The sequence below is a fragment of the Periplaneta americana genome, chromosome 6, assembly GCF_040183065.1.
Source record: "Periplaneta americana isolate PAMFEO1 chromosome 6, P.americana_PAMFEO1_priV1, whole genome shotgun sequence".
In the NCBI taxonomy this organism is placed as follows: domain Eukaryota; kingdom Metazoa; phylum Arthropoda; class Insecta; order Blattodea; family Blattidae; genus Periplaneta; species Periplaneta americana.
In genome coordinates, this window is record NC_091122.1 from 124,466,010 (window position 1) to 124,610,188 (window position 144,179).

The window sequence follows — 144,179 nt, forward strand, 5'->3', positions numbered from 1 at the left end:
TCCACATTACACTACACAAACACACCCCAACAGGAAATAAAAGAATAGGCGTTAAGACCAGCAACAACCGGTTCTGAAGATGGTCAGTAGCAGGCTGAAACATGTTAACAAGGTAATATAAAATTTAATACGTGAAAGACGCATAATGCGTTTTCCGAAGAGCTTTTTTTGCTGTGTTTTGAGGTCCAAATTGTTTTCAGTGGTAAGTACTGACATTGTACATGTCTACTTCTTGGTGAAAAATATAGACATTTTATGCACTGATTATGTAACAGAGTCTTATCTTGAGAGGTTATTTTCTTAGCGTTTTTCTCATTACACGAGGCCATTTTTTTTCTCTTTAATTTTTTTCTATGCTATAACTTATAACAACACTCTTTAGTGGAAGAATTATCAAATGCATGAAACGTAAAATATTTGTGTGTGTGCGTGCGTGTGTTCATGGCATCTCTGGCATATTGTGAATTTCGAGAATATTGCAGATGGTAGATAATCAAATTATTAGATGAACAATAATGGATGTATGAATTTTTAAATACAAGAGCAAATCAGGAGATTTCATATCAACAGATCAGTGTTACCATTTTAGGTACAATTGTACGGATCTGGTACAATTTTAAGTGATCTGTACCTTGGTACGTACAACTACTTTTTTGGTACAATTTTAAATTATTTGGTACAACCTGTATTTTTTTCTATATTTTTAGTATGAAAACAGTCATTATTATAACTGGCTTTAATAAAGTTGAAAAAATTTTTGATTGCTACAAAGTTGGTAGTACCAACGCTGTGATTATTATCGGCAATCGAAATCAGATTTACAGTTCATTTTAAGGTCAACACATTAACAGGGAATGTAAATACATAATTAGAAACCGGTATTGAAGTTTTATTTTCTTTCATTCACCTATTGACCCATTGGCCATTGTTGACATAGATTAGTACGACAACTGTCACTGTTGCAAAAACAGGACTTGATTGGTTATTATGTCATTTTCTGTAATTCTGTGTTTTGTATTAAATTTTTTACTATACCTAGTTACCATTTTTTTTTTTTTTTTTTTTTTTTTTTTTTTTTTTTGCTACAATTCGCAATATAGTATTTATCGCAATGTATAGGCCCGAACACTATTTATGAGTTTGTTATTTCGGTGTCCTAAATATTTTACCAACTTTGGCAACGTTTGTATGATTACCAATATTCCAATTGTGTATTGGTCAGCAATAGTTGTCATCAATATTAAAAGACTAAAATAAAGTTTGTGAGTTTTTTTTTTTTTTATATTTGTGATTTTCTTTGTTCAAATAAAACATGTTTGCAGATACATGCATTCCTTATTTTCGTAGCCATCTTTGTCTATGCTAGGTACCAAAATGTATTCATGGTCTTTTTTTCTGTATTTGTAATTTGTATTAGTGCCTTCACGAGAAAATTGGACTGGTACAATTTTGGTACATTATAGAAAAAAAAATCTGTACAATCTGATACAATTTTCAGAGAAATCTGGAACACTTTATTTTCGGCCAGTGGCAACACTGCAACAGATGTTAACGAAAATGGCACAACCCTAGTTTTAGTACGATTTAAGACAAGTAGAGAATGGTTCATCGTGTCAAATTAGTTACATAGGGTGCTATGCAAAGACATTTCGCTAGCCCGCGTTACGAGCGTGCTAAACTAGCCCCGGCTATCGAGTGATTACTTGTACAGGATTCATATCATATCATATCGCTAACACTGATTTATGAATAAGAAAAACGTTAGTTCGCTGATCACCGGAAGCCCGCGCTAAGAATGTCTATGAATATGGCCCCTAGTGTCGGTAGGATTGGTGATAGCTAAGTAGTTTTTCATGTGATGAACCTGAGAATTCACTGTAAAATTATCTGACATTCGCCCTACATGTGGAGGAAATCTCGGCAAAAAACAGATAGGTGACTGATCCCAGCAAGATTCGAACTTGCGATCGAAAGCAATTTTAGAATTACAAGCCCGATGCGCAATTCTGAAACTACGCCGGTGGGCTATGATGATTTCGTGGTACGAAGAAACTCTCGACGTGGTGGAATATTGTAGTGATTCCATATATAGTACATACCGAGTAAACAATGCAGTGCCTGGAACTTAATATAATATTCAAGCAAACAGTTTCGCAATATATCTTCTATCCTGGCTGTGAACACCCACGCTTCTGAGAACAATGTCAACATTATGTTTATTTGTGCAACTATGCGCCAAGCACGAAAACGTGAAGAGCGTCTGGAATCAGTTGCAACTGATAATATATTACGTTTTGTGTGTTTTTTCGTAGGTTTGCAAACGTTTCTTATCAAACAAGGGTATGATTTTTATAAAATATTCAGTGTGGTAATTTTCCATTCATTTTCCTCTGTTCACTTTGTCGTAGAACAGTAATCTGATAAATTCTCACCAAAGTGGCTAGATTTCGATTCCATGAAAGTACTGTGTTATACAATGGACAAACTATGGCTACGATGATGATGATGATGATGATGGTGATAATGATGCTTAATTTATTTTGGTAGAGTTAAGGCCGTGAGAGCTTCTTATCCACTCATCCAGAGGATAAGAAGGCATACATAATATACTATTAATACGAAAGAATATTATAGGTATACCTAAGACAAAATCGAAAAAGAAAAAATATGCTTAAGCCAGATGATTATCGAACTTTAATACTTGCTTAAACTAGAAAACAAATTAAATTACATGATTGCTTAATAAACTAGTTACAATTGTGAATTATAATATACAGGTTGTTTCCGATCTCTGATAACGAATTTGAATGACATCATGTGCGTCAGGAGTCACACGACAGCCGAACTGTTGCGCGAGGTGACAGACCAGTAGTGAGTGATCTCATAGTCAGAGTGGACGGCGATTCTCAGCAGAAATTCCCAAGAAAATCGAGCCTTTTTGAGAGGGGTACATAACGACCCTTTCCAATGCCAAGAAGGCTACAGTTAAGTGAAAGTAAAAGAAGCCTGCAGTCAATGAGATTTCGTTATTTCCAAGAAAGGCATCTTCTGTGTACTTAATAAGATTGGTAAAGTTCGAATAGAATTAATTTGTATCATCTCGTGGGGTGCGGCGACTTGTGACGGGGGTTGGATTTTCTTGCTTTTTCCACTCTGGAATTAATCCCATCCGAGCTTTGCCTGTCTTATTAGGTACACACAAGATGCCTTTCTTGGAAATAACGAAACCACGTTTTTTGCAGGTTCCTATGATTTTCACGTAGCTGTATTTGGCATTGGAAAGGGTTGTTATGTACCCCTCCCAGAGAGGCTCGATTTTCTTGTGCATTGCTACTGTGATACACCGTGCACTCTGATTATGAAATCACTCACTACTGGTCTGTCAACTCTCGCCGCAATTCAGCTGTTGGTGTGATTCCTGACGCACATGACGTCATTCAAATTCGTTATCAGAGATCGGAAACAACCCTCTGTATACCCTGAGATAGTGTGCAATGTAAAATAAGATGTTTCACGTTGTACTTGAGAGGTCTCCAGGTCTGGCAGCTCCTAACATCTTCAGGTAAATAAATTCCAAGAACGGATAGTGTTTATTGTAAAAGACGAAGAATGATACAGTTTTATTTCGAATTTTTTTGTCTTTTAATTTAGCCATCTTGCCACATTATGATTATTCGTCTCTGATTAGCCTTTTTAAATTAAAAAATGACTGTTACGAAGTTGACACACACTTTATTATTACGTTTTAAGTGTATCGCCACAATTGAGTATCATTATTCCAATGCAAATGATATTACAGTACATACCAGGTGAATAAAAATTATGGAACACTGCTTGTAGCTTTCATATTTCAATGTTATGAAGTAATTCTATATTTAAATATTGCAATTATAATACAAACAATTTGAAATATTACTATATTGTGAATGATACTACCCATTCATGAATAAATGCACAGTAGGCTATATCCTGACACCTGTTCAATATTGTTATATATTGACAAATTTTTCAAAATAAAACTAAATAATTCAAATCTCTTTTGTCTGTACATATGCAAACATCCGGATTTGTCATTAGTGAAAGTTTCAATCTTGTAAACTTTTGTCTAGAAATAAATCTTCCAATGTCAGTCTTGCTGGAAACTATCCTCATAATGAACTACATGTGATAATCTGTCAAATCTGATCTTCACCTAGTTTTGTTGAGATTCATTTGTAAAAAATGTATTCGCACCTATAAATGCTCCCAAATATTGACATTTTTCTGCAAGCTTACGAGCGCGATTGAATTTAAACAAATGAATAATAACCACAACACAGCGTTATAACGTCTAGTTAGATTTTCAATATTTGAGTAAAGTTTGGACTACTTACAGTTTCAAAATGTTATAACTTCTAGTTAGATTTTTAAAATTTCAGTAAAATTTTGGACTACTTATGGTTTAAAAATGTTACAACTTCTAGTTACATTTTCAATATTTGAGTAAAGTTTGGTTTACTTATAGTTTCAAAATGTTATAAATTCTAGTTAGATTTTTAATATTTTGGTAAAATTTTGGACTACTTATAGTTTAAATGTTTTTTAACAATCATCAATCATTTACATCCTATAGTTCTCCGCGACGTTCTTATATTAATGGAATAATATACATCGTAATGTCGTTGGACATTTAAATTTCTTACAGAATAAATAATGTGTCTTTTACACATTATATATTATTATGCCTCTTCATTGTGATTGCGGCTTGAAAGCTTGAATAACCAGTCTTCATGCCAATATTACTGCTGATTCTAAAACTATAGTAGTACGATTTGAGTGTCAATTAATAGTCTTCATAATTACACCGATATCTCTAAGGTAAATTAATCGTATAATGAAGAAAAAAGTCCACACCTGTGGAGTAACGGTCAGCGCGTCTGGCTGCGAAACCAGGTGGCCCGGGTTCGAATCCCGGTCGGGGCAAGTTATCTGGTTGAGGTTTTTTCCGGGGTTTTCCCTCAACCCAATACGAGCAAATGCTGGGTAACTTTCGGTGCGGGACCCCGGACTCATTTCACCGGCATTATCACCTTCATATCATTCAGACGCTGAATAACTTAGATGTTGATAGAGCGTCGTAAAATAACCCAATAAAATAAAAAAATGAAGAAAAAAATAGATCAGCTTCCCATAAATAAACGTATAAATATAAAGAGAGTTAATTAATTCTTCCCATCACACCAACAAAATAAATTATACATTTTAAAATGAAATATTAAACAAACATAATAAAAATAGGGGGAAAGGAACTGGCCACCTTACCTCATTATCTCCTAGCCTAGTTGCCTCATTTAGTGATGCTTTGTTGGTGTCACTTGTGGGGTCCAGACCTGTCTTCGGACATCTAACCAGCAAACAACAATAAAAAAAATATATAAAATTCTATAGGATTTGACTAACACGTGCCATCGTGTTTTTTACAATAGACATTGTATAGAAAAAAATCGTACATTTTGTAGTACCAGTGCACTTACTCACCCCTGCCACTCCTCTTGCAGTGAAAGAGGGGAAAAGTACAGACGCCCGCGATCACGACTGTTTTCAGGGCGGGCGAAGTACACATCGCAGGCTATTGCTGACATGACTGCTCTAAGCGTTTATTTCCGCTAAAATATACAGTAAAACCCCGATTATCCGTCACTCTATTAACCGATTGACGGATTATCCGACTGCCTATTGCTTTTTTTTTATGTCTTTTCACTTACATAGTTTGATCTACTAAACTTCTGTATAAAATGTACTCCTAAATGTCAAAAGAAAACGTGTTGTGCTAAGTATAGAAAAAAAGTAATTGAATAGTTTGGGGAAAGAGAAACTGTGATTGATCTCGCATTAGACTACGAGATTGGTGTTACAATTATGCGCGATTTAATAAAAAAACCAAGGATGAATTAAATAAAGTATGTAAATCTACAACATGAGACCTCTACTATTCCTATTTTTCCGCTGACAGCCATTACAAGAAGTTTCCTTACCCCTTAAAAACCAGTCGTTGACAACCAAACTTGAATGAGTGAACTTCTGATCCACTACCTTGCAAGTTAAACACAAGATCACGGAGAAAATTACGAAAGTACAAGTATTGCTCACTTAATTTACGAAAATATTTTATGATGCGAATTATCCGATTTTCTCGATTAACCGTTCAGTTCACCCCCTTCATTACCACGGGTATTTGGGAAACTGAAATTGTACCAGAACAATGGAAGTAGTCCATAATCGTACCTATCTTTAATAAGGGGTATAAGATTAACTGTAGTAACTTTCGAGGAATATCACTTTTGTTGACGTCGTACAAAATTTTGTTCAATATTCTTTTAAGAAGATTAACTCCATATGTAGATGAAATTATTGGGGATCATCAGTGAGGTTTTAGGCTCAATAGATCAACTATTGATCAGATATTTTATATTCGACAGATAATGGAGAATAAATTGGAGTATAAGGGTACAGTGCATATGTTATTTATAGATTTAAAAAAGGCATATGACTCGGTTAAGAGAGAAGTTTTATATGATATCCTTATTGAATTTCGTATTCCCAAGAAACTAGTTCGATTAATTAAAATGTGTCTCAGTGAAACGTACAGCAGAGTCCGTATAGGACAGCTTCTGTCAGATGCGTTTCCAATTCACTGTGGGCTAAAGCAAGGAGATGCACTATCATCATTACTTTTTAACTTTGTTCTAGAATATGCCATTAGGAAAGTCTAGGATAATAGAGAGGCTTTGGAATTGAACGGGTTACATCAGCTGCTTGTCTATGCAGATGACGTGAATATGTTAGGAGAAAATTCACAAACGATTAGGGAAAATACGGGAATTTTACTTGAAGCAAGTAAAGAAATAGGTTTGCAAGTAAATGCCGAAAAGACAAAGTATATGATTATGTCTCGTGACGAGAATATTGTACGAAATGGAAATATAAAAATTGGAAATTTAACTTTTGAAGAGGTGGAGAAGTTAAAATATCTTGGAGCAACAGTAACAAATATAAATGATACTTGGGAGGAAATTGAACACAGAATAGATATGGGAAATGCGTGTTATTATTCGGTTGAGAAGCTTTTATCATCCAGTCTGCTGTCAAAAAATCTGAAAGTTAGAATTTATAAAACAGTTCTATTACCGGTTGTTCTTTATGGTTGTGAAACTTGGACTCTCACTTTGAGAGAGGAATACAAGTTAAGGGTGTTGGAGAATAAGGTGCTTAGGAAAATATTTGGGGCTAAGAGGGATGAAGTTACAGGAGAATGGAGAAAGTTACACAACACAGAACTGCACGCATAATTAGGAACATTAATTCCAGACGTTTGAGAAGGGCAGGGTATGTAGACGTATGGGCGAATCCAGAAATACATATAGAGTGTTAGTTGGGAGGCCGGAGGGAAAAAGACCTTTGGGGAGGCCGAGACGTAGATGGGAAGATAATATTAAAATGGATTTGAGGGACGTGGGATATGATGATAGAGACTGGATTAATCTTGCTCAGGATAGGGACCAATGGCGGGGTTATGTGAGAGCGGCAATGAACCTCCGGGTTCCTTAACAGCCAGTAAGTAAGTAATAGAGGTTCTACTGTATAACACAATAAAGTTACCCCCAGGAAGCACAACATAATTACCACAAAATATAATTTTCGCCAAAAATGGACATATCACCTTTTGCCGTGAAACCAAACAATTGTAAGCTGTATATTTGTGTTTGTATTTCAGTGTTTTGGTTTACTATAACATTTACATCTTCTTTTTGCCTGTTATTTTATAATTCTCCTCTTCGGCACGATAAAGATATGAAAGAAAAGTATATTTATAAATGCAATTCGTTGTAGCGTTACAGAAAACAACTCTGTCTTTATATTTCATAATCAAATTGATGATTTCCCGGAACAGAGCACAGATAGAGCGGCAGTGTGTCATTTATTATTTATAACCTCAGCTTCTTTAAGACCCGTGTAATTTAAGATCAGCGAAGGGTGTAACCGGCTTTGCTTCTTTTTTTTAATCGTGACTTGAGTAATTTATGTCTAAAAACCCAAAATATAATCTTTGAGAATACGAGTACATCTTCCGACATAAATTTTAGAACTGGCAGTTATAATTTTGACTTATCTCACAAGTTAACGTCTGCCTTTGTCTCTAATCTATATTATAGGCTACTCTTAGTGAAGAAGAAATGAAATAATATATTTTTTAACGGTAGCTTAGATGACAGAGTTTACTGGACTTACAATTCCGGCAGAATTAATGTCTCCCAAGAGACTCTAGGGCTGGTTTATAGTAGTTCCAATAGTTCCAAGATATACGTAGCTGTGGAGAAATGTTAGTATAAAATCTTCAAGACTCTTGCTGAAACGCATTCGATCTCTCGGCCGATCTTTCTGGTCAAAATTTCTCATTAAGGGACACTATGGTGAAATAATGGTGAAAAATTAAGAAAATGCATTTAAAAATTTATTGTGACTCTCTATTTAGACCGAGTTCAGAAAGCTAATTAATTTATGTTCCCATGACTATTTTGAACCTTTTGAGCTAATATAAACTTAAAATTGCGAAAATTGTGACGCAAGGAGCCTTTTTACTGATATCAATATAAAATATATTTTAAAAATATAATTTCAAAACTATTAGCCCTAATGGCACCAAATTTTGTACAGATGATAGAATTGTAGGCATGTTAATGTAGTTTAAAATTCATAAATTTTGGATGAAAATTGTTAAAGATTTAAAACTCACATAAGTGTCCCCTTAAGGACACCAGAGTTTGATCTCCGACAAATGGTAGAAAATGTATGATAAGCCAAAAGATTATACGAAGGCTTGCAAGCAGTACTACGTTATACTATGCTATACAGAAATGCATGAAATTGTCATACTTTTGCTCAACAGGTCACAGTTTCTCATTGAAAGCACCCGATTTCGAGTCTTTTTAATTGAATATAATCATTTCAGCAATATTCAATGGGTTGCTGTTCAAAAACATACAATAAGGTTTACTTAAAAACAAATCCAAAAAAACTCTTATATTTTTTTCTATTACGTGGAATATACTGATATATCAAACATTTTTAATCATTATGAAAAATTCATAGATATAGAAAAAGCTCACGACAGAATATCTTTAACTAAATTGTGGATTATTTATTTATTTACTTACTTATTTACTTAGTTACTTATTTATTTATTTATTTATTTATTTAACAAGGCAAAGCCCCAATTACAATAGACAGTACAGATATTTGTTTAAAACATAGAATTGCAGATAACATGAAAAAAGAGGTAAGACACATACAAATGTAAGATACAAGTGTAAATACAAATTAAAAATTAAAAATTAAAAATGAAAAAAAGAAACAGACAAATAGATACTACGTAAATAAAAGACAGATATAGATATAAATGAAAAATACAAAATAAAAAAAATAGATAAGTATGGATACCATAGCCAAAAATGTAAAATGTAGCTATAAATGGCAAATTACAGAGTAACAAATAGATAACAATAGTATTTAAAATCAACTACCTTCAGCATATTAATAAGAAAATGTTTATATTTCATGTAAGAAATGCTGAAATGTAGATCCCATGTTTTACATATTTCATTGAAATTTGAACACATTTTTAACACTGGTGAATTTTTATGTGCTGAAGTGTTCGGTTTTTATAATATAATAATTTACGATTTCTTAAATGTGATGTTCTAGCGTTAAACTGGATTTTTTGTGATAATATTTCGGTGCTATCCAGCAGACCGTTGAATATTATATGTAATAAAAGTTGCTCAGCAAGTAATCTACGACTGGCAAGAGACATTAAATTAAATTCAGCAAGTAGATTGTTGTACGAAATTTTGTTAATATTAAACTCAGCTCAAATAAATCTTGTTTTAATAAAGACAATCCGAAATTTCTACAGTAACTCAATGTCAAAAGTGATACTCGGAAAATACCTATCACCTGTATTTAAAGTTACGAAAGGATTAAGCCAGAGATGTTGCTTGTCACCCACACTATATAAAATTTTTATAGAGAATACTTCAGGGCAGAGATGTCAAAGCACCTGCATTGCGTGTTCTTAAGAAACCCACACAACATTTCTTTAAGAGCGATGATTGTACTCTATCTAGCTATAAAGTGAACATTGTTGGATTTGTATTGCTTGTAGTATGAGCACATATTGCAGGCGCTTTGACATGCCTGCTTTAGAGATTTGGAAGAAAATGATAAGAACATGGGAATTCCAATTGATGAAAGCACAACTGTATTTACAATTTGCTGATCATCGGCTTCTTTTAGCTAAAAAATATGAAGATATGGATTGCATCACTAGGAAATTAATACAGGAGTATAAAAAATGGGACCTAAATATAAACACGTGAGGAAAAAACTAGTGTTGCCAGAAAGTTTAGAGATACTTTTAATTCTTTTGTTATGTTATTGTTTTGTTTGTTTCGTGGCTTACTTCATATGAATACACACACATTTATTTTGTGTTACATTATTTATCAAAGCATTTGAAAGAACCATAACATTTACAAGAGAATATTCATCATTTATGCCGAGTCAAACTTCTATTTGTATGTAAAATTGAAAAAAAAAAATGAACGGATTAAGAGTTTATATAATGCCTCAAGAATTACCGTAAATACTGGAAAACATTTAACTCGAGAAATTGAAACAAATATAGGCTTAAGACAAGGGTGTAGTTTATCACCGACACTGTTTAATATTTATGCTGACGAAATTGTTCGACAATGGAAAATTTTAGTAGATCCTGGAATTCTAATTGATAGAGGAATAAAAATTAATATTCTGGTATTTGCCGATGATATGAATTGTAATACAAGATACTGAAACAAAACTACAAAAAGCAGTATATGAACTAAATAAAATATGCCAGAAGCACAACTTTAACATATCAAATACAAAAACAAAAGTAATGGCATTTCAAGGCAAAAATACTGTAAGATCTAAGATTGCAATAGATAATAAAGCAGTAGAACAAGTAACAAATGTTAAGTACTTGGGATGTGATGTGAGTTACAAAAAGGATAATGATATAAAAATAAAATTACAATCATTTCAGACAGTATGTGGCACAATTAATAGAACTTTGAAAAATAAAAGCAGAAAGGAAACAAAAATGAAATTCTACAATGTAATGGCAGTCCCTACTCTTTTATATGGAAGTGAAAGTTGGGTTACAACAAAACCTGAAGTTAGTAAAATACAAGCGGCAGAGATGAGACTCTTGCGGAAAGTAAAAGGATGCCCGAGATTAGATAGAATTAGAAATAAAGATATTAGGCAGGAACTAGGACTATACCCACTTATTGATAAAATAGACAATTACAGACAAGATTGGAAATTACATGTAGAGAGGATGGACGACTACAGACTTCCTAAGAAAACAATAAATTATAAACCAAAAGGACGAAGAGATCAGGGACGACCGATGAAAAGATGGAGCGACCTTTGAAGCCGGAACGGGCAATTGCCCATACCATGAAGTGAATAATAATAATAATAATAATAATAATAATAATAATAATAATAATAATAATAATAATAATAATAATAATAATAATAATTGAACGGAGATTTAAAATATATAAAATTTAATATAGGGTGTCATTTAAAAAGCGTGTTATTTTTCGCCACACTCTGTACATGAATCAATACTTTTGTGAGACCACAGCTACAAGTTTTAGTTAGATATCTCCAACAACTTTTGTTTTGGGTATTTTTTCATAAAATGAATATATGAAGGGTTATTAGGAATATTCCTTATTTAATTAACACACTGTATAATAGCCCAAGCTCAATATAAAATATACAGTGAAAATAAGTTCTTTCATCTGGAATTTATTAATTTTAGCTGGCCCCACTCTACCTCGAGGCAGAGGCCAGGAAATTCCTTGTTTGACCATATCTAGAGATATTGAAAACCAACTGACAGACATATCATTACTTCGTTGTAATCTGAACAACATATGTGGTTAAAAGGAATGTTTATGTAAAGAACGACCTATGTTACATTATGTATTACGAAACACAGGCTTTAGTGACAATTTTGAAGTGCAGTTATTACCACAAACACGTCTTATCGTGAAGACGGGAAGTAGACTTTTGAATGAATGGGGAAAATCCGCCGAGATACATTTCACATATGGAGATTTGAGTGAAAAACCGGCCATTCATAAGCGACCAATTAGAGATTTCTGTTATATTCTCGCATAAACAAATGAATGAAGTTAGTAACCAGACGGCTTTTCCTCGACAAGAATTAGCGTCAACTGAAAATGGAGTTACCCAACGGACATCAAATTTAAAACCCGCATTAATGTTTCTAGGATAGAAATTCGTTTTAATACTAGCATTAATAGAAGAAAATTGATGTTAGGTTCATTCTATAAGGCTTTTCATTTTCCATCATTTATAGGCTAATTTACTAATGTTTGTTCACTTGCGTTGAAAGGTTCGATTGCGTTGTTAAATCACCTGAGATAAGACAGTACACACCTGTGAAGTAACGATTAGCGCGTCTGGCCGCGAAACCAGGTAGCCCGGGCTCGATTCCCGGTCGGGACAAGTTACCTGGTTTAGGTTTTTTCCACAGTTTTCCCTCAACCAGCAAATGCTGGGTAACTATCGGTGCTGAACCCGGACTCATTTCACCGGCATAATCACCTTCATTTCATTCAGACGCGAAATAACCTGAGATGTTGATAAAATAACCTACTAAAAATATAAAAAAGATAAGACATTGCATAGTATTTTTTTCTCTCTTTTTTCCTTGGTTTATTATTCACAATAGAACTCCCCATATAATAATATGTAGGCCTACTATTCAAATTTCCTTTTGTAAATGGTATATTTTGTCTTCTAAGCCAGGGATACAGAACTGGCGAGAGAGGGGTGAAAAGCATGGGGAGCGCGTTGGTTCCCCGTCCACAGTCCACCGGCGTTGAATGACGTATCTGTGGCCCGTACGCAATCACATAAGACAGACACTAATACAAATCCCCTTCCCTAACAAGTCAATGACGCGGGGGTGGAAGGAAGGGGTGAGTGACGTATTACGATGAGTGACGTAACGCCACAATTGCCGCCCTGTTCTAAGCAATCCGCAACTATGGGGTGGATGACTTTTAGTTAGTCACTACATTAAAAAATATATGCACAGCAGAGAAGTATGTTCATTACGTACTAACGTTCGGAGTGGAGTTGTGTAGTTTAGTGAGCGGTTTTAACGCGACAGAAGTTAAATCCTCAAATCACAAAATGTTGAATGCAATACTTCAAGAATTTTCTGGCAATCATAGTAACAAATGGATAAACATTTTACTGGAAATTATGTAATGTGGAAATTTAGTCTATAAAACGAATATTGTTCAAGGTAATGAAGAGAAACCGTCTTCTTCAAAAGCTAAGTCAATTATACAGTCTGTACAAAAAGTCTCTTTACCCCCTATAAATACATCAATATACACACTATTTATGTAATTCCGGTCTTAATGCAGACATACATCCACTTTACACTAACTGTGTGTCCTAAGTATCCAAAGGGTCAGTATTTCCCCATAATTCTTCTCACAAAATAATGCGTCGCGAGGCACGGTGTGACATTCGCCTCAGCATTGCTGGTGTTATCTGTTGGCAAGCGAGTCGCGCGGTGTCCTTCAATTTATTTATCAATGGTGTCGTGCCGTTCCTGTGCAACAAAGCTCTTGATGAAACCCCACAGCGCATTGTCACAGGTTTCCACAACTCTGAATTAACAACCTTGGGTCACCCGTCTTACCAGTTCCTCTCGACTAGTCACCTCGCAGTTCTGACCTCACAACCTGTGATATAAAAAGTACTGATTGCAGTTTAGCATTTCTTACTTTGAAAGAAACACTTTCAATGTTAAAGTTGACGTGACTGAGGAATTACGAGCTCTCATGTTGAATTACTCTGAATTTACACCTGCTGTGTTGAAATGTGTCTGGGTTCCTTGTGCAACTGTTGAATAAATTGATGCATGAAACTTTTTTATCATTATTTTGGCGCCTAATGCGTAATACAGGGTTTTTCACTTAAAAGTCTCTTTCCAATTTATATGAAATTATTGCAATTATCTTACAACTAATCAGCGATAAAACGCGAAATATAATATTTATATCACGATTTTTTTCGAAGTTAACACGGAATTCTGTGGCCTCTAGCCCATGATTAAGTTACTCGTCGCAACTGATAAAGTGTCGTAAAATAACAAATTAAAAGAAGTTACTCGTAAAGCAAGTAAATAGCGAACAACTAAGGAACAGTAGTTCAACGGGGCACGACCCACGCCGCCGCCTTTTGTTACACAGTAGGGGAACTTGAAACCACTTGCCTCTCTCCAATCGGGCAACAAGTTTCGCTCCCTGATTATGACACATCGTGATATGAAATTAAGAAGATTCTATTTGCATTTTCTATATTTTTTTAGGAGAGAAGCTTGAAATGTGGAAGTTGACATCAATTATGATATCAGAAGACTTAAATATTGTTAGGGCTTATTAACAATATTTTAAAGGTGAATTAAAAATTAATACTTAGAATTGAGTATTGGTATTATGACATCGAATGAATTGAAGGGCTTAGCAACGCTGTAAGCGACAATGTAAAAGTGCGCTAAGGCCTATATTACACTATCAAATTTCTGTGTCGCATAAGTTTGATAAAATCTTTTACAGTGTAATATAGCATCTTTGATCACATCTAGCTGTGACGTAGTTCTATGATAAAAGTTACGGTCATCATCATACCTTTAATAAAATCTGTGACTGGGAAGAAAAAAAAAGGCGGACATTAAATACACATGGTCTGGGGAAACCACATAAATTTTAATATCACATAATGAGTCACATGAAATGTTTCATCATCCCTTATTAAATACTTAGTATATATAGGAGTTCACATCTTCACACTGAAGTTATCTCAGTGGATTCCTTTTATATCTTTTCTCCCTACCCCAATCTCTAACCCAAATCGTCGGCTTAGAGTACAAACCTGTTAAATAACAAACAGAAAATTTTACAGGGGAAACAAAAAATGAGTAAGTTTAAATTAACTCTGAAACTTCACCACGTGTACTTTGGATTTGGTCCTAAGTTTCAGAGTTAATTTATACTCAGTTTTTTGTTTCCCCTGTAAAATTTCCTTTTTGATGGTTAGCTGGTTTACACTCTAAGCCGACGAAATACGTTTTTTCTTTGATTTCTTCTTTAGCATTAATGCAATAATCATTACTGCATATTTTACAGTTACAACAAGCACAGAACTATTGTGGATCGATTATTAGGACTCTGATAAAAGATATGATCAGAGTCTCGACATAGTGCAATATAGTCAAAATCTTACATTTGATCATATATTTGATCAAACATTTTATCATATTCTCTGACACAGAAATTTGATAGTGTAATATAGGCCTAACTTCGCCTTATGTTAATTTTTTTTATTGTTCTTGTAAACCGTTTAAAAATTCTACTTACAGTATTTTTTGTAATATTAGGTCTAAACATAAAGTTTGAACACTGTTAAAGCTATTTTAATTTTTTTCGTAAAGGACACATTTTAGCGAAGATGTGGTGTTACCATCTGTGTCAAATATTTACAACAAGAATACTGGTAATAATTTATTGTTAAGCCACTACGTATTCGCATACAAACATGTGTTTTGACATTGATACTTGACCTCGTTCCCCAGAAATGAATGAAACCGCGTAACCCACTTGAGTGCGCCATTATGGAGGAAGCGCAACTGATAAGCAAACAAGTGGTTATCCGGCGGTCTTCCCTGACCACTAGTGTTACATAACATATAGTACCTATCATCTTTATGTCTCCATTGTCAACCGCGGACTCATTGAGTTCCCTGAACTTACGTAATCATCTTGAATATTTAATGTAAGTTACATTTGTACTGGTTAGAATTCTGCCTTACTGTTATAATTTTTTACAGTTGGTTAGAAATCCAATTTATTGAATTAGAAGTCTATGCTCCCGTTATTTGCTATATAATTTCATTAATTAAAAACGAACAAAATAACTTTTTCTACATAGCGCGTAAAGCTGCATTTTATCCACTGTTATCAGTACGAGTCTTTAAGACACTAAAAAAATAAGTAATCAGGCACTGCTAAAGAAAATTCAATAATCAATATAAATATTACACGTAATATAAAGAAGTAACAAATTTAACATTAATATTTACATTTTAGCCCGTATTATTTTGAAGTTGCATCTGTTGTACTCACTGCAACAATATGGCATTCAACTTTTTCCTAGCCGCTTTGTTGATGGTCGGTTTAGACCAGCGGTGCACAACCCACGGCCCGCGGGCCTCATGCGGCCCGCCACTATTTTTGTTGCGGCACATTAGTAAAGTTTCAAACTTAAAATTAAAAAAATATTTGAATATTTGTATTATTAATTAGTATAAATTACAGTAACCACTAATTAGTAAGACATTTATGAAATTATATTTATTCCTGGAGAATATCTGTGGCCCTCCAAAAGAACTTTTCTTTTTAAATATTGACCCGCAGTATTCATAAGGTTGAGCACCCTTGGTTTAAACGGCCTTGAAATTGTGATGATGAATAAAGCAGGCTGTAATTACCTAGATACTTATACCTTAATGGTTCTATGTTTAGAGGCCGTGAAATCGTGATCTTATAACCTCACCAATTTGAAATATTTATTTAATGTAAATTTGCGCTATCGTAGAAAAAAAACATTTTATGATACACATTCATAAATTTCTCTTTTTGGGATCTTGTATCGCATGGTCCATGACCTACTATAATATATTATAAAATTAATTAATATTTTGTTTCTATGGTGACAAGTCTTTTGTTACGGTAATAATAGTTATTTATGGTACTTGTGAGGTAAGTGCATCTTTATTGCGCGAGTGGAAAGATTTAAACACGAGGCGTTAGCCGAGTGCTTAAATTACACGAGTGCAATAAAGATCACGCTCACAAGTACCATACGTAATTTTATCCATGACCATAACGAAAAATTATGTTTTATAAAAGAAAACATATTGAAAATAAGTCCTCATACAATCACGTATCATGGCATGGATTTTAGAATCGATACGTGTACTAGGTAGATTATGGTTTAGGAGGCCATTTAGTGAAGAATGGTATCGAAGGCGTTGGATAAATAAATTATAATTCATTATATAATTTTAATATATATTTTTTCATTTTAAATGTGTATTTTTAAAGTTTCAGGGATTATTTAGAAGTGTTCACGGGACTAATGTGATTAAAATAATTTCACATTTTACTTCTGTAAACTTAAGAGGAATATTAAAACGTAATTAATTATCGTGTATGTTTAGCTCAGTTGGCTAACGCGTGTTATAAAATCATATAAACGCAACTTCGTAGGTTCAAATCTCCTCGCCTCCCAAAAGGTAAATTATAAATTATTACCAATTAAAAAAAATGCGTATTAAGTATGAATGCAATGCACAAATTAATTACGACGTAGTAGATACATAAAAGAGAAGGCGATTGAGTGTATGTATATTTAAGAAATGGTAGTAAAGAAGTAGAGGTAGTGAAATCTAGTAACTAATATATTAAATTCTTGAGTAATAGTTGAATGGAAAAGTATGCGTGTGTGCCCGGGTACTAGGAAAATACTAATGAACTGTGAGATAAAGTTCAAATTGTGAGGTAAAGTCTTTATCTCACTAGTGGAATAAAGTAATGATGAATAAAAGCCTACTTTACAAACGCAAAAGTATTTAGTAAAGGCATGCTTTTCGTTATGGTCATGGATAAATAAAATTATGTATACACATATGTGTGGAGTGGACTTTATATACTCGTGTAATTTCAGCATGAGTCGTTGAGAATCTTGGCACTCGTGCTAAAATGTTTCACTTTACACACAGCTTACATAAATAATTATTACAAATACATAAATAGATGGGGGCGCAAAAAAAAAAAAAGTTCGGAAAGATAGAAATGTCAGTGCTCTCTTGTACATGATGCAGTCCTGCTTTACAGAAGCTTTTCAGCAGCAATATTGAATTATTACAAATTAGTAAATATATATTATAATGTTTTGTAATTCAGTGTGTTACAATTCATGCGTCATTTCTGAGTATTCCAGAAAATTGTGACCAAATAATCACGAATGTTGTTTGTTGAAGGCCGCAATGGTGAAACTATCGCACTAGATAAAGGTTCTATAGAATAATGAATTTATTGCACACCTACTTAATAACGGTTATTACTTCAGATAAGTAAGTACACTGACGAGCAAAAAAACACAACACTAGAGGGTGATTCACGAGGATTTACCGCCGCTTACAGTTCTTATTTCTGAAGACATTCTGAAAAAAAAAAGTCATATAAACACGTGTCCTAATCGCAATATTTTCAGAGTTACACTAATTTGAAGTTGTTTGTAAAATACCTTTTTCTTTAGTTTTAAGGGTAAAAGAATATTACAAATAAGCAGAATGAACTATACAGAAGTAGGTTCTTTAATTGGCTAATGTTCTGAAGCTATTATGCTCCACCATGCCGAAATGCAGTAATTATACACCTGGTAGCAGTCCTTTAATGCATGTCATTAAAGTACATCCATTCATTAAAGTTCAGGTTTTCGATTATTCTCGGATATGCAATCGAAAGACAACGAGGGAAACGTCACGGAGGCTGGAAATCCAATACTTTCGCAGAAGGTTATGTTCTGTTACTATAATAATTAGCGTTAATTGTAAATGATATTCAAATAAATTCAATTTGTCATCTCGTTTTTAAATTTTAAATCAATTTCCAGATTATATCAAAATTAGTTCATGTTAACTTATTCTCTAGATTACATCAAGGTCAATGACATTATTGTTCCTCGGAAAAAATCAATACTTTCGCGTCTACGTACATCTCACAATTTACGAGCTATGCATAAGGTCACTTCCTATCTTCAGTCAATACGAATAAAATGAATACTTCTGAATAATTTCAAGTTAGAAATATGGTCGAGCATAAAAAGTCGTATGAAACTTGCCTATAATGTTAATTAAGACGTTCGTATGAAAATTATGAAACTCGCTTGCGCTCGTTTCATAACCATACTCGCGTCTTAATTACTATCATTATAGACTCGTTGCATAATGTACTGTACTATTTCTTAATTACTTTGTACAGATTTTGTTTTTCAATTTTTAACAAAAAATTACATCATTCTTACGCACTTATCACAACAATTATTACAAATCATACGACTTTAAAACTTGATTCTTTACAGTTTAATTATGCATCCTAATATAGTCTTAAAGAATATATAAGAGTGGTGTGATTTGTAACAATTGTTGTGATAAATGCGTAAGAAAGATATAATTTTGTAGTTAAAAATCGAAAAAAAAAAAACTTTACAAAGCAAATAAGGAATTCACAACATATTTTTATCTTCAGAATATTAGCTAATTAAAGAAATGATACTCCTGAATAGTTCATTCTTTATCTGTAATATTCGTTTAAAACTTAAGAATAATGCTATTTTGCAAACAAGTTCAAATTAGTGTAACTCTGAAAATATTGAGATTAGCAAACAAATTTATACGGTATGACATTTTTTGTTCAGAATATATTCGGAAATAAGCTCCGGAAGTGGCCGTAAATCCTCGTGAATCACTCTGTAGGCCTATATTACGTATCAGTAATATGCTTCACTTAAACATTTCTTTTTTCAACGGTTCTAAATATTTTTCTGTTAAGAGGAGTATTTTCTTCTTCCTTTAAGGAATAAATAATAAATAAAGAATTATTTTAAAGAAGTACAATAAAATATTCCAATAAAAGGTGATTATATGTCTGGGGAAACCTGGAAAGAATAGGGTAAATTTATAATTTAAATTTACAAAACCAAGAGAGAGTCGAATAAAGTTTACGTGCCACTTAACCGATTCCCCAGTAGATCAGATGCTCTGCCGTCTCGAGAGTAGCAGATCAAATAACCCTCGGTGGGTATCCCCGATAGACAGTCTAGTCAAGTGGATGGGATTAAAAGGTTTAGGATGGAAAGTTTATCGACCTTTATAAGACAGAGAAAGAAAAGAGACAAATTTACAGACTCCTAAGGGATAATGATGCAACTGTTATATAATGTAAAAAAATGGGTGAAAATATTTGTCCTAACAGCCTTTCATATTTTTTATCTAGCATAACTGAAAGGAGACGAATAAATTTTATTTTTGTAAAATGTAAGATCTGTAGAATATTGAGTCAATGCTAAGTGGTCGTATAGGGACCGAGAGGTGTGTTATTATTTATTGTTCTCGACATTAAAATTATTTAGTGCAATTACTTCAGCTAATTATATAACGTAAATAATTTGTCAAAACATTTGTATTATTTTGCAGACGTACCTCTCGTCTTCTATACGCGCTCTGTATGCAAATATTCACTAACGGACACAACTCTAGGCATGCAGTGGATATCTACTTTAGGTATGTACAGTACCGAATATGTTTTTTCCTTATTAATATTATAGTGTTTGATCGCAAAGAGATGATGCGTAATGATCCTAATTTACCTTGTTTCATCTTACTATCAGTCCACCGCTGTGGAGTAACGGTTAGCTTTCCTGACCGTGAAACGAGCGGGTCCGGGTTCTAATTTGGTTGTGACAAGTTACCTGGTTGAATTTTTCTCTGGGGTTTTCCTCAATCCATTAAGCGCAAATGTTGGGTAGCTTTCGGCGTTGGACCCTGGACTCGTTTCGCTAGCATTATCACCTTCATATCACTCAGACGCTAGATAACCAGAGCAGTTGATAAAACGTCGTAAAATAAGCTACTAAAATCTTACTAACACTGCCCTGTAAGTATTCGCATTTTTTTTCTTTTACTGTGGGGGAGCTCATGAAATCAGCCCTGGTAGGAATGTGGAGTAATGCCAATCCTACACGCAGGCAACAGCCAGCGTAACGCCACTCTTGCTCGAAGAAAACGACATACTGCCACACTACTAAATACATTACAGTAACTAACCATTGTGAAAACATTCTATCAACTTTTAAAATATAAACCAACAGTGTCAACTTATACAACATACCGACACAGAGCTAGTCTCAAACTAGCCGATATTTTCAGCCATGGTATAATTAAACATCATTTGGCGACAGTGATGTCATCTGTTTAGTGTCATAAGGGTCATAACTCATTACAACTTATCTTATCTCTGGTCAGTTCTAGGAAGAGCGATGCTCCATTCATCAATAAATCCCCGTACTGCGCCTAATTAATATACATCTCGCAGAGATTTTCTCGTAAGCTCCCCACAGTAGTTGCCATAGAAACGTCTAGCTTCTACAATGTACTAGGCAAGCCTCATAAACCAATGCTTTTTTTAACATGGAATATTCTGTAATATATTCAGCAGGACACTCAATGTAAGCATACTCTGAATTAGAATGAGCAGCATTATCGCGGACCCAGATTAGACAATATCACATAATTAGGGACTTGATTTCCACAGATTTTTTTTATATTTTATTTATTTATTTATTTAAATTTAAATATACAGAATAAAATATATAATTACAAACAAACAAGAGAAATAGAAATAAAATAAAACAATCAATATAAAAAAGGAGATACAGTAGTATTAACAAAATTTGAGACCGAATGAGCAGCGCGAATGAGCGAATGATTGTATTTTTGCACAGTTGAATTAAGTGCAGCTTGAAAATCGCATCGTAGTTGTAACGTATGCACCATTCCAAAGCCTTCTGTATTGCCAGGAAATCTGCTTGGAATATGGAGCAGTAAGGTGAGAGTCTGAATTGTTCGGAATGATTTTCTACATCGTTGCAATACACCACGGAAGCACATTCTATTGCAGCTTTCTCAGCTTCATTCATGACTGAGAGCCATGAGTATAAATTTAATGAGCATGCACTTTGTTAAGATTTACTCGTGGAATATTCTAGGATTACCAGTAGCAAAGAGATATGTCTGCTTTCATACTTCAATATTTCCAAGTATCTTGGGATAATAGCGATCTTTCTTAACGTCTGTGAGAGAAGCTGTGGGATGCAAAACTTGGAAACCAGCAATAACTAAAGTGGTATCTGTGGAGAAAGTGTTGACATATAACAGCTTTTCCTTGTAGACAGCTGATATTCTTTACCCATCTTGAGTTAAATAGATTTAGTGCATGTAATGTTGGATAACAACTGTGTTCAGTACAGTATTGTCAGGGAGATAAGGTTTACAGTCTCTTGCAGCAGAATATTTTCCCAGGGCCATTTTAGCAGTCTCAGCCGCCTTTACATTGTTCTGTTTACCACCAGATCCTTTAAATTTAACCCATGCAAGTCAGAGATTATTACTTTTAGCGAACTCTTCGTGAATATTGTATGGCACTGTTGAATGAATACTGATACAATATCAATGGTATCTGGGTAAAGGGAGATTCATTCATAGTGTTCTGCCAAGTGCAGGTCTTTCACTGCAAACCCAGCATTCTCCAGTCTTTCCTATTTTTTGCCTTCCTCCGCATATGATCCATACATCTTAATGTCGTCTAGCATCTGATATCTTCTTCTGCCACGAACTCTTCTCCCGTTCACCATTCCTTCCAGTGCATCCTTCAATAGGCAGTTTCTTCTCAACCATTGACCCAGCCAATTCCTTTTCCTCTTTCTGATCAGTTTCAGCATCATTCTTTCTTCATCCACTCTTTCCAACACATCTTCGTTTCTTACTCTGTCCATTTCACACCCTCCATCCTTCTCCATATTCACATTTCAAATGCTTCTAATCGCTTCTCTTCATTTCGTCGTAATGTCCATGTTTCTGCCCCATACAATGCCACACTCCACACAAAGCACTCCACTAGTCTTTCCTTAGTTCTTTTTCCAGAGGTCCGCAGAAGACGTTCTTTTTTTTCTATTAAAAGCTACCTTTACCATTGCTATCCTCCTTTTGACTTCCTGGAAGAGCTCATGTTACTGGTTTATAGTACACACCAAGTACTGTTCTCCAACCAGGAGATCAACCGTGAAAGGAATGTGTTTACTATTGCGTCATCTATTGGAGCGAAGTAGATAAATAATATTACCGTTATAATGTCAGTTTAAAAACCATGCGCTCTCCTGCATATGTTATTTCCTGTATGAACAGATTAAAAGACCAGGAGATTAACTGTGATCTAATTTTGTAACTAGGCTAGTATAAATATGTCTGTATCAATGTTATGGTTTGTGCTGTGAGAGCTAGCCAATAGAGATAAGAGTACCACGTGTGTGACCTTATGACATCTTATGACATCAACACTCATTCACAGCATTACCCCGCTCCGTTTCACCCGGCAGAGACTTTCTCGTGGTTGGAGCACAGTATTTGAAGCTCTTTTGCCTCATTAAAGGGAGATAAGTCATTAAAATTAGTTTTGAGATAAATGAAAATTAAACTTTATATCATTATTATTTTTTTAGTTGGTTATTTAACGACGCTGTATCAACTTCTAAGTTATTTAGCGTCGATGAGATTGGTGATAGCGAAATGATATGTGACGAGATGAGGCCGAGGATTCGCCATAGATTACCTTGCATTCACATTACGGTTGGGGAAAACCTCGGAAAAAACCCAACCGGGTAATGAGCCCAAGCGGAGATCGAACCCGCACCCGAACGCAACTTCAGAACGGCAGGCAAGCGCCTTAACCGACTGAGCCACGCCGGTATCTCATATCATTATTGGAAATAATTTTCTACATAAATAAAACATATCAAATGCTAGTATTCTTTTGTTTTTTACACATCCAAATATAGAATTCAACTTGTGTATTCATGTGGAGTACAAAACTCCAGTTGCACAAAATAGTAATATACGTTACAAGAGTGGTATGTTGACGTTTTCATGTTCGAGGAAAAGATTGAAAAAGCGAAACGTAGTTGAGCTTTTTTTAATTTCCGAGAACATGAAAACAAACATACCGCTCGTGTATCGTACATTATTTTGTGCGAAGATCGTTTATTACATACCTGAAAGACGAAGTTCTAATTAGTTGCAATGAAATCTCCATGTTGGTTTCTGTTTAATGACGGTAACTTCGGAACACCAAAATATCTTTCTTCAACATTGTTGCTATAAAATGTTTTCTGTGTTTACTGTACTCCAGCAGGCCGTGATATACGTCTGTCTTTTTTTTTTCCCCCAGTCTATAAATGCGAACTTAAAACAAACGGTAAGGTTATGTAATGATTTATTTTTCATTTTAATATTTTAACAATATTATTTATATAACATATTGCAGTAATAACATCGGCATCTGGAATCTAGTTGATTTTTTCACGGCTTCCTTAATGTTACTTGTATCAGGAATGCAATAAGTTTCGTGGAGTAGTAGACTTTACTTAATTTTTGCAAATATTTAAAAACAATAATTGACATTGCAATTTAGGTGAAATTGCAGTGGTAAGTTTCCAATTTATAATTATTACTATGTTAAACGTCTCTAAAATTAATATGTTAAAAGCCTAAAGCAGTAAAATGAATGTCGCGCTTAAGCGGTAAGAAGAGGGAAATTGTCCACACCTGTGGAGTAACGGTCAGCGCGTTTGGCTGCGAAACCAGGTGGCCCGGATTCGAATCCCGGTCGGGGCAAGTTACCCGGTTGAGGTTTTTTCCGGGGTTTTCCCTCAACCCAATACGAGCAAATGCTGGGTAACTTTCGGTGCTGGACCCCGGACTCATTTCACCGGCATTATCACCATCTCATTCAGACGCTAAATAACCTAGAAGTTGATACAGCGTCGTAAAATAACCCAATAAAAAAAAAGAGGGAAATTGTTATGTGTGTTATGTTGGGAATACTGAATGTGGTATTTCACACTTACCGCGTATGGTTCTGTGCGGAAAACAAGGAAATACGCACGATCTCGCACAAAACTACTTATAACCTCCTTTAATCTGAAGTCTGTGTAATATGTAGTTAGACGGTGATGTATACAATGGAGGAGGAAAGAAACTGGTCACCCTACCCCATTATCTATTGGACTAGTTGCCTCATGATTAATGCCTTGTTGTTGTAACTTGTGGGGTCCAGACCTGTTTTCGGACAGTTGACTGAACAACAGCAACCCCCTTTACGCGAACACCATCGATAAAATAATTTATTATTGATTTTCCTCACGTCTAACAGTGTTGCTCTATTGTCACTTTCCAATATACAAATAATAATTTAAGGTTAACTTCTTTAGGCAGAGTACGAATTGAACGCTGTGAAACAGAATTCTGTGACAAACGTTTTGAGAAGGCTTTGCATATTGTTACTATGGAATTGTATACGTTGCTATGTTATTTCATAAATAAAGTTGTTGAAATTTGTAGTTTTACATCAATTTACACGAATTAATGCATAAGTTGGTGGAATTGGAAATGCCGTCGGACAGTGCGTCTTGTGTGTACTATTGCCACGTTATACAGTCGAAACCTTTGAGTGAAATTATAAGTTATTGTTCAGAAGCTTTCCATTAGAAAACATGCCGAAATCAGGGGCTGAACGAACAAGAGCGTGACATGAAAGAATTAACCCCCGAATTGAGCCAAAAACGAAAAACAGTAGACTCAAAAAGAAAAAAAAAATCATTGATGTTGTTTAGTCAACTGTCCGAAGACAGGTTTGAATGTCACAAGTGACATCAATAAGTCATCATTCATGAAGCAGTCGACCTGGTTGGCAAGTTGGTATAGCGCTGGCCTTCTATGCCCAAGGTTGCGGGTTCGATCCCGGGCCAGGTCGATGGCATTTAAGTGTGCTTAAATGTGACAGGCTCATGTCAGTAGATTTACTGGCATGTAAAAGAACTCCTGCGGGACAAAATTCCGGCACATCCGGCGACGCTGATATAACCTCTGCAGTTGCGAGCGTCGTTAAATAAAACATAACATTTTCTTTTTCATGAAGCAACTAAGCCAGGAAATAATGGGGTAGGGTGGCCAGTTTCTTTCCCCCTCCATTGCATAAATCGCTTACTATAATGAGGATCACGTAAGTGTAGTTCCTAAAAGTCTAATTTGTCCGTCTCTTCAGTGTTGCCAACTAATACCAGTTATCACCAAAAAGGGAAAATCACAATGCTACGTACTGAAATAATAATAATAATAATAATAATAATAATAATAATAATAATAATAATAATAATAATAATAATATCCATGTATCATGGGTCCCTATCACCACGGCATGGCACGTCCTCAGGTTGCGGATCGAGGAGACGGCCTCCAGATATGGAAGGTAGCTGTGAATATATCGAATAAGCAGTCGCGGACAGCAAATGAGGGGTGGTCCTCCAGCTTGGGGGTTGGGCGAAGGGCTAATAACCCATCGCCGTAAAAAATAGCTTGTTACGAAACCTTCAAATAAGCCTCGGAATGGGACTGATTCTCTGGCACGACCACAGCAAAGGCATAAGGCACGCATTATATTCTTCACCTGACATAATTAGGAACATTAAATCCAGACGCTTGAGATGGGCAGGACATGTAGCACGTATGGGCGAATGCAGAAATGCATATAGAGTGTTAGTTGGGAGGCCGGAGGGAAAAAGACCTTTGGGGAAGCTGAGACGTAGATGGGAAGATAATAAAATGGATTTGAGGGAGGTGAGATATGATGATAGAGACTGGATTAATCTTGCTCAGGATAGGAACAATGACGGGCTTATGTGAGGGTGGCAATGAACCTCCGGGTTCCTTAAAAGCCAGTAAGTATAATACTACTACTACTACTACTACTACTACTACTACTACTACTATTACTACTACTACTACTACTAATAATAATAATAATAATAATAATAATAATAATAATAATAATAATAATATAGTAATTAACAATAACAATGTGTTACCGGTACTTGTTTACCACATCTCATCTTTAAGTTGCGAAGTGTTTTCTAAATGGTTCAATAAATTATGAAATAGTATATTTTCCTCCTGAACTTTTCGCATATTATGTTGGTAATTAGGATTAGTATGATCTAATATTACAATTTATTTTGTCTGACAGAATCAAATTCATTGCTTTAACTAAACAGTTTACGATTCACGAGACCTAACCTAAAAATGTAGTTTGATGACGTGAAATGATTAGTACGAATTCCGAAAATAGAACACCACTTAAACATGTATAGTTTACTTAAAATACTTACAATCACTTTCTTTCTTAAAGAAGTCGCTACCATGCTATTTCCTGTTTTGGACATTTTGATAAAAATCTAAATAAGAAAGAATTTCATTAAAATGTCAAATATATTTACGTGCATAATTTATAAGAAGTAAGTCTATAAGCGATTTTTTATTTAATTACACTTTCCTGAATATAGAGTTGAATTGGAATCACAACGCAACAGAATTGAATTGTGTGTTGATATTAATATTAATGCCGGTATTACTAATTAATTATTAATTCACAAACATACGTACTTGCATTTTCATCAATTTACTGCAAAGCGAAGTTATTGCTGCCAACATAACAGTTAGAAAATAACTGCCGGCTGTAGTATTTGTCAGTGCCCGACATTCGAAACGAAGTTGGTAAAGAAAATTCCACTTGAGAGTTAGAAAATCACTATAATCCACTAGCATATGTAGTAATAGGGGGAAATGGTTAGGTTTCATCCTTAGGGTATTAACACAGATAAGCCCAAAAATTTGTTTGTGATAAAAATACAGTAGCACATTAGTTACTCTCAAAAATCGGTTAAATGATGTTGAAATAAACTGAAACAAGGAACGTATATTTTCTAAAGCTAACAAATACTACCAACATTATCGCACAACTTATAAAATGTCCCTAACACCAACAATGACATAATATCCGAAGGCACTGCAACTATCCTTAAAAAAGGACGGTGGGAAAATCTGGGTTAAGTAAGCTGATCCAGACTATAGTTACAATTTATACGAATCAGACTTCAGATGCATTATATTCAGTTACAAGTACATTTCAACCATTTAATGATTGTTCCTATACTGTCAAAATTCAACGAACAATCAACGAGTGCAGTGTCTGATCCAACTGGTGTCAGTCATTCATAATTAAATCGTATTTCACTATATAAAAGCATTAAATCAACTAAAAGGGTTCGTCAAATATTTGAAAAGCAATTTATAAACGATCAATTTGGTTTTGTATGCTTCATTGTTCATGTCATATTAACAGCTATTATAAACCAGTTGTTTCATTTTTAAATTCTGGAGTGCATTGAGTGTAAAGGTTTAAAATTTAACTATAACTTACCGTCTCTCATTGCACGTAAGCACATGTCATCTGAAGACTTTTTTATCAGTAATTTTTAGTGGGTTATTTTACGACGCTGTATCAACATCTCAGGTTATTTAGCGTCTGAATGAAATGAAAGTGATAATGCCGGTGAAATGAGTCCGGGGTCCAACACCGATAGTTTCCCAGCATTTTCTCATATTGGGTTGAGGGAAAACTCCGAAAAAATCTCAACCAGGTAACTTGTCCCGACCGGGATTCAAACCCGGGCCACCTGGTTTCGCGGTCTTTCGTGGACTTTTATCAGTAAACTACCATGTTTTAGACCTGGACTAAGTAGGCCCATGTTTTAATTATCACATTAGAAACATGAATTCTCTTTTTCTGATGCCTTTATTGCTAACAGTGTTTATTTCAGGATCATGTTGCCTTCATTCCAATACCAAGTATATTACACTCATAACTCATACAGGCGAACTGTTTCGTGTAGTTCATGTTCCTGCATTTCCTCGTTACAGACACAACCTTTTACGGTGTTTTCTGACCTTTGAACTCTTTGGCTACAACCATAAATATCTCTGCCAGGTTTCTAACAGGTCCTGTTCATGGTCCATACGAAGTAGGAAAACTGGATTTGTTATATATGACCTCATCACCTCTAAGCAAGGTCAGGATATCTGACACTGTCCACAAGAGATCACAGGTCCAAACATATATCAGGGAGCTGTCTAAACTGGCTGTGGTTGTTTCCCCGTTAAATATTTTGAGATACGTGCCGGAGAATGGGATAGTTCAGCATGCTTTTAAGAATATCTAGTATTTCCTATTATTACTGATCACAAGCCCAGTAATATTTCAATCATCAATTCAGAAACTTCAACTAGGATCTCACGTTTTAAAAGGGCTGAATAAGAAATTACAACTGTAAACCAGTATTACTACCACTGTCGCTGGAACTGTTTTATAGAACAATTACAACAGGAACTATTGTTACAAGTGTACCTGCAACTGCTACTATAACCATTACACCATACCTCCACAGTCTAGTATATACAGTCACAAAGCTTAATACGTAGAGAATATGCATCCATAAATAGTTGCTAACCACTAGGATCGCTACTATCGCCTCATCACAGACAATGCGAAATAGTACCGCCACAGTCTATTGTTTCTAGTAACCTCAACAACTCAAGCTTTGTGACTGTATATACTAGACTGTGATACCACCTTGTCCTATTTTTTAATTTTAATTTGATAACATACTTCCTCTAAAGAGAGACTGCCTGAAAGAAAAGCGTACTAGACACTTTTAATGTACTGTTAATATGTATGGCACGTGTACTGCTAATATGTTTGATGAGGAAATGCGCCAACTCTTGTAACCGCGTCAGGATACGGAACGGTGTCGTATTCTTTTAACGTAAAACGTTTGTGCTTGAGCTTAATAAAATGTCACTAAAATTTCAATATCTGACGTCAGTTATTTAGCATAAGGCAATGAGATAAGTTACACTATTCTGACGTCTCTTGCTTAGCAACGGATCAGCATGAAACGTTTATGATCGAGTGTCAAGTATTAATAAATTGTTACGAAAATTTCAACATCCGACGTCAGTTAATTATCAAGGCAATGAGTTACGTTACACTATTCTGGCGTCACTTGCTTAGCAACGGATCAGCATGAAACGTTTATGGTCGAGTGTCAAGTATTAATAAATTGTTACGAAAGTTACAACATCCGACGTCAGTTAATTTTGTGTGTGTGTGTGTGTGTGTGTGTGTGTGTGTGTGTGTGTGTCTCTCTCTCTCTCTCTCTCTCTCTCTCTCTCTCTCTCTCTCTCTCTCTCTCTAGTTCTATTCACTTCACTTGCGTGATTCGGGTTCCGCATACTGCGGATAGATGGCAGGATTGTGATCCATTTTCAAGTTGCACACCACTTCGGCGGGCCACGTTATGCATGATGTGCATCTGTGAAAAGTTATGTCGTGTACTAGAGTGAGTGTATTCGTGTAAGTAGTGTAGGGAATGGATGAGGATGATGATGAAGGTGAAAAAGAGAGAAGGGGAAACCCGGTGCCGGCATGTACCCTACTCCTGTCGAATAGCACCAAGGAAGGCAATGAGTTACATTACACTATTCTGACGTCACTTGCTTAACAACATCGGACTTTTGCTAGTGTTTACTAGAGGGATAGACTTAGTTTATTGCATGAATTATATATTTATTTCTCTTGTCATACCCATACTAATGACTGTCCAACAAACCAATTCAGATGAAATACATTAATTCCATTGTAAATAGCATAGACTACTTGTAGAAGTATATGGTATATATTCAACAAAGAAATAAAGTAAAAATAATAACTAGAGAGTTTTTGCAGTAACGTGTTTCTTGATACGGTATACTCTAATGCCACGTGACAATACTGTAACTACAATAACGGTCTTGAGTGTGAGAGAGTTTTTGCTTAGTTACGAGCGTTTCGATACAGTAAAGACAAAAAAAAAAAACGGAAGAATTGCTTTATATATCAGAATTTGGAGGCATTGAAGATGATTATTAGAGGATATGATATTAACTAATGTTGACAGAAGAAGGATCATTCAGGTTTGGCGAAGTTCAGATGTGATTTAAATCAATAAAGCAATTAAGAATGTCGACAAATAGGATTTGAGGTTATGTTCACACGAACTCTAACTTAGGCTTATACCTATAGCCAATGTTGCCAATTTATCGTCCTTTAATTGTTTTCGGCACAACAAAGAATAGAGAGGAGGCTGTTCAGTAACCTTTTATGAAACGAGTCAAAGTCAGGATAGAAGAAATGTCAGAAGGAAGCGAAATAGGGAGACGAGTACGTCAAGGATGCCCTTTATCACCTACTCTGTTTAACATCTACTTGGAGGATTTAGTAAAGAATGTTTTCAGAACTTGGGAGGATTGATAGGATGAGGAAGAAGAATAAAGTGCATAAGATTTGCTGATGATATGGCGTTGTTAGTAGAAGAGGAGATGATACTAAGGGATATGCTACTGGAGCTAAATGACAGCTGTGAGCAGTATGGGATGAACGTAAATGCCAACAAGACGAAGACCATGGTCATAGGATGAAAAGTAAAGAATGTAAACTTGCGAATTCTAAATGAGGCAGTAGAGCAAGTGGACAGCTTCAGATACTTGGGGTGTATTATAAGCAGTAACATGAACTGCTGCCAGGAAGTCAAAAGGAGGATAGCAATGGCAGAGGAAGCTTTTAATAGAAAAAGGAATATCTTCTGCGGATCTCTGAAAAAAGAACTAAGGAAGAGACTAGTGAAGTGCTTTGTGTGGAGTGTAGCAGAAACATGGACATTACAACGAAGTGAAGAGAAGCGAATAGAAACATTTGGAATGTGGATATGGCGAAGGATGGAGCTTGTGAAATGGACAGAGTAAGAAACGAAGCTGTGTTGGAAAGAGTGCATGAAGAAAGAATGATGCTGGAAACTGATCAGAAAGAGGAAAGGGAATTGGCTGGGTCACTGGCTGAGAAGAAACTGCGTACTGAAGGATGCACTGGAAGGAATGGTGAACGGGAGAAGAGTTCGAGGCAGAAGAAGATATCAGATGATAGACGACATTAAGATATATGGATCATATGCAGAGACAAAGAGGAAGGCAGAAAATAGGAAAGATTGGAGAATGATGGATTTGCAATGAATGACCTGCCCTTGGGCAGAACACTATGAATGAATGAATGAATTTCACCTTTTTTATTGCTTAGATAGGTATTTAGCGATTTTTCAGTACTCTTTAGCGACAAAAGTAAATAATTCTCCATTGATGATAAGGAATCTAGCGACTTTTGAACTACAGTTTGGTTACTTTTCGTACACTTCAGTTTGAAATATTACCTATTAGTGTCATTTTGTCTACCGTAAAACTTAACCTTAAATGAATCGGACTAGGATGTCACCTTATTAGTTTATCGTTATTGGAAAGTTATGCATGCGTAGATCAGCCAGCTGACGTTAGCGTTTACCGTAAGTGCTAGCAAGCTGGGCAAAAACTCTCTAATAATACTTACTTATGGCTAATAAGGAAACCGGTTGTTCATTGCCGCCCTCACATAAGCCCACCATCAGTTCCTATCATGAGCAAGCTTAACCCAGTCTCTTATCATCATATCCCACCTTCCTCAAATCCATTTTAATATTATCCTCCCATCCACGTCTCGACCTCCCCAAAGGTCTTCATCCATACGGGCTCCCAACTAACACTCTATATGCATTTCTGGATTCACCATTACGTGCTACATGCCCTGCCCATCAGAAACGCCTGGATTTAATGTTCTCTAATAATACTACTACACATAAATTGCATTAAATTTATTTCACTCTCAATCATATTCTTAATCCTTATAACTAGACTTCGTTGAATTGCCACACGCAGCATGCAATCAGGTTGCCGATGTACGGTAGTATAGAGGAGGTGAGCGACCACCCGGTCTCGTAGTATAAGCAGTTCATGTTAAGAGATGTGACCGGTCCAAATAGATAGAGCAGCTACAGCTAATGTATACCTATGTAAGCACTTGTTTTTGGATTACTGTGGTTGGAATAGTCAAAGCTTAACATTTGTTCAGTGCAGACAAGAATTCAATCAAACATTGGCCTATTACAATGAGACTGTTGCTGTTCCAAACAATTGCCCCTGGGAATAATCTTACCCCCGCAGCCAGTCTTGACCCGTTGGAAAACGTGGTTGGATGCTGTTAATTATTATGCAAAATATATTACGGCAAAATAATGGAGGTAATTGATGCATTGGATAGCACAGACAGTTCCGCTGTTGCAGCTGTAAAATCATTGCCTTCTGAACAGCTATTGGAAGATATTCTGTTCACTGAATCTAATTTTTAAAATCGTGTCCAAAAGCATCATCCTGTAAGAATCGTCTAAACTACAACTCTCAGAAGCCCTTAATATAGTGCATAAAGTATCACAAACCGTTATCCAAAATAACAATTCACTAATTTCAGAAAAAGTGAAATGTAAGTTGAGAAACACTATTGCTAAACATTCTGCCTAATCACGATTTAGTATTATAAATGATGTACTATCAGGTCACAACAAGACGTCTGAAGTTGGTGTACTAAATAGTAGTGACTTTCCGTTCTTCAAATATGCACCTATTACATCGTGTGATGTTGAACGTACATTTTCCCAATATAAAAACTGTTTGAGTGACCATCGGAGGGGGTTCACTTTGCAGTAGCTCAAAATGTACGTAACTCTTCACTGCAATGCACATATTCAAGGATGATGTGAGTATATTACATTAAATTTTAAGAGTTAATATATTTCACTATAAAATAATTGTGTATTTACATGTTTAGACATTTCCTACTTCAATGATCATTCATTATATTTCTTGAATGCAGGATACAGGTTTTATTGTAACCGCAGTATACTGCTCAGTGTTTACATCAGAGGCATACTCCAGCCGTTGCACGTTCCCTTCTCATACAGTTTATACCGCGTGCGTAGTAAACCTTGCGATTCTCGTGGCAATTCCACGAAGTCTACTTATAACTAATTCCTTAAAAACCTAAATATCACGATAACAGCCAACCGAGAGCGTAAACGTTCCTCGTGAATCTCCTTGCAGTTACCTATGTTCATTTTTACCCTAACACTGGTAAAGTGCACGCTTGGACCTTCGTGTTGTGGGGTCAGTGGATTTAGTGAGATGTATCTGATAATATGAGTCCGATTTGCCATGAGAATTCCTTGGCACTCGCCCTCTCTTAGGGAAACCTCGGAGAAATATAAACTCAACCAGATAATTAGCCCAACCGGGAATCGAAACCACATCCGGATCACAAGTCCAACTAGCTAATGAATGACCTACACGATTACTCCTCCGATCATCTTCACCACGAGCATTATTCCAGTGAATATACTTACTAATTATCGCTGAATGCCAAAACCGCTCTCTAAAACTGAGCTATCGCGGGGACGGGATGTGTAGGCTATGGTTACGCAATGTCAAGACTCGTATTCGTCATTTCACCGATGCTAGATGACCTTGTAAGTGATTTCTCGGGTTTCTCGCGATTTCCTCAACATTAACTATGTAATTCCACCAGCGCTTTTTTTTTAACGTACTCTTTCCGCAATTTTATAATTTTATTTCGTTAAAAATTCTACATGTACATTGCTTCACTTTATTTTATTTATTTTTTATTTTAGTTGGTTATTTAACGACGCTGTATCAACTACTAGGTTATTTAGCGTCGATGAGATTGGTGATAGCGAGATGATATTTGGAGAAATGAGGCCGAGGATTCGCACAGATTACCTTGCATTCACATTACGGTTGGGGAAAACCTCGGAAAAAACCCAACCAGGTAATCAGCCCAAGCGGGTATCGAACCCGCGCCCGAACGCAACTTCAGACCGGCAGGCAAGCGCCTTAACCGACTGAGCCACGCCGGTGGCTATATTGCTTCACTATGCTGCATAATTATATACCAGGGTGATTCAAAACCTCTGCGACAAACTCTGAGGAGTGATAGATCTAACAATAAGGAACTCTTTTTGTTAAACAACCTATGTCTTTTGACGCGTCGTTTCGATGTTACCGTTCAAAATATTTTTGCGCGGGCGTACGTCAATGTATGCGAATGTGTGCACCCCTGTTTCTATGCACAACCTAGTGCTGACATTGTTTTCTAATTATATCTTTTAGTGCATAAAAATTCTATCCCTGTAATCATCACTATTGTTACTTGGAATGTTGGAGTGTAACAATAACTTGCAAAGGGAACTTACTATAGAAGGATTGTATCAAATCAATTGTGAAGTTTGTTAAAACTTGTAACATTGTAAAAGCACGGTTTACTTACATTTAAAAATAATTATTATGTTGTTTTCTTAGGTAGAAGAGAGCATTATATCTGTGTCCTGGATTGAATCCTATATGACATTGGAATAATTCAATCGTGTTCCAATATCAAATACTCAATCATATACAGTTCACTATCATTTAAGCTCCCTTGCCTTCACCATAATTTTTATTTACGTTAGAACGTTCATCATGTGGTATTGAAAATGTATTGTTTATTGTTACAATTTTACATTTATACTTTTGACTGTTATGATAATTTCAATGGTAAAAAGGAATATTACAATGTAAGTAATTTTATTGTAATACAGTAAATGTACGCCTGAAAATGAAATTTGCTTACGGAATAGCGATATATCGATAATCGTTCGATATATTTTCTGCGATATATATCGTTTATCGAAATTAGGTTTGCAATATATTGCAATTTAATTTATTTCATCCAACACTGTTTGAGAGTGAATTGTGAACCCTTCTGAATGATCTTAATGGAAAACTTGCGTTTATTTAACCCTTTTTACATCATGGATACGTTATGCGTTATTAGAGATCCTTCTTCTGAAAAAATTGTATTAATTTAATTTCTTTCTCAAAGAAGCATTTATTTACTTTGTGTTCTTTTTAGTTTCAAATGAGATATTAAATAAAAATGTCTTCAGTACAAATAATTTCATTGTTTAAACTCTTAATACTACATTTTAATTTATTATCAAGTTATTTGAATCACAATTTACGTCATCGAAGCAGCTCGCTCATCTTATATCCATCCTCACGTGTTTATGACATCACTTTGGCTGAGACCGTTTCAGCGCCGTGAAATATTATGTACGTCGTGTCAGTCGAGCACAGTGCAAGCACGCAGTACATGAATCTGCCCATCACTGATTTAAACACATACCGTATCCTCGTGGATTAATGCCTGTACCTTAATTGAGGCGTACATTACTATTGGCACATAAAAACTATCCTGCCAACCTGATATAGTTTATCATGTAGGTCTATGTCAATGGAAGATTAAAAACCCTACACCGAGATAAGAAAGGACATTTACCATCAATAACAGGAAATTTGTCTCACAAGCTTTCCGTCTTAATTTATCTCATTCTTGGTGATATAGTAGACTGATAGATTACCAAGTCGTGACTCAGTGAGACATGATGGATAATAAATCATGTATAATTGAATATAAAGATAAAGATATTGCTGAAGATTTCCTGCAAATTTACACTTCTGTAATACTTTAAATTAAAATATGCCGCGTTGTTACATCATATCATGCGCTGCATACATACAGTAAAATACGCATTCAAGATTCAAGATAATCTCCTGTCACTTAGATAATCAAATTTTATACATTCGTCGATTTCAATTTCCTTCAGATTATTTCCATTTCTGTAAGTATAAAAACGAGTTTCAAAGTTTAAATATACTTTCGTCATAGACCCAATCGTAATTCAGCTGACGGTTTCTTACCAAAAATGGACACCATACTGCAACATTATCGGATATCGTGAAGCCTTTTCGATCTATAGGTAACTAGTCCTTGGCCTTTTCTATTGTAATCGCAAAGAATTCATTCTTATCTGTATCCAGTGTTCTCAGAATGTGTTCTTCGAATTGAATCGGGAAAAGGATTAGTAACCCTCAGTAATAGACTGGACTGAATGAAGTGCTCTTACTCGATTGAATGATCTAATCTGATTTGATTCGACTGCATGACCTGAACTGATCTGAATGGACTTAATTACCTGACCTAATCCGACAGATCTGGGCTGGTCTAACTGGACTGATCTGATCTAATCCGAGCTGATCTGACCGGACTGAAGGACCTGACTTGATTGACTGACCGGACCTGACTGCCGAATCACCTGATTTGATTTGACTGAACTGGATGACTTTCATCTAATCTGAACTGACTGGATTGAATGACCTGATTTGATTTGATTCAACTGGATGACTTCATCTAATCTGAACTGACTGGATTGAATGACCTGATTTGATTTGACTGAACTGGATGACTTTCATCTAATCTGAAGTGACTGGATTGAATGACCTGATTTTATTTGACTGAACTGGATGATTTCATCTAATCTGAACTGAGGGATTGAATGACCTGATTTGATTTGACTGAACTGGATGACTTCATCCAATCTGAACTGACGGATTGAATGACATGATTTAATTTGACTGAACTGGATGACTTCATCTAATCTGAACTGACTGGATTGAATGACCTGATTTGATTTGACTGAACTGGATGACTTCATCTAATCTGAACTGACTGGATTGAATGACCTGAATTGATCTGATTCGACTGAACGATATGGTGATCTGATTGGACTGAATGACCTGACCTAACCCAACCTGAATAGACTGGTTGACCTGACTGCTCGACCTCAACTAATCTGACTGGATGAAGGACTTCACCTACTTAACTGACGTGACTTGACTGTACTGAATGACCTGACCTGATCTGACTGGACTTAATGACCTGAAGTGATCTGACAGGATTGAATGACTTGAGATGATCTGAATGGACTGAGGTGATGTGAATAGACTGAATTGCCTGAGGTGATCTGAATGGACTGAATTGCCTGAGGTGATCTGAATGGACTAAGATGACTTGAATGGACTGAATGGCCTGAGGTGATCTGAATGGACTGAATGACCTGAGGTGATCTGAATGGACTGAGGTGATGTGAATGGACTGAATTGCCTGAGATGATCTGAATGGACTGAGGTGACGTGAATGGACTGAATTGCCTGAGGTGATCTGAATGGACTGAGGTGACGTGAATGGACTGAATTGCCTGAGGTGATCTGAATGGACTGAATTGCCTGAGGTGATCTGAATGGACTGAATTGCCTGAGGTGATCTGAATGGACTGAGGTGACGTGAATGGACTGAATTGCCTGAGGTGATATGAATGGACTAAGATGACGTGAATGGACTGAATGGCCTGAGATGATCTGAATGGACTGAATGACCTGAGGTGATCTGAATGGACTGAGGTGATGTGAATGGACTGAATGGCTTGAGGTGATCTGAATGGACTAAGATGATGTGAATGGACTGAATGACCTGAGGTGATCTGAATGGACTGAGGTGATGTGAATGGACTGAATTGCCTGAGGTGATCTGAATGGACTGAATGATCTGAGGTGATCTGAATGGACTGAATGATCTGAGGTGATCTGAATGGCATGAGGTGATGTGAATGGACTGAATGACTTGAGCTGATCTGACTGGACTAACTGACGGATCTAGTCTGATGAAACCGACTAGTCTGACCTACTGACTGACCTGGCTTGATCCGATTGGACTGACTAATTTGACCTGAGAATAGCTCTTAGTAATGCATTCTACAAACACGTCCTCCCTTTCCTACTTTGTCTGAAAAGGGAGTCGGTATGTAGCTCTGAAACGTTGGATGTATCTATGTCTCTGACACGGCTCAAATACCAAAAATCTTCACACCAGCTAAACGAGGCATAAGGGACTCATCACAATGATATGTGACCATTGAGATATGTTGTTGTAGTAATTCTGATGGTGGAGCCTGTAAGTATTTCCCAAACATTGGAGGAATTGAATACTAAAACAATGATCGTGAAAACTCGTATATATTGGAACATATGAGCTGCTCAGGAGAAGATAATATTAAGTGATTAAGACTACATTTTGAGTTACTTTAATTTCAATCATTGAAAATGTTATAAGGAAACTTTGACATGTTTTACCAACATTTGAAGCTTCAGAATAAAACATCTCCCATACAAAATACAAATAGCACTGAAAAAAATCATGTGACATATAATAATAATAATAATAATAATAATAATAATAATAATAATAATAATAATAATAATAATAATAATAATGGTTTATTTCAACGGTATAGTTAAGGCAATTCGGCCTTTTCTTCCAGTCTCCCAGTATGACACAAAATTACTACATTACTATAAAGAAAACATAATTATTATTGTAATACAGTACATAGTACATAATTAATATAATACAATAACAATTCGTTTTATCTTCCCAACACACCAATAAAATAATTATGTAATAATAATAATAATAATAATAATAATAATAATAATAATAATAATAATAATAATAATAGTCATACCTAATTTTGTATCATATTGGTTGAGTGGAAGAGAAGGCCGAATGGTCTTAACTCTGCCAGTTAAAATAAGCCATTATTATTATTATTATTATTATTATTATTATTATTAAATGTAATGAGATTATTAAACTCAATCATGATTATAATTATAACTTTAATTTGACTGCCTGTTCTTAAAAGTAGTTATTTCTGGCAGCCCCTAATCTTCTGAGGTAGAGAATTCCATTCACGGGGGACTGAGACGTAAAAGAGGATGAATACTGGTTTGTTCTATGAGGAGGAATTGCTAGGATTTGGCTCTCCTGTGACCTGGTGTTTAGATTGTGATTGGAGGATAAGTAGTTAAACCTGGAACGTACATAATTTGAAGTACGAGTTGAAGTGTGGAGAACTCGAAAACAGAAGAAACAGCGAATAAAGTGTTCTATGGTTATTGAGTCGCAGCCAGGATAAATATTTGAACGAGGGGGATAAATATTTGAACGATAACTTCAATTTATGTGAAAATGTCACCTAAAATTATCTTTACCTGAGCTGCTCATATCCACTAGCTTCTCTGTCAGAGCTACAGCTTCTGTTCCAGTTCGATATATAGGCTACTTTCGAAACGTTTGATTTTTCTGTTTCATTGATGCTGTTCAAAATACCTCAAAATATTACACTATTACTTAAATATTCGAAGAAATCCGCAGTCTACTGCTTATTAATTCGAAATATTTCATGTGATTGGCAATTATCACGCTGGTCGTATTAGAAAATTCAACTGTTCCTAAGCCCATTAGAATGCTTGGCAGTATGTCGGATGTTATTTTACTCGAATACTTTGAGTAATGTTACGAAAGAAACAAATGTGAAATCATTTGCGGAAATGGGTTTCCTTTATTCTGATCAAAGCCACAAACTGTTTATGAGGTTTCAATTAAATTAAATGATAAGCATATGCAATTTATCCACAAGGTACCGCCATTTTGTGGCCAATCACTATCAAATTTTCTGTGAATTGATACCATGGAAACCGCTTTCATATCGAAATCAGTCAGTTGTAATAACATCCTATACCAAAAATCTGTACCAGGAAATTACAATTTGATGTTACAGTATCAACTTCCGAGTGGTAAACAGATGATATACTGAATTCCTGTAACCGTTACTTTAAATTAAAGATCACAGAGGAAAAACATGATAAGTCCATTTTTGTTAATTTCAGGAATATGATGCCATCTGATTGCTGAATATGTGCCCTTTTAAGTGACATAATTGTAATGGGGAAAAAACTGGCCAGTCAGAATGTATAGGAATTTTAAATGTGACTGTACAGGGGAATAACTTATTATTGTATTATTGAGTAATATTATAGATACAGATGTTATATTATCATAATTTTCTCTAAAATCCAATGCACGTGTCTTCTGATCGTACGTGCTTAGTGCCTAAAACAAGTCCTACTTTGAAGGTTTCACTCCCCTCACCTATGATTATATCCAACCACTCTCTAAAAGAACACACATATTAAAATGAAAATGGCACAACAAAACACTTTATATAATATATCCTAACCTAAAACAGACATAAAAGTGTATAATTGGGTAGATATCATTATCCCTTCGTCAGTTCGTATCACAAACTTCAACAGCTGAAGTTCTAATCTGTCTCGCCTTCAAGAGGAACAATCCAGTCTTTTGTTCCCATTCTCTATTCCCCATGAGGTCAAGACATGGAAGCGAGCTCCTATTCTGACTTAGCATCGAAGGTGGTATATATTTTCTCCGTACTGTAATAAAATATGTCTATAGGAGTCCTTTTCTTTTCTCTGCACAGTGGACAAAGGCGCTCTCCTTCGTTGACAATTTTATTACCCTTCCATGCACCCAATCTTAGCCACGCTAAACCTGCTCTGCTATCTTTGTTACAAGAATTTATGTAGTCACACCTCCCCCAGTTAAGCGTGAGATCTGATTGTAAATGTAGTGAGGATTTTTCGAACATTGGAGCTCAACCTCTTGCCTCTCGATATCAATTAATCGCATTTTCACATTACGCCATATATTTCTTCTATTATTATCACCTTTATCCCACACCCATCTCATTCCTATATGATGCAGCTCTCTCTGCAGTTTATAAACCCACCCTTTTCCCCAACGACAAGTCCAGGTTTAACAGAGTAAGAAATTGGTAAGCCCACGAAAAGAGCCTAGTTTTCTTGTCACTCGTTGGCGACAACTGGCGTTATACTCTGAGAAACATGACATAGTGTATCATGGGGGGGGGGGTAACTGGGGGGAGAGGAAGAAAGTAATACCGTTCATATTCATACAGTATATACTAGCCTTGGCGAAAACGTGACTCGCGAGCACATTGTGGTTCGCAATGACAGCTATGCATTTCTCTTGCTTCCTATCTCCTCCAACCCCCACCCTCTCACTCACTGGAGTCAAACTCCGTTTCATTTGTATTTGTCTCTGACATGCGAGTGACGTATCGTCGCAATGTCTCTCTCGAAACCATGTACCTCTACAAAAACGAAAGTTTCAAGTACGATGGGAGGACGAATTTTTTTTTTTCCTGCCAATATGATGAGAATATTAAATATATGATTTGTTCACAAGTATTATGAGGAAAACCGTTGTATAACATAAAACGGCATTATACTACATGTCACTCATGAAACATTAAAAGGTTGAGTGTTGTTATTATTGTTATTATTATTATTATTATTATTATTATTATTATTATTATTATCTCTGTACGTCGGTCCTTTTTCAGCAGATATACGAATAATGCAGTTAGCTCACAGATTTACAATGTGATGTTAAATGAAAGCTAGATGTAAGGACTTTACAAATGTTGAACTTTTCAAATCTTTGCCATAAATAAATATCCGAAGCTTCGTTCTTTCGCTTGCTCTGTTGAAGCCATGTTCGCTATAACTTACGTTTGTGAAAAATAATTTTCATTAATGAAAATAGTAAAAACCAAATTTAGATCACGACTGCCAGACAAATACCTTCGTGATCAACTACGACTGCCAGTGAGTGGCATACAGTAATTTCTGATTTTTAAACTCTGTCGCAGAGACATTCTGAAGACAGTTAATTTTAGGTTGTGATAATGTTTCCTATGTTTTCTTATTCATTTCTTTCTTCGTTACGAGTACTAAACATTAGTTCGTAGCCTTACAGTATACTGTATAAAATTATGTTTGAACGCTTGACGTAAGGAAAATGAAAATCCGTTAATAAGTCAGACAGATATACTCTTGAGGATAGCGTAAGTTATATCCCAGCGAAGGGGAACTTTTCTCAGAAAGCTTAGCTTCTCCCGATATCTTATGTAGTCGCTGTTGTATGCAGGTACTCATAAATCTGCTCTGTTTACAACATCAGTTCCCCGTCTCTGGCCCATATCCCAACGTAAGAACTTCAGATTTAAAAGAACGGAAACGGTTGTGTTGGTTATAAAAAGTCCACCAATGCTTCGGTGTCAACACATACTATTGTGACATACAAACTTAACGTGCATGAACGTAGATATGCATCTGATGCATTTAGTGTGTAAGGTTAACTTTCACCGAAGGAAGAACTTCCAAGAAAACAATTACGAACTAACTTTACAACTGCGCGCCACGCCCCATATTACAGCTCCGCTTCCTATCCTGTTCAACAAGTCTATTTCAGACCTTGCAACACTTTCATAGCAACACACATTTCGACATTTTGTAACGCGCACATTTGTTTTCAACGTAAGAAATGACACATTCGATGACGTCAGATATCTTCGGATCACTGTTCGTGGATGTAACCTTACACTTTCAAATATTTAACGAATAACCTTGCTTTGTGACGTAACAAGGTGTGTTTAGCAATAGCTGACAAATGAGACACTCTGGTTAAAAATAGGCTGCATGGTTTGCACCTACGCTTCTTCTGTATGAATCACCTTGTATGTACACTGTCTGTCGAGAAGTGGGAGTTACCGGGTTATCCTTGGAGTATTTGACGTCGTGAGATGCGGATTAAGTGATTTTAATGTCATAGAGAAGAGGATAGTCTACTCTTTGAAAATTTTGATGTGACTTTCGCGTGTTTGAACCGTGTCCTGAAATGAAAAGTTCTCAATTGTTCGAAACTAGAACTTAATGATTCATGGCAGAAGATTTTTTTATATTGCATCACAGATAGCCTAATTACAGAAAAAACACTTTTCGGATTAGATCTACGTATCCGTCTCTTTGTCAGGGAAAGCAAGGAAAGATAATAAACATAATATCTCTTAGGTCCATTAGATGAAATTATTGGGGATCATCAATGTGGTTTTCGGCGTAATAGCTCAATTATTGATCAGATTTTTTGTATTCGGCAAATATTGGAGAAAAATGAGAGTATAAGGACACAGTATATCAGTTATTCATAGATTTCAAAAAGGCATATGATTCGGTTAAGAGAGAAGTTTTATATAATATCCTTGTTGAATTTCGTATTCCCAAGAAACTCGTTCGATTAATTAAAATATGATTCAGTGAAACTTACAGCAGAGTCCGAATGGACCAATTTCTGTCTAATGCTTTTCCAATTCACTGCGGGCTAAAGCAAGGAGATACACTATCATCTTTACTTTTTAACTTTGCTCTAGAATATGCCATTAGGAATGTCCAGGAAAACAGGGAGGGTTTGGAATTGAACGGGTTACATCAGCTACTTGTGTATGCGGATGACGTGAATATGCTAGGAGAAAATCCACAAACGATTAGGGAAAACACGGAAATTTTACTTGAAGCACGTAAGGAGATAGGTTTCGAAGTGAATCCCGAAAAAAACAAAGTATATGATTATGTTTCGTAACCAGAACATACTGTAGTACGAAATGGAAATATAAACATTGGAAATGTATCATTTGAAAATGTGGAAAAATTCAAGTACCTTGCAGCAGAAGTAACAAATGACACTCGAGAGGAAATTAAACGCAGAACAAATATGGTAAATGCCTATTATTATTCGGTTAAGAAGCTCATATCATTCAGCCTGCTCTCGAAAAATCTGAAAGTTACAATAATTTATAAAAGTTATAGGCCTATTACCGGTTGCTCTGTACGGTTGTGAAACTTGGACTCTCACTTTGAGAGAGGAACAGAGGCTAAGGGCGTTCGAGAATAATGTGCTTAGGAAAATTTGAAGAGGTATGAAAGTTACAGGACAATGGAGAAAGTTACATAACGCAGAACTGCACGCATTGTATTCTTCATTGTAGTTGATATAGCGTCGTTAAATAACCAAAGGTAAAGTGGGAATACAAAGAGAACAAGAGGAAGACGAGAGCAAAGAGAAGACAAGAAGATGAAGAAGAATCTACCATCTGAGTGAAAAAAAGACGAAATTGGTACCTACATTCTATAAATTGAACCATTAAATTAAAAGAAGATACAAAGAAGTCACACTCGTGAATTGCTCTGATGATCGTATCAATCAACACAGCTAAGCGTCTCATGACTATCAGTGAATCATCCAAGATAATATAACTAAAATTAAGGAAAAGCATTTAATAGTATAATACAGTATTCCCTGTCTTCGGTTACTTGATTCCTTCACCGCTAGGTGGCAGCACCAAGTTGAATTACTATTGCACATAATATATTCAACTGATTTTTGTTCTCATATTCACTTTGACCATTGATATACACTTTTTTTAACTTCCAATATATTGTTCTAACTTATACAATACATACATGCGTTTGTATTTTTTTATGGATTCACTAATCTTTTAATCTCTATACCAGTGGTTCTCAACCTTTGAAAAAATACGGGCCGGTAAATTCTTTTTCCATAATACGAGAGCCCGGTCCCAACATATTCATACCTATAGGCCTACGTGAAGGTTGAAATTTATAACTTTTATAAGAGTCAGTCTTGCTTTGTTAAGGAAGAGAAAAAAATTTCAAATAAAGTACATGTGCTTATTCCATGCCAAAAAGACAAGATAATAATGAAAGTAAAAATAGTGAACATGTAAAACCAAAACGTGCTTAAATGGATGGAAAAGAACGTGTGAGAGAGTGTAGACAGTGTAGAACGCCCAACATTTTTACAAGGTGTAGTGGCTATAAATAATATGTCTACATCAACAGTAGATATTGAAATAATAATTTAACTAGTGGCTTGTGCAGCAAATGCTGCAAACTAAGTTCATTAGACGTTCAAATAAAAATTTTTCAGATTTATTTTCAATGAAGAATACCAGACATTTTGAAAGTTATTTGCTTCCATAATAATGAAACATACTCCCTCTGAATTGTTTTTTTATGCAAAATACTTTTTCTTGAACCTATCTATCTTCAGTTTTTGAGTTTCAAAGCAAAAACGCAAGTAACAATATCAGAACGATCAATGGATTTTTCATGTGGGAGTAAAGCAATAGCTATTTCAGGGCATTGTGGATTGTAGCTGAAAGTTAAAAAAGTCAGGTTTGCTATGCTTTCGAACAATAGACATAGCATCTTGGTATAGCTTCTGCATTTAGAGCTTGAAATGTACAGGGTAAAATCATTTTATCCTGCTAAGAGATCTTGCTGAAATGATCGGGAGACTACAAAATTTTGTAGGCCTCTTATTTTATCAGTAAGTATTACCTTTTGGTCTTTCCTTAGGAACTGTAATTTTTGCGCTCTCTCGAGCCAATACTGAAGAGAATGACGCATATTATAAGTCTCAACACCACATCGCCATTAAGTATATGAAAAAGACCCAACCCTACTCGATTAATAGCTATAAAAAATATTTGATGTTTAATAACAATATTATTATTTTACGCAAGTTTTGTAGTTACATATATAATAGCCGCTACTCAGTAAATTATAGAAATGAAGATCTAATTTAAGATAGTCTCTACATCTACTTATATAATCCCAAAACGTTTCACTTTCATATCATTTTATATAGCATTATGCATAATTAATGAAAAAGTCACATCATGGCATTAACTATAATAATATTTCATTTCTAATGGTAATAATGTCATCAAACCACCTCAAGGTTTGTAGATTTTAATATCCAATACACAGCTGTAAATTATTTTTAGTAAGTCTTGAAGTTTGTAATAACCAATTGAATTTCAACTCTAAATATGTCAGCAATCCTGCAGCAATTGTATTGTGTGTTTTGTTTTATTCTGAAATGCAATTGGTTCTCAAAACTGACGAAAGATGGATTTTGGAAAATAGGAAAATTATGTAGGAAAACTAACGCTCCACTGAAAGTTACTATTTTTCTGAAAATCCTTGGATGGCAAGCTTCAAAATGATGGTCATTCATTAAAATCCATTCAGCCGTGTTTCCTTAATTTCCATTACCAATTCAAATTATATGATCAGTGTTCAAGTAAAACAGTGTTATGTTATAAAAATCTTTCAGTAATTTTAATAAACATTTTATTAACAAGGTTGGTTACATTTTGTAATGTGTGACAGGCTGCGGTACGAACAAGATGTAAAATCCGTGAATTTAATTACAAACTAAGAATAAAGACACTTTACGCAGTCTAATGTATATTATAAATGACTGTCAGTTTTTTTTTTTCGTTTTTTCTTTTAAGATACACAGCTTTTTTTTTTTTTTTCAGAAAAAAAAAATTAAATAAGTTTACCATATATTTTATAGACATAAAATTACGATATTGTACTGTACAATTTTGTTAACTGTTTCAATTTTTTCCTGTAGACTATAGTCATTCTATTGTTTGCTTCCAAATCGGGACTTGAAGCACAATTTCCTAAACAAAGGGACCTAATCAAACCGATAACAAATTCAATTAAAACGTAGCATTGTTTGTGCTCTGGAAAGCAAACTGCATGCAATTTTAAACCCGTGTTCCGGTATGATTTGAGCCTAGTTCACGACCTATTAGAGTCCCATTGAGCAGTTTTCTTGGAAAATGACATTAACATGTGCATTATGAATGCACGAAGGAAGCCGGGAACATTTCCAGTATAACAACATAATGACAATTTCTACGAAAGTGATTACATTGATTTTCAAAACGTTGTTGTTGTTATTTTACTCCGAAACAAATTTCAGTTTATTAAGGGGAAAATTGTATGCCTTCCCTGCAGTATACAGAGAAAATCGTTGGACAAAAAATTGTTACTAACCAAAATCGTGGACCCTTCAGATATATTTAGGTCACGAATTTTAATACCGTTTAATTTTTTTATTTGGTATTTCGCTGACCATACTAACTTATTTACAAATTTCGATCATGGTATTGTGCTTGCAAAATGTAATTAATACCTGTCATTTGTTCCAGGTTTTCCGTAATTACCAATGTCATGTCTTTCTTTTTTACATTGATATTGTAATTTTAGACTCTACTATCTGAGTATACGAAATATAAAGCGAAAATTATTATCATACTATAAAAATTATATATCGGCACTTTTAATGAAATAGGTTTACAGAATTTCAGATAACGAAAAACTGTATTATTATTATTATTATTATTATTATTATTATTATTATTATTATTATTATTATTATTATTTAGAACTTTTTCAAACCGCATTGGAGTCATATGTTGTGTGAATCGTTTTAACTGTCAGTAAAATTGATTGTCCCAATACTGGGCCTCATGGAATGAGGAAGTGATTATGAAACACAGCAATTAACGGAAAGATTCCGTCTTGTTAATTTTTAATGTGGTGATTATAAAGACAGAAATGAAAATAAATATCAAGATTTTATTTAAAATCTCAAATATCCTTACGGGACATTTCACTAAAAATGACAACTTTTTTCGTAATATTTTTTTTTCAACCAAAGTTTGAGAGCATGTTTACTATGTAAAGGACTAACAAAATCCCAAATTTTCAACTCCCAAATGTTTTTTACTTTTTATTTTTAATTCTTTTCTACTTTTTTACAAAAATATTTTCAAACCCAAGTTTTTATTAGAAGATCTCAATTTTTAAGCTTCCTTTTTTGTTACATTTACAAGACATAGAGAAACATTTCTATGCATTTTTTTATGAAATATCTCGTTTATTCACTTTCAAAAATTGTTTTGAAATTTTGAATGTTATTTTTTTATAATTCATAAAAAATATGAATAAAATAAATTAGCAGCATTTCTCACAAAATAAATGCATAGAAACATGCAGCTACCTCATAAATACTTGCAGTAAAAATTTCATCTAGATTGATTAATATTTGACACAAAAAGGTGGTGTTAATCAAGAAAAATAAACTCACGGAAAAATAGATTTGGAAGTAAAATGAATATTTATGTAACATATACCTACTAAAATTCTTCTCCGCTACATTCATCAAGTAACTTCAAAACAAAAAGTTGCTAGATTTGTAATCAGAAATTTGTAAAAAAAAATAATGAAAAATTAATTTTGATAGTTGTTTAAATGCCGTGCCCCCTTACAGCCTTAATTTTAAAGCATTTTAAACATATTTCTAATCAGAATTGAATTAAATCTATTTGGGGTATGAAAATATACATTAGGCTACAAAGACGTGAAATAGCTAATAAAATGTTTTGGAAAATTTTCATGATTTTCAGCGGAGTCACCCCTTAAGGGGAGAGGATGGTATTTTTGGTGAAAAATTAGTAAATTAAAAAAAAAATCTTTAAAATACTCTGTGATATGTGTGGAATGTATAGCATAACATTTTGTGGGTATTTGTGCCCTCATCGGATGTTAAGTCGCCATTTTTAAACTTCCTGCGTTATAGATTTTTAAATCACTCGCCCACTTTTATTGTTTCCAGTAAATCAAATTTTCAAAACTTTTTTTTCTATAAAATACCCTTTGATATGTGTGGAAACCATTGCATAACATTTTGTGGGTATTTGTGTCCTTATCGGATGTTGAGACGTCATTTTTAAACTTCTTGCGCTATGGATTTTTAAATCACACGCCCGCTTTTATCTGTTTCCAGTAACTTAATTTTTTTTGCTACATTGCCAGATAAAAATGGTTATAATTTAAGAACTACTAAAGATACATGCCTGAAATTTAGAACACACATTCTTTAGACTATTAGGAAACTTTTCTCAGTAAAAGAATTTTGTTAATTGATTTCATTTTAAAAATACATCCGTTTGTTTGCAAGAGAGGAAATCAGAAAATTTAATTTTAATTGTTTCTTTTACAAACGTAGGGACTAATATCAAAATTCTGTTACAGACAGTTTGTAGAACATGCTTTTGCAAATAAATTGCAAAAAAACTGTTTGAATCTATCTTTAAAAACGGTTTAGATATACTGGTGTTAGTACAATCCTGCACTGGGTGTATTATTTTCAAATTTGGGCCCCCAAATAATTTTTTTTCAAAATATTTTTATTTGGTTCAGTTGCCACAGCTATGAGCTCCCTACATACAAAACATTTTATACTAAATAGGAAAAAAGATAAAAAAATACCTTCCTCTCCCCTTAAAATACCAAACATGCTCACAATAACTATTATCTATAGTGTACAGTATACAAGTTTTACATTTGCACTGCTATAAAATATAGGAATTCGATGAATTCCCCGTCACGTTTTTATTCGAATCAGTCAAATGGACACGGATATTATGGGCACTGGGAAGTGTTCTGCAACTTTTATTTTTTGTGTTAACATATTATGAGAAATTACAAAATTAACTATCTCCAATAGATTTTGAGCTAGAACCATGAAAATTTTACCACTTATCAACATTTTCTTAGTAAATGTATCTAAAGTTTAAAATTTAGTATAATTGGATGGTGATTAGCAATATTGATCCAAGCGCCAAAAACCTGTTTAGAGATATTGACCATTGAAATAAATGTTTTTTTTATAAAACATTTTATGGAAGAAGTATTATAACATTCATACTATTACAAAAAAATAGCACAAATAATACCAAAAAAAGGGCTAACTGGTTTTTAAGAAGAGACCAGCAGTTGAATTAATTTCAAAGAAAAATAAATGAATGAAACTTATGCAATAAACGAATTTTTGCTTATAAATAGCAGCAAAATTGAGATATCGCATTCTTGGTTTTTTCCGAGCTAAATTATCCTGCCATCAACAGATTTGTGCAAATATCTCTTTTTTTTTTTTTTTTCAAATTATCGGTTGTTCTATTATTGCGTAACTTCATCCAATTATTTTATCTCTAACTGCAAATTAATTCATAATTTTCAAAATCATTATAGAACCTTAATAATATACTGATTTACATGGATAGATATTACAAAACCTGTTTAAATTTTTTATTCTGTTTTTATAAATTTTACTTGTTATTGGAGATCAAAGATTTTGTTAAGTTGTTAATTTAATAGTCTATCAGTGTTTTAAATATTAATTTATGTGGTCCGATTTAATGAATTTATGTATGTATTTTTATTTAAGTAAATAATCAAATTTAGCTTAAATTTTGAATCTCTCATTATTTCCTCCATACAATGTAAATTCACAAAAAGAAATAGCCTTCTACGTTAAATGGTTTCTGTGAAAAATGTACCTGAAGTTGAAAATCCGTAAGTTACCAGGAGAGGCAAAACACGAAAACATCACAATGGGTGTGGCTACAATGGCGTCACTTTTAAAATCTCTTTACATGCATTTAAATGTCCAAAATCTGGGGGAAACAATACATACTCGTTAAGTTCAGGTTTCTGATTTTTAAAAGGAAGAAAGAAAAAAAACATGTAAATAAATATAAATGACACTCGGAAGGAAATTAAACACAGAATAAATATGGGAAATGCCTGTTATTATTCGGTTGAGAAGCTTTTGTCAGCTAGTCTGCTGTCAAAAAATCTCAAAAAGTTAGAATTTATAAAACAGTTATTATTACCGGTTGTTCTGTATGGTTGTGAAACTTGGACTCTCACTTTGAGATAGGAACAGAGATTAAGGGTGTTTGAGAATAAGGTTCTCAGGAAAATATTTTGGGCTAAGAGGGATGAAGTTACAGGAGAATGGAGAAAGTTACACAACGCAGAGCTGCACACATTGTATTCTTCACCTGACATAATTAGTAACATTTAAATCCAGACGTCTGAGATGGGAAGGGCATGTAGCACGTATGGGCGAATCCAGAAATGCATATAGTGTGTTAGTTGGTAGGCCGGAGGGAAAAAAGACCTTTGGAAAGGCCGAGACGTAGATGGGAGAATAATATTAAAATGGATTTGAGGGAGGTGGGATATGATGATAGAGAGTGGATTAATCTTACACAGGATAGGGACCGATGGCGGACTTATGTGAGGGCGTCAATGAACCTTCGGGTTCCTTAAAAGACATTTGTAAGTAAGTAAGTCTCTTCCTCAAGTACAGTACGATTTTCATTTATTGTTTAAGCAGTTCACACGCTCGTTGCTAAGAGATGCGTCGTAGGACGGAGGATTATCGAACAGGTTATTGTGAATTTCGATGGCTGCGCCACACAAACAGCATACAATAGTGTCGTGTTTCCAGAAGCGTGTGATTCTTGGTAACCTCATTATAAATAAACTGTTTTACAACCCCCGTTTACAGAGGCTCTTCCTAGACTTGCCATTATTATTAGCTGCAAGCTCGGCATGTACAAGGCGCGTCACAGACTGGTGGGATGGGGCATTACGTCGATGGCTGAATTATTAACGCTGAATTATAAGTATAGCGCAGACCTGTGTTTGTACTTCCTTCTCTTCCGTCCATACTTATTGCATTTATTATTTTTACTTCTTTCCTTCTTCCTCTCCTTCTACATTTCTAACCCTTTTTTCTTTCTTCATTTCCCTCGCCTTTGTATCTTTATACAGAGTGATACAAGAGGAAAGGGCCATACGGTTAGGTGTGATAGTATGGACGATTCTAAAGGAAGAAAAATTATATAAATATATGTATGTACTATTCTTAATGGTTTCCCAGAGTAAGCTCTATTTCCTTCCTCATGTTGGTCACTTGCATGTGGGCATGTATTACCAGAATAATTGGAAGGATGTTCCTTGGCAACACGGGCTAGTATGTACTTTCAACAAGATGAGGCACCTGCGTATTCCTGCTAGTCAGTAGCCCAGTACCTCAATGAATTCTATCCTTGGATTTGGATCCGTCATGGTGGTGATGCTTCTTGTCCACCGCGGTCACCCGACTTCATACCATTAGATTATTGTTTATGCTCGACTATGCCGAAATGTAGTAATTATACACCTGGTAGTAGCCCTTTAATGCATTTCATTAAAGTACACCTATTCATTAAATTTCAGGTGTTCAGCCAATGACAAATCACCTTTGTACCATTATAAAATCGCAAGTATCGATTATTCTCGGATATGCAATCGAAAGACAATTAGCGAAAGGTCAAGGAGGCTGGAAATCCAATACTGTCGCAGAAGGTTATATTCTGTTACTATAATAATTAGGTTAATTGTAAATAATATTCAAATTAGTTCAATTTGTCATCTCGTTTTTCAATTCTAAATCCATTTCCATGTTATATCAAGACTAATGTTCACCTTATTCTCTACGTTATATCAAGGTCAATGACATTCGGCCTCGGAATAAATCAATAGTTTCGCGTCTGCGCACATCTCACAATTGAGGTCAGTTCGATACTCACTTACATAACCATAACATGACCTACTTTTGAATAATTTCAAGTTAGGAATATGGTCGAGCATAAAAAGTCACATGAAACTTGCCTATAATGGTAATTAAGACGCTCGTATGAAAATTATGAAACTCGCTTGCACTCGTTTCATAAACAAACATACTTGCGTCTTAATTACTACCATTATAGGCTCGTTGCATAATGTACTATTTAGAGGTTGGCTAAAGGGCGAAATTCACAAACGCAAAGTGGAAATAAGAGTGCATTTGCTTGCCCGCGTTTTAAATGCTTGTGATCACATTAAGGAATGTTCGAACCAGATTAAGTTAGCAACACGACATCTGACTAGACATACATTTCTTAAAAATAACCTCCTACAGTATCAAATACCCGTCGCCACATTTCTGGAAGACGACGGGTTGCCATGCACAGCGTCACTTTGCTCTAAGCTTCTATTTGACTGCTCTACTGCTGTTATAATGGCATATCTATTTCTAAACCTTCCTGCTCTCATTGGTTCTTTCATCTTAGGGGAAAAGTCCGGAGAATACGGAGGATGCTCTAGAATTTTCCAGTTTCAACTGTTATGTAAATTAACCACTTGGGCAGCCACGTGACAACGAGTACCATCGTTAAGCGCAATGGGATGGGTATTCAAGAAATTTCAGCGCTTCCAGCGCATTGCTGGTCGTAAATGATGGTCCAAAACGTGACTATATTATGTATCATCTACGAGCATTACAAATGGAACAGAATGAGTGATTACTACAACTTCATAATCATAAATAACAATAAGCGTAAATTTATATGAATCCTGCTCTTATCTACATTTTTTTTGGCCTCAGTACGTTGCATACAGAGTGAAAATTAGGTTGTTACCTTATAACCCACAAATGTCAACCGCTGTGGAGTAACGGTTAGCTTGCCTGACCGTGAAACGAGCGGGCCCGGGTTCAAATCCTGGTTGGAACAAGTTACCTGGTTGAGGTTGTTACGGGGTTTTCTCTGAACCAATTAAAAGCAAATGTTGGGTAACTTCCAGTGTTGGACCTTAGACCTTAGACCCATATAGGAAGTAAGAAAAAGTATTCACATTGAAACTAAATGATTGTCAAACTTCATTAAACTATGGTAGCCTATGGTTGCTTTCTCCGTTTTTAATAAATGGCGCTTGGCCTACTATAGCTCTGAACCCTTCAAATAACAGACATCAGGCACCATTCCATCTCATACTACCAGCTTACATTAATCACCGCTAGGGGAGCTGAATAATAGCAGTGTTGTCACTAATTTTCGAATGATCTACGTATATTTTTTTCTCATTCTATTACTTAGCACTCACTTGCATTCGTTTTCATTTATATCTTAATTTCACTCACCTTTGTTTATTTAGGCCTGCATAATAGAGAGTTCTCAGACCCTCGTCATACGCTAAACTTTAACGCTATGTTGACTCAGTAATGATGTATTTGGTGACGTATGTAAATGTTCGTAAAACTTCAGAATGAATCATTATATGAAATTTCCCTCTCCATTAACATTTATCATCTCGTAGCTCCTATAATGGTCAATGAATCGCGCTATGATTTTTTTAATTGATAGCTCAATGTCTAAGAAAGTCATAGAAAAAATTTTGAATGGAAATCTTTTTGAAAAGTAAGGAAAAAATACTAACTTCTATGTGATCTGTTCAGAATAAACATTTACACCTTCAAACGTTGATAAAAAGTGAACTTTTTTGTTTTTCACGTTAGATGGGGGGGGGTGGTAGTCAAACCGAGAGAAATGTTGAGAAAAGAATGGAAATTACTCTTAAAAGTGGTCACTACTCAAAATCTTTACTGGTTTCCGAGTTATGGCGAGTTAAACAAAAGGAGCGGTTTCGCTTGGCGGAGTACTCACGAATCAACTTTTTATCTGTTGGAATTTCAACGAAAAATTCTTTCCTAAGCCTTCTTGTACTTCGGCCTGAATAATTTATCTTGAGCTATTATAAGTAGATGAATATCATCCACAGTAGTAAATCTCAAACGAGGTACCATGTTTTAACACTGAATTAGGCCTACGTTAAACTTGATTTCCTCCATGTTATCCCACTAGATATAGCAGGTTCCGCTATTGCAATAACATGAGATGAATGGCTCTGATTGGCTCTTTCATCAATGATGTCCACATAGCGTTAACGTTTAGCGTACACCGAGGCTGCGAAAACTCTCTAATATTTCTTTCCTTATCTCTCTAACCCTTAAACTTTATCATAATGCCCTTTAATTCTTCTACATTTCTTTCTCCCTCCATTCATTAATTACTACTTTCTTTTCTTTTCTATCTTTCTTTCTTAATTTCCCTTTAATGTCTTTTTATTTTCCTCTTACTTGCTTCTTATCTTCATCTTTCAGTCCTGGCTTCTTTCTCTCATCCTTTTTCAGTTTCTTCATCTTTCTATTTTTGTATGTTTTTCCTTCATTCCTTATCTCCTTTTATGTCCCTGTGTTTTATTTCTTCTATGTTTACTTCTTCTTTTCTTTGTTGGTTTTCCTCCCTTCTTTAATCGTTTCCTTTCTCTCGTCCTTATTTCTTCCCGTTTCTTCTCAGTCTCTCTTTCCTTTCGCTCTTCCCTGCTGTCCTTTGTTGCATATTTTCTACTCTCTCGCTAATTGTTTCATATCTTATTTCAATCTACAGTACGATTATTTGGTCCTGACAGTCGCCGACAATGTGCGCCTGGGTCAGGCGAGTCCATTAAGTTACGCCAAGGGGCAGAGTTGCCACATGTGGCTACTTTTCGCCATTCTGGCGCCTTTTATGTTCCTTGTGGCGACGAAAATTTTCACTTGGCGACCTGGCTACTTTTCTGGCGTCTTTAATGTTAAAATTGTAAAAATAATTTAATTAAAACTTTTTTTTCACAAGAATATGATCCATTGTATGTAATATTCTTCAGTAGGCACGTAAATATTCTTCAGTTATTGCAGTCACGTTAATTTCCAAAAGATAGCAGAGTAACGTTCAAGGGGATCTACAACGTGCATATATGATCTGTGATGTTTTAATAACATAATTAAGTGGAATTAATGCATATAAATATATTACATTAATGGATAAAATAAGTGGATCTTATTATCAATTAAACTTTTAGTTTAAAATACATGAAATCCATTTCTATACATTATTTATAAACATTGATAATTAATAGAAATAATGATGAGCAGTAAGCCGTTAATTAATAATAGCGGGATCAGCGATTTAGCGGACCTATTAGAGGACATTCTTTCACTTGGTTGCTTTCTTTAACTGTGATAACAACGTTTATGTAGAAGATGGCGAAATATGAGCGGTACAGAAAGTATAATAAGGAGTGGGAGAAGCTGCCGTGGGCTAAAGATAATATTGTAGTTTAATAAAAATTCGGTGTCGGTATTTAGTCATAATTCAAAATCACTACCATTTTTAAAATGCACCATTAGACTACAGACACACGAAATGCAGAATATTAATATTTTCAGGCTGGCTTCAAGAGGCTACAGATTTTAAGAAAAATTCAAATGAAGCAATTTGTAAAATATGTAAATTTTGTAAACAAATAAACAACAGAACGGACAGGTTGAACAAACAGCAAAATGCAAGTATCAAAGATGCACATCATAGCTGAATAATACCATTCAATGTCTGTATATTTGTATTAAATAATATTAACAATAAAATTATTACAAATTTGTGAATGAATATAAATGGTTATGTTCATAATTACACTGTAGGTTTTTTTAAGTTTATTACTCCTGTCACTATCAACTTCAGAGATAATTGGCTACTTTCTGGCGCCTTGTTAGTGTATAGTTGGCGACATTGGTCTGAAATCATCTGGAAACCCTGCCAAGGGGTGTTCAGGTTAGTCAGTCGCTTGTATTCAGAGCGATTGGATGTCTCGCATGCGGTAGAGCGTTGTGTTTCCAGTACAGTTAAGCTGTACTGCATTTCTTTACTGACCGGTCGCCCTTATCTCTATTTCGGAACTCTCCCCACTACTCCTATTACTTCCCCTCTTTCGCGTTGCTGAGCTGTCAGGACTAAATAATTGGTGTGTAGCTCTCAATATGCATATCCTATCTTATTTCATTCAACTTATCTACTCTGCTATATTTCTTCCATTCACCTCATTTATTTGTAATGTTCATCTTTTCCAAGTCCACGATATGGATGACATAAAAGTTGTTTGTTCCTACTCTTAAATCTTAACCTCGCAAATTCCTTACCTCATCAGTGAAGGTGGAATATCAGGTGCAGATGTGGAAGCAGCATGCTACTCTAAAATCACATCGCAGGAAACAATAGAGCATAACATTGAAGCTTTAATGTAATAAACTGCCTGACTGAACATTTCGAAAATTGAATTTCCCTCCCGGCGCTCGTTTTCCTAGAATTTTTCATACAAACAGTTTGCAACGCTGGAATTCTTGGCCAGTGCTTCAGTTAATTATCATGTTCGCCGGATTCATTTTCATTCTTTGTGTGTATGGAATCGCAGAATTCGCAAACTGGGGCTTCATAAAACTTCTGTTATTTCATTATCTTGCTCTCAAAATGCACTGGGCTGCCGTTAATGATACGATATGCTTGTAATACTCGAACTGATGAACAGATTTTGCTGCTGTTTAAAGTAATAATTTCCAACTCGTCGACTTTGGACGTCGGAGTGAGTTTCTCGTCTCGGAGCATCAGCTTAAAGCGTGTAAGGGAGAGTAATAATGCGCCTTGGGCCTAAAGAACAGGAGTTCGTGTAATGTGGAGTTAGTACTGCTTATAATAAGAACGTACACGTGTGTATTGTTATACTTTTTTAATTCAAGATCCAAGAAATGGCTTAGCAGGTGGATGATTTCCTGGAATAAGTATTGTTCTATGTTTAATAGGCATCATAGGTCTGCATCGGACGTTTTCGCTCGAGCACCAAGTAGTTCATAGCATAATCCGATAGGTAGCGCACTTGCATGATGGGTAAAATTGTCACGAGCGATAAATCCTCGAACGGTATAAGCCGAGCGTTAGACATTCGTTCTTGTTACAGTGATGAACTGTGTGGTAACATCATAGATGTTTATCATTTCAAAACTTTGCAGTGTTTAACTAACCTCTCCATAGTACAACTACAAAACTTACTTTAAAATTTAATATAAATGTTATAGGTAAATGTGCCGAGACGTAGGTGGGAAGATAATATTAAAATGGATTTGAGGGAGGTGGGATATAATGGTAGAGACTGGATTAATCTTGCTCAGGATAGGGACCAATGGCGGGCTTATGTGAGGGCGTTAATGAACCTCCGGGTTTCTTAAAAGCCAGTAAGTAAGTAAGGTAATTGTTTTTTTTTTTTTTTTTCCCCCACACAGGAGTGATTTTGTTTTTGCCACATCTGACAGATGTTATTGGATGTAAATGTAATTATTATAAACGGAGAACACAATCACGATAATGCAAGAACTGTATCAAGTTTTCTAATAATAATAATAATAATAATAATAATAATAATAATAATAATAATAATATAATAATCTCTAATAATTAGTGTATCAATCTTTGCGTCTATAACAGTTGTGCAGCTTGATTATCCGTTTTATTATATTTTCTGTGACGTTATCTCTGTACTAATATTGTTATTAATCTACTGCTATATCAATAATATTTTGTAAAACGTTTCTACATTGTCGCAGTATATAGGCGGAACACTATGTATGGACCTATCATATTATTGTATATGTGGTAAATCAAATATTGAATAATGATTAATTAGCAATAATAACTGTATATCGAAGTTTTTCATACTATTTTATTTATAACTTCATGTTCCTGTTTTGGTACGTTCCATTGACTGTTCCATTAAACGTTTGTCATAAACGCAGAAAATAAAGCCTTATTTTTACCGTGTGAGCAAAACATATGTGTATCTTATCTGTCGCCTTCCATACAAGATAAGACATGTCGGTTAGATGACCTTGTACTGTGCCTCTATTTATTACGAGCGTATCACGACCGAGCGTATCTCACTCGAGGGTGCGACGCTCGACCGAGTTCAAGCGAGCGATTTAACTCCAAAGCAGCACTCTGATAGGCATACTGAACTGCATTCATTTGCTACTTGGATGTGTTATCATTTGACTTGGAACATGAATAATTATTATAAATGAACTGTATCATTTAAAAATGCCTTAGTGGTAAATTTGCCAACCGTCCCGTATTTACCGGGACAGTCCCGATTTCGACCATTGCGTCCCGCGTCCGGAAATAATTTGCACACGCGTCAAAATGTCCCGATTTCATAGCATATTAGACATTCACAGCTGATTTTCGTTCCTATCATATTGTTGGATTTAGTCTGGATTGAAAGATATTTCTGCACAGTCTCATACAGGCATGTTTCCAATATCTGACGAAATGGAGAAATGACTTATGCATGTTCAAGGCAGAAATTTAATTCTCGGTGATGTGTTAACAGAGTGACGGGTGCAATGATCATAATACACAAGTTAAAGCAGGTTTGATCACAGGATACTTACTAAATCGTCTATTCTCTGTGCCCATCTTATTGGCTTCGACTTTAGTTTGGCGCCATTCAGTATTATGTCCACTTTGTTCCACTTGATGCGTCATTCATTGATTTCGGAGGAAAAGTGGGGGGGGGGGAAGAAAAAAAAGAAAAATGTATGCAACTACTTCTACGATAGATATAGATATCAACGAGGACAACATCAAAGACTTGTAAAATACCGTAGCCCCTAAAGTGTGATAGGATCTAATAGCTCTGGTGATAAATGACGTAAACGTCTCTGTGTTTTCCGAGAAGAGTGGCTGAAATCTTTTATGTAGGTACGTTAGGATAGTTCGTGTTAGTTCAGTTTACGTGAAGTTTATATTAATTTAGTAATTACATCGATATTATGAGTTCCTAGTTTCCAACCAGTTAACATTTCTTTTATAAGGAATTTATACTGTTTTTCAACTTGTTTTGAGGTGATTTTGGTAAGTTTTGTCATTTTTTTTAAATATTAGTCGAGGTGGTTCTGTTAATTTATATATTATATATATGTATGTATGTATAAAGGGTAAATTAGGGTCAGTTGGACAGTCGGGCTTGTTGGACAGTTTTTACTTTAATGTGTTACCTCGAAACGTGAGGGCACCACATTCTGCTAGAAGTCAATGACGGAAGTAGCCCCACTCGTGGCTACTAATTTACCGTATACTAGCTGAAAGCACCCCGCGTTGCCCGGGTTGTCCTTTTTTTTTTTTTTTTTTTTTTTTAAATTAAACTGGTTGTTAGACTTTTCGGAAATCTCAGAAACTCACTATAGGCAACCAAAACGAATTGTCTTTACTAAGATTTCCTCTCCATAAAGATGAAATCTTTATATAGTGTCATTTACACGAAGTAATGAACTTCTTAGCCGAATGCCTGAAAAGGATTAATTCAATTTAAAACAACTGTAGGTCAGGCAGCGAAAGAAAATATTTCATCACGTGGCATACGTTCAAATGTGTTTTAATTTGCATGTATGTATGTATGTATGTATGTATGTATGTATGTATGTATGTATGTATGTATGTGTGTATGTATATGTTTATTTATTTATTTTGGCGTAGTTAATAATTTAATAAAATACTACTGTTGAATATGTAGATTTATAGGTGGAAATGATTAGTGCAATAAAATTGTCAATAACGTTTGTGTTCCCAATTTTTACTTACGAAAGTTAGCACGCCTACTTAGTGCATATCACAAATGTCAGTTAAATGTAACTTGTCATCATACGTCACCGAATTATATTTGAGGAATATGTAACTGAAAGCGACATTACCTGAACTCAGTGAAATATCAATATACAATTAAATTTATTTACTCGGTTAGTAATCAAAGCATTACGTGATTGAAATATTAGAGCCACTGGCAGGGAAGAAACTGCTTACTGAAGGATGCACTGAAGGGAATGGTGAATAGCTGAAAAGTTCGGGGCAGAAGAAGATATCACATGATAGATGACATTATGAAATATTGATCATATGCGGAGACTAAGAAAAAGGTAGAACATAAAAATATATATTGCTTATATCTAGAAGAGGATGTGTATAAGATTCCCCTGCTCCCTTTGACCAAGTTGTGCATTATGTATGATGTTTGGTGCACCCATATCACTTGTATCAACCAGAGCACAATTCTAATAAACCCAAAAATGTAAAATAACTGCAGAGGTTCATATACTAGCAGCAAGGCTTCACAGTGCGCGGGACAGTTGTTTATGCTGTGCTTGCTGCAGAGTAATGAATAAAACATATTATTGCTGTTTCATGCAAATGTTCTGGATTGAGAGTTGAAATCACAAATTAAGTCGCGAAATTTAGATGCAAAGCGCTGAATTTGCATGCCAGCAGCTGTTCCGCACATTCGACTGCAGAGTCTCTCCTCGTTAACACGTAATGAGATGTGCAAACAGGCCTCTGCGAAAAGATCGCTCTCCCATTCAGTCATCCCCCATTCATATATTCTTTCATTCGTTCGTTCGTCCTTTCGCTTATTCATGCGTCATTTCATTTCATAATTCACTCATTCATTCACGTATTACGCTATTTATTCAATCGTTTAGACATTCACTCATACATAATAAAGGGTGCGTCAGAAAGAACGGATGGATTTCAAACTATCAATACGCAACGAGGAGAGAGATATAGTGAGGGGGACCACGACTGTTGGGTCAGCCATAGAATGCAGTTTCAGTTGAGAATATGGTGTTGGTCTGGTGTACAACGTGCTTTCATCGTAGAGACATTTTTGAAAAATGAAGAGTCTGTGATCGCCACTCAGGACTCATTTCGACATCGGATGTCACGCTAGGATTCCAACTCGGAATACAATTTTGCGGTGGGTGGCTTCATTTCGTATCACAGGTTCAACATTAAAGAAGAAATCACCTGGACGAAATTCTATTGCACTGAGATTGTCCGAGGCTACGGTAAGATCTCGCGCCCTGCGACTTCTTTCTTTGGGACCAGTTGAAGGCGTAAGTTTGTAAACATCGATCACATACACTGGACGAACTGAAGACAGCGATTCGTGAAGAAATCGTGGCAATTGCACCAGCTATGACTGTGAAAGTGATGGCGAACATCAGAAAACGCCTCGATGCCTGTATTGAAAGCCAAGGACATCATATGGATCATGTTGTTTTACACAAATAAACTGCATGCGTTGGTGAATATGTTGATAACAATAAATTTTTGATTTGATGAATCCGTACAATTTTCTTGCCATGTGAAATCCATCCGTTCTTTCTGACGCACCCTGTATAATACAGTGCGTCATTCTTTATACACACACAAATAATTCATTTTATTTTTATCATTAGTTAAGTGCACACCGTTTGTTATTATTTATTTGTTTATTTGTTATTATTCATTATGATATTTGACTGTTTTATTAATGTATTGTATAAATCATTTAGATATTCTATAATTCTTTCATTTATTGTCATAAATTATCATACATTCATTCCCATATTTTACTTTATCATTAATTCATTCATTCATTCATTCATTCATTTTATACTTCATTTAGACGGTCTGCTGCTCGTTTATTGTGATATTATTGTATTCATTCCTACATTCATTAATTTATTCATTCACCATGATATTATTTTACTACTTATCCATATAAATTACTATATAATTAGTTCATTATATATTCATTCCTTCAGATATTTTGCTAAATAATTCGTCACTAATTTATAGGCATTCTGTCACCCATTAATTAATTAATTCATATATTTCACTGTATCATTCATTCTTTATGCAATTAATTAAATAATTAATTCATTCATTCGTTCATTCACGTACTACGCTATTTATTCAATCGTTTAGACATTCGCTTATACATAACATAATGTAGTGTGTCATTCTTTTATACACACAAATAATTCATTTTATTTTATCATTAGTTAAGTGTACACCGTTTGATATTATTTATTTGTTTGTTTGTTACAATTTGTTCTGATATTCGACTGTTTTATTAATTTATTGTATAAATAATTTAGGTATTCCATAATTCTTTCATTTATTGTCATAAATTATCATACGTTTATTCGCATATTTTACTGTATAATTAATTAATTAATTCACTTATTTATTCATTCATTCATTCATTCATTCACGTACTACGCTATTTATTCAATCGTTTAGACATTCCCTTATACATAACATAATGTAGTGAATCATTCTTTTATACACACAAATAATTAATTTTATTTTATCATTACTTAAGTATACACAGTTTGATATTATTTATTTGTTTGTTTGTTACAATTTATTCTGATATTTGACTGTTTTATTAATGTATTGTATAAATAATTTATGTATTCCATAATTCTTTCATTTATTGTCATAAATTATTATACATTTATTCGCACATTTTGCTGTATCATTCATTAATTCATTCATTCATTCATTCATTCATTCATTCATTCATTCATTCATTCACGTACTACGCTATTTATTCAATCGTTTAGAAAACATTCGCTCAAACATAACATAATGTAGTATGTCATTATTTTACACACACATATAATTCATTTTATTTGATCATTAGTTAAGTGTACACAGTTTGTTACTATTTATTTGTTTGTTATACTGTAATTTATTCTGATATTTGACTATTTTATTAATGTATTATATAAATCATTTAGATATTCCATAATTCTTTCATTTATTGTCATAAATTATCATACATTTATTCGCATATTTTACTATATCATTAATTAATTATTTAATTCATTCATTCATTCATTTTATAATTCATTTAGACCGCCTGCTGCTCGTTCATTGTGATATTATTTTATTTATTCATTTCTTCATTCATTAATTTAGTCATTCACCATGATATTATTTTACTACTTATCCATATAATTCACTGTGTAATTAGTTCATTATATATTCATTCCTTAAGATATTTTGCTATATAATTCGTCACGTAATTCATAGGTATTCTGTCATCCATTAATTAATTCATTCATATATTTTACTGTATCATTCATTCTTCATGTAATTAATTTCGATATTCATTCATTCATTGTCATCTTATAACCAGTCATTCACGTCCTAGGATGATAATTCAACTACTTTTTCCAAGAATGATCCGTTATTTCTTATTTAACTTTCCATTTGAGTTTTCACACCCTTAGGCTCACAATTAGTATGGGCAATTTTTATATTTGTATATCCGTTTTGAAGATCAATGTGCGCAGCTTGAAGGGAAGTTTCGAAATTAACTCTTTAACACTTTCCTTGTGAGTAAATTATGTTCTCATTAAACGAACCATGAAGACATTTTTATGATGTATCTTTATATTTTCTTATTGAATAAATGCTTTTTTAAAGTTTCCGATAAAATTTGTTAAGTAATTAATGTATTATTGCACAACTGGCAACAATTCTTTAAAATTTATTTTCCACTTACATGGTTCTTTTATCACAATTCATTTCGCTAATTCCTGGAAAATTACAAAAGCTCCTCTTGTCACTGCAGAATTATCGATAAACACTATGTTCGCACGCATTTACGTAAGATTGGATGCGTAAGTTACTAGCATAAACGACCTTTCGCAGATCGGGAAGAGCATATTTTGTTGCGTCCTTCAGGCAGTCGTTTCCATGGAATTCATTAATGGATGACCACGTAGGCACAGTTTCAGTTACATAAACTGTTATATCAAAGATAATGTGACCTTTGGGTTGGATGACATATATCATCTGCAAAGCTGCCCAGACGTTAATGACCTATTATTAGTAAAGTGTGTTTACTGTTAGGTAGATATGTGCACAGTATGGAAATTTATCACTATTGCATGTTACGTCAAAGCACATTACTTAGCGTTCAGATTTTTAAGCTCTGTTGCCATGGTATCCGCATGTAATCATCTTATACACGAACGATACGGTTATCCAATAATGTCAAATAACACAGCATTCAATTTTGTATTTTGCGTTGTCTTGGTTTCTGAACATATATTAAAATTAATCAACATTGAAAAAACAGTAGTTACAAAAATATCAAGAACACAAAGTGAAGACTCGAATATTATGTTATTAGGCACAAATTTGAAAAAGTAGAGAAGTTAAACTATTTGGAACAGACATTAATTCAAAAGGAAATATACAGCATGAAATTAGCAAAAGAATACAGAAAAGTTCAAATGTATACAATATAGAAAAACATTTAATTTGGAATAAAGATGTGCCCATAAAGAGCAAAATGGCAATGTATAAAACATACAGTGTGTCCACAGAAACATTCCTGTGTTATAAACTGCTATAGCGTCGCTGTCAGTTGCCGGATTTATACGAAACTGGTATCATTAGAAAGAGAAACTCAAAAATTTTTGTACCTACCTTAAAGACACGTGTTACGCTGCAGACATCGAGGCGATATTCCTACTCATGCCACACACGTTCCAACATATCTATAGGGGTGGACTCGATAGCGGCAGTGATACGAAGTTGGAGCTCTTGCAGATTTTGAGGTAGTGGAGATATACAGACAAGATTCTTTATGTGACCCCATAAAAAGAAGTCACAGACGGTCAAGTCAGGGGACCTCGGAGGCCAGCTGCAGAAGACATCTTTGTTCCCAGCACGCCCAATCCATCTTCCTGCACGCTGTTGATTTAGAACATTCCGTACATCAAGATGTCAGTGAGGAGGTGCTCCATCTTGTTGGAAAAGAAATTCGTTGCCTTCCTCCAATTGTGGAAACAGCCACTCAGTAAGCATATCAAGATAACTCATACCGGTGACAGAATTCTCTTGAAAGAAAAATAGGCCATAAACTTTCCGTTTCGAAACGGCACAAGATACATTTAGCTTAAGGGAGTCACGTTCAACCTCCAAAATGAAATGCGGATTCTCGCTCCCCTAAATCCTAACATTGTGCTTGTTTATTTTTCCATTGACGTGGAACGTTGCCTTGTCCCTAAAAATGAATTCGCCATAACCTAAATAACCCTCTAAATGCTGCAGAATTCACACAGACTTGAAAATTTAACATTCAGATCATTTAACACAATTTGCTTAGGCCTATATGCAACAATGCCTTAATGGCAAGCGAAATAGCGGAAACGGCGTTTTTTCTTTCTTCTTGTGCTGCCATCTGTCGTTTCGGTCAACAATTATTAATTGCACATTTCCTGAAATTATTTTAGCTGTTCTTTCTAATGACCTCAGCATGAATTTCGTAAAACATATAGTGGCAGAATTATAGCAGTTTATATTCCCGGAATGTTTCTGCGGACACACTGTATTTCAAGCAGTTTTGACATAGGCTAATATGCTTCAGAAACCTGGACATACACCAAAAAAGATCTGAGCAGAATTCAAGCCTCAGAGATGAAAACCTTGCGAGGTATTATACAGAAGACACGAAGAGACAGGATGCGAAACGACATAATCAGTGAAACTCTGAAGGTTGAAAAATTAACAACACAATAGAAAATAAGAGATTACAATGATTTGGACACCTGAACAGAGTGGAAAGGGAAAGACTGCCAAAGAGAATATTAAACTTAAGGGGAGAGGATGGTATTTTTTGCTGAAAAATGAGTAAATTAAAAAAAAACTTCTTTAAAATACTCTGTGATATGTGTGGAATGCATAGCATAACATTTTGTGGGAATGTGTGCCCTTATTGGATGTTGAGTCGCCATTTTTAAACTTTCTGCGTTATGGATTTTCAAATCACTCGCCCACTTTTATTGTTGTTTCCGGTAAATTAAATAAAAAAAATTCTTTAAAATACCCTTTGATATGTGTGTGGAATGCATTGCATAACATTTTGTGGATATTTGTGTCCTTATCGGATGTTGAGACATCATTTTTAAACTTCCTGCGCTATGGATTTTTAAATCACACGCCCGCTTTTATCGGTTTCCAGTAACTTCATTTTTTTTGCTACATTGCCAGACAAAAATGGATATTATAATTTCTGAACTATTAAAGATACATGCATGAAATTTACAACGCATTCTTTAGACTATTAGGAAACTTTTCTCTGTAACAGAATTTTGTTAATTGATTTCATTTTAGAAATACATCCGTTTATTTGCAAGAAAGGAAATCAGAAAATTGTTATTAAATTTTAATTGTTTATTTTACAAACGTAGGGACTAATATCAAAATTCTGTTACAGACAGTTTGTAGAACATGCTTTTGCAAATACATTGCAAAAATTGTTTGAATATATCTTTAAAAACGGTTTAGATATTATATCGGTTTTAGTATAATCCTGCATTGGGTATATTTTTTTCAAATTTGGGCCCCCAAATAATTTTTTTTAAATATTTTTATTTGGTTGAGTTGCCACAGCTATGAGCTCTCTACATACAAAAAATTAATATTTTACACCAAATAGGAAAAAAGTTTTAAAAAATACATCCTCTCCCCTTAAAAGTGAAAGAAAGACGACCAATCGGTAGACCAAGCGACTTTTTAACACTTTTATCGTAAATAACTATTAAACGACTGCTTGGTTGATCTAGTTATTCGGACGCACAGTATTAGTGTCTAACTACTTAGTCCAGGCTTGAGGTACTAGTGACAGACTTACTGTCATTATTTGGAAGTCATTGTGGTTGCTAAAACCCAGATTTCCGTCCTATTATTCAACCATGAGGGTTACATAAAAGCAGGAGCACTCTGAAGAGTTAATTGGAGGTCTGCTGTAGAGGGAAGATCTCTCCGCTCCAATTAGTTATCTAACCGTAAGCACAGAGGCACTGTGTAATATGATTACAGCAAGTATAGACTTTTGGATGAAAACTGTACAATCCGCACAATTCTCATGTTACCTGTCCACAGAATTCGAATCTGTGCAAATCTCACATTTCGCAGAACACCGCTAAAAATACAGAACCTCCTCTGCTCAGCGCAGCAATTACAACATGCCTGCTGATCACAAAATAGAAGCCCTTTGTAATGTGTGACAGGAAAACAGATATCCTTCTCTATATTCCCAAAACTACAACAGTCATTGCATGAATTTCTCCATTATAGATTGACAAATCGAACTGAAACCCTGACCGAGTTACTACATGAGCGCTGGCTGTCTTGGGGAGGAGCAAGTGAGAAAGCACGGGGGGAAGGGAGAGAGCACTATGCACTGTGTACTTGCAGGTCCACTCAGAGTTTGTCAAACCTGCTAACAAAACCATTAAAAGGTTGACTTGTTGCCTGCAATGCTAGCATAATGGAACCTTCCTAGCCGACAGTCGAGGCAAAAATGAAGAATCCGTTATTGTGGTAATACTGGAGAGTGGTTCTTCTATTGGTCGCGATGCACACACACACCTCTCAGATATTTACGTGGTGATTGGTGATTGAATGACGAGGAGCGAGGGAGAGAGAAGAAAGAAAGAGAGAGATTCCAGAAGTTGGCGTGTTTTACGGGGTTTCACTCGAAGTTGTCAAACTATAGCTGTGTTCAGAGTAGGTTGTAACTGCCGATGTAGCTCAGGCGTAACAAACGGGTCTCCTAATCCGTGTCAACGCTCGGACATAGTTCGAATCGGGTTTGGATTGGTTATATGGCTGGGTTTTTCCGAGGCTTTCCCCAACTGTACGACGAATGTCAGGTTCTCCATGGCAAATCCTCGGTCTCATCTCGCCAAATTTTCCGACACTACATAACATTAATTTGATACAGCGTCTTTAAATGTAATAACTGATTAATTCATAGTACTGTATGTATTAACAGCATAATACTGTTACTATGATAAGATTTATTAATTTATTTTTGATAATGCGTGTGGAATAAAAATGTCATGTTCAGTATTAAGGGGTTAGGTACAGCTTACAGCAGTAAAATTTTTGGAAATATTCAAGATTTTTTTCGATCATTACTGTATCTTGTACAATAATGAAAATTGGTGTGTGCAAAACACTGCTCTTCTGCTATATGAAATATATATATATATATATATATATATATATATATATATATATATATATATATATATATATATATATATATATTTTACGAATTAAAAAAATATTTACTTTTTTTTTTCAAAATTCAGTTCATGACTCATAAACTTGATAACTTTTTCATGTTCTCTCTCTTTTATTTTATTGCTGAAACTCATGTTTACAATATCATGTTCTTTCAACTACATTCCTTAATACATAATATATATATTTTTTATTTTTTTGTTAGAAAAAAATACTGATATTTGATCACTTTTTAAATTAATTTATTTTTTATCAGACGATTTATCAAATGTAGAGAAGTGAACTTGCATCATATTGTAGATACGATATGCATATAAATACACATAAAAAATTTCATCACAGAATGTTGGATAGTTTTTGAGTTATGTGGGAAACGCTTCATCACTGCACAGTAAACTGAATTTTGAAAAAATATGAATAATTTTTTTTAAATCGTAAAAATATTTTTTTTTTCATATAGCAGAAGGACAGTGTTTTACACATACAAATGTTCATTATTGTACAAGATATAGTAATGGAGGAAAAAATGTTGAATATTGCCAACATTTTACTGCTGTAAGCTGTATCTAACCCCTTACCATATTTCATATGCTAAGGTCCATTGGTCTCAAATTTTCTGTCTTACCTTAACGACAAAAAAATCTATCATACTGACTAGGCTATTCTTTTCAAAATTATAAATGCCCTATTTTAACTGAATTCTCAGAAGTTGAGTATTTAGGCATTACAATTAATTATTACTTACGATGGAATAAACATAATATGTAAGAGATTACGTAAAACAATGTATATTTGTCAGTTAATATTTTTCATATAATTTATTTAGCTTTATTTCAATCTATCCTCCAGAATGGCATTTTAGAACGGAAAGTGCTTGTAATTGAACTTTCATTCCACTAACACTTGCTCAGAAAAGAATAATTCAAATAATTATGTCTTAATAAACGTCTTGATTACACATCGGAACTTTAGTTCACTGCTTAAAATTATAAAAATTTATTATAATGCTTTATTAAACTTCATAAATAAAATAAATTCAAATTGTATCATTTTAAATACGGAACTAAAAGATCCGAATTAATACAACTGGAGGAACCAAAGTTTTTCACAAGCACAGCTTATAATCGTGATATCTATTTCGGTCTAAGACTATATAACAAATATACATAAGTTTACAAAATGCATGTGTGAAAGCGATTAAAAAAACCGTTAACAATATTATGTTTAAAGAATATATATTTGTTTGATGTGTAATTATATGCAGTATTTGTATTCAGTTCATGAGGTACAGATCTGTATGATTTTCTGAGCGTCTTAATGTGACGATTTATTATATCTTTTGAATCATCATGTTCTTCTGAAAGCCTAATAGTATTTTTTGTGACTTTTCTTCGTAAACTCCACGTGTATTCTCAATATTGCACACGGTACCTCAGGTCTTAATGTATCCTTCATTATTGAAACCATGGAACCATTGTTGTGCTACACGCTCACTAATAACACATTCACCCTCGACTTCACTTATTCTCCGAGCTATGGTAACAGTTTTATAATCTTTTTTCCATCTAATCTCAAACTTTATCACCTTCATTTTATATTATTTGTGTTAACATTTGATAGCTGTTACATTCTCACAAAACGCAACAGTAACCAAAGCGTCTTCTAAATATTGCATTTCCTAACTAAAGAATATGATAGAAATTGTACATAACACCAAACTTAAAAAACCGACATCACTTGTATAGTAGTATTGAGTGGTTAGGGAATAGTTAGAGACGACCCTTCAGCACGTCGGCTCAACAGTAGCTTATTGTGCACTCAGAATTATGGGATGAATGAGAATGAGGTGTACCAGCCCATCGGCCGCATGCGACCCTTCACCCACTCACACAATGGGTCCCCTACACCCCCCCCCCGCCTTAAGTTCAAACCGCCAAGGTGACCAAGCAAGCAGTACAGGATCCATTTTAAGGTGTTGAAGCGCCCTCGAAAGTGCTTTTAAGGAATGAATTCTGGCAGAGATATTGCGGAAGGCTCAGAACCCAGAGACGGTTTCGGAGAGGACGCCCCTTCTGCAAACGGATGAAGACATGCGTCATGATGATGACGATGGATGATGTGAAATCCATTATTGTTTTTCTATAGGGAAGAGGGAAGGAAAATGGATTTTGGCAATTAAATTTTCAACACGGAATTTACCTAAGTAACTATGCAAAACCACGGAAAAGTCACAGTCAGTCCAGGGATTTGAACCGCGGATCTCCGTGCTTAATGCATGAGCCACCTCGCTCGGTCAGTTTGTAACGTAATGCAAAAATTTAGAACAGAGTGTTGGTTTATTTGAGATAATAATAATAATAATAATAATAATAATAATAATAATAATAATAATAATAATAATAATAATAAATTGGCGATTTCCTTACGTGAGTGTTAGGGATATTGCATTAGTGTTAATAGGATATAAGTTATACATTTCCACAAATGAAACGAACTGTGTAAATTCAGATTATTTGTGTACGTAATCCCCTAGAGTGGATTTTTTTTTTTTTTACTCTTTCATAAATAATTGTCTCCTGCACCCCGTTTGTTTTCAGTGACATAAAACTGCCTCATTACACATACAATGGTAAACGGTTATTTGACAGAAAACAAAATCCGTATGTATGAGCTCATACGTTACTAATGACATTGCCCCTGTACCGAGTGTTAATTCCGTCACTAATGCGTTATAGGTTAGAATAATAATTCACCAATGACGACAACGGAAACGAAATAACAGACAAACAAGGAATACTAAACAGATGGACGAAATATGTATAAGCGTTATACACAAGGAATAGCCCAGATGACTTAGTTATAGAAGACGAAGAAGCCGTATCAAATGATGAAAAAGATTTTTCAATTTTAAGCGAAGAAGTTGAACTAGCGCTTAAGGAAATGAAAAATGGGAAAGCAACAGGAGTTGATGGAATCCTCATTGAATTAGTGAAATGCTTGGGTGAAGACAAGAAGCAAATTCTATCATTATGCAACGATGATAAGAAAGGCGAATGGCCTGAGGATTTTACGGAGACAGTGTTGATTCCAATACCGAAGAGGAATAATGCCAAGAAATGTAAGGAGTTCAGGAATATGAGTATATTATTGCACTCGGCGAAGATTCTCTTGCGAATACTGAATCGACGTTTATATTCTAAGATGGAAGAACAGTTGGAAGAAGAGTAGTTTGACTTCAGGAAGGGAAAAGATACGAGGGATGCAATTGGACAAAATGTTGATATCCTACAGAAAGCATAAATCACGTTCGTACTGGAGAAAATATAAAACTAAATATGATGCTTAAAGAAACAAATACAAATAAAACGAGAATACAAGTAATATAACGGGAATACAAGTAAAATAAAGGGAATACAAGTAAAACAAGGGGACTAAAAGTAAAACAAGAGGAATACAAGTAGGCCTAAAACAAGGGGACTAGAAGTAAATAGATGAATTTATTGAGCAATATTATTCATACAGATGTACTATATTATCAGAATTTTCTTTTAAATCCAATGAACGGGTCTTCTGACCGTACGTGCTGTGTACCTAAAACAAGTCCTACTTTGTAGGTTTCACCCCCCTCACCTATGATTAGATCCAACCACTCTCTAAAAGAACACACAGATTAAAATGAAAACGGCACAAACGAAACACATTATATAATAACCTAAAACAGACATAAAAGTGTGACTAGAAGTAAAACAAGAGGAACACAAGTCAAACAAGGGGACATAACTAAAACAAGGAGTATAGAAGTAGAAAAAGGGAAATACAAGTAGAACAACGAGGGGAATACAAGGAGAAGAAGGGACTTAACAGAAGAGGAGGAAAATACAAGGAGAATAAGTGGAGGGTAAGGAAAATAAGCGGAAGAGAAGAAGATCAAACATAATACAAGGACCCTAAGAGGAAAAACAGGGGAAATACAAATAGAACAAGGGGAATAGAAGGAGAATAAAGAGAAAACACGGAGAACAAGGGCAAGACAAGAAGAATTAGAAGAAAGCAAGGAAATTAAGCGGAAGACAAGGATAACAAGGGGAAACGGAATAAAAGGAGAACAAGAGGAATTTAAGCAAAATGAAAGGAAGATAAGGAGAACAAGGGTAATACAAAAAGAGCAAGGAGAGGGAATGACATTTTTGTGTAACGGCCAATACTCAGGTTTCCTCTCATATCTAGTGAGGAGAAAAACCTAGTTCTACGTCAAAATCCTCAAGGGAATTGAACCCACTCTCGACCGCTCCTTCGAAGCAAAAGTCTCATTAGTTACCCTTAAATCACGACATGGCCTCTTTCGTGTTCTAACAAAGTGTAGTCTGCTCAGCTTTTCTGAGAAATGTAATCTCTATTATGTTTGATTTTGGTTAAGTCCGTTTTCGGAGGGTTCAAATTTCGCTGCCATAAAATAGCGTTAAATGTGATGAAGTGTTGTATGCTTTTGTCTTACGGTTTCTTGAACTTGGTTAGGCTTTTAGATACCACTTAACGCTTTAATGCCAGCATTTGTTGAAATATAGTATCGTTATTTGAAAATCCTTCCCATCTTGACTTATAATTGGAGTTCCAGGTAATTGAGCAGACTTATTTAATATTTCGTTATCTAATAAAGCCCCATAACTGTGCACTTCGTTTGTATATATATATATATATATATATATATATATATATATATATATATGAGGAAATTAATACACAAATAAATAAAGAACAAGGATAATGTGAACAGCATAGGGAAATAGCATTTGAAATTAACCATAAATGTTATCTTTTTCCTACTTGGTTGAACTTCGGGGAGTCACCGGCGTAGCTCAGTCGGCTAAGGTGCTTGTCTACAGATCCAGAGTTGCGCTCGGGCACGGGTTCGATTTCCGCTTGGGTTAATTAGCTGGATGGTTTTTTTCAAAGATTTTCCCTAACCGTGAGGCGAATGTCAGGTAATCTATGGCGGATCCTCGGCCACATCTCGTCAAATATCATCTCGCTATCACCAATTCCATCAATGTTAAATAACCTAGTAGTCGATACAGCGTCGTTAAAGAACCAAGTAAAAAAAGCTTAGGGGAATAGCGGAGAAATCGGAAAAAAATTACATACATCTGACGTGATTATAATCTTTTCCATAGATCGCGATTTACAGGATCTCCAATATAATTTCTCTTGCTGTCACCATACTGTCAACGGGAGGCCTACATTGCACACAAGTTTAAGATTTTACCCTTTCAGATGGTTACTTAGCGCACACGGTCATTTTGAACATTACGGTCGCATAGTCACATAGCGCATAAGGTTGTTTTAAGCATTACAGAAATATAACCACATAGCACAGAGAGTTATTTTAAACATTGCTATCTCATAGTCGCTGGGCATCACGGGTTGGTATTAACGATCACATTATTCGCACTCTTATAGGTATCCTACAAGCAAAACTCAGCTCGGATTCCTCACGGCGCGCATGCAGTACCCTCTTCCCCCCTGCAGTAGACGAGTTAGCATGCTGGGAACGGGAGCATACGTCATCTGCGCGAGACACGCCCGCTGGTTTCTGCGCACTGAGTTTTCCTTGTTTGATGCCTATAATCTTATGTAGAGATGGGAAAAGTTCCAACTGTCCCAATTCCTTGAAAATACTAGGTTTCAAATAACAGTTCCTAAATAACAGTAAGTTACCATGTGTAACTACACAGGTGCACAGTGGTATCTTGAAACATGCACGTATGACTAGTATCTGATGGAACAGTAGTATTTCGGAACAAATACGTACTACTAGTATCTAATGGAACAGTAGGCCTAATATTTTGGAACATGCACGTACGACTAGTATGGAATGTAACAGTGGTATTTAGGACGCTAAATGACCACATACTTCCCTGTATGCCACGTGATGCAGTATGATGTCATAATGAGCTGAGATGTGAATTCGTGGAAAGGAAATGATTTCTAATGCCAAATTGAATTCGTAGATCAAGTTTGTTCGAAGCAGGAAATGTAATGTAATTTTAAATTATTTGTAAATTGGTCACGATATCGAAGTGGATCCCAATGATAAATAAAAGCTAACCTATTCTTCCTCCTCTGCTCAGCTCAAGTTCACAATGGTGTTCAATTTATCCAAACGTTACTAAATAAAGCTATAATAATTTCAGCCGTGCTAAAATTCATATTAATACACTCATGAAGAGTAATAATCTTATTGTAATGAAATATGAAAATTTACCGTTGTATTTTTGTAATCAAAAAACTTCGACAATACCCATGTTTCAACAGCATTTAGTTTAATTTCAAGAATTGGTAATGAAACTAAAAATGTGAAATATTTGTAAATAAAACATAACCCATATATTTTAATAATAATAATAATAATAATAATAATAATAATAATAATAATAATAATAATAATCTTTAATGTCATTGAATGAAAAACTTCACTATAGACATTGTCAATGTTACAATCTTATTGCAATACATTTCATACATAAACAAAAATAAAATTTAATTATTAAAACAATGTAGATATTTATCAAAATTATATAATATATAGTTAAAAGTACTATATTTATGAGCTAAAAGACAGTATCAAGTATTTATTTTATTTTATTGGATTATTTAACGACGCTGTATCAACATCTAGGTTATTTAGCGTCTGAATAATATGAAAGTGATAATGCCGGTGAAATGAGTCCGGGGTCCAGCACCGAAAGTTACCCAGCATTTGCTCCTATTGGGTTCAGGAAAAACCCCGGAAAAAACCTCAACCAGGTAACTTGCCCCGACCGGGATTCGAACCCGGGCCACCTGGTTTCGCGGCCAGACGCGCTGACCGTGGACAGTATCAAGTACTAATTGTCATATGTTTAATAACTAATTAAGAATACTACAACAGAGGTGAATAATAAACTTTAAAAAAAGCAACATAAGGTAGTGCAATTTACTCTGTTCATTATTACATCGAAATTTAAATATTAATTGATTCACCACTAAGTTTCATTCAAAATCTCACTACTACTAAAAAAAACATTAAGAAACAACAACCATAACATTTAAAACTGAATTATTTAAAAATGTATGTCAGTTTCAAAGAACTCATTGATTGAGTAAAGTGGGTTTTTAATTAACCAACTGTACAATCTTGTTTTATAAGTTTAAACAGGAAGAAGTTGAATCTTCATAGGAGGTTATTAAACAATTTGATTCCAATCAAATTATAATATTTTTTTTGTCACACTAAGTCTACAAAGTGGATAATCTAATAATTGCCTATTCTTCGTTGTATGATTGTGTATCTCACTTCTCATGTTAAAATCCTGCAAATGTTCTTTCATAAACACTAGAACATCATATATGTACAGATGTATGACAGTCTGAATACCTGTCTGTGTGAACAGAGGTCTACAGTGTGTTCTACTAGTTGAAGCTGTCAGTATTCTAATAACCTTCTTTTTAAATAATAAAATGTCTGTAATATCACTAGAATTTCCCCACAAAATAAGTCCATATCTGAGTACACTTTGAAAAAAACAAAATATGCATTTCGAACATATTCAAAACTAACAATATTCTTCAATTTTTTAAATAAATAGGTTACAGAAGATAACTTAGTGCATACATACCTAATATGTGATCTCCAAGATAGTTGTCTATCTATGAGGAAACCTAAGAGTTTAACATCCTCCCTTGATAAAATTCACAATGCAGTTACTATACCCTAACACAGGCATTATGTTAATAATTGTTTCAAGATAATTTGCACCACCTCTCCAGTTAGAAACCAAAGGTTTAGATCAGCGATGTCCAATCTTAAGCGAAAGAGCGGATGATGGATTTACCTCCACCCACTCTTTGCGGAGCTATTACGAATTCATGTACTCATGACGTCACAAACTTATCTAATGTCGCTTTGTTACAGAGGCGGCTTCAGTTAATTTTACTGTCATTATTTTGTGATGAAAGAAATTCAAATAAGCTTCTTGAGCACCTTTTCTTTCAATGAATATTTTACACTGTTCACTTCTATCCAGTTCATTCAATATTTTCCGCAAAGGATGAACAACAGAATCTTAAAATGTAGACCAAATGATCGTGCCCTATTCTATTACGATACTGGCTTTTTATTTGATTCATTTTCGAAACATCTGTTCAGAGATATAACTTATGTAGAACCAAAGATTGTCATTAAGTTTGCAGCAAGCTTTCGCAACCTGGGAAATGTTTCACTGGACAAAGATTTAAACAAGTCCCAACCTTCTTTCTGAGAATATTTCATGGCTGTAGAATTCTGCAAAGTAACTAGTTTCATTTGCAGATTATGCGGAGCATGTTTGCAAGTAAAATTAAAGGGGTTGTTAAAAAAAAGACTAATTTCCGCCTCTATTGTTTTCAAGTCTCGAAATTTGGACTCGGAAGTGTCATATAGTTTCTTCATAATTGTTACATATTTGTCTAACACAGCGATATTTATGGTAAAAGCTGATTGCAATCAGCCGTTGCTGAGTGACTGATCGAAGGGGAAGTGGTTCATGCACTGTCATTCCCAGGGTTGCCAGATGATTCCAGACCAATGTCGTCAACTGTATACCAATAAGGCGCCAGAAAGAAGCTGAAGTTGATAGTGAAAGGAGTAATAAACTTAAAAGAAAACCTACAGTGTAATCATGAACATAACCATTTATATTCATTCACAAATTTGTAATACTTTTATTGTTAATATTATTTAATACAAAGATACAGAATCAATAAATCACATTATTCAGCTATGATGTGTAACCTTGATACTTGCATTTTGCTGTTTGTTCAACCTGTATTTTATTGTTTACAAATATTAATCCTGCTAATATCGACATTAACGTATGACATAAAAAACTCTGTTCTTAATAAGCATCATGAACATGCTGCTGTGATAACCAATAGATATTAACATATAGGCTTAAGCTAAACAACAGTGTTATAGGCTTTAGCAAAGTTATTTAATGTGTACGTGTCCTACTTAGGACTATGAAGTGGCATTATTTCATGCACAATGTTTTGTGATTAATCTGACAATATAAGCTAATAATAACTATTGAAAATTCCACTTTTTCAAATACAGTAATCAAACTAAAAAGGTTTTTCAATACATTTAAGATTTTCTCTATTGCCACTTGATGTAGGGACTGTTATTTAACATATTAATATTTTTTAAAGTGAAAACAAGTCTATGTTGTAATCAATACGGGCCGTATTCATAGACATTCTCAGCGCGGGCTTCCGGTGGATGATCAGCGAACTAACGTTTTTCATATTCATAAACCAGTTTTAGCGGTATGATATGATATGAATCGTGTACAAGTAACCAGTCGATAGCCGGGGCTAGCTTAGTACGCTCGTAGCGCGTACTGCGAAATATCTATGAATAGCACCCTTAGATTTTAACGTATACAATCAGTGTTAAGTAGAGTAATTTGATAAAGTTATTGGACCTATATGATTACATATTTATAGCACTTAGGACTATGTAGTGGCATTATTATTTTATACTACCGCAATAAGTTTTGTGTATTGCAAGTGAATAATCTGACATTGTTGCATCCACCAATTACAATAAATTAGGGAGGGAGGGAACATCATTGTAAATCACAGATCATACACGTTGTAGATCCCTATGTCAGAGCCTGGGGAAGTTTTCTACGCAACTTGCCATCTATTAAAAATTAACTGGACTACAATAACTGACGAATATTTACGTTCTGAAGAATATTACGTATGCTGTGGATCACAATCTTGTGAAAAAAATTGATTCAGTTAAAAGTTATTTTTATAATTTTAACATTAAAGCCGCCAGAAAAGTAGCCAGATCGCCAAATAGAAATTTTCGTCGCCATAAGGAACATAAAAGGCGCCAGAATGGCGATAGCCACATCTGGCAACTCTGGCCATGCCTCCAAATGAAGGAGGTGGGGTAAAGCGACGCTGTGACGTCATTAGCTCTTAAGAGAAGAGGTTGGACTTCGCTGGTTTAGATTATATGAGTGTGTCGCTTGATTTTATACAAATTTAATCTTCCACATGTTGGAAAAAGTTGAAAAACACTGCTATAGACCATGGGTTCCGTATCCCAAGTTGTTGTCTAGGACCATTTTATACCCAATGAAAATATATCCGTATTGTTCTTTAACACCCTGTAATATTCTTTCAGCGTAGTGAGTTCTCTATATAGTGTAATACTAGCGTAACATACAGCGAATGATTAATATTTGATAACCTTTCCTGAAAAAAAGAAAACTCTTTTTCTAGAAAGCTGAGTTCCATATTGCTATTCGTTTTCTTAGTTCGAGAATGAAATATAAAATATGAAGAATTCTGTGAAATTGTATTCACTTCCCGAAACTTTGATTTATGCAACAAGATTATGTAAATATATTTTCCAATATCAACTCCCAACGCAGTCAGTTAGTAATAATAATATTTGATTGAATGTCTTCTTGGAAGACCTTTGATGTAAAAATTCTCGGCTTTCAAGTTTCTTCTCCATTATAAAGAGTGATTCTAGAAACGAAATGTTCAGTACTCGTCTTCTCTTTCTTATTCCCGGTAATTCTCTATCCTCTCTACTTTATGGATCAAGTTTTAAAAACCTGAATATTTCTGTACTTAAATTTCTCCCTTTCTTCATTGCTTAGATGTATTAAAACTTGCATTTCCATCTAATCCTTCTTCTTCTTCTTCTCCTTCTTCTTCTTCGTCTTTACTTTATGGTGTACCCCGTTATTCTGGGTTTAGCGAGCGAGAATTTATCTCCGACAGCTCTTGGGCATGGATTCGAACTTAGTTTGGAATTAATAGAGGTCATTTTTCTTTTAGTCGTAGAAGGAATTAGTGATATTGAGGTTGTGATGGCATTCATAGGATATGGAGAAAGCCCAAAACAGATAACGACAGAAACAACAGTGAAACACGGGGATGGATGCATACTTTTGTGGGGCTGTATGTCTGCAAATGGTGTGGGGAATATTGAGTTCAGAGATGGAATTATGGATAAGTATGTGTACAATAACATTTCGAAGTCAAATGTTAGGCAGAGTAAAAAAAAAATGGGGATGTCACTTGTGTATATGTCCCAACAAGACAATGACAATAGACATACTGCTCAAATCAATAAGGATTGGCTATATGGAACATATCCCAGCAACTGCGAAGACCTCCTCAATCACCTGACTTAAACCCTATCGAACATTTGTGTGTGAGGAGTAAGAAAGCAGAAGTGTACAACCATAGAGGATTTCAAGCATGTAGCGAGAGAAAAATGGGCTAAAATCAAACCAGAACAGTATAAAAACTTGGTAAAATGAATGAGGAGGAGATGCCAAACAGTAATAAAGCCGAAAGGTTAAGCTACAATATATTAATTGTTTTTCAAAAGTGTACAATCAAAGAGTACAAATTAGACTGTTACATAGAAATTGGACATGTTTGTGTTCATCTTGTTTTTTTAATGTATTCAGAAGTTTATATTTAATTTTTTGACTTTAATGTATTCCGAAGTCCATGTGTAATAGTTCTCTCATATGAAAAGAAACTAAATTATATATATTTTCATAAGATAAAATAGCGTTTTATTTTGAAAATAGAACTGTACAACCAACACTGTTATATACTGCATTTTCATATGAACTTTTTTTACTCGAAACGGCCTAACAGTAATTTTCTGAAGTTATGAGTCTTGAATCACTTCGTATAGTGTACTGTTGTACTGAGAATAAAACTATTTGAGTCCAATCTTTTTTAACAAAATGAGATTTTGTATTATTTCGTTATGTCCCTTACCATTGCCTGCAGATATGAATCGAATAGTATTTAAGGAATCCCATTCGATTAACATGCTATGGCATTGTTTCACTTTGTTTCGTGTCCTTGTTCTAGTTTACATATTACCAGTATTTAAAGTATGTTAGAATGCTTACATATTTATGTTCTTATACATGTCTTGTCCTCTGAGGTCCTCTGATTCGTGATAAGCAGAACTATCGCCCTATACAGATTACTTCCATGGCTACAGCTAGTCATATAAATAGGAACGTACAGAGGAAAGGAAAACAAATTCGTCGTCAAGACAATATTCCCATTTTCGGAAAAGAAAGATCTATGGGGCATTCGTAAATGCACAGCTAGTTACATGATTACGTTTATGTGCAACTATACAAATTGTTACATACATAACTTATAGATTGACATTGATACAATATTGCTCTTTACATATTTACATCATTTACACCGTACTTACTTACTTACTGGCTTTTAAGGAACCCGGAGGTTCATTGCCGCCCTCACATAAGCCCGCCATTGGTCCCTATCCTGAGCAAGATTAATACAGTCTCTACCATCATATCCCACCTCCCTCAAATCCATTTTAATATTATCTTCCCACCTACGTCTCGGCCTCCCCGAAGGTCTTTTTCCCTCCGGCCTCCCAACTAACACTCCATATGCATTTCTGGATTCGCCCATACGTGCTACATGTCCTGCCCATCTCAAACGTCTGGATTTTATGTTCCTAATTATGTCAGGTGAAGAATACAATGCGTGCAGCTCTCCGTTGTGTAACTTTCTCCATTCTCCTGTAACTTCATCCCTCTTAGCCCCAAATATTTTCCTAAGATCCTTATTCTCAAACACCCTTAATCTCTGTTCCTCTCTCAAAGTGAGAGGCCAAGTTTCACAACCATACAAAACAACCGGTAATATAACTGTTTTATAAATTCTAACTTTCAGATTTTTTGACAGAAGTCTAGATGACAAAAGCTTCTCAATCGAATAATAACACGTATTTCCCATATTTATTCTGCGTTTAATTTCCTCCCGGGTGTCATTTATATTTGTTACTGTTGCTCCAAGATATTTGAATTTTTCCATCTCTTCGAAAGATAAATCTCCAATTTTTATAGTTCCATTTCGTACAATATTTCCATCACGAGACATAATCATATACTTAGTCTTTTAGGGATTTACTTCCAACCCTATCGCTTTACTTGCTTCAACTAGAATTTCCGCGTTTTCCCTAATCGTTTGTGGATTTGCTCCTAGCATATTCACGTCATCCGCATAGACAAGAAGCTGATGTAACCCATTCAACTCCAAACCTTCTGTGTTATCCTGAACTTTCCTAATGGCATATTCTAGAGCAAAGTTAAAAAGTAAAGGTGATAGTGCATCTCCCTGCTTTAGCCCGCAGTGAATTGGAAAAGCATCAGATAGAAACTGGCCTATACGGACTCTGCTGTAAGTTTCACTAAGACACATTTTAATTAATCGAACTAGTTTCTTGAGAATACTAAACTCAATAAGAATATTATATAAAACTTCTCTCTTAACCGAGTCATACGCCTTTTTGAAATCTATGAATAACTGATGTACTGTACCCTTATACTCCCATTTTTTCTCCAATATCTGTCGAATACAAAAAATCTGATCAATAGTCGATCTGTTACGCCTAAAACCACACTAATGATCCTCAATAATTTCATCTACATATGGAGTTAATCTTCTCAAAAGGATATTCGACAAAATTTTGTACGACGTCAACAAAACACAGGGTGTAATATTTACAGAAATGATGCAAAACAACAGGTTAATAATAAAATAATACATTTCATATATATCTTGAAACGTTTACTAAATAAAAACCAAAGATGGAAACATACATGCATACATACATACAGTGCTAGGAACCTTACTGTGTTTATGTAGGGAATGAATCTCGCTCACATTTGCAGTAGAACAATATGTTGTTACTCAAACGTCTTCCATACTGCCGATGTGACCCTGTTGCATGCAGTTCTTAACATGAATATGATACACTCCAAGGCGGCCATTGGTCGCATAGGTCACCCGTTTTGTATGCCCAATTTCTAGCTGCTCGCACCCTGAATAACGAGATCGGTACGCAGTTTCTAGCTCTGGTGATAAGTAATATAATCAGGCAGTACATATCACTTGACGATGTGTGTCAGAGAAAGAACACTTATTGTTTGTATTCATCTGAAGCCTGATTAGTGTAATATGTAGCTAGTAGGCGAGGTACGCAAAGGAGGACGAAAAGGAACTGGCCAACCTACCCCATTATCTCCTGGCTTGGTTGCCTCACGGGTGATCCCTTAGTAGTGTCAGACGTTCAAACTTGTCTTTAGACAGCTGACTAAACAATATGTCCCTTGGTTAGGCCTATTTAAAAAACAAAGAATTTTGCAAATTTTATTTATAAAATTTATGAACGTTAGATTCGCAATACATTTTAGATTTCTAGTGTATTTTAATAGAGTTTGGCTAGACTGTGTGCTTGTACGCTTCCATTTTTTTTCTTGCTTTAAAGGTGGTATTTAAGTGGTAATTTTATTGTTACGAAGTTAGATTCAGATGCCTGTGTGAAAGACCCAGATTACTGTGTTGATTCTACTTGAAGCAGTGAATCAGATATACTACGAACTCCACAGTGAACAACATTTAAGCCATTATTGTTTCTAGAAAAAAAAATGAGTAAAGAACTATCTATCCCAGGAATTATTACTAAAAGGAAATGACTTAAATTCACATAATAAGGAAGAAATGTATATCATATCTTCAATGAATAAGAGGACTTGGGACATCATGTGATACTGGTGAAGATTTCTTTCACAACGATCAGTGTCCGGAAGTTATAAAGAGAAACAAGCATGTTAAAAACTGGAAATACATTCTAAGGAAACTGATGAGATAAATTGAAGTACAAACAGGTGAAGAAACTATTCCTCAGAAAAGAGTTAGTATAATATTTACCGTAGTAAATATTGTAAATTCAAGTGCTCCACAATGACAATAATACAACATTTTTAGTGAATTCTGGAATCTTAATAATCATAGAATAACAACTTTTATAATAGGACAATCCAGAAGGAGCTAAAAATAAGTGATCGACGTAAAACTAAAGAAAAAATATCTCTTTATGTTTTCTTTTAAGTACTGTTTACCAGTAAACTCAAAGAACATTAGACTGTAGCATGGCAACAAGACTATTTGTTATTATAAAGGTTTTGTAACAAAATAGTCTTGTTACCATGCTTCTTGGAAATTTAAACGAAACTTAGAATTTATTCGCCATTTTCCATCACTTTACTCATCCCTGAGCAGAACGCTATGGTACCGAGTTCCACATCTTAAAGCTTCATTGCTCATGTAAGATCTATGGAATATAATAAATGAATGAATGAATGAATGAATGAATGAATGAATGAATGAATGAATGAATGAATGAATGAATGAATGAATGAATGAATGGAGTTCAACCTCTGCTTACTGTACAGTACTTACTGGCTTTTAAGGAACCCGGAGGTTCATTGCCGTCCTTACATAAGCCCGCCATTGGTCCCTATCCTGAGCAAGACCAATCCAGTCTCTATCATCATATCCCATCTCCCTCAAATCCATTTTAATATTATCCTCCCATCTACGTCTCGGTCTCCCCAAAGGTCTTTTTCCCTCCGGCCTCCCAACTAACACTCTATATGCATTTCTGGATTCGCCCTGCCCATCTCAAACGTCTGGATTTAATGTTCCTACTTATGTCTGGTGAAGAATACAATGCGTGCAGTTCTGTGTTGTGTAACTTTCTCCATTCTCCTGTAACTTCATCCCTCTTAGCCCAAAATATTTTCCTAAGAACCTTATTCTCAAACACCCTTACTCTCTGTTCCTCTCTCAAAGTGAGAGTCCAAGTTTCACAACCATACAGGACAACCGGTAACAGGGGCGGCTCGTCTATAAGAGCTGCGGAGCTGCAGCACTCCCTGCTTTGACAGGAAAATAAAAATAATATTTATTTTAATTTTTAGAAGAATTGTTACAGCTTTTATTGGTAACTTGCTTTATATTTCATCTGACCGGGAATATGTATTATTATCTTATGCATGGGTAGTAAAGGTCAGTAGTGTAGAAGAATGCTGGGCGGAGTTCAAGCAGATTATATTAACAGGAATACAGAAATTTATCCCGGTTAAACGCTTATCAAACAATCCCGATCCGGAATATTATAATAAATACATACGGAAACTGAAAAGAAAACTAAGGAAATCCTACAGACAGCGCAAGGAAAGCCTTGCAAAACAAACAAAATTCACACAACTATCGAAAGAACTGCTTAATGCGAAGAAGATAGCGCAGGAAAATTACCTAAACAAACTTTTCAAAGGTGAACAAAACGGGTGGGGGGAATTTTATAAATATGTGAAGAGACGACGCAAGGAAAATTATTCGAGCCTCCCCCTAAAAAATGACCGCAATCAATTTATCGTACAGGACAGCGAAAAAGCAGAAAAATTAAATTCCTATTATGCCACTGTTTTTGGGATGAGGACAATAGTACCACACTTAGCTTCTGTGGAAAATACGGGTCAGTTTTCTATCAAGCCTAGGGACATAAGGAGAAGGATCTCTAAATTGAAAACTCATAAATCAGTAGGACCTGATGGTATCGCCGGAGACGTACTAAAATTGGGAGGGGAAGCCATGATTCCCTATCTAGTGCGTATATTTGAAATATCAATTAACAATGGTACTGCCCCGCGAGATTGGAAAGATGCAATAGTGGTGCCAATTTATAAGTCAGGGTCTCGCTCAGATACAAAAAATTACAGACCGGTCAGCCTTACCTCTGTGGTTTGCAAACAGATGGAACACTTGATTTCAGCTTATCTAAGGCAGCATTGGGATGACTCAAATTGGTTACATAACTGTCAGCATGGATTTCGGGGGGGCTATTCATGTGAGAGTCAATTAGTAACGGTATGTCAGGATTTAGAAGACGGAATAGATTCCAATAGCCAAGTAGATGCAGTGATTATTGACTTTTCACGCGCATTCGATGTAGTCCCACACGATATATTGTTGGTTAAACTACAATCAACGGGGATTGACTTCAGAGTGCTCCAGTGGATCAAGGAATTTTTAACTTGTCGCACTCAGAGAGTACGGGTAGGGGAGGAATTATCGAACCCAATTGAAATTACTTCCGGGGTCCCGCAGGGGAGTGTCTTGGGGCCTCTTCTATTCTTGGCTTTTGTAAATGATCTGCCAGTTAATATCTTATCTAGGATTCGCTTATTCGCGGATGATTGTATGTTATACAGGGAAATAAAAAGTCATGAAGATACTACTCTTCTCCAGAATGACCTCAATAGAATAAATGATTGGGCAATAGCCAACAAAATGAAAATAAATTCTCTAAAGACAAAGCCATCAGCTTTACAAGGAAAAGAAATAAAATAGTCGCATCGTATACGTTAGGGGGTGAAACCATTCCGGAAGTTAACAAATGTAAATACCTCGGAATAACATTTAGCAGCGATCTCGGCTGGGGGGAACACGTTACAGACACCGCGGGAAAAGCATGGAGAGCGTTACACTTTGTGATGAGGGTACTAAGAAAAGGTTCTGATAAATCTAAAGAGATTGCATATAAATCACTAGTACGTCCAGTAATGGAATATGGTGCTGCATGTTGGGATCCTTACAGATTAGAACATATTAAGACACTGGAAAAGATTCAAAAACGGGCTCTTAAGTGTTGTCGGAAAAATTCACCATTAAAATGGGACACACTCACGGACAGGAGAACGCGAATTCGATTATGCGCACTGTTCAAAACATACAGAGGTGAGCCTGCCTGGAAAGAAATAAAAAATAGGTTGCAGCCGCCAAATTACTCTTCAAGGAACGACCACTCATATAAATTGAGGGAAAGAAGGCAGAGGACGGACACTGGAAAGTTTTCTTTTCTCAATCGTACTATCAGGGACTGGAATGCTTTACCTGCAGACTTACTAAAGGCTTTACCAACAACCAAAAATGTATTTAAAAATAGGCTTAAGGACCTTACTAATAGACGGTAATTATACACAGTACTTAAAGGGTGTAAATGATATGTTGTTATTGAAGTGTTGTATCAGTGAAGAATTATGTTGTGTCAGTGAAGTGTGTTGTATCAGTGAAGAAGTATGTCGTGTCAGTGAAGTGTGCTGTGTAAGTGAAACGTGTTCCTGTCAGTGAAGCTGTATAGGTTATAGTGGCAGTGCAAAGTATTTGAACAGTGAAATGTTTTTGAAGTGTTAGTGAAATCAGGATAGAATCAGTGAAATGTGTCGTAGTTCCAGTGCAGTGAGTGAGTTGACAGCGAAATGAGTGTAATGTTGAAAGGTACTTGTGCAGATATGAACATATACTCGTGGGTTTTAGTTCGATCTTAGTTTTAAGATACAAATTAGAATATTTCAAATGTTATTTTAAGTGATCGTTTCATTTAATTTAGTATATTCCCTGTTGTTGTTATTATTATTATTATTATTATTATTATTATTATTATTATTATTATTATTATTAAAAAAAAAGGTATCCCCGTAACATGCCATGAAGGCACTTGGGGGGCATGGAGGTAGAGCCCCATGCTTTCCATGACCTCGGCACTAGAATGAGGTGGTGTGGTCGGCACCACGCTCTGACCGCCTTTTACCCCCGGGAAAGACCCGGTACTCAATTTTATAGGAGGCTGAGTGAACCTCGGGGCCGTTCTGAAAGTTTGGCAACGAGAAAAAATCCTGTCACCACCTGGGATCGAACCCCGGACCTTTCAGTCCGTAACCAGCTGCTCTACCAACTGAGCTACCCGGCCGCTTATTATTATTATTTGTATTAATTATTAGTATTATCATTAATTGTATTTTTAATTAATAAGTTTATTATTGTCATTATTGAGTGTAATTAGTTACCACTGCCACCGGGTATATACCCATTGCAGTGTGAATAAATACATACATACAATCTTTTTGCGCGTCAACTGTATGGGAATTGACACTGCATTCAAAGTCGTCCTGGGATCTGCAGGGTGGTCAGCTCATAGAGAGTGTCTCTTGCTTGGTAGGGGGTAGAGAGGTGAAGGGAGGTGAGGCAGAGGGAAACTGCCGCTGTTTAAAACCCATATTTCGCTGGAGTGGTTGCAGAGCCAGGCAACAAGGGATCTTTCCTCTCCTCCCACACCGCTATTGTAATGCTGCGTCGAATGGATTCTCTGTTCCCTTGAAACTTAATAACAAAATTTTTATTTTCTTTTCACATACTTATTGTTGTAGAATCTTATCGAGTTAATATAACGAAATTAATATTCTCTTTTACCTTATTATTACGTATATATCCAGCCTCCAGCTAATATTTGCCTTAACTCAAAATGATTGCACGAGTAGAATCCTTTTGATATAGCACGTAAAATACGAAAGAGACTGCTTTTCCAGTTTTAGAAAATTGTTGACCATAAGTATATCTGAGTGTTGCTTTGGTGTGACGTCTTAATACCGTAACTTAACCAGTGCAAATTTGCAAGCATGAGTGTGTGTGAATTACAGAATATTAATTTTATTTTTCCCTTGCGGAGAATATTGATGTAATGAAGTGAAATTAAAGGGTCGTCCGTTACCCGACTTAAATCTTACTTAAGCTTCATCCAGCCGAAATAGTGCATATATGTAAGGAAGTATAACAATGAAATTTACGCTAAGCGTTTGTGGTTACGTGGATGTGAACAAAAAAAAAAATCTGTATTTTGTTTTCCTTGCCTCCTCTTCGGTGGTGATACTGCATGGACTAGGAGTGGTGTGACAGATTTAGGACATTTGCCCCTAAAAAGCAAAATGCACGAATCTTCGCAGTCTCACCTGAAAAATGTTTTTTCATTGGCTATGTTACGCAACTCATACTGCTGTGCAATTAAATGAAACGAACAGAACAAACATTCTCAAACATAATCAAGAAGTGATAAAAAATCGTGAAATTATTAAAAAAAAATTGATTGTATCAAATTTTGTGGCCAATATGAACTTCCCATTAGGGGACATGATGAAAAAAACGATTCGAAGAACCCTGATGTGTTTCGTGGGTTGCTACAATTCGTGAGTAATCTAAACGAGCCTCTCAAAAATCATTTGGAACATGCCATTGTTTAAGGTTATTCTAAGACAATTCAGAATGAACTGGTAGATTGTAAGTTGAGTGTCTGCCGATCTGAAATTCAGACTGAAATCGATGGTATTAGTTTTTCTTAGGGATTAGCAAATGGTCCCACAGACATCTCCCAACTATGTCAGGAAGTTTTGGTTTTTCGATATGTAGTGCATTTATTTTTGTCCTATACTTATTAGTAATGGTATCAAGAAGTGAAATTTGTATGTACCGAAATCTACTGCAGCTCTCCCAAGCCACAAGTTCACGAGCCGCCACTGACCGGTAATATAACGTTTTATAAATTCTAACTTTCAGATTTTTTGACAGAAGACTAGATGACAAAAGCTTCTCAACCGAATAATAATACGCATTTCCCATATTTATTCTGCGTTTAATTTCCTCCCGAGTGTCATTTATATTTGTTACTGTTGCTCCAAGATATTTGAATTTTTCCACCTCTTCGAAAGATAAATTTCCAATTTTTATAGTTCCATTTCGTACAATATTCTGGTCACGAGACATAATCATATGCTTAGTCTTTTCGGGATTCACTTCCAACCCTATCGCTTTACTTGCTTCAATAGAATTTCCACGTTTTCCCTAATCGTTTGTGGATTTTCTCCTAACATATTGACGTCATCCGCATAGAAAAGAAGCCGATGTAACCCATTCAACTCCAAACCCTGTCGATTATCCTGAACTTTCCTAATGGCATATTCTAGAGCGAAGTTAAAAAGTAAAGGTGATAGTGCATCTCCCTGCTTTAGCCCGCAGTGAATTGGAAAAGCATCAGATAGAAACTGGCCTATACGAACTCTGCTGTCAGTTTCACTAAGACACATTTTAATTAATCGAACTAGTTTCTTGGGAATACCAAATTCAATAAGAATATGGAGGGTAGCTGCGAATATATTGAATAAGCAGTCGTGGAAAGCCGATAAGGGGTGGTCCTCCAGCTTGGGGGTTGGGCGAAGGGCTAACAACCCATCACCGTAAAAAACAGCTTGTTACGAAACCTAACAGTAAGCTTACTGTACAGTAGTGTCAAAAAAAAAACCGGACCGACTCTTGTAGCTGATTTCAGAGCCTTGTTCACTCCAGAGCACGATAGACTGGTAACTAAGACTTTCGTGGTTGGAATCCTGCCTGGGAAGGAAAATTTTCTTTGTTCCTTATTCAAATTTATTCCCAATACTTTTCGATTGCTGGTAAAATTCATGTTCTGGGAATAATAATTTATTTAAGTAGTAAAATATAGCTGCAATCGAAAAGTACTGGGAATAAATTTGATTAAGAAACAAAACAAAGTTTCCTTCCCAGGTAGGATTCGAACCACGAAAGTCTTAGTACCAGTCTATCGTGCTCTGAGTGAACAAGGCTCTGAAATCAGTTACAATGGTCGGTCCGGTTTTTTTTGCCACTACTGTACGTACACGCAGACAGGTAGAAGATTTATGGAGGTAGAAATGAAGGGTTGGTGTATACAGAGTCCGTGCGGGAACATAGTGGCCATTAGCGTCGTGCACTGCAGCCGCTATGTTCGGTTCAGTTTGTCGAGTACGGCGAAGTTCGATATTCGTCTATGTTCGCCCTACAGCAGGTGGCCCGTCGTGTTTGTTCCACCTTGTTATAAAAACATTCGTTGTCCTCCACTCATGTTTCAATCGCTTAAGGATTTTAACACAGATCTTGCTATTAGTTTGTCATATGAAACAAGACAAAGTTTTTTAATGTCTTGATTGCCTTTCTAATGTTCGAACATTGCAGGACACTAGTGCCTATGCCTGGTTTAAAGAATATTTCATGACAAATTTATGTCGCTGATATGCTGCGGTTTTCAGTTCATCATCAGATTTGACAATAATAATTTGGTGGTCTACATACAGGGGTCTATTCCACAAAGGTATGGTGTTGTTCATTACAAGAAAATTCTCTAGTAAGTAATAAAAATATTATTTATGTGTTCCACAAAAGACTTTTCTACAGTAGTACTTTACCACTCCATACTTACAAATTACCAGTGAGTTTCAGGATTGTGTTCCGCAGAAGTACTAGTATTTGTAACTTACTAGTGAATTGTTAAGTCCACACCTGTGGAGTAACAGCTAGCATGTCTGGCCGCGAAACCAGGTGGCCCGGGTTCGTTTCCCGGTCGGGGCAAGTTACCTGGTTGAGGTTTTTTCCGGGGTTTTCCCTCAACCCAATATGAGCAAATGCTGGGTAACTTTCGGTGCTGGACCCCGGGCTCATTTCACCGTCATTATCACTTTCATATCATTCAGACGCTAAATAACCTGAGATGTTGATACAGCGTCGTAAAATAACCTAGTAAAAAATGAATTGTTAAGTATTCTCTACCAATGAAGAGGGACTAATACATACATGTACTAATGCGATTTAAATATATTTCTTTCATAACATTAAAATATATTTTGATAAATATTGCTGTATAAAATCTTTTCTTGCTTCTATTTTCTTCAAAAGAAACAATTTCATCTCCTTTGACACCATTTCAATAATTTTGCAGTGTTTGTAATTTCGTAACAATTAAGTTTGAGGGTGAAGATCGTTATTAGTGGCATCTGTTGGCTAATATGGGAAGCTATCGCAGAGTACTATTAACCCTTAAATTGGCGAAACTTCATTTCTCACATTAGTTTATTAAACCGTGTCGGACTGTGAAGAAAACACACCATCGCAATGTCCATATTTTATATGTTGTACAATATTATAATATTGTGAAATTTTGGTTAAATTTAATTTTCCTACCAATTTTTTCTATTGTTCTATTAAAATAATTATAGCATATAGCCTATTAATCTGTTGTGAATTTAAGGCAGACGTCTCAATAGGGCCTTCTCGGAGCACTTCCTCCTCTCTCTATTTTTAATGTAAGAGTGGAACAAGATGCGGGAGCAGTACGTGTATCGTCATTGATCGCGACGTTTGAATAGACATCTGCAACCGCTACGAATGTTGTCTCCATCTCCGAGGAAAGAATGTCATTATTACCGCATATGTATGAAGAAATAAAAGCTTTCATAGGGAAAGTGAGAATCGCAAGTTTCAGTGGGTAACTGTTACCACTTTATTAATCTAAAATTGTTACCTAATTTGAATCAAGACCAGTGTAACAAATATAATGAAGTACTGAAGGACTTGAGAAAAGAATTAGAGACCTGATTTAAGATTTGAATAATTCTAATTTAAAATAATTGTGAATTTCTAAGATGTTTTGGTTATTGTTAATTATTGAAAACATTACGAAACATATTATTTAACTATTATTGTAATTATATATTAATATCGACGTACCGTAAAAATACGTACCTTAACAACAAACAAGTTTAATTGTAATTTAATTATTATTATTTAATTGAATTTTATTTTATTAAATATAACATAAACTTAAAACAAAGAGAGATACCAAAAACCATTTACTAGAAATGAAGTATTGTTGTCTAGTCAACTGTCCGAAGACAGGTCTGAACCTCACAAGATACCAACAAGGCACCACTTATGAGACAACTAGGCCAGGAGATAATGGGGTAGGGTGGCCAGTTCCTTGTGCTTAAATAATTACGTAACATGTATGGTTCTTCATGCTTCAGATGTCTTCTTTTTACTCATTAATACATAACTAAAAGTAAATTTAATATTATTATTATTATTATTATTATTATTATTATTATTATTATTATTATTATTATTATTACAGCAAACTACTTACGAAATTTTATTCCTTCCGAAAACAACCGTCTATTGTGACAGTACAACTCAAAAGTGCAGCTTTGTGGAATTTTTCCCGCTACAGTTACAACTTAGCTCACTCATGCGTGTGACATGAATCAGCGATCGGCTATCTTCGGCTATTGCGCTTATCTATTCAGCTGACTACGCTATCTACATTTGCTCTCTGTAACAACTTTTATGCGTTGGCCTTGAGACGCCTGATTTAAGGGTTAAAGAAGTAAACTAAAATAACATTGCAGGATTACGAAATTCATAGGATCTACGAATTTTTTTCTGTATAGCCTACCTTAAAATACGAATACATTACGATTAAAGACTCAAACATAACCTAATTCGATGAATAAAAAACAAAGATAACCAGCTGCTTCATGTTATGACGTAATATGTTTATTGATATGACATCACTAGTAGCGATTCATTGGTATTGTACTGATGCGTCAAAACTTTTGACGACGCGGAAAATATGCGAACCACTACTGTAGATCGACTGACCTCTCACCCAGCTGCCAATTCCCAACTCGTCATTATTAGTTTGTTGAATTTCTCTCCGGTGTCTCCAGTGTTGTCAGATTGTCACCTACTCTCGATAAGTAGTCTATATAACATAGTTTTCTCCATCTTTAATGATGATTTCATCAGACGGGCAACACAGTAACTGACACAATCATGAGAATCGTACTCCAGTTGCAAGTAACTTGGCACTCCCACGCCCCAGCTGGTAGGTGATGAGTACTGCACTAGCGCTCAATTTTCTAGGTCAAAGCCACAGAAGTTTTGGTAGTACTGTACAACACACTTTAATTATTTCGTGGAACAGAAATAAACAACTTCATACATTACATCATCTTCCATCAAGTAATTTGTAATGTACAACACCATACCTATGTGGAATAGGCCCCAGAAGTGTCTTGGTAATTTTATTTTCTGTTAATTTTATACCACTTTTTTAACTATGTTACTGTTCTCTCTAATTAGAATGCCCCAGTTCTTTTCAATATTTATTCCACAACTCGTATGGGTTACAAGTTACATAGTGCAAATTTTGTACAAACATACTTTCAAATACAAACACTTCTCTTTCCCCTCTATTATAAATTTTAGCGCGTTATTCTGTGAAGTCATTATTCATTCAAAGTTACAGAATTGTATACGCACTGACATACATTGTAACTTGCGTCGCTCATGCATGCAAGCAGAATAAGAAATGACGACGTGATATTGACCCACGTAACAAATGAGTCTGTTGTATAATATATGAACTTCAATTCTTCTCTCTTAATGTACACCGATGGAGAGATAACTTCGTGAAAGCGTTTTACATAGAAACAGTGCAATATGTTTTTCGCGGAAGCTAACCTCGACATCGTGGTGGTGGGAGGTACCAACAACACTAATGTCGCAACAATACTTCCTCAATTATTGCTGGCATTTCACAATACTTGCGAACTGTTGTACGACGTAGCCTTCTGTCAAAGACATGACGAGATTGCATTGTGATTTGTTCCAACTATCCACTTGCTAGTGGTTCTTGAATATATTGTTATGGATGTGAGGAGAAAAGTGACATTTTGTAGAGAACTTTGTTTTATATTCAATAAGAATCATATCATGTGTATCATCGGTGTTGAAAGTAATAATTACTACATTGAGAAGGAAAAAAGCGCTCAGTTTAAAAATATACTAGATAAAACTGACGGTAGTTGAATACACATGCTGCCGGACACTCTCCCTGCCGTCTGGTGATCCCTGGGAGAACAGACTGTGCTCCACTAGAGATGGCCGATATTTTACAAACCGATATTTTGTCACAGGTATTTTTTTGTCACAGATAAACCTGTGACTGATGACGTGAAATATCTGTGACAAAATATCACTATCGAAATCTTCTCCGTATTCAGTACTCTGTGACTGATATTTTCTCCTCTACGTCGTAGGTTTGCGCGTGCGCATGATACAATAACAGCAATCGGGCAGTAGTTTCTCCATCTTATTATAAATGATGTAGTTATTACACGATTTAAATAACACCATTGGTTACCAGTACTTAATCTTGTGTAAAATTCTGTCTGAACAACTGTTTTGTTTTGTAATTATTTTCCAATGTTTTTCCGAATACTTATGTTTCATCAATTTTTATTCTATAACTCAATATTATGATGTTAATGCACGACTTAAAATAATTTATCCATTATATTATATACAATAAAAAGGACCAATTTTTAAAACGATTAGGATAATCATATAACCTCAATTTCTACATACCCAACTACATTTAAAAATGATCAACTGGTTCAATATCTATAATATAACCTCTTGGTACATGAGGTTAAGTTTTGACATGTTACTGTTCAGTTAGGTAAGTATTTATTTGTTAATGGTACATGTAGGCTACATAATTTCTTTGTTGGATTTTCCCATATAAATCACTGATGAGTGGTGTGTATAGAGAAATCGTGTTCATATTTCATTGCTCTTCAATATTTTCTAATTCCTGCTAATTTTTATCGGTGTGACAAAATATCGGTGTAATTCATGCTACGTATCGATATAAAATATCGGTATGACAAAATCACCGATAAAAGTCACAGATATTTAATTGTCGCAGTCACAGTTGTCACAGATACTTGAAAATATCGTTTAAGCTCATCTCTATCAGCTCCACTCTCCCGCATGTTCACTGGCAAATCGAAGGCGGACTGCTCGATGGTCTGAGATCAATGCTGGACCTGTTGCAGGTCGGCTACTTCCCCTAGACGTCTCCAAACTGTCCTCACGCTTGCGGATGTCCACTGAAATAATTATACACTGTGATCTTGTAATGTTGAAGTGACAAAAGTAACATTCATCAACAACGTTGCTCACAACAAAAAACAAAAGAGAAGCAATACAACAGTTAGTAAAGTGGAAATGTTTATAACGAAATTCATGCACTTTGAGCCGAAATGGCAAGAAATTAATTTTGACTCATCATTTTGAAAGGAAGTACAGATAAGAAAATAATTTCACACCCAACTGCAAGTTACAAGGTTAGAAACATTAAATTAAATTTTCCTCACTAGGGGGCGGATGTTGATGACCTAGAAATAACAGAAAAATGACCAATAAAATGCCCTTGAATTTAGATGAAATGCCCTAAAAGCTAAAAAGCGACCTTAAAAGTTAATAAATTAACACTCAGTGTCACAGTGTCAGCTATCCAGCCAATCCATGTCCAGTTAGTTAGTCCATCCATTCAGTAAATCAGCATCTTCAGTTAATTAGTCTGCCAATTGTCAAGTCAGTCTATCTATCTGATCAGGCCTGTTCAGTGAATAAGTTATCCTATTCAGTAGTTCAGTAAATCATCCTGTTCAGTTAACATGATTAGTCAGTCAGTGTGTTCAATCAGTACATTCATTTTGTCTGTTCAGTCAACCAGTAAATCTCTTCACTTAATAAGTTAGCCTATTCAGCTAGCCTGTTATTGTGTGTTCAGTTAGTTTTTCAATTGTCAAGTCAGTCTTCTCTGCCTGTCTATCTGATCACTTACTCTGTCCATTCAGTTAATCTGTTTAGCAAATCAGCCTGTTGAGTTAGCTTGTTCAGTCAATAAGCTGATTCAGTTTATTTGTTTAACCAACAAGTAAGTTTATTCAGTCAGCCTGTTGACTTTGTTCCGTCAATGAGGCTGTTTAGTTTATTTAGTAAATCAGTCTTTTCAGTTAGTTTATATAGTCAATCAGCTGATTCAGTTTGTTTTTAAACCGGTAAGTCTATTCAATTAGCCTGTTCAGTTTGTTCAGTCAATCAGCCTGTTCTATTAAAATGTCAACTTCAAGTTAGTCTAGTCAGTTTATTTGTTCAGTCAGTGTGTCTAGTCAATCATTCAGTGTGATTATTTTTAGTCCAGGGATATCACCACAGTAAGTCAGTTCAATTAATCAATTCATATGGTTTAGTTGTATGTATTGTGTTGTATTGTATTTATTTATATTTCGTAATATTCATACATCGTTTCACAGCTGGAATATGAAACATGTCAAACGAAAAAAAAAATAATAGTACTATAAAGTCTTAATTATAGTCACAGTGTAGTTGAAATATATACAGGAGAATTTTACAATATAGTATACTAGTACAACATAAACTTTTAGTACCAATACTTAATACAAGACAGAAATATTCATGAAGCGTTTTTGAATGTTATGAATTCACCTATAGAATAAATGGCGTGAGAAATTAGATACTTCTTTAATTTGACCATAAATAATCTTACGTTTTGAGTTTGATTTTTTATATCTATAGGGAGGCTATTAACATTTTTACTGTCATATAATGCAATCCTTTTTGATAGCACGATAGACTTGCCGATGGAGTATGAAAGTCATTTTTGACGCGTATTTATGCTAGGAACTGTTGAATTAGTTACGAAGTTTTCACGATTACATACGAAGAAGTTTATGAATGAAAAAATATACTAACAAGCCATGGACATTATTTGTAGATTCAAGATTTGGCACCTCCTATTATTCTGATTACTCCTCTTCTGCTTCTTCTTCTTTTGTAGTAGGAATATATTGTTACTAGCCCACACCTGTGGAGTAACGGTTAGGGCGTCTGACCGCGAAACCAGGTGGCCCGGGTTCGATTCCCGGTCGAGACAAGTTACCTGGTTGAGATTTTTCCGGGGTTTTCCCTCAACCCAATGTGAGGAAATGCTGGGTAACTTTCGGTGCTGGACTCCGGACTCATTTCACCGATATTACCACCTTCATCTCATTCAGACGCTAAATAACCTAAGATATTGATAAAGCGTCGTAAAATAACCTACTGACATATACTGCATATACTGCATATACTGGTACTATCTGTTTCCCCAGAATATTTCAAAACTCATTACAGAGTGGAAGTATGCAAAGAATATTGTTTTTAAGATATTGATTTCTTGCATGGATCTAATAGCAAAACATGCTGAATTTAGTTTGGGGGTTATTTCTTTAATATGATTTTTCCAATTTAACACATTATCGATTTGTAAGCCAAGAAATTCGTTATTGTTGTTTCTATTAGGGACCTATTGCTAATTATTGCGCTTGAAATTTGTGAGGTTAAGTTTGAGCAGGATTTAAATTGAATTGTGTTAGTTTTGTTACAATTTAATACTAATTTATTGGCTGAAAACCAATCAGACATGGAGATCGCGGTTTTTTAGCTGGCCAAAACAACACAAACCATTCGCGCTTATGCAACGTTATCTAAAAAAATGGTGAAATATTACATGAGCCCAGACAAAATAGTGTAGCCACGAGAAACATGTGACGTATGAACTGAAGTCATATTGTTTCAATTAGTCATTCTTCCATTTTAAATGATATCGTGCCCAGTCCCAACTTCGCATTATTCTTGTGCGAGTACGTGTGCACTGTGTAATGCATACTGGATGGAGGTCCGGTTGGTGTAGTCACAAAGCCTTGATGGCACTGGAAGCGCCGTAAACCGCAAGTGGAGTCCTCCCACTTCCACGTAATGCAATTGCCTCACCACAACACACTGATCAATATTACACGTGAAATGCATGTCTGAGTTGTTCGTAGTAGTGATGATGTCGGTGACGTAACGCAAACTATGTCTGCTGCCCTTGACAGTGGCAGTTTTTATGGCGTTATGTCCATGTGTAAAAAAAATACGCGGTTGACTGAGATTTCTATGGCCACAGAACGATCCATTGACATTGATGTCTTTCTTTGTTTTTGTTGTGATTGTGTGTCTATACAGGGTGTAAAACAATGACGTTTCATTAAGGAATCCAAGGTTGGAAATGCGAAATGGCGGATCCACATTAGGGTACTCATACTACCGTAAAATATGGGAACGCCCCTATTTTATCTAATGTTTTCGGGACATGTTTTGTCCCTTTTTTTTTAATTGTTGTTGTTTAGTCAACTGTCCGAAGACAGGTTTGAACCTCATAAGTAACACCAATAAGGCATCACTCACGAGGCAACTAGGCCAGGAGATAATGGGAGGCCAGTTCCTTTCCCCCTCCATTGCATACATCGCCGATTAGCTACATATTCCACTAATCAGACTTCAGATGCATACAAACAATTGTTTTTCCTCTGACAGTGAGATGTACTGCCTGATAATAGATATACATATCAGCCAGAACCACAGAGTCTTTTTATTTTAATTAGTGACAGAAAAAAAAAACAAAACAAAACGGATGTTCCGCTTGCTATTTTGTTATAAATATCAATCTCCATCATTGTAGGTGACATTGAAATTTGCTACATCGGCAACATAGTTGGTGATATTGAATATATACAATTGAAGCGGTGATATCAATAGCCATTCAAGTCCATTTATACAAGTTTCCAGAAAAATGCAAAAAACTTTGTTTATTTCTTATTATTTTTTGCACGTAATATTTCTGGTTGTTTTAGAGATCAAGACAAACTAGTATACCAACTTTTAAAGTTGTAATACTTGTGGAAATATCCAAAATTTAATTTCAAATTTGCAAAAAATTAATGACTAGAAGTGAACTTGAATGGTGATTGATCTCACCGCTTCAATTTTCTTAAAACATTCATCACAAAAACAACAGTTCATACTATGAAGTGGTCCACACCTGTGGAGTAACGGTCAGCGCGAAACCGGGTTCGAATCCCGGTTGAGGCAAGTTACCTGGTTGAGGTTTTTTCCGGGGTTTTCTGTCAACCCAATACGAGCAAATGCTGGGTAACTTTCGGTGCTGGACCCCGGACTCATTTCACCGGCATTATCACCTTCATTTCATTCAGACGCTAAATAACCTAGATGTTGATACAGCGTCGTAAAATAACCCAATAAAATAATAATAAAAAATAAAATACTATGAAGTAAACTGCTACCAGATTAAACATTGTTGCATATCACTTGTTTGATGAGATCATATTATGAAAAACGTTTTGAATTCCGAAGAAGGTAGTGAATTGAAGGATTTTTTTAACTGATGGCGGATACTTGACTTTTCGTCATTCACCCATATGAAGCCAGTTGTGTAGACGAATTTACCAAGAGAGTCGTTGTCCAGGATGAGCCATAGGAGGCTGGTCTACACTACACCCGAGATGAGAGGAGGTGATTGATGATGGAAATTTGTTCGGTTGCCACAGGGAAACCGGAGCTCCCGGAGAAAATCCCTGTGTTACCTGGACCACGAGCTTGCCCAACACAAGTTATAAATCGGGGGTACACCGAAAGAACATTATTAAATCAAAACATTTAGATGTAGTCTCGGTGGATCTGTTCAAAATGTCCATGAAAAACTCCCAAATTAAAAAAGAAAGCGATAGAATTCATTATGCGTATCTTTGGTACAAATGTAAATGCTGAAAGATTTTTCTCCCACATGAACGGAGAAAAGAGAAATACAAGTTTCATATAAAGACAATAGCCCACCGCTGTGCAGTAATGGTTAGTGTGTCTGGCCGTGAAACGAGCGGACCGGGATTCAAATCCAGGTTGGAATAAGTTACTTGGTTGAGATTCTTCCGGAGTTTTCCCTCAACCCTTTAAGAGCAAATGCTAGGTACCGTAAGTTTCTGCGCTGTGCCCTGGACTCATTCCACCTTCATCTCACTCAGACGCTAGATAACCATAGCAGATGGAAAAGAATAGTAAAATAAACAAAAAGAAAATAATAGGCTACAATAAAATCAAAGCTTATCGTGAAATAATTTTTGAGTGACGTTTGTGTTACTTGTCATGACTTAATTCTTAAAAACAATCAACTGTTACAAGAAATTCATTCTTCAAAAAAGTATTGCACGACTGACTCTGATTTAACAGTGTATTCAGGTTGAGCCTATTTTGTAAAGAGTAAGTACATTTTCAATTAATTCTGCTCATGTTAATCTCTAAGCACCAGTACTTTATTTTAAACATAGTGTTTAATTTGATTTAATTGTATTGTCTTAATCTGTTCAAAAACAACATGTATAAATAAGCTCGATGGAAATTTTACACAAAAGCTCGATTCTTAAAATCAGTGCTGAGTGCCCCGTATTTTTTCCCCGATGTTTCTGGGAACACTAAATACTGGGTGAACAGTATACAACAGAACAGGTTTTGCGGCTGGACGGCCGGCAATGCACGCGGAAGTGGTGGACTCAAGGCCGCGCGAGGCTTGTGTTCTGCTCTATACTGTTCACCCAGTATGTTGCATCATCTGTAAGTAGGCTACTACTCTTGCAGTATTTACTTTTACAGTTACCAGTTGCCACAAATTATTTCTGAAGGTGTTCTCACATGGACTGTACTTCCGCTTTAAAAATTACAATTTTTTTATGTACATCATCATCGTCATGCTATAAGCCAAAATTGATTTATTCCGCTTTTACATGCCTTCATCCTTCCATCTTTTTCTCCGTCTATCGCACTTCTTCCTCTTGGTATTAGAAATGGGTAAACAAATTGCAACTGTTTCTCAATTGAAACTGTTTCGTAGTTTCGTATCGAAACAGTTTCGTGAAATAACCTGTTTCAACTGTTCCCAGAGTGTTACACTGCTCCAGTGATCACTTCAACGTCCCATATGATTCCAAGAGATAAACAGTTCAACTTCTAAACAGCTTCCCTGTTATAATACTTTGCTGTCTGCAAAGACCACGTGTAGAGCTATCATCGACCTCCAATCGAAAGAAGATAGGCCTACTATATCGATGTTCCACACTGCCTTCGTGCAACAGTAGCATATGGAGGACAGCACAATTTAATTGTACGAATCAAATTCCCTAATAAATCTGATATTAATTATTATTATTATTATTATTATTATTATTATTATTATTATTATTATTATTATTATTAGCCGCCCATTGATGGAGAATATATTCATGTTCCCTAACATAGTGTTAATTATTAATATACCGCGAAAAATATCATCGCCTAATGTCTTGTCGTTATTAAACTCTCCTAGGGTTATATGCGTTATTTTTACTAAAATCGATTTATTTTGAATTGTAGTTATTTACTGCACTCTTTAACAGTAACCTACGAAAAATGACTTTCGTCGTCATAATACACTTAACAACTGATTTAAAGACGATTCAAGACTTTGAAACATGTTCCTGAAGGAGATAAGAAGTTGAAACAGTTGGAACACTTGGCACTGATGTTGTAAACATATTCTTATGAAACTGTTTCTTTGAAAGTGTTTTTTTTTGGAACAGCTTCGTTCATGAAACAGTTAAGGCCCATTCACAATGAAAATTAAACATAACCGTAACATAAACACAGAAGTTTGCGCCCAGGCTACCAAATGGGATCATTCATAATGATTCACATAAGCATTGACATAAACATTACCGTAAGACGTTAACATGGAAGTTTGCAAACTCCAAACTTTCATGCTTATGCTTACGTGATTTGCAAACAGAACGCAATCGTGGAGCGCTAAAGTATACGACAGAATATGAGGAAATGGCGTCGTTATGTTTCCATGGTTACCAAGTATGTTTGCTGTTATGTTTATGTTCCCATCGTGAATGATGGTATGACTTCTTGATTTTACCGTAACGTTTATATTCTTAAGTTAACGCTTACGTTATGTTTAATTTTCATTGTGAATGAGCCTTTACAGTCGAAACTGTTTCATGAAAATAACAGTTTATTCCATTTCTACTTGGTATGTCTTCTCTCATAACTCGAGGATCTCTTGTTCCTGCCATTCTTTCTACGTGTTCCTTTAATCTCCTCCTCTAATAATTTTCTACATCTTCGCCTAGGTTGAATAAACCCAAGTTATTCAATTTCTGTATTTCGTTTTAGATCTCTCATCGTATAACCAGTTATTGTTCTCAGAAAACTGATTTCAGATACTACAATTCTGCATTTAATGTAGTAATCTATCGCATCTTGCTGCTGTATTAAGGTATCATCAAACATCTGTTAATTTCGAAGTGCTTGATTACGGTAATCTTTTTTTCTTTTTCTGACTGGTATTCAACGCCATTCATCATTAAATTGCTTCAGAATCAATCAACACTGTTTGCCGAAGCTGGCTATTCCAGCGTTCATCGTTGTAAATAAAATTTTCTCATTAATTGTAATTGATAGTAACCATGACGATCGCCGGCGTTGCAATCAGCGCCGTAAACAAACCGAAGCTTCAGTTTATTGACCGCACTTGCTGAAATGATATTAAAACATTTGTCCATGTGATTTACAATTGAGATCATGAGATTCGAAGGTTCGAACGATAAATTTCCTTATGGCTAAAAATATACACTTGATCTTTAATTAAATTTTTCTTTTATTTAATGACCTGAATAGGTCTATAAAACTATAATACTTCATGCTTATAAGTTATATCATTTGAATTACGATAGAGAGTGCATGGAATAAAACACAGGCTGTTTAAAAAATGATGGTAAAAATTTAGGGATGGAAAGTAAAAACTAAGAGAAGCAATAAAGTTCCGTTAACATCATCATCATCATCATCATCATCATCATCATAATCATCATCAGCCTTCAAGTGTTAGACCCCAATGGATCTGTTACGGTCTCTTGCCAGCGTTTCCTAGGTCTTCCTAAATTTCTTCGACCTCTTGGGACATACGACAAAATCTGTCTGGATCGTTCCGTTAACATGGGTCCGCAAATTAACCATTTACGACAGGCATGTCAATTGATGCCCATAGAAGCAAGCGCGCGCTTTAGAGTTCAAGAGAGCCTGAGCGCTTTACAACGGAAAGGAAAGAGACAGACGAAAGAGGTAGAATATGCCTCTTGGTCGAGCTATATACAGGGATAGCCAGCATTGATTCAATAGATAAAGGGAAGAGAACTTATTAAAACTGTATCCATGGTAATTTTTAGATTTGCCTGAGAAGTATAAGTGCATTATAAGAATGTAAGTTTTAATTTTAATGCTGATTTTTCACAAGTTTGATTTTTTATTCAAAAGCAATATTTTCTCAGCTTTTCGTATAGAAAAGTGAAATTTTCAGGTATAGGCCTATTTATTTAGTAGCCTTACAGAATGTTTTCGTAAATCTAATATACCGTATATACGTATTACTGAAGATAGTGTATTGAAAATTTTGAAAATATTCGCATGGAAATTGTTTGTAAGGAAATGAATTAACAAAGCAACTACTGTTACATCATAAGCAAAATATATGTGCCCATGTGTTATAAAAATGTCAGGTCTATAGCTTCAGGAGATTTCGAGAAAATAATTTAATATTCTGATAATAGGAAGTTGCTCACAAATATCACCTTAAAAGCATAATGCGATAAGAGTTTTGTTATGTAATATTAATTACTCATAAAACAGATACAGTACCTAGGTAACTTTGCTTTGTACTATAACATTGTTTTGATTAGTTTATTGATTACTTTTGTAAGGCTAAAGATACCATCAATATAAATTCCAACTTATCATGTCATACTCAATCTCTTTCTTTGGAATATCAATTTCTTTATTAATGATGTGTTTCATTCACTTAGTACAGTATAATTATACTACTATGGAATTTAAGTGAATATTCCTTCTTAACTCTCTATTATGTTATTAAGATTTAAAACACAAGTGCAATATTAAGAAATCAGTTTTAGTATTTTTTTACACACAATACAATAGATAATATCAAACAGAAAGAAGCCGTATAAAAATAACGACATAAAATTTCACGTTCCGTTTGAAGTTTGTGCACCACTGTTTTCTTAATTCAACAGGCTGCTTATTCATATACACAACCCTTCCTCTTTCCATACTTAGCGCTTGCTGCCCGCGTACGACGTCAAGGTCAGAAAAATGCGCTTGCTTTGACATCACTGGTTTACGAGATAATGCCACTTTGTGCTGGTTAGAGTCTACTGAATACTGAGTAGGTGCTAATTCCAACAAAATCAGTAAATTTTATTTAATTTATCAATCACGGGACAGTAAAATTCATAATTTTGGCTTCAACACCACAGAAATGTGATTGAATATACAAAAAATAAACTTTTTTTTTTGAACAACAGTGAAATTTGTGGATAAACAAGGCATGGTACAATATGAACATGTTAACTGAAGAATTCTACAGCAGGTGTTCAAAATGCTGACCGTGCGCTTGACTGCATTTGCCTAGTCTTCTCCGCAAAGACACACGAATGCGCTCGAGCAATCATAGGTCACTTTTCATTTGCTGGAAGGCATCTACAATTCGATGCTTCAATTCTTCAGGTGTAGTGATTTCTGTTGTGTACACCAGGCTTTTTTCATAAACCCATACACAAAAATTCAAAATATTTAAATCCGGTGTTCTAGGTATAGCAGTTCACCATATCGACAGTTTAGATATCGTGTAGTACAGTAGGTTGTGCGACACCCATTGGGAAGAGTTTATTATAATCCATGGGGGAGTTTGCAGTATGTTTTAAAAAATAATTCTTGTGCTTTAACATGCACGCGTAACAGATGCGTAACTATAGAAACTAGGGGCCGTATTTATAGATATTCTTAGCGCGGGCTTCCAGTGGATGATCAGAGAACTAACGTCCTTCTTATTCATAAACCAGTGTTAGCGATATGATATGAATCCTGTACAAGTAATCAGTCGATAGCCGGGGCTAGTTTAGCACGCTCGTAGCGCGGGCTAGCGAAATGTCTATGAATAGCACCCTAGAAAGTTAATACAAGTTTTTCGTTACTAGCATACAAAGAGATAATAACATTAATAACAATACAAATATTTTAAGGGGCTATTCACGTGTGCTTATACACTATACCAGTTAATTGTTAATTTTCTGTGACTCAGAAACAGTTCTTTACTTATCCTCTTAATAGAATATTCTGTTTTAATGCATTATTATTATTATTATTATTATTATTATTATTATTATTATTATTATTATTATTATTATATGTTCTCTTCAAGAGTAGGTCTTTCACTGCAAACCCAGCATTCTCCAATCATTCCTATTTTCTGCCTTCCTCTTAGTCTCCGCATATAATCCATATAGACTATCTTAATGTCTTCTATCATCTCATATCTTTTTCTGCCCCGACCTCTTCTCCCATTCACCATTCCCTTCAGTGCACTTTCTTCTCAGCCAGTGACCCAACCAATTCCTTTTTCTCTTCCTGTTCAGTCTCAGCATCATTCTTTCTTCATCCACTCTTTCCAACAGAGCTTCATTTCTTATTCTGTCTGTCCACTTCACACGTTCCATTCTTCTCCATATTCACATTTCAATGCTTCTAGTCGCTTCTCTTCACTTTGTTGTAATGTCCATGTTTCTGCCCCATACAATGCCACACTCTATACAAAGCACTTCGTTAGTCTCTTATTTTTTTTCTTTCAGAGATCCGCAGAAGATGCTCCTTTTTCTATTAAAAGCTTCCTTGACCATTGCTATCCTACTTTCGATTTCTTGGCAGCAGCTCATGTTATTGCTTATAGTACACTCAAAGTATTTGTAGCTGTCCACTTGCTCTACCGCCTCATTTAAAATTCGCAAGTTTACCTTCTTAATTTTTTTTCCGACAACCATGGTATTCGTCTTGTTTCCATTTATCTTCATCACATAATGCTCACAGCTGTCATTTAGCTTCAGTAGCATATCACTTAGTATAATTACGTCTACTGCTAACAACGCCATATCTTCGGCAAATCTTATGAACTTTATTCTTCTTCCTCCCACTATCACTTCTCCCACGTTCTGAAAACAGTTCTTCATTAAATCCTCCAAGTAGATGTTGAACAGAGTAAGTGACAAAGGACATTTGACGTAGTCTTCTCCCTATTTTACTTCCTTCTGACATTTTTTCTCCTATCCTGACTGAATCATTGTTTCGTATAAAGATTACTAAATACTGTTAATGACCGTAATATGTCTATATAGGGTAAAATATGGTTCCATGTAAAATTTGGGTATAATGAATAAATATTATTCCTGTATTATTATTATTATTATTATTATTATTATTATTATTATTATTATTATTATTATTATTATTATTATTATTATTATTATTATTATTATTGGATGGTTGACTGTTATTCATAGCATATTGCATTCCATTCATTAGACAAGCTTTAAATGTTACAGCAAATTGTATTTATTTATTCTAATTCCTGTACAGCCTTTATGCGCAAACATAGGGAATTCCTGAAATCCCCCGTCAATTTTTTTAATAACATTATGACATTAAATTTAAAGCTTGTGGAAGTGGTGCACTTTCACTTTCAATTTGTGTCAGTGAGTACAAGTTGAAAAGGGGAACATTGTTTAGGCTGTATAGTAGGCTATATTTCGTAACCGCGAAATTATATTAATTGCATAGCCATACCAGGATTCTGTTCTGTGGTGACATGTTTAGTAGTTTAATTCGTCCCCACTACAGAGCGAGAGTCATGTCTGCGGTATAAATACCATAAAGTCTTCTGGTTAATACCAAAATTTAATCAGCATAGTTGTCCACATTTCGATGAAATTACGTACTTAAAATATTTCTACGTGTATAGGAAATTTTTAATTAACATATATTTGTGCATTTGCATTGTTTGGTATGCTTATTTACTTAATCTCTCATTATATATGATATTGTGATTGCCGCGTTGGTAGCTCAGCTTGCAGATCACTAGCTTATGATAACTGCGAGCCCAGGTTCGAATCCCTGTGATCATGTAGTCGTATTTGAATCGCTGATTGCAAAAATTCGCAAAATTAGTACTGACACTACCCCATTAAAATGCGGAATCTGAAAGGATTTTCTCGATAGTAAGTGATGTCAAAAGGAAGAAAAGAAATAAAATAGGAGATGAAGTCTTATACTGAGTTGTTGTTGTTGTCCTTCCAAAGAAGGAATTGAACCTTAATCTCCGCCATTGGATACACTATGCTAGATATGGAGGTTTGGTGAGTGATACATTTATCCTTCTCTTTTATTGTAGTTAAACATTTAATTACGTCATAATTAATTATTAATTGTAGTTCATACTGTAGGTTGTGAAAAAAAATTGTTTTCCTATAGGAAATTTTATACTTTTATATGGGAATAACACAGTCGACGTCTGGCAACACTGGTGTAAGCACGTTCTTAAGGTAGGATTTTTACTACTTATATATTATAGGATTGTTTATTTTTAGGTTTTTTTTTCAGCATTTTAAGTAATTTTCTAACACTTTTTGGGTCATTCTTAGGGATTCTTTTAGGTCATCAAAATCCGCGCCCTGATAATGAGCATGTGGCAGGCGGTTAAAATTGAATTGTGTCGCACTTTTATTTCATTACTAGCCGTACCCGTGCGCTCCGCTGCACACGTTAGAAATAAATATAAAGTAATTACATAATTAAAATAGGACGTTTGATCCGAGGAACATTCGTGTTTGATAGAAGGATAAATCGTTTAATATGTTACTTAATTTAAATTGCATCCAAATAATTAAAATGCGATCGTTTTGGTCCAGAGACACTCATTTGGTGCAATGACAATTCCTTTAACCTGTTTCTTAATTTTTATTACATGCAACCATAGTTTAATGAAGATTGACATCATTTAGATTTAATGTGTATATTTTATTTTACTTGTTATAGGTTTCCATTGAATTATGGTAATAACTTAATTTTAACCCTTGTTTTCTACGTATTCAGTAAATGGCGTTTGGCCCACTATGGTTGTGAACCCTTCAAATAACTTAAATGATATTATATAATATTACATATTATATTATATTATATTATATTATATTATATTATATTATATTATATTATATTATATTATATTATATTATATTATATTATATTATATTATATCAGAAGTTACTGTAATAACATTATAACCAGGGGCGGATGCAAGGGGGGGGGATTAAGGGGATATATCCTCTCCCGAAATTTTGAGAAAAATACGAAACAAGAAACAAAAATAATATTAATTTTAATTCGTGAATGTACATAGGAATTAGAGAGTTTTCCACGTAAATTCTCTTTGCTAAAGTGTTAAATTCCAAGAAGTGCAGGAAGACAAACACAGCGTTCTTACTTCAAGACAGAGAGTCATGAAGGGTATTTTAGGCTTTTAACTTTCCTTCTCTTCTTAGACTATTTCATTAGTCAGCTCAAGGACAGGTTTTTAAATCATAAGGGAATCCTAAAGTCCATACAAACTGTGCTGCCTAAAAACATAGTGCGAGCATCAGATGAAGATTTAGAAACTGCTGTTGAGGCTATAGTAAATCAGTGGCCCAATAATGTTGATGCATCACCAGAGTCTTTCTTCAATGAATTGAAGATGTGGAGAAAAAATTTCCTTGATCAGAAAAATCTTCACCTAATACCTACTGATTTTATATCATTTTTGAACAGGTGCAATGAGATTATTTTTCTCTGCACTCGCAAGGCGCTGAAAATTTTCTGCACATTGCCTGTAACTACAGCAACACCAGAACGGTCGTTCTCAACTTTGCGGTACTTGAATACTTACTTGAGGAGCATGATGGGAGCAGACAGATTAAATGGACTGGCCTTGATGTATATACATAAAAATGTAGAAGTAAAAGCTCATGAAGTACTGAATGAAATGTCTAAGAAGCCTCGTCGCCTTCTTCTGTAAATGTCATTCTGTCATTGTTTTTGTATTGCAGTCATTGTAAATGCTAAAATAAAAATTATGGTTTATTTAACAATGCTCGCAATTGCCGAGATTATATCGGCGTCGCTGGTGTGCCGGAATTTTTTCCCTCAGGACTTCTTTTACATGCCAGTAAATCGACTGATATGAGGCCTGTCGCATTTAAACACACTTAAATGCCATCGAGCTGGGTTGGGGTAGAACCCGCAACTCCAAGCACGAAGGCTATACCGACTACGCTACTCAGGCCAACTTGTAAATGTTTGTGACTCTGAAACAAATTGTGAGTATCGTTATATAAAGTTATTTCTCATTACTCCATTTTTACTATCTCCTCAAATCCCTCCCCGAAAAAATCCTACGTCCGCCCCTGATTATAGCATTATGTCCATCTAGAGAAACTACACTTTCCAATGGTGAAATAATAATTAATTATACAAATCGGTTAATTTAGCTTCCGATATTACTTCATACAAACACAGAAACATTCTCTGTAGGCTATCTTTCATAGCTTTCGATTGTTGCTGTCCAAGGCCCCTTATAGACGAAGTAATTTGTTGTTTAATTCATCACACGGCCTTAGATGGCAGTTATTTTAATTTTAAAACTCATTTATCTCATTAAATATCAGTCCTATCAAAATTTTTCAAGGAATAAAACTTATCGCAAATTATTTGTAAAGAAACGTTTGTTATGTAATATTTTTCACAAAAATCAATAATAAGCGAGATATTTCGATTTATTTAATTCAGGCCCCCTTATAACCCCCCTTTCAAATAATGTATTTGAATGCCATATAGCCTAAAATCTAAGTTACAACGAACTTAATTTATATTCCAATTTTCATATAAATCGGTTCAGCCATTATCGCGTGAAAAGGTAACAAACATACAGGCAGACAGACAGACAGACATACAAACAAAAATTTCAAAAAAGCTATTTTCGGTTTCAGGGTGGTTAATTATATATGTTAGGACCAATTATTTTTGGAAAATCGAAAATTACCAGAAAAATTTCGGCTACAGATTTATTATTAGTATAGATTGCATGCAGCGTTGCCAATCTGTACCATGATCGAAGGTCTCATAGTATATCGTAAAAAGTCGGAACATGCGATGATGTTATATTATTGATTAAGACCATACCATACACGAGTTTGGCTCTTACGGTAGTGGCTAGAAACATTTTTGTTTTATACATTTAATTTGTACTCACTAGCTAGCTAGTTAAATAAATAAATAAATTAATTAATTAATGTTCGTCTGATAAACGAAAAGCGAGCAAACGATTTGCCATATGATGTAATTCTTCCCTTCATTATGGAGAATTGTCGATTTCGCTTGCCTTTTATATTGAAAGTTACTCTAATCTCTTAACAACGTGTTTGCATCCGATCCCTCGTATTTAACATTATTGAAGTAACAAGGCTCTAAAATAAAAATAAATAGAACGAAAAATCGGAGCATAATAACAAAATGCAAAAATGTAATATAATGTTAAAATACCTTCTTAATAAAAAAAAGAACAATAAAGTGTAGTGACATTCAGTGAATGATGCACTGTTTGTTCACATTTTGGTTGTCACATATCACGAAAAAATTGGCGTTGCCTCGATTTTTAGAGCTGTAAGAAATTTTTCGCTTGAAATGGTGGGGGGGGGGGGATCGTAAAAATTATGATTTTGTGAGGGTAAAATATGTAGTCAATTTTAATAGCGAAAGAAATGCATGTATGTATGTATGTATGTATGTATGTATGTATGTATGCGTGTGTATGTATGTATGTATGTATGTTTTCGGTTATTTCTGACTTTGCTTTGTCTCATTTATTCTTAGCTATGCATTAAGCTAATTACCTGTAAGGTGTTCAATATGCTTCTTTATCAGTCCTCCATCTTAATCTACGTAAGTGGACATTGTAAGGAACTCGGTCAATATTTAGATATGCTTTTTGATATACGTTACTAATTCCACAATTTGGGACATCTGGCCGACAACTACGGCTGACCACTAGGATCCAGAGGTTAACTTAAAAATAAAATACAATATGATTTGCGGAGAGAATACAAAACAATGATGAATTTAAAAATAAAGTACAATTTGATTTCGGAGAAACATGAAATGAAAGTACAATGAAGAGTAATGAAATGAAGTAAATAATATTACCTAGTATAATACAAATGATTGTGTAAAATGGATAATGAATCTCTCAGAATCATTAGACAAATTTTGTTAATGTCCTCATTAGAAAATTTAAGAGAAAGAAGAATGGTTTTGGTTAATTTAAATTAAGTTTCCCTAGCGCCAAAAAGAAGTTCTTTCACTTCCCATGTATTAATATTAACTTTGTATCTCTCACTGAAGTGAGGAATACATGGGTTGTAAATAGACTTCTTTTCATCGTTAACTTTATTGGCTTGTTGAACATTTTGCTTTTTAAATAGCCTATGTTTCTTACGAAATAACACATTTTGTTTAAGACACCGCTGCACGTTGAATAATGTTGCGACAAGTGTTTCTGAACTCATAATAGCAACATACTTTACCATTAGTGTTTAACACGTTATGTTTCGCTCGAGATATTGTTGAGATAGCCGTCCGCGGTGCAACTTGCATGCAATTTTAATTGCGCAACGAAAGTTGCAAATCGCGTTTACACATAATCCATTAATGGCACGCAGTTCGAGTTGCGCAACTTGAAAAATGGCACAAAAAAGTTGCATTTAACATTATATTACATACACAACATGCCATTTATGTGACGCAACTTCCGTTCACGTACCTCCACATCTGTTTGAGTGTCTGCTACGCGTTATGTAAAAGACTAGAATTTTATAAACATTTTATAGGAATCTCAGGAACATAATTTCGGTTATCTGTTTGGAAAAACACTCCGCAATAAGTGCCTAAGGCTTATATTTTCACAAGTCGAGTTAGATCGTTATACCGGCGTTATTCAACTAACAACCTTATTAAAAGGGATCCACCTAAATGAATAATTATCACTTAGTGATACATAATATTTCATGTAATGAAATAACAAATAATTATTGTAATCCATTTTAATCTTGCGTACACTACTTTTAACACTTGAATATAATTAATTAATTGATTAACTAGCGGACTTACTCGTGTTAATTATGTAAGTTTGTGCGGCTTACAGCTGTTTCAGTGCTTCACGCACCATCCTCAGAGCCTACTAGATGAGTCTGTACTCACATGTAATAGTTGCGATAAGTTCTACATAGGACAGACAGACAGATCATTCCAAATACGCTACAAAGAACACATTAAAGCAATAACCAGAGGACACAATACATCTACATACGCCACTCACATAACCAATGCAAACCATACATACAATAACATAAATGCGGAGATGGAAATCCTACACATACAAACCAAGAACCAAAAACTCAACACACTAGAACAATACGAAATATACAAACACACTAAAACACACCCCGATCAAATTCTCAACACACAGATCAATTTCAGTACACACACACTATTTGACTCCACTCTTCAACACCTTTCAACAATCAAACACACCCACATAACAGGCAGAGAAGTTCGAGGTGACGCCGAGATCTAGTAGGCTCTGAGGATGGTGCGTGAAGCACTGAAACAGCTGTAAGCCGCACAAACTTACATAATTAACACGAGTAAGTCCGCTAGGTAATCAATTAATTAATAATTATTGTAATTGCCCACATCTAACACTTTCGACTGCCCCGTGGTCTGTTTGTCAGCATGCTGGCTTCCAGATCGGGAGGTTCCGGATTCGATTCCCGGGCTGGGCTCTCGGTGAATTTTTCTTGAAGAAGAAGAATTCACTGGGTCTCTAGAGTCTGGAAATTTGTATGAATGTGAGTGTGATTGTGAGTGTGCCGGGTTAATATTAATTAACCAATCATCGCATATATAAAAATACATCAGGACTGTCGCTGGGCAGTAACCTGAACACACGTTTCAGCGTCACATTGTTGACAAATAACTCCATCTGTTAGCACAACCATAAAGCATCTAATAGATGCTACAGAGTTACCAACAACGAAAAAAAAATCTAACACCTTCCACACAAGTAAAATATTTAGGAATTATTATAGATCAGTATTTACGTTGGGATAAACAAATCGATTTTATATGTACAAGTATAAGAAAGACAATCTATAAATTCATAATACTTCGAAATTTTATCACTAAGGAGGCATTGAGAATAATATTTTTAGCTTTAGTATAATCATTAATACAATATGGTACAATAAATTGGGGTGGAGTAGCATCATCTGTACTTAATCCATTAATTTTATTTCACAAAAGATTAATAAAAATTTGTCTAACCAAAAATATGGATTACCCTACAAATTTAATTTATACAGATTTTAAAGTACCGGTATTAACTACTGAAGAAATTTATAAATATAGTTTACTACTTACTACCACAGAAATCAAATAAAACATAAATCTAATCGACATGAATATCATACTCGAAGACAAAAGTCTACGTTCCCATTAATTGAGCCTAAATGTCATACAAGTGCAGCTATTAAACATGGTGCTAGTTTCGGCCCAAGACTTTATAATAAAATTACAAACCATTTTCCAAATTTGAGATATTTTAAAATTGAAACTTTTAAAAAAGAAACTTATAAAATTATTCATTAATATATAATATTAACAAATGTGTGTATTTTTTTACCTTTTATTTCTGTCGACTATATTAATGTTTTTATTGAATATCATTGGCTTCTGTCTAATTGTCAATTTGTATTAAATGTGTTTTTTTCTCTCTTTTTCTCTTTCTTCTTTTTTGTTCTTGTGCGTTATTTATTGGTTTGAATTAAGTTAATTACTCTATTTATTAAATTGTTCTTGTAAATTTTATTTTATATTATTGGCTAAGACCATACCGTACACGAGATTGGCTCTTACGATAGTGGCTAGAAACATTTTTGTTTTATAATTTTAATTTGTACTCGCTAACTCGGATGGGGGGATCATCGTGCTAACCACACGATACCTCCATTCTGGTTGGATGATCGTCCACTTCTGCTTCGGCATGTGGGCGTGAGGCCAGCAGCCGGCTGGTCGGTCTAGGCCCTTCACGGGCTGTAGCGCCACGGATTATTATTATTATTATTATTATTATTATTATTATTATTATTATTATTATTATTATTATTACTCACTAGCTAGCTAGTTAAATAAATAAAATAAAATAAATAAAAAAGACTCTTTAATGAGGAAGTCCATACCACAAACAGAACTCTTTTAGTAGTAACAATGAGCTTTTTAACAACTATTAAGCCTTAGTCGGTATGTTGCAATGCAATGTATATAAGCACAGATTTGGATTTTTCTGTTGATGTAACGACCTTGAATTGTCCTCTAAGCGACAGTCACTTTTCTATACCAAAGTACACTATTTCATGTACAATCCCCGAGACGTGTGAAACTGAAGTTTTGAAGGAAACTACTGTATTTTATTTAGTATTCAAATAAATGTTTTGTTATATTTCTGTCACTGACTTATCATATAATATCATAGAGTAAAACTCTTTACATTGCATATTTTACATATTTGTATGAACGTTTCAGCCACTATTGTGGCATCATCAGATACATATAATTATCAATATGGTAACCTCATCTGTGTGGCATTTGATTGTAATATAGTAGAGTGGAATTATTAATAAAATATTAAAAGTGAATGTCAAAAGGCTTAATTTTGAGTTGAAAATTAAAAACATTTCAAAAATAATACGAGCCTTCACTTGTAAAGTCAACATTTTTGTAGTATATGTTCATAATTAAAAGTCACGTGCAATATTGTTGTATAAATCATTAACTTCATGTGACGAGTGAAAATTCGTTTACAATTTTTGTTTGTATAATGTGGAACACTTTGCATTTTATATAAACTATATTACTTGCCGTACCTGCTATCAGTAATTAATGTTTGTGTTGTTTTGATTGGTAATATGTTGTGTGTACGTATTTAAGTGATGCGAAGTATTCATTTAATGGATAAAATTTCCAATATATAAAGTTACTCTCATATTCCAGTCTTGTATAATTTGATGGTGCAGATTGTGGAACTACTGTCGAAATATTATCTAAAAACTATGGGCCATATTCATAGACATTCTTAGCGCGGGCTTCCGGCGAACTAACGTTTTTCGTATTCATAAACCAATGTTAGCGATATGATATGATACGAATCCTGTACAAGTAACCAGTCGATAGCCGGGGCTAGTTTAGCACGCTCGTAGCGCGGGCTAGCAAAATGTCTATGCATAGCACCCAAAAAGACTATTGTGGAGATGTTGTATATTTTTTTGTGATTGCGCGATTAGACTTACATGGCTATTTTTTTATAATGATGTTATCATACACATAATTTGGAAGTAGTGGTGTAGATTGTAGAACTTCTGTCGAAAGGTTATCTAAAATTAGAAAGATTATTGTAAGCATGTTATTAGATTTCTTAACTTTCTTTTTCCTTTAATGTATCACATCACATTATGTTGTACATGTTTATTGTATTCAGGACCCTTGTGGTCACTCAAATTCTTTGAGATGATGTCTATAATTTAGAAAAATATATATGTGTTTTGATTGATGTGAAAATTAATTTTATTTAGGAATTGTACATTTTAGATATTGAAAAAGTCACATTTAGTTTTACGAGTATACTTGTCTTTTGCGCAGATTTCTGATTTTGTGGACTTAGTTTTTGTTAATATATTCTCATGACTTATTAATATCAAGTGTAATTCTGTTATTAGCATTTTTCCTTTTTTGTTTATTGCAGTAGTCATTGCCTCAATTTCCATAAACATATTTCGACTTAAATCAGCGGCTTTGTCATATTATGTCGTGTCCATTGTGCTTTCTCGGCCATATAACCAATGAGATATATTAAATTATTCTTTGTAATTACTGAAAACTTCGTACTAGGCTTAACATGTTACTTACTTATTTACAAATGGCTTTTAAGGAATTCGGAGGTTCATTGCCGCCCTCACATAAGCCCTCCATCGAACCCTATCCTGAGCAAGATTAATCCAGTCCCTACCATCATATCCCACCTCACTCAAATCCATTTTAATATTATCCTCTTATCTACGTCTCGGCCTCCTCGAAGGTCTTTTTTCCTCCTGCCTCTCAACTAACACTCTATATGCATTTCTGGATTCGCCCATACGTGTTACATGACCTGCCTATCTCAAACGTCTGGATTTAATGTTCCTAATTATGTCAGGTGAAGAATGCAATGCGTGCAGTTCTGTGTTGTGTAACTTTCTCCATTCTCCTGTAACTTCATCCCTCTTAGCCACATTGTATACTTACATACAGTACATATTTATTATTTTGTAGTTATAAATAAGTTCATTAACATTGGTTTTGACTATCATATGTGATATGGATTTAATATTTTACATGTAGCATGTTATAGGCCTAACATGTTATCTATTTAGTTAAGTTGAAATCTGAATAACCATTGCGTTTGAAAATGTATTAATAAAACACTCGAGTGGTGGAAAGATTGTAAGAATTCAAGCTTGTCATGAATTAACCATTTGACTGTTCATTTTACATTGATTTGTAGTTTTCATGATGGATGTGTACTGTTCTATATTTATATTTGGTAGTAACGGTGGTTGTGATAATGGGGACAGCAACGTCAGTAATAAAATTAAACGTAATGAATATAAGCATCACTGTGAATATAATAAGAATAACCAATAATGAAACTGATATCCAGTCTACAGACATCTGTTTACCGAACTCATACCTTTACAGCCTGTATTGGAATGGACTGTACGGTCCCGCAGAGATCCAATGAACTCTCTTTACTGCGGAATAATACAAAAAATGGTTGTTTACGTTCAGTTAGTAGTCTCAGTGACATGGCCAGAGCATGTGGCAGCTGTTCTGAGGTAGCGGTGAGTAAGTTGTGGATTTATTGAGTCTTGGGTGGATTTAATTCCTAAATTTCAGGTACCTGTATTGGAATATGTGAAAATAAATCGACAATATCGTGCGAGGGGATGATATGTCGCATTTTGTGGTAACTAATAAGAATTATAATTGATAACTACACCAAAGACACCCTCTTTAATATGCTACATTCATTCATACATTTAACTAATTACATTTTAGGGCAAATAAATAGCAGTATGGGTGCACGTTGCAGTTTAAATTACGAAAGTCTAAAACCGAGCTTACGCCATAAATCATAACATGATACAATCATTCTTGTAAAACTTGTTACAGGATTTCCAAGAAAACAATATTACACAACACGATGTTATATACTATTTTTATGGTATTTTACGTGTCGAAATGTTATACATCCGCAGTCGGTAAAGATCAAAGAAACTTATCGACTGCTATAGGCCCACATACAATTGTATATCAGAACCCATCCATGTTATAGTGACACATATTTATCACTAGGACAGATTTTATGCTTTATTTTAGTTGCCAATTCTACTATTTATCTTTGAAATTTATTTGTATTATGTGCACTAATCACGAACTTATTCCTATGAAAATACATGGGTTATATAATTTTAAATTGTGAATTCCTTCAGTAATTTTTATATGATATAAAGACATTCAGACATAATTTATTTAAATGAAGGTAAAGTTTCTGGTAGTCTTCACCATTTTATCATTCTTTTTTCACTGCAAACCCAAGTATAACATTTGTAATAGCATTATCCCTTATGTGGTGCAAAATCGTCTTAAAGATGAAAACTAGGCATATGAAACACATACATTTGCGTTTTCGCTCCAAGAAACTAGTTCGATTAATTAAAATGTGTCTCAGTGAAACTTACAGCAGAGTCCGTATAGGCCAATTTCTATCTGATGCTTTTCCAATTCACTGTGGGCTAAGCAAGGAGATGTACCATCAACTTTACTTTTTAACTTCGCTCTAGAATATGCCATTAGGAAAGTTCAGGATAACAGACAGGGTTTGGAATTGAACGGGTTACATCAGCTTCTTGTCTATGCGGATGACGTGAATATGTTAGGAGAAAATCCACAAACGATTAGGGAAAACACGGGAATTTTACTTGAAGCAAGTAAAGAGATAGGTCTGAAAGTAAATCCAGACAAGACAAAGTATATGATTATGTCTCGTGACGAGAATATTGTACGAAATGGAAATATAAAAATTGAGAATTTATCTTTTGAAGAGGTGGAAAAATTCAAATATCTTGGAGCAACAATAACAAATATAAATGACACTCGACAGGAAATTAAAAGCAGAATAAATGTGGGAAATGCCTGTTATCATTCGGTTGAGAAGCTTTTGTCATCTAGTCTGCTGTCAAAAAATCTTAAAGTTAGAATTTATAAAATAGTTATATTACCGGTTGTCCTGAATGGTTGTGAAACTTGGACTCTCACATTTGAGAGAGGAACAAAGATTAAGGATGTTCGAGAATAAGGTTCTTAGAAAAATGTTTGGGGCTAAGAGGGATGATGTTGCAGAAGAATGCAGAAAGTTACACAACGCAGAGCTGCACACATTGTTTTCTTCACCTGACATATTTAATTAGGAACATTAAATCCAGACGCTTGAGATGTGCAGGGCATGTGGCACGTATGGGCGGATCCAGAAATGTATATAGAGTGTTAGTTGGGAGGCCGGAGGGAATAATTCCTTTGGGGAGGCCGAGACGTAAATGGGAGGATAATATTAAAATGGATTTGAGGAAAGTGGGATATGATGATAGAGACTGGATTAATCTTGCACAGGATAGGGACCGATGACGAGCTTATGTGAGGGCGGCAATGAACCTTCGGGTTCCTTAAAAGCAATTTGTAAGTAAATAAGTATGCTCCAGAACTAACAGTAGGCCTACTGAACTTACCGCTCAGCAACTGCGCAGGCTTGCCTAAGCAATGAAATCTATAGAAGATCTGGACCAAAGTGGGCACTACTTTTTAATTGCGTGTTACGAATAGTATTATAATGCTAAGCATGTGGTTTTATTTTCCGGCACCCATTATTTTCCACAGAATAATGTGGAACTATTCGGCTATTGTACTTAATAATGAATGGATATATCACCGCCATATTGTCCACATCAGACGTCATGAGCGAACGGATGATCATTTAAATGTAGAACGCGATTACTAATTATGTCGAAATACGATCTCCTTCGACAATAATCTCTATCTCCAATGGCAGTAAAAATGCTATCTTTCTGCTGCGGTCCTGGCCCCCAAACACCCATTGTCCAGATCTCTCGAGCAAACTTAAGTAGCCTACTTAGATTACATGTATCATCAGCATGTGATATTATGGCGGCGATAAATCCACTCATTACTACGTACAAGAAGTGAATAGTTTTGGATTATTCTGTAGAAAGTATTAGGTGCAGGAAAGTAAAACCACGTGCATAGTGTTCAAATTTCACGAGAGGATACCTGTGAGGGGAATATGGTCGTTGTGGAGTAAGAGGAGAAGGTTAACTAGTAACCCTAGATCATATATACCCAGATTGCTCGGCCTTATAGGCTTTGACGGTAACAACTTTTGTCAGGTTTACTATGCTGCCATCTAGTTGTTACATAAGGAGTCACGTCATAACTCCCATTTGAAATGCATTAGCGGCTGTACTGCCATCTCGTATTCGTTTACGGCGGACGGGTGGCGATCCTGGCGGTTGTTCTCTTCCAAATGTTACCGATTTTAACATAGGGATGAGCAATCTGTTATATATGTGATCTGGGCTAGTAACTCAGCTCCTCGAAGGAGCAAGTGGATGGGGTTGGTGTCATTGGCCGGCTGGGACAAACAAGGCTTAGTCACTGGTCAAGCGGTTCCATGTTGGGATTTGGTTGTAAGGGGAGGGGAAAAGCTCTCATTGCTTCCTCGGATCTTCTCCTGAAGCGTGAACAGTAGTACTCTACACTATAAATAATAATAATAATAATAATAATAATAATAATAATAATAATAATATTAATAATAATAATAATAATTTATTTAGCTGTCAGCGTTAAGGCCGTAAGGCCTTCTCTTCCACTCAACTAGCAAAAAGTATACATAAATATGTATGAACTTACAAGCTACAAAGAATACAACAATTTGATTTAGATAAAAGTTACGTGTATACAAGAGTTGCTTATGAATTAAACAGTAAAATATTATGACCTATTAATTAAAAAATAAAATAGAAACTGTATAGCAGAATTATACTAAAGTACATAGAATGTTAATACGCAGGTAATGAAGAAAAACTTGTGCCTCCTTTGGTTTAGTTCTTCTGAAGAATTACTATTCTCAGAATATTTAAACATATTGTAGATTCGGTGCTTGATTTAGTATTACAATTATGGTCTTTACAACAGAGGGAAACGCATTTATTTCTTATTTAGACATATTGTAGATTCGGTGCTTGATTTAGTATTACAATTGAGGAGCGTTTTTGCAAAAGTCGATAGATGCAGAAATCAAGATTTTATAGAAATTGCACTAAGTGACAGGATCTATCGAGTTTTGAAAAAACCTGGAAGGTTTGGTAGTCTCTACATACGGTATGAATCAAGTTTTGGTAAATCTGATTTCATTGATCGATTCCGGACGTAGAAAACATACGATATGTAACTCACTTTCAAAAATTTCTGTATCTATCGACTTTTGCAAAAACGCTCCTCAATTATGGTCTTTGCAACAGAGGGAAACGTATTTATTGCTGATTATTATTTTCGTTCATACGTACCTACTTGGACGCGAAAGTGGTCTAAGACTGTACTGGTTAATTAACAGTGATTTTTTTTATTGATTGCGTCATGTTTAACCTAAACATAATATTGAAAGCTTAAGAGTTCTCAAGCTTCTTTGTTAACATAATTTCATGCTTACGTCCGCGTTTCGTGAAAGCTTACATTGAGTAACACAGCTGAAAGCGTCTACGCTGATGTTTTCCTAATTTTTGTTTGCCTAAGGTACCGTACGAAACGGTGCCTCCGACGTTTATATGGAAATATTGTTATATACCAAAAAAATAATGAATTCATCGATCATGGCGTATTAAATTAAAAGTATACATTTCTGCATGTGTTTCAGAATGTTACATGTACATTGTATTTCGCATGCAAATCCGGTATGTTTATTATTATAACGAATTACGGATGCAGACATGGCATTTGGTTTTATAGTAGTCAGAATATATCAGTTAAACCAACGCAACAGAATTCCGCTGCACGTTCGCTTCCTATCCCGCTTAAAACTTTAAATTAGCTTCTTGGAAATTTGTCTATTCAAAACTGTTCTTGCCTTTAGGTGTTCCTAAACTTTTTTTTTTTATTTGTCTCCCTTATGCTTTTTTCTCTTCGAAAATTTCTTTCCCCTACGACGTTATTCCGAGAAATTTTGTTTCTAGAAACCTCTCGAAAGTTTGTCCATTGTTTTTTACGTTGGTCATTTGTTCTAATAGGCGTTATTGTTTGCGGGGACTCTTCAGTTGCGTAACAGTTTAGGTTGCCTGGTACTCAGAATTGTATCGATGCTTCCATTAATGATCAATACACGTATTTCCAAAGGTATTGCTTTATTTATACATTAATAGCCACGTGGAATCCCGGGAAACAAAGCACAACCACGAATTTGCTGTTCGTTATTACAGAATACGTGTCAAATCATGAAGCGAGACAATATAAGTTAACACGTAACAGCTCAGTTGATATACGCTTTCAGTTTCATTACATTATGCCAGTAGCGAACCCAAACCTGGATCATTTTAAGCCGAAACAACCATTTCGGAATTATTGTTTGCATCTATGAATCTGTATACATTTTATATGCCTATACCACGCTTAATTCTTAGTAGTGTATTCAGAATGCATTACGAATCGATTACACGATATTTACACAGATATATGCGACTGTGAATCTCATGTAATCCGCGATAATGAGGTATCTATAGCGAATTTTCCAGCAGTTTCTGTTTCAGATACCACAGGGCACCATCGTGGATGGGATGATATCGCTGCTTGAGTAAATATTCAGCAATAAGTTTTTTTATAATTTTTCTTCAATTAATCGATCAAATGTTGTGCCACGATCTTGCTCACAAGCAAACATTCTGATGGGACAGATAAAAAAGTTAATTTTTTTTTCCACCATGTTAATAATGTCAAAAGAAATGTTTATAGGCCTACAAATTTTTGCCACTCGACCGCAATTAAGAGGCCGTCCAGAAAGTGATTTCCCCTGGGGCCAAAAAGCACGATTGCATGGAAAGATTCATTGAAACAGATACAGCAGTTGTTGCGCTGTTTGTCAACATACCCCCCACTGGTATTGAGACATTACATGGGATCAATTTTTGTATCCTTGTGTAGTAGAAATCAGCCGCCAGGGGTCGGAACCAGCGTTTGACAGCCGTCTGCATCTCTGTGTCGATCCCATGATATAACAAATGTCTCAATTCCGGTAGGGAATATGTTGAAAAATAGCGCAACTGTTGTATCTATTCTAATAAATCTTTCCATGTAATTGTGCTTTTTGGCCTCAGGGAAAATCACTTTCTGGACGGCCTCGTAATTGCGGTCGATTAGCCAAAATTTGTATAAGCACTTATTTTGACATTATTGACATGGTGGAAGAAAAAATAACTTTATCTGCCCCATCAGAATGTTTGCTTGTCAGACAATTGAACTTTGAGAAGAGATAATTATGTTTAGGAAATAGTGTTATTACGTCAGACAAATATAATCTACTGTAGTTTTGTTAATTCGGTCACAAAAGACTGTGATATTATGTTAGTCATACAGAGAATGAATTTCATGACCGTAAAAAATGCTGCTTGAAAGCAACATCATATAAGTAGCAAATTTTGATTTGTTATATTGAATTATTTCAACTTTACAATTGCTTGTTTCTTAAAGTGTGTATATGATAACGTTATGCAATTTGTGTTCTTTTGTTTCGTGTGTTTTTGTAAAATATAATTTCAATTAATGCTCCGCCATAAATGTTGTAACTAAAACCTTGTGCATCCCTCGTGTTTATCGTATGGCTCGTCCTCCCCCCAAACGTTACCTGCACTTTGTTTACGTTTTCACTGTGCCTAAACGAGACGCTCTACTGTATATGTAGGAAACATATCAACACGACGTCATTCATGCAGCTTTGGGAATCAATCCGGATGCAACCATTCTTATAATATGATGTTACTCGGGTATATGTGCTTACGTACAAGTCTCCTTTGTGCATATTCATTTTAAATGAAAAATACACAATTACGCTCCGCTTCAAGGAACCGGCAGACGATTTTTCGTGATTTTTTTTTATTTTGAAATAAACCGACAAAGTAAAGTTAGTATCGATCATAAAGCACGTTTACGGAGACGCGGCTTTGTGAGTAGCGTACACGCTTACTAACCGCAACGATCCGTGGTTCGATTCTTGGCGTTGGTGGATAGCTCTTCGTATTCCCATTCCACGGGACTGGATGTCTGTCCTGTTACGTCACCAAGGTCAGAAAGATCCGCAATGTGACTCTATCCGGTGTTCGCCAAATGATATCCTCTCCTACACTGGATTAGGTTGTCAATTATGATTCTTGAATTATATCTGGTACCGAAAATAAAATTCTAACCTCCCTATTTTTCCTTGTTCTAGCATGCTGTGTGAATTACTATTTCTTAACAACGCACTTCAGTTGCTGAAAAGAGAATTTTGGACTTCGAAATGCCTATTATTATTCGGTTGGGAAGCGTTTGTCATCCAATCTGCTCTCAAAAAGCTGAAAGTTATTATTTATAAAACAGATAATTACCGGTTGTTCTGAATGGTTCTGAAACTTGGACTCCTACTTTGAAAGAGGAACAGAGGTTAAGGACGTTCGAGAATAAGGTGCTTAGGAAAATATTCGTGGCTAAGAGGAATGAAGTTACAGGAGAATGGAGAAAGGTACACAACGCAGAACTGCACGCATTGTATTCTTCACCTGACATAATAAAATTAAGAACATTAAATCCAGACGTTTGAGATGGGCAGGGCATGTAGCACCTGTGGGCGAATCCAGAAATGCATATAGAATGTTAGTTGCGAGGCCAAAAAACAACGTGTACTAAATGAGATGTTTGTATGCACAGAGAGTATTTCGCACCATCCCATAGGAAATTAAAAATAGAAATGAAAAGTGCTGCCTAAACATATAATAGAGGTTTTATTGCATTCTCTGGTTCAAATTTGTACATTATATTCCAAATGCATAATCTGCCTAGCGTGACATGCCACACCCTCCATTATTAAAACTAAGCATTGTTTCAATATTTTATTAATTGTAATATGTTTCTGAGATCAAAATAGATACACAAACACATAATTTAACAAATTTATAAATGAAAAATAAATCAGACCGAAACGAGTTAACATAATGAAAGAAAAATATGGCTCCACTAACAAATACGTAATAAAATTGGCTCTTGTTCATCTTTGATACTTGACTCCTCACTTGTCTGTACCTTTTCTAGGTCGGTGAACACCATTGCCGTTTCTTTGGACCTACATATTTACATTCCTCCATGAGAAGTCTTAACGCAAAAATGTGGTCTGTAGGTGTATTTCTTGGGGATACTAAAAAAAATAATAGGTACTTCTAAAATTGTTAAGATAGCCGCTATTTTTATACCTGGCGTGGCCTGTAATGCGGTTACCTTTACTTTCTTGGATAGAAAGAGTTACCACGGTAACAGAAAATTCAAAATGTCATGTCAGGTGCTACAGTAAATAAAATGGACGTTAACAACAGTAATAATAATAATAATAATAATAATAATAATAATAATACTTACAAATGGCTTTTAAGGAACCCGAAGGTTCATTGCCGTCTCACATAAGCCCGCCATTGGTCCCTATCCTGTGCAAGATTAATCCTGTTCGATTCCCGGTCGGGGCAAGTTACCTGGTTGAGGTTTTTTCCGGGGTTTTCCCTCAACCCAATATGAGCAAATGCTGGGTAACTTTCGGTGTTGGATCCCGGACTCATTTCACCGGCATTATCACCTTCATCTCATTCAGACGCTAAATAACCTAAGCTGTTGATAAAGCGTCGTAAAATAACCTACTAAAATAAAAAAAATATTATCCTCCCATCTACGTTTCGGTCTGTCCACAGGTCTTTTTCCCTCCGGCCTCCCAGCTAACACTCTATAAGCATTTCTGGATTCGCCCAGATGTGCCACGTGCCCTGCCCATCTCAAACATCTGGATTTAATGTTCCTAATTATGTCAGGTGAAGAATACAATGCGTGCAGTTCTGCATTGTGTAACTTTCTCCATTCTTCTGTAATTTCATCCCTCTTAACCCCAAATATTTTCTTAAGAATCTTATTCTCATACACTCTTAATCTCTGTTTCTCTCTCAAAGTGAGAGTCCAAGTTTCACAGTCATATAGAACAACCGGTAATATAACTGTTTTATAAATTCTAACTTTCAGATTTTTTGACAGCAGACTAGATGACAAAAGCTTCTCAACCGAATAATAACAGGCATTTCCCATATTTATTTTGCGTTTAATTTCCTCCCAAGTGTCATTTATATTTGTTAATGTTGCTCCAAGATATTTGAATTTTTCCACCTCTTCGAAGGATAAATCTCCAATTTTTATATTTTCATTTCGTACACATTCCGAGGCTTATTGCATGGATTCGTAACAAGCTGTTTTTACTGTGATGGGTTCTTAGCTCTTCGCCCAACCCCCAAGCTGGAGGATCACCCCTTATCTGCTGTCCACGACTGCTTATTCAACATATTCGCAGCTTCCCTCCATATCTGGAGGCCGTCTCCTCTATCCGCAACCTGAAGACGCGCCATGCCGTGGTGATGGGGACCCACAATACATAATAATAATAATAATGATAATAATAATAATAATAATAATAATAATAATAATAATAATAATAATAATAATAATATAAGTTAGTAATAATGAAATTTCAAATAGATCAATAAGTTATACAGTAAAGAAATTCCTCCCTCCCTTCCACATTTTTATCAATTCGAATAGTGTTTGTACGTGACCTCTGTGCACCATAATACTGGATTTAGTATAGCACTAATGAATCTCACGCACGTACGAAGGCCTGAGTTACTTAATTTTCCACGAATCAACGGCGCCGTCGCTATTGTCAGATAAACAGTTGACAGTGTATAGGCGCTGGCCCAACAAATAATTCTATATTTAACACCAAAGCAGTTTTGCCACGAGCGAGCGCTTTCTGGGATCTTCAATTATAAACTTTATTACGAACGTGGAGAACGCTTCCTGGACGATGTGTACCCTTTACATTCCAAGAAGAGCAACAGGACTATAAATTATGAACTCTGTTATCTGTGTCACGTCAGCACTAGAGATAACGGATATTTGGCATCAAAATAAATACTTTAATAGCGATTCTGATAAGCAGTAAAAACTGTTACGAACTTGATCTTCTGCGAATTCCCTGTCCCCATGTAAATCAATTACTGCTATTTTTTCAAGCTAACTTCAGTTCAGAGAAATAACATCAATAAAATCGCTTTGCCCATAGGTTATCGTCAATGACTTTTTATATTCAAAATTTGTAGTCTATTTGCTGCCGTCCGTCTGTTGTTTTTAACCTCGCTGATAATTTTGTGCAACTTCTTGCCCGTAGCAATTCAATGTTGACATCATATGGCTATGAATTTCCATAAACGAGTTATTTAATTGAAAACAGATTTGAAATATGAACTGATAGGTTATGGATTCGGGCGTACTGTTAGTCTAACGACAGAACGACGGCTTTTCAGCATGATTCTTTGGTTCAGATCACAGTCAAAAAGAAATTTATTTTAGACACAGATGATGTTTTGGTATTGCTGTTTCTTCTAACTGAATTTCAACATTTCACCATAAAATCATTAAACATTATGATCATTATCTTATTAGTAAGTACAGGTAAACAGTATCAATACCTGTGTGCTAAAATAAAAAAACAACAAATTGAAGGCCGCTAGAGACAAGTGATTTTATTATTATTATTATTATTATTATTATTATTATTATTATTATTATTATTATTATTGGGCTCCCACTCTTACATCTCGAAGATGTAGCCGATGCTTTCACTGACGACTTGATACCGCTTCTGCCAAATGAAGAAAAATTAATCTCCTTCACGAACTATAGGCCTACATTTTTTAGAAACTTACATATTGTACTCGCTAAACTTAGACGACCCCAACTCAGAGGAAACGAGTCAAAGAAATCACATCAACATGCTCTCGATGTTTATGTTATGCAGTTGGCCGCGTCCGATAACTGAATTGCTTTATAACAGCGTTGTCAAACATAGACGGCCTCAGCCTGAGTAGAGAGGTCAGCTTATCTTGCCGCAAGAGATAACTACTAACTTCTGTACTAAAAAAACATTAGAGCCATAATGTGACAACGCTGTATAACTAACAGGCATGCACCGTATGATTTTGTTATGTTTTGGGTAAGGCACGAGTCAGCAGAGTGATGTGATTGAGGTAGTCTTAAGCTTGGCGAGAACTGTACATGTGTAGCTGATGATGTTCGTTTTCCACCACAAATACTGTATATGGGTCGAATTTTCTCATATAGAAAGAAGAAAAATGAGTGGATGTGAATCTTTCCACAGTCAACTTAACACACTTACCACCAGTCACCGTAACACTTTTAATCTCATTCAGATACTTCAAGGCATTCAATCAGATACATGCAGTATGTATCACTAAAAAGTTTAGGAAAACGTAGAAGATCTATCATAAATGATGAAAGTGTCTACAAAAACAAATGTTTACTTTGAACAAAATGAAAACTCAAGATTCCAATTTATAAAGACTCTTGCATTTAAGCACTTACCTAGGTATAAAGGATGTTAAAAAAAAGTATCCAATATTTTGGGAGGTGATAGTATGCATCAAAACAAGGAAAAAAATGTTTAATAAACATTGGTCCTACAACACATACTTTCTGAGATCTGAAGACTTGTTCATAGGAGGTGCTCAATGTGACGTCCATTCATGGCAATGTATTTCTCTGCCTTATAATTAGACATCGGATTTTTAGGCACTAAAAATTGCAGTTTTAGGCGCCTAAAATAAGCTCAAAATTTGTAAACTTAGGCTCTATTTTAATGAAAATAGGCATTTTAGGCACATCAAGGTATCATACTTATTTCTTTCACTGAAATTTTTAGTTATACACTAAAATACGCACAAAAAAGTATGTTTAAACATTAAAAAAGAATACTATATTATATTTATAAACAGAGCTGCACAAATTTAATATATTGAAACTAATGAAATAATGATTATTGATATCAAGATTACTCATTTTAAGTTATTGAAATTCAGTTCCATGCTCAGACTTTATTATAATTATCTGCACAGTACACCACCAGAATTTTTTCTAAATTCTCCACAGTTAACCTTTGCCTTTTGTCACTGAGAATCATTTTGAAAGCAGATTTTAAATTAGGTACAATAGAAACATCAATACTTACTGGAACATTTACACTTTCCCCCGATATCACTCTTGATACTTTTTCGAACAATGAAAATCCTACATTCTTATTTAATACGTTGTCCCACTTATTTTTAACTTTTTTCCCAGTTTCGCCCAAAGCAGAATGTATGTTCATTTGAGCTTCCTTTACTATTGCTATTTGGCTACAAAGAGATTGTTTTTCACGTTCTAATTGTTCAATGCTTGCAGGTATGAAAGAAAAGTTTGATGTTATGTAGGCAATATAGTTTTTCACTCGTGAGTCATTCAGACAATCTTCCACTGCTTTCACACACGCTGCACTATCAGTTTCAGGTAATTTATCAATAACTGTGACCACTTCTTTAAAATACTTAGAATAATACACCACTGACTGAATCCAGGTTCCCCATCGTGTAACAACCGGCTGAGGTGGGAGTGGGATATCTGGAAAGTTCTCTCTGAATATTGAAATCCTGGATGGGGCTTTACAAAAACTTTTTTTGTGTTAGAAATAAACGAATTGACAAGAGGAAATTCATTCCGGATTGTTTCAGAAACCCTGTGAAGGCCATGTGCTAGACAGGTTACATGCGTGAGGTTAGGATAAAATGTTTTAAGAAGTGGAGCTGCAGCAACCATGTATGAGCCAGTATCAGTACAAAACAACAGAACTTTAGAATCGTCTAACTTATATTACCTGAGTATAAAGACTGTAGGCCTTTATTTACAAAATAAGCAATGGCTTGGCTATTCACTTTCGAAAGTTCCTTAACACATACGAGGTGTGGAATCGAAGGTCCATCAGGACTAAGTTTTCCTACTACCATATTTGATATATCTGAGGTTTCATCCACAGAGACCCATATGTAAGAATCACCTATATCCTCCCGAATGGAAGCTAAAGTTTCATTGTATATTCTGTCTAAGTAATTTTTTCTTAGGGTCGACTCAGATGGGATATTTTGTTTGCAGTATTTTTGTAAAAACTGTCTTAAAACCGGATTTTCAATTGCATTCCATGGAATGTTAGCAGCAACAAACGCTCTGGTTAAATCAGCATAGAAATTGCTGCTGAGATTGGATGAAGTAGGCTGTGTTAGTAAAGTTTGTTGCAGTTGATTTTTCTGCTGAGCTTTAGCCTTATGAGCCGCTCCTTGCACATGCTGCTTTAGGTGGCACTTCTTTTCTTGCGAAATCTAAAAATGTAAAGTAAACTGAATTAAAATAAAATCCTAATTGTTGTATTGCCGTATTTCTATCACAAAGTTAGTGGGTTCGAACAATCAAAATTTTAATGACCTGCAAATACTTTAACTATCGGAATTTAAAAGGTTAAAGTGTAGTGGTCTTAAAAAGAATTATACCTCAGGATAGCTCAGTCAATGTATAAATATTATAGGCCTACTCATTAAAATTAAGAGAATATATATTTTTCAACTATTGTTACATACCTGTTTGCTACAAATCTTGCAGAATATTATTTTTCCATCATAAGTGAATTCTGAATATTCTGTTAGCCATTGCCGGATCAATGTAGATTTTGCACTTATATTTTTCGGCATTATCGCGTTAAACTTCACAGGAAAACGTCCTACCGCTCAAAACTTCTCAACACAAATAAGGTGAGGGAAAGAGCAACTGTTAACGAACATTCAAATGAACCGTTGTTATTGAGATTCAATTGGACAAAAATACAAAGTTCCACTTATTGTTGCATTTCCTGGTAGTGTTAACACTAGGAGGGCAATTCTTTTAAATATTTTGTAACGGTTTACCCTACTAATTCGCAGTTTTACGACTTTTCATAAATATTTCAAAAACACTCTTTCTCCAAAAATTGTGATTTTATGACACTCTGAAGGGCAGTACAGCTAATCGGTTTCAGACCGAAAACAGTCATTTTTATAGTATAGTATATCTCTGAATCGGTAGCAGCACATGTTGAGATTGTTGCCTGCTTCAAAACTAAGGTCGGTTCTTTGTCGGCATTTATGCCTCCAAACATGTTAAATTCGGTGAAATCTATTGCGAGTGTCGTGAGATTCAAAACATTTTGTTTCCTTTATCAATGGTTTCATGGCCGGTGTGAAGCAAACTTTCCACTTTTTAAATGCCTTAAATTTCGCAGTGAATGCATGTATAAATTATAAAAAGTAAGAGTAAACTGCGAAACTTTACAGTGAGTTAGGCATTTTTAGGCGAATATTAACAAATTAGGCTCTAATAACCGTTTTAGGGCATTTTAGGGCACTATAAAAATCTTTGAATACCTTTCAATTTCCATGAAACACAAATATTAATAATTATTTTTGCTTTTCTCCTAAAGAAACAAAATAGGCATTTGCCCTAGAATCCGATGTCTGCTTATAATACAGCAGACTACCAGATAATTATGCCGTAGTTGACTCCCCTGACGTGGAATAATGATACGTCGCAAGGAATACTGAAAACAAAAGTTTAGTTGCGGATATGAGCGGGGTTCAGCAGAGATGGTATTGTGAATTTTCATAATCACCATGTTTGGGCTGATGAAAATCCCCATGCTGTTGAAGAAACAAGGCATCAGCACCGATTCTCAAGCAACGTATGGGCAGGCGTTCTTGGCGATAGATTAAGGATCATACGTGTTACCACAGAGATTAACTGGGGCTCGTTACCAGGACTTTCTTATTAACGTATTGCCTACCTTGCTGGAGTATGTGCCATGTCAGTAAAGACTACAGATGTGGTTCATGTATGATGGCACACCAGAACATTTTTTCCGCAATGAGCGTGAACACCTGACGCTGACGCTTCAGGACCGCTGGATTGATTGGGGAGGCCCCACACCTTGGCTTGCTTGTTCCCCAAACCTAAATCCCCTAGACTTTTGATTATCAAGAACAACCAGGCCAATTTCAAAGAGTGCGTGATCCCTTACGTCGAAGGGCAGAGGAGCTGCCATAAATGGACATCACATTGAGCACCTCCCACGAACAAGTATTCACATCTCAGAAAGTATGTGTTGTAGGACCCATGTTTATTCGACATTTTTTTCTTGTTTTGATGCATACTAGCACTTCCTAAAATATTGGATACTTTTTTAAACTCCCTGTATAATACAAATGTAGCCCAATCATTTTAAAAAGAAAATACCTATATCTAGAATTGGGTTGAACATATATTGTAACGTAATGATGTTTATTTAATTACACAAGCATTTTAACCATATCACGAACATAGCGGAAACCCCAGCAATATTTCAAGCCTTGTCTGTGTTAGTAGCAGTCGTAACTATGTAAATGGAGAGGAAAGTGCTTAGTATTCAGTAATGCACGTGGACACACCGAAAATGTTATCGATAAGAGGAAACGGTACTCGTGCAATTACTACCTGAAACCAAAATGCGTTTTTTAATTTGAACGCAATGATTTCTAGTAGAGTCCACACCTGTGGAGTAACGGTCAGCGTGTCTGGCCGCGAAACCAGGTGGCCCGGGTTCGAATCCCGGTCGGGACAAGTTATCTGGTTGAGGTTTTTTCCGGGCTTTTCCCTCAACCCAATACCAGCAAATGCTGGGTAACTTTCGGTGTTGGACCCCGGACTCATTTCACCGGCATTATCACCTTCATATCATTCAGACACTAAATAACCTAGATGTTGATAGAGCGTCGTAAAATAACCCAATAAAATAAAAAAAATAAATAAATTTCTAGTAGATATACACCTAAGTAGAGAGAACGGTCTCTTCCCAATCCTGAATTTGTAGAAAAATGGTCGTCCCTCTTTATTGTGCATGTTAACATAAAAAAGTTAATGGTAATGGAAGTAACGTTAAGTATCCTAGCTCTGCCTACCAGCACTTTCCCATAGCATTTATTAGCGACTTTTTGGCGTAAAATTAATTGGATCGCTCGGTTATTAATACGGTTGTTTCTTCTCTATGTTTACTTCTGCAATAAGGTTACGAGGCACAGAGTTTCGTATAATATTATATTTTCTTGTAGCGTATTTCTCCATGATGATGCAAACGATTATTTAATTGGTATTATTAAATAATTAACGTTGAGTATCCCACCTATTTCCCCGTAGGGTTTATTAACAACTTTTCGACGTATTTTTACGTCATATGAACTCGGTACCCGGAAGCCATTTTCCTCCATTTTCGTCGTAACATCATTTATGTCGGTTCTGTGAAGAACTTGTTCAATAATTCTAACGCGTACAAGGATAGACTGAAACTGCTTACGAGAAGGGAGAGAATTTTGCTGCGACATTTCAAACGGAATTGATTTCACATTAAGCGACGGAAATAAGGGTAGAGGAAATTTCGAATCGTGGAAAAGTTTTGTGGTACTTATTTATACAGAAGTACATACTCAGAACTATGACAAATGCATAGATGGAACTTTAAACATAACTTCAATGTCCACGAAGAATCTACAACAATAATTCTGTTATTTATTTAATTGATATTTACTTTAGTTAACTTACATTTCTTGGAATCTTTTACATATTCTTTGAATCCTACTTCAGTTGGTAAACGTTTTAGAGTACTTATTTAAAATATTAAGTAGACACACATTTTACTTCAGGTTTAAATAAACTTATATCTAGAGCCCGTATGTTAGGCAAAATACCTTTTTTTTTAACATAGTGTATGTATGAAAGACCTGTTAGAGATAAGCACATTTCCACACATTTGGAGACGATAGGCCCAGTTTTTATTTTGCCTTTTTTGCCTATTTTAGCTCCCGTTGCCTATTTTAAGATTAAATGCCTTTTTTTAGCCGTTTTACGTCGTTATTGCACATTATCTATATTTTAATGCATTTAAATGCACATAAATTATATCAAAGAACAAAAAAGAACGGTTGTACAAATTAAAAATATATATTCCCCTCACACAAATATTTTCTGAAATGTTATTGTCCAGCAATATAAATGTTTCCAAGAAGTCGTACACTTTTCTCCCCTACCGATTCCATCTTTTATGTCACTTAACAAGGATGTTTGAACAGTATAACCTTCAGTGCTCAGGTCACTTCGGGGTATGCCAGCGAAAGAAAGGGGATGAGGGAAGTATTAAAAGCAAGTCTGTAGATCCCGTTACTGTTGTCGCTTGCACGCACAAGTTATGCGTACTTTGAAGTCACTAATCCCTTCTCACACCCCTCTTTTAGAAACAATACACAGTCGGTTTTTCCCGATCTCTGACAGAGACAGAAAGATAAAGTCTCTTTAAGTTTGTTCCAATCACTTCAGTAGAAGTAGAAAGATCTTTTTCCACCATGAAAAACGTTCTCTCTGACAGGCGGCTCACTATGACAGTTGGCAACTTAAAAAAGCATCTTGTTGTGACATGTAACCAAAGAAAGTGAGTACCGTATGGGATAGTTTATCAAGTATTTGTCTATTTATTGTCTGTTTCCATGATTAATAAATGCCTATTTCACTGCCTATTTTTACTATTTTTAGTGCTACATGCCTGCCTATTTTAACCAAAATAAATTCTTAAACATCCGGGCTCTACTTATATCTCTCAGCCGTTGTACAGACATTTGACGGATTCTCACGAAGTTTTGGAATCCGGACATATGACAAATTAGTTGGAACTTTATTTGGTTTACATTAATTTCTGTTGAGATGAAATTAATTCCTATTATACAGTGTGTAACTAAAAGCTTTTTGCGGGCGATGTGTAAATATTTAATGTCAACAGAAACAGGATTCTTGCAATTTTTTAAGTTGAGTGATATAAATACATATATAGTATTAATCACAGATTGTGTGTATATATTAATACATAAATAAGTTATTTTATTTTTTTGTTATGTCAAAATGGTTTGGAAGTAATGTTCACCGATATTGACTCCAACAAGGTACGTTCGCGAAGTGCCTGACTGATAATGATATAAAATCAAATACGATGGAAAGTTCAGCTGTAAGCAGTGTTTATGGTACCAATTATGGCTGCCCATAGTGGTAATTATATAATGTTTATGAGCCTAGATAGATATTGGTATAGTAATGAATACGGAAGGAAACTCATCTATAAATAATTATTATTCTACTAATTTAACTGTCCTTACATATACTTAAACATGTTTGTGGGTGGTTGATGTAGAAATCCGTTGAGCACAAATGTAAACGACAATAAGCACATTGCAAGAAAAATGCATATTTGCAGTTGGGAGTTGAGCAACTCTGGTCTTCAGTGTCCCAGATAACATTATCAGGAGCTTCAAATGCATCACATTCAACTGGAAAAGTAGCATTCTTCCAGGCATGCTTAACCATGTTAGTGAATATGGAGGCACTGAACTGATTATGGGTAAGTGCATGAAGGTTGATGATAGCGTTACGGCTCTGGAGGTCAATATCAATGTTGTCGAGTAAAACTCTCTCACAAAAACGTTTGGTGAACTTCTTCCATTGGCGAAAAAAAGTATACATCCAACGGTTGAACAAGGGAAGTTGCACCATGTGGCGTGGTTGTTACCTGTATGTGTTTATTCCTTATATTCACTAACATTATTAAGCAGCCTGGAAGAAAGCTACTATTCCAGTTGAATTTGATGCATTTGAAGCTCCTGCCAATGTTATCTGGGACACTGAAGATTCCAGTTGCTCAACTTCCAACTGCAGAAATGCATCATTCAGCCAAAGTGCTTATTGTCGTTTACATTAATTGTGTCTAACGGATTTCTACATCAACACCCACAAACATGTTTAAGTATATGTAGAGACGGCTAAAATTAGTAGAAAAATTATTATTTATAGATGAGTTTCCTTCCGTATACATTATTATACCAGTATTTATCTAGGCTCATAAACATTGTATAAATTCTGTATGGGTAGTTAAAATTGAAGGGTTCAGAACCATAGTGGGCCAAGCGCCTTTTACTAAAACCGTAGAAAACAAGGGTTAAAATGAAGTTATTACCATAATTCAATGGAAACATATAGCAAGTAATATATTAAACACATTAAAACTAAATGATATGTCAATCTTCATTAAACTATGGTATTCACTTAACTTTAACCCTTGCTTTCTCCGTTTTTAATAAATGGCGCTTGGCCCACTATGGATTTGAACCCTTAAATTGGTACCATAAACATTGATTACAGCTGAACTTTTCATCCTATTTGATTTTATATCATTATTAGTCAGACACTTCGCGAATGTACCTTGCAAGACATGTGAATCACCGTCACACGTGCATTGATATCGATAGTCATCAATTCCAACAGCTTTTGTGATACATGAACGGACTTATGAAATTAACACTATTGTGGTTAAATGTGATTTGAGAGTTTCAAGGTTTCAGTGCGTTATACTTAAACAAGTAGCCTCCTTAGTCATAAGGTCAGCAAATCGCAAGTCTACCGATTGACGCAACACAGAACAAATGTAACATAAGGGATGTAATTATACGCCTAGTGCATCTGGGAAAAATTAATTTCCACATCCTTTCTAAGAATAAAACTTTCATCTATTGAATTTGTAGATAGAAATATTATCCTCTCCAACAATAACCAGCTTCGAAACTGTGGATATTTCTTTTTCTATCATACGGAAGAAAATTCAGAAATGTTGTATTATTTACGATAATTTAATTTCAACGATAGTACAGATCCAAAAACAAAATTTTGGTCACTTGAATTTTCCAAATTCCAGATAGGCTTATACCATACTGCACATGCCGAGTCCTTACTAAGCATGGAAAATTCAGGTGACCAAAATTTTTTTCTGGATCTGTACAACATTTATTAATTTTTCATAAAGTGTTAAAGCGTTTCAGGCCATATCTGTGTAATAGAAAAGGTGTCTCACCTATAATCCCTTACATTCTAAAAAAACTAGTTTCCTTACATCCTTTGTTGTAGTAGTGTGGAATAGATTTATTTGGTGGATTACATTTGCGCCAAGCATTGTCTTATATTGGTTACAAAAACGCCAAATGACCACATAACAAAAGTGCCATTCGCAATGCTACAAAAGCGCCACCATCTGTGTATTTTCATACTTTTGTAACACTGATTAACGGTTTATTAAATGAAGGGTTCGGAATCATAGTGGGCCAAGCGCCATTTACTAAAACTTCGCAAAACAAAGGTTAAAATGAAGTTATTACCACAATTCAATGGAAACCTATAGCAAGTAATATAAAGTATACACATTAAAACTAAATGATATGTCAATCTTCATTAAATTATGGTATTCGCTTAACTTTAACCCTTGCTTTCTCCATTTTAATAAATGGCGCTTGGCCCACTATGGCTCTGAACCCTTCAAATGTGCTCAGTTGTATCTCAGTGTATCAGTCTTTTGCTTACCCCTATCAGACTTGTGCGGAAATGAACTTCATTGTGAATACCACTAATAAAGGTGTGCCTTGTATAGTACGTGAGGTTTTAAGTATAGAAAAATACGAGGTATGAGCTGTGAAGAAATATCATGGAGGTGTACTTTTAAAGCCTGTTCAAGTAGAAACCATTCACATGAAACATCTACCGCGTACATATTGGACAGCCATGTTTTACGAAATAGTTGTAAGCGTAAAGCAGAGGAGCTGTTACATGGGAAACTCAGCAAAATAATACGACAGGAGTTATGTGCAGTAGAAAATACTCCATTGAACTCGACAGCCATTTTGAATGTTCGAATGGCTAATAATTATTTTGTTAATAAAGTTACCAATATGATACATGCACATTTTCATACCTTATATTAGAAGTTAACATAATTAAACAAAAATATGGTTCTACTGATAAACAATAAAAATGTCTCTTGTCCGCCTTTGATACTAGGCTCTTCAAATAATGTACTTGAAGAAGGTAAATTTTTATCTAGATTGTTATTGTCATTCACGTATAGTATTTAAGGAGATGTAATTTTCACGACGTTGGGAAGTCCACACTTTTGTGAGGATGTTTAATAGAAGCAACGGAAACTTAAAACTCATCTTATGCATTTAGAGATGACAGAATTGTGCCCAAGTCGCGAGTCTTATTTCTTTTTCCGTTGTTAGCGTGCATAAACATAAACAAAGCATTTGCTTGCCAAGTTCTCGTGTATAATACACAATTCAGCGCCGTCGTTTCTTACTGGCACCAGTTCAAGCGCTGTCGTCACTGAGTTCTGTGAAGTCTGGACTATATACGCTGCTGCAGTCACCCCCGAGGCATGCCATTTCCATTGTATTTATGAAAATATACAGACATTGCCACGCGATAACGAGGAATTACGGAGTCTTCTTAGGTGGTCCATTGGTTGACGGTTGCCATTAGATGGTTATTCACGACATAGTATTCTGTCGAAATTGCCGATGGCCGTTAACATGGTTTCATTCGGAAGGACACGTGACAAGTTTCATACTTACGAAAGATTTATCTTTTTTTCTTCCTAGACGGTCAGCGCGTCAGGCCGCGAAACCAGGTGAACCGGGTTCGATTCCCGGTTGGGGCAAGTTACCTGGTAGAGGTTTTTTCCGGGATTTTCCCTCAACCCAATATGAGCAAATACTGGGTAACTTTCGGTGCTGGACCCCGGACTCATTTGACCGGCATTATCGCCTTCATCTCATTCAGAAGCTAAATAACCTAAGATGTTGATAAAGCGTCGTAAAATAACCTACTGAAAAAAAATCTCTTCCTAGGGTTACCATGAGAAGAAATTCTGTAGGAGGACATGGAATCTAAAATAAGAGGAGATTGCTGAAAAAAGGAGAACTTTTTAAAAAATTGGTGTGAACAAAATTAAGTAAAGATAAAAACAATGGCTCACCTTAGTCAGTTTTCTCACTAGTTGCTGGATCAGTATTACATCTGTATCCTACTTATCGGTGGAGCCCACTTTGTGCACAAGAGCCTGAAGAGACAAACTTCTATCTTGTAACAAATAACTACGGAACTGTTCACAGGACATGTCCTTGACATGATGATACCTCTGACTGTCTCCGTTAGCATGCGATTTCGTTCTTTTGTCCACTGAGCAGATATCAGGGAAAATACTCTCTCAGCACTTCCATTGTGACTTGGGATAAATAAATAGAACTGACATATTTTTAAGAGTTCTGAGGAAGTTTTAATGCTCGCAGAACTATTGTTTGTTTATCTAAATTTAAATCTTTGTCCAAATTAACTTCATTGTCGTAATATCTTTGTACACTGAAGAATAAAATTAATAAAGTCGCTTAGAATCATGAATAGTGACATTTTTAGAGTGTAAGAATTCAATGCATGTTAATAGTCATCATATTTTATGTTTTTTATGTGCTCCAGCTTCAACCATTGAAAACACTTAAATTTTTCATAGCTTTTCACCATTTGTTTGGATATTGTATGCATAAAATCGCACATTATTCAATATTTATATTAATTCTAGTTGAAATACGAATTGCCGGGCATTTCAATTTTTTTAATTGCCTACCGGACAGGATAAAATGATTAAAAAAGAGGACATGGCCTCCTTTTGCCGGACGGATGGTAACCCTATTTCTTCCTCCTCATGTGTTAGGTCTAATGGCCTGTTACGGACTCGCTCCATCGTTTCAGCGGACGGCCCAAACATTTTTTTCTTGAATGACGGTAGTTTATTATTTGGCATGGTGGCATTCTAAGTATATGAGTGAAGTTTTCCATTTGTGTCTATAATTTTGAATTTTCTCTAAAATAGAACAAATTTCTTAATTCTTTAAAAATATCTCCGTTTTTCTCTAAGCCTAAATTACTATAGCCGGCAGTTCCTAAAAATTAATTTCATTGGCAGTGATTCGGTGTTCCTTATTTTTTACTTGGTTATTTAACGAGCTGTATCAACTACGAAGTTATTTAGCGTCGATGGAATTTATGATAGAGAGATGGGGGCCGAGAATTCGCCATAGATTACCTGACATTCTCCTTACGGTTGAGGAAAATCTCGGGAAACACCAAACTAAGTAATAAGTCCAAGCGGGAATCGAACCCACACTCGAGCGAATTCGGTTTTCGAATATAGTATGGTTTCAACTTCACTTCCATGCATGAGAATAGGTTTCGCCAATGTTTTACGGGCTTTTATTTTTGTATGTTTTTGGACAAGAGAAGATCTGAAAATGTTACTAATAGTTGTCTTTGCATAATTATAATAATTCACTTTTGCAGAAATATCTTTTTTCTGCTCATACCTTAAATGATAACTTAAACATTTAAAACATGACACTTGTTCCACAAGTTTATTACAAAAGCAAATTTTGCTGCGGAGATAGTATTTTCCCATGAAACCCATTACTTTAGTCTTATCAACTGAAATTTCCATTCCGTGTTCGTTAGAAATTAGTTTCAGTTAAAAAACGGAACGTTGGAGGTCATTTAGAATCTAGCAATAATATCACATGAACTGCAAAGAGTAGTATATCATTTAACTTAAATATCTAGTCTAACCGGTTTAGGCCAATGTAATAAACGAATAGGATAACCAAATTACAATAGATGAGTTAGAGACGGTATTCAAGGGAACAAATAATAGAAAAGCGCCAGGAATATAGTCCGAATCACCGTACTTAATACCCTAAGAGTGAAACCTAACCATTTTCCCCCTATTACTATATATGCTAGTGGATTATAGTCATTTTCTAGATGTCGGGTTGAATTTTCTTCTACCAACTTTGTTTCGAATTTATAGTTACTGACGAATACAACTGGCAGTTATTTTCTATAGTCCCGTCGCTCTTATTTCCGGCAGCCAATCACGTTGCAGGTTGGCTACATTTTAACGTGTGCGTCTTGTGATTCGCTGCTGATGACGTTATGCATTTCCTAAGGCTCGATAAATACTTAATACAATCGCCCGCCATATTGGCTCTTTCGTTGGCACACGAGGACATTATTTCTCGCTCAATTATTTTCTCAATGACAGTGCGTTTGATATATTATCATAGGAGCTACGACATGATAATCTTTAACGGTGTGGCAAGTAGATTCCTCGTCTGGTAGCTCGGCAACGAAAGAACAAAAATGGCGAACGATACTATCTACCTAGACTTTATAGAGCCTTCACTTCCTAAGTTCCTGTGCAGTGAGTGAATTGTCAGCGAAATGAGTGTAATGCTGAAAGGTACTTGTGCAGGTATGAACATATCATACCGTGGGTTTTAATTCGGACTTAGGTTAAGATACAAATTAGATTTACTTTAAATGTTATTTTAAGAAATCGTGCTTCATTTAATTTAGATGCTCTCTATTATTATTATTATTATTATTATTATTATTATTATTATTATTATTATTATTATTAATTATTATTAGTAGTAGTATTATTAATTAATTATTAATTGTATTCTTTATTAATTGTGTTTATTACTAATTGTCATTATTGAGTGTAATTAGCAGGGAAAGGATTTATATGTAAATACATATTTACTTATAAAGCTAATATAATTTATATTTTGCATTATCTTTATGTTTCACAATGTGTAGGGTTGAAAAATCCTACTTTTATTTTCCATATTTTTCCATATTTTAGAGTTTAGTACATATTTTCGTTAATTTCCATATATTTTCCATATTTCATATAAAACAGTCCATATTATATTAGGTTTAACAATAAAACAAAACAAAATTCCATTAACTTTTAAAAATACATTTCAACAATAGAGATTTAAACACATGTTCAGTAATCCCTTTAACATCAGAGTTATTTGAAAATTAGCAGTCCTATCAACAATGGGAAAGTAAGTTACAAAACTGTATTAATTTAATTTAAAATTTTTAACAGACTTCAGTTGTGCAGCTCAACAGTTAAATGCCAGTCAGAGTACACATAGGTTCAGTTTTGTAAATCATACTATAAAGACGGTAAATATGCCAAAAGTACGTCATTCAGTCAATTTAAAATCAAAACTAACAAGTTACATTTCAGAATTTAAAGAAGATGGTTTATCAACTGACAATAAAATATTATTTTGTAATTTGTGTCAGTGTGCAGTATCATCTACACAAAAGTTCCTGGTGCAACAACACATTACAACTAGTAAACATCAGGCCAACAAACAACTAAATTCCAAGCAGAGACAATTGTTTTTAACACAACCAACAACATCGAATGTAAGATCTGAGTTTAACATCGACCTGTGCCGTTCTCTCATCTCTGCTGATATTCCTCTCTACAAACTAAAGAATAAGGTCTTCAGGGAATTCCTTGAAAAATATACTCAACATACAATCCCGGATGAGTCAACACTTAGGAAGACGTATGCTCCATCCATCTACGATGAGACAATACAGAAGATAAGAGATGAAATTAAAGATAGTTCAATTTGGGTTTCCATTGATGAGACTCCCGACAAAGAAGGTAGACTTGTTGGTAATGTAGTTATCGGTTTGTTAAGTGAACAATATTCTGAACGAATTCTTTTACATTGTGATGTTCTAGAAAAGTGCAATAACAAAACTATAGTTAAACTGTTCAACGAAGCTATGGGTATCCTGTGGCCAAAGGGTATTATGTACGATAATGTGTTATTCTTTATTAGCGATGCTGCCCCTTATATGGTCAAAGCTGGACAAGCATTATCTGTTGTATATCCTAAATTGACTCATTTTACTTGTGTGGCGCATGCATTTCATCGTGTGGCAGAAGTGGTCAGAGACAATTTCCCTAAAGTAGATTTGTTGATTTCATCAGTGAAAAAAGTATTTCTCAAAGCTCCCAGTAGAGTTAACGTGTTGAAAGAAATGTACCCTGAAATTCCATTGCCACCAAAGCCAATTTTAACTAGATGGGGTACATGGCTAGAAGCAGTTGAATATTATGCCGAACATATAGACTCTATTAACAATGTTCTCCTTGCATTGGACTCTGAAGATGCAGTCTCAATTGATACTGCGAAAACAGTTACCTGTGACATAAGTGTGAAGAATGACTTAGCTCACATTCAGCATACATTTTCATGCATCATAAAAACGCTCAAAAGTCTCCAAAATAGGCACCTTTCACTATCTGAAAGTTTTGAAATTATAAAAAGTACTGTGGAACAACTGAATCGTGGTAGAGGTAAAGTTGCAGATGCAGTAAGAGCTAAGGTGGACACTGTACTTTCAAAAAACCCTGGATATGAAGAACTACAAAAGGTTGTTGCTGTGATGAGTGGTGAATCAACAGTGAAGATTAACTTGGACTTATCCCCAGCAGACATTGTGAAATTGAATTATGTACCAGTTACTTCTTGTGACGTCGAACGCTCTTTTAGTCAGTATAAATCTATCCTCAGAGACAATAGAAGAAGATTCACTTTTCAGCACTTGAAAGAAATGTTTGTAACCTATTGTTATGGTAACAGACAATAAAAATTGTGTTTTGTTGAAACTACATTGGAAGATAAGGTACGTCCATTATATTTTTTGTTTAGTTTGATTAAAATGTACCAATATTTAACGTACATAGTCATTTTTTTTTATAATTTTAAGTCCATATTTAATTCCATATTTTGGTAAAAATCCATATTTAATTCCATATTTTGGTAAAAATAACTACATATATATTTACATATTTCATATATTTTTAGTCCATATAAATCCGTTCCCTGGTAATTAGTTACCACTGCCACCGGGTATATAACCATTTGCAGTGTGAATAAATACATACACATACACATAAGGTGTAAGCAAAGAGGAGTCACGCCGAGAATAACAGCGTCGCTACTATAACTGTTACGTTTGCAGCAATAATTTTGGTTTGCAGTAAAAGATGAAATTGAAGTATAACTATACATAGCTTGTGAAATTTGAACGTAATTAATAACCGATATTAATATAATATCAATACATAATTCAGTATACTGCTTTGTGATTTCAATTCAACACTATATTCAGATAAGTGTAATTAAATAAGATACAACTTTTATACCTACCTGGTATGAAACATGCACATGGCTAATGGACAGATTTTTATTCCAATGTCCAAGAGAGGAAATAACACGCTAGCGACTTGGGAGTATGTGTTTTAAGTAGGGTATGCATTACAAAGTGGTATTCTGTTTTCGGAATACGTACAGACCCAGAAACAAAATTCAGGTGGCCTAAATTTTGTTTCTGGGTCTGTACTAATCATTTCACGTGATCAAACAAAATTCATTTTTAGGTTAGGTCTCGTGAATCGTAAACTGTTTAGTAAAAGCAATGACTTTCATGTTGTCAGATAATAGTACATTATGCAACGAGCCTATAATGATAGTAATTAAGAAGCGAGTATGGATGTTTATGAAACGAGCGCAAGCGAGTTTCATAATTTTCATACGAGCTTCTTAATTACCATTATAGGCGAGTTTCATACGACTTTTTATGCTCGACCATATTTCTAACTTGAA